The 144,179-nt window shown below is 37.4% G+C and overlaps 5 protein-coding genes, 6 long non-coding RNA genes and 2 pseudogenes across 12 annotated transcripts in view; 7 read left to right on the top strand and 6 right to left on the bottom strand.

Moving 5' to 3' along the window:
• Positions 1-2,046, top strand: part of LOC114826817 (uncharacterized) — a 3,112-nt gene extending 1,066 nt beyond the window's left edge. Inside the window, exons 1-2 of the mRNA XM_070805169.1 lie at positions 1-1,725; positions 2,036-2,046. The exon at positions 1-1,725 is cut by the window's left edge and continues 1,066 nt beyond it. Of these exons, the coding sequence (XP_070661270.1) occupies positions 1-1,725; positions 2,036-2,046 (1,736 nt within the window). The remainder of the gene's footprint in view (positions 1,726-2,035) is intronic.
• Positions 2,047-12,707: 10,661 nt separating this feature from the next.
• On the bottom strand, positions 12,708-13,187 carry LOC139188104 (uncharacterized). The gene has a single exon (XM_070805168.1). The coding sequence runs from the start codon at positions 13,185-13,187 to the stop codon at positions 12,708-12,710; it is 480 nt and encodes a 159-aa protein (XP_070661269.1).
• A 7,719-nt stretch (positions 13,188-20,906) lies between these two features.
• LOC114826912 (uncharacterized) lies at positions 20,907-22,540 on the top strand. Its single transcript, XR_003775938.2, has 2 exons — positions 20,907-21,205; positions 21,682-22,540. It is a non-coding gene; the product is annotated as an uncharacterized lncRNA (long non-coding RNA).
• Positions 22,541-77,538: 54,998 nt separating this feature from the next.
• Positions 77,539-79,142, top strand: LOC114826911 (uncharacterized). 2 transcript variants are annotated; one of them, XR_011570981.1, is made up of 4 exons: positions 77,539-77,843; positions 78,236-78,310; positions 78,405-78,504; positions 78,612-79,142. It is a non-coding gene; the product is annotated as an uncharacterized lncRNA (long non-coding RNA). The 2 variants fall into 2 exon arrangements; XR_011570980.1 differs by lacking the exon at positions 78,236-78,310 and having other exon boundaries at positions 77,542-77,843.
• Positions 79,143-85,893: 6,751 nt separating this feature from the next.
• Positions 85,894-88,471, top strand: LOC103442387 (uncharacterized). The gene is made up of 3 exons (XR_003775936.2): positions 85,894-86,033; positions 86,521-86,632; positions 87,645-88,471. It is a non-coding gene; the product is annotated as an uncharacterized lncRNA (long non-coding RNA).
• A 3,829-nt stretch (positions 88,472-92,300) lies between these two features.
• Positions 92,301-98,581, bottom strand: LOC103442824 (uncharacterized; annotated as a pseudogene).
• A 1,811-nt stretch (positions 98,582-100,392) lies between these two features.
• On the bottom strand, positions 100,393-102,641 carry LOC139198539 (uncharacterized). Its single transcript, XM_070827421.1, has 2 exons — positions 102,255-102,641; positions 100,393-101,124 (listed from the first exon to the last, which is right to left on the bottom strand). Exons 1-2 carry the CDS (start codon positions 102,524-102,526, stop codon positions 100,635-100,637), a joined length of 762 nt encoding a protein of 253 aa, XP_070683522.1. The 5' UTR covers positions 102,527-102,641; the 3' UTR covers positions 100,393-100,634.
• Positions 102,642-110,656: 8,015 nt separating this feature from the next.
• Positions 110,657-111,433, bottom strand: LOC114826727 (uncharacterized). The gene is made up of 2 exons (XR_003775775.2): positions 111,293-111,433; positions 110,657-111,165 (listed from the first exon to the last, which is right to left on the bottom strand). It is a non-coding gene; the product is annotated as an uncharacterized lncRNA (long non-coding RNA).
• A 6,025-nt stretch (positions 111,434-117,458) lies between these two features.
• Positions 117,459-118,190, top strand: LOC108174023 (uncharacterized mitochondrial protein AtMg00810-like). Its single transcript, XM_017334260.2, has one exon. The coding sequence runs from the start codon at positions 117,459-117,461 to the stop codon at positions 118,188-118,190; it is 732 nt and encodes a 243-aa protein (XP_017189749.2).
• Positions 118,191-126,703: 8,513 nt separating this feature from the next.
• Positions 126,704-127,610, bottom strand: LOC114826814 (uncharacterized; annotated as a pseudogene).
• A 1,173-nt stretch (positions 127,611-128,783) lies between these two features.
• Positions 128,784-131,140, bottom strand: LOC139188212 (uncharacterized). The gene is made up of 2 exons (XR_011571503.1): positions 130,049-131,140; positions 128,784-129,322 (listed from the first exon to the last, which is right to left on the bottom strand). It is a non-coding gene; the product is annotated as an uncharacterized lncRNA (long non-coding RNA).
• A 2,301-nt stretch (positions 131,141-133,441) lies between these two features.
• Positions 133,442-134,861, top strand: LOC114819255 (uncharacterized). Its single transcript, XR_011570979.1, has 2 exons — positions 133,442-133,584; positions 134,069-134,861. It is a non-coding gene; the product is annotated as an uncharacterized lncRNA (long non-coding RNA).
• Positions 134,862-140,926: 6,065 nt separating this feature from the next.
• On the top strand, positions 140,927-141,598 carry LOC139188101 (uncharacterized). Its single transcript, XM_070805165.1, has one exon. It carries the CDS (start codon positions 140,927-140,929, stop codon positions 141,596-141,598), a length of 672 nt encoding a protein of 223 aa, XP_070661266.1.
• The last annotated feature ends 2,581 nt before the right edge of the window (positions 141,599-144,179 follow it).

Here is a 144,179-nt window from a genome sequence, read left to right as displayed (position 1 = left end):
GAATATATGCAGTTTCACCTGCTGAAGGTGAAAAATTTTACCTTCGGATCCTTCTTAATCATGTTAGAGGACCAACATCTTTCACAAACTTGAGAACAGTTAATGGGGTTTTGCATCCAACATTTAAGCAGGCAGTAGAACAACGAGGTTTGTTAGAAAGAGATGACAGTATTCGACAATGTTTGCTAGAGGCCTCCACAATTCAAATGTCGTCGGCTTTAAGAAGATTATTCGTCACCATATTGGTATATTGTGCACCAATTGGTGTTCGAGGGTTATGGGATGAGTTCTATCCATTCATGATAGAAGATTATGTTTCCATGACTAACATAACTCCCACACTTGCTACCAACAGACTCTTGCGTGAGTTGAACATACTTTTGGTTCAATTTAATAAGAGTATAAACGAGTTTGATTTGCCCCAAATGACAAGAGGAAATGAATCAAGTTCAGGAATGACAAGATGTATTGAAGATGAGATATCCATAGGTATTCCACAACAAGATCTTGATGCAATTGAACGTTTAAATGATGACCAAAGAAGTGCGTTTAACATAATAATGGGTGCAGTTCAACGATCAGAGAATGCAACTTTTTTTGTGGATGGTCCTGGTGGAACTGGAAAAACTTACTTATATCGCGCATTGTTAGCAAGCTTGAGAAGGTTGGGGCACATAGTATTAGCAACAACATCATCTGGAATAGCAGCTACGATATTGCCTGGTGGGAGGACAGCACATTCTAAATTCAAGATACCACTTAGTCTTGATGCATCATCGATGTGTTCGATTGGTAAGCAATCTGATTTAGCAAAGCTAATACAAAAGGCAAAGGCAATTATTTGGGATGAAGCAACAATGACGCATCGTCATGCATTTGAAGCACTCGATCGAACGTTCAGAGACCTAACAGATATTGACTTACCATTTGGGGGGGAAATAATGATATTTGGGGGAGATTTTCGACAAGTTCTTCCTGTTATCCGGAAAGGAACCAAGTCTGAACTAATCCAAGCAAGTGTTGTTAAGGCATCATTTTGGTCACAGGTAAAGATTTTAAAACTCAAACAAAACATGAGATCCATAAATGATCGTGAATTTTCAGAATTTTTACTTCGTGTTGGTGATGGGAATGAAGATGTTATTATGGATGATATGGTAAAACTACCTGAATGCATGGTGATACCATGGGAGAGTGAGCATTCCATTAATCAATTAATTGCCAAAATCTTCCCTGACTTAGAGGATCATCTGAATGATGCAACCTACATGGTGGAAAGGGCGGTGGTAACTCCTACAAATGAAGACGTTGATATGTTAAATGAAAAGATAATCAATATGTTTCCAGGTTTAGAAGAGACAATGTATTCATTTGATTCAGTTGAGGATGATGAAAGGAATTTGTATCAGCCAGAGTTCTTGAATTCAATCTCACTTGGTGGTTTGCCTCCGCACAAGTTAACTTTGAAAAGAGGTGCTCCAATCATGCTTTTAAGGAATATTGATCCGAAATTGGGATTGTGTAATGGTACAAGATTATTGTGTCGTGGTTCTTACCGAAATCTTATTGATGTTGAAATTCTAACTGGACAATTTGCCGGATCCAGAGTTTTCTTACCAAGAATCCCTCTCAAAAGTACTGATACTGCTGGGCTTCCATTTGAACTTACAAGAAAGCAGTTTCCAGTGAAACTAAGTTTCTCTATCACTATAAACAAATCTCAAGGTCAGACAATACCACATGTAGGCGTTTACCTTCCAGATCATGTCTTCAGTCACGGACAATTATATGTGGCTTTATCGAGGGGGGTCTCAAAGTTAACCACAACTGTGTTAGTAAAAAATGGCTCCATAGTCGGCCAACAAGGTGTATTTACACGGAATGTAGTATACAAAGAAGTCTTGCTTCATTCCAGCTAATTATGGTGATTCCTAATAGGTAACAACTTTATTAACGATAACATTTCAATATGCATTTCTCACTTATCATTTAACTCTTTTTATTTGATTTTTAATTTTCTCACTATTGTTTGTAGATTGGCAATGAAAATTTGAAGCGTTAATCAGGAACAAATGGATGGAAATTGCAGCATTGATGTCAATTTTCATACCAAAAGAAACAGTGACATATAGACTTTATGGGTATTGTGAAAAATGTACATATTGTGATGTAGGTTTTATATTTTGACTTTTAAGTTGTTTTGTATTTTGCTACGAGTACTTAATGTTTTCATCTACTCTTTTTTATTCACATCTACTTACTATTGTTTATGAACTTTAGGTAGGTAGGAACTTGCATCCAAAATCTCATGTTGTTTGACAATTGCATGAATACCATTTAAATCATTACTTTACGCAAAGTAAAAATAAAAAACTTGATAACTTTTTAGGATATGCATGATAAAAAAAGAGTTCCTCTTTGCACAATACATTTAAAATATATCTTGACAATTACAATGGGAAAAACTAACACAATACACCTTTAGGGGCGCGTAGCGCCCGTGATGTAAAAATGCCTCTCGCACGCACGTTAGTGCGTGCGGAGAGGCTAGTTTATTGATAAATTCCGTTAAATATAGCAATTTTTTTTTGTCGAATACATTAATTTAATTTTTGGAGCTTTTAGATCCAGCTCCAAAAACCTAAAGTGTTTTTAGGAGTGAGTCCAATTATCTAATTATATGTTTTTATATTCATTTTATATTTTCTAAAAATATTAAAAATCAATTAAAATCTTCTAATATTATACATTTTCCAACTCTAAAAAATCTAATCAATATCTTATAACAAAAAAACTAATATACAAACATAAATCTATTTGCAAAACATTCTCCCTAATTCAAGTAACAAATATATGAATGTATATTATACCTATAACTAGATATGAAACCTAACTAAAAGGTAGAAAAATAATAATATACCTACAAACAAGACACATTAATCTATGACATGATGTTTATAAAAAAAATCTGTAATATAGGTAGATAAAATACAATGGTATAGGTTGATTATAAAAATTAAAAATAAAATCTATAAATGAGGTTTAAAGTAGGAGGAAGAACAAAGAAATAACAAAAAGTAAATAAAAAGAAATAATCAAAGAGATAATTACAAAGAAATTGATTTTTATAATAATTCTTATCATTGAAGAGATAATTATTGATAATTAAATAATTAAATTTATGAAATTGGACTTATTTTAATAAATTGGACTATTCCTACTATTGACTAAAAAAATTGGACTTATATCAAGTTTCCCCTTAATTTTTTTAGGGTGATAGCAATTTGATTAGAAATATACAGTCTATGTGTATTGGGTATTTCTGTAGCAAGTGGCATTATTGAGAATAAGTTCCTAACTTTACGAATTGTTAAAAAAAAAAAAAATTAATGAAAAAGGCTTGAAAACTTTGAGTTTTAACGATAAGGACAAAATAAAGGGCAAAGTGAATAGTACAAGGATTGATTTTTTAATGTAAAAATGTGGTTTTTCGTTAAAGTAAACAGTACCGGAAGCTTTTCGTTAAAGTTCCCTAAAAAAAAGGTTAACTTCATATGCTGTGACTTATTATATATATTCATTCCAAAATAAAAACTCTACCATTATACATTCTTTGTGTAGTAATATGTTAATGAATATTGTAACTTTTATATATATATATATATTAAGAATTTTAACGAAAAACCTGTGGTACTGTTCATTTTAACGAAAAACTACATTTTTACACTAAAAAATCAAACATGTTACTATTCATTGTACCCTTTATTTTGTCCTGATCATTAAAACTCAAAATTTTCAAGCAATTTTCATTAGTTTCTAAAAAAAAAAAAAAAAAAAAAGAAGATTTGAATGAATTTCCAAAAGCAAAATTTTCTTTTTATTTTTTAATTTGGGTAGTCCATATAGGTGATAAAGTGGGTCTCGTGATGCCACATAGCCATATAACAAAGATATTGACCAAAAAGTTGACAAATCTATGATCTTACACTAAAATCTTAATTTTCTGTACAAAGTTTTACAGTTTTAAGATTTTGTGTGAAGTTACAATTAAACACAAACTTGAGGGGGCAAACTTAAATATACCCATTAATTAAACCATCCCATTTTGGTTTTGAGATTGAGATTCTTCTGTGTCATTCAATCTTATGTTCAGCTCCTTCAGTTTGCGAATGACATAACGGAGTATGTCAGTTGCATTTGTTGTACTTGTACAAAGTCTTTTCAAGGTTGGATAAGACTTAACCATAGTTGTCACAAAACATATGGCCCAACATGCGAGAGCAAACCATCCAAAATCTGGGACTAGGAGGAACGTTAGTAGAATCAAGGCAAAAGTTCCACACAAAAGGCTAATTCTGTTCATCAATTCATACAAATTTGAATTGTGGGAAGCTTGCAGTATCTTAACAATGGCCAATGTCCCGGCATAAGCAAATAAATCGGCAATTAATATAAAAAAAATGACATAGTTTGTGTCAAATGGAGACGCCTGCAAGGCTGCACATTTAACTTGTAGGAGCACGCCTAGCATGGTGAGGAGAAAGAAAATACATTTGTGGGGACCATTATCCTTCCTTGTGCTGCTGGAAAAAAAAATTAGATGAATAAGTGGACGAATTTCCCTAGCTAATCACCTTGTACGTATTTTATTAGGAGTAGTAAAACCAAATAATTAGAAAGTAGAGAAAACGAAAGCAAAAGAAAATGTACTAACCGACCGAGCTGGGATTCGCGGAGAATTAACCGACGTTTCGACGTCCATAATTTCTTTTGGAGCTTTTGGAGATATAGGGTGTTTTTTTTGGGGGGGGGGGGGGGGTGGTGGTGGTGGGGGTGTTGAAGATTACATTTCTGTTAGAGGGTCAATTTTAATGTTTGCATCCATTTATGCAAATTGCAGAAGGCCTTTTTTTTCTTGTACTACAAGTAGTATAAAGAGAGAGAATTGATCAGAATTTTCTGGTGACTTGTTCATCCCCCACTGTGATGGCATAAATGTTTGCTTTTGCCCTTTGGACCCTGACCATCCCCATTTTGTTTCAGGCTGACTTGAGAACCTATTTAACTACCGTTTGGGAGGGGCTCATTGTCTGCAATTAGCCTCCCAACCAAATGGATGTTGTTGTCAAATCTCTCCTCCAAGTCCAAGCTACATTAGAAAGTAATATTAAGGCTATCCATCATCTCTTCCTCGATATCCATGGGAAAATGAGAAGGAAACCACCTAACCAACAAGTACTTGCAGTAAAGATACGGAAGCAAGGAAAGAAACTCACAGTAAGGATGCCGGAGTTAGTAAGAATCCATGGCCTGGAATGCCGGAGTTAATAACGAGTAGAAAGCCTGAAGACCAAAATCGATTGGGAATTTTCAACTTGACATTATGTTGGCGAGCTATAGGCCTCGAAATCTAGATGAATTGAACTTATTGTTACAACCCAATGCACCCATTGACAAATATTATGGAGTGACCAGGGTCCAAAGGGCAAAAGCAAATATTTATGCCATCACAGTGGGGAAGGAACATAAATAAATAAATAAAACAAACAAATATTTTGAACTTACGTTTTTTCATGTAGAGGGTTAACATTAATGTTGGCATCCATTTTCCAAAAGCACTGTAATTTTCTTGTACTACAAGCAAGGAGATAGAATTCACCAGAGGATGTCTTACAGATGAAAGTTTGAGGTTGTCCTAATAAAATATGAATAAATGTTATGCAGGGAGACATTCTCTCTCTCACACAGACCCAAGCGCAAGAACTCTGGTTTTTTGTTTCGTTTTGTTTTTTTGTTTTTTTTTCCAAAGGAGAGCTCTGTTTTTTGTCATAGGCAAAAGAGAACTCCAAAACAGAGTTTGGTGGCGAGGAATATGACCAATTGTGGCCGTGAAGCTTAAATCACTACGGAAGATGGCAAGGCAGTGAATGAGAGCCAAAGAAACGCGGTACTTTTGAGCATCAAACGCACTTGCGCAGCAAGCAATGTCAGAACACTTGGAACAAAGAAAATTTTGCAACTAAGGATCATGATAAGTGGATGGTTGAGGGGTTTATCCTTCAATTGAGCTTTGAAGTGTTTTTTCTTTACATGGTTGCTACGGTGTTTTTCTCCAATTCAATAAAAAAGGAAACGAAACAATTATTTCGAACTTGTGTTCCTGCATGGAAAGGGCTAACATTAAGGTCTGCATCCATTATCAAAAACCACATGCCTTGTACTACAAAGATAGAGAAATCAATGAGATGAAGTCTTACTGTTACATGCATTTGTGTAATACAATTATCATGTAACGATTAGATTTGATCCGGTATGATATTCTCTCCTTTTTCTTTGATTTGGGATGAAAAAAAAAAAACACATATTTTGAAAAGTTGTTGTAAACACTGAAATTCCTGCGATAAACGAGACAAGAACACGTGTACAAAATAATATTTGTATTAATGATTTAGGGGTTACAATCTCTTCTACGAATTTGGCCTCTGATTCTATCTTTGAAACGTGTAGATGTAGTGTTGTTGATCCAGGGGCCGTCGAGGCTTGATCTTGGACGAACAGTTGATGGATGATGAACACCTTCTTCAAGGGCCGTCGGGGCTTGATCTTGAATGGGTGGAAGTTCTTCAAGGGGCGTTGGGGCTTGATCTTGAAGGAGGATTTCACGAAGAACGAAGAGGGCTTTCTTGATCCTTCGGGATTTGCTTGAGAGCTTCAAAGTTTCGAGGCTTCAAGGCTTTGGTGTGGTGTGAATTCTCTTCCAATTTGGGAGTAGAGAAAGTGTGTGTAAAAATCCTCCCTTGATTCTTTGATGGAGGAGCCTATTTATAGGCTTTGGGAATGAATCACCACCATCCATTTGTTTTGGTGGATGTTGTAGGTGAAACTTGGTGGATGTTGTAGGTGAACTTGGGTGGATGTTGTAGGTGAACTTAGTGTATGATGGTTGTAATTTTAACACAATGGTCAACATTTATTTCACTAAAATTTCAATGTTTACAAATGTAATCTTAATGCAATGGCTAACATTTATGCCACCGAAATTTCAATGTCTACAAATGCCCCCACTTCAAGGCGCGTTGTATACATGTGCTTGTTACATGTAGAAGATGCGTTTTGAAGTCCCTTAATGCAGTTGTCGATCCAAGGGCCGTTGAGGCTTGATCTTGAACTGGTCTGGGAGTTTCTTCAAGTGCCGTTAAGGCTTGTTCTTGAAATTTGTTTGAAATTTCTTCAAGGGCCGTTGAGGCTTGATCTTGGATGAAATTGGACCACAAGGAGCTTCGTGTAGTAGACGATCCTTGGCTTTGATAATGGATGAATCGACACGTATTTTGTTGTGCTTGTTGACTTTCCACAGCTTTGATCTTGAACTAGGCTGGAGGAGTTTTCTGGTTTCCTCCAAAGGACTTTCCACAGACTTAATCTTGAACTGGATTTGACTCAAGGGTGATGGACACTTGATCTTGAGTCAGGGTCGTTGAGGTTTGATCTCGAACTTAAACATGACCACGAGCAGTTTCAGGACATGCATGCTTTGAAAGATCAAGGAAGTTCGCAGCATTTTCATATGAACCCTGAGCAGTTTGGTCAATAGTATGATCTTCAAGATTGATGGGCTCTTCTTCCAGTTGGTGACTTGATCTTTAAGGATTATCGAGACTTTGCTCTTCGGTGACGGTGCCAGCGAAAGGTTGTTAAAGCTTCTCGAGCCTTTTGGTTAGAGCAACGGTGTCCAGCTTGGATCTTTACTTGAACTCCTCCGTCTGGATTATGTGGTCATGCAGGGAAGGTCTTCGTGCTTCATGATTTGTTCCAGCTCGTTGTGTTGCATTCTTCTCTACTTGTTTCTTTTGCATAGTTGAAACGGTGTGCAACCTTTTGCCTTTAAATGGTTCCTCGGAGCACCACATCTCAGCGACTCACTCATGCTTGGCAGCTTCAGTGCAAAGAGCCGATGTCAACAGATCCACACTCCTGAAGCATTTGCTGAGGGAATTCAAGACATATCAGCAGTTGAAGATGAGCACTCGAGAGCAACGCTAGGTAAGTAACCAGGCAAAGGTTCCGGGCAATCAATTCATGGTCGGACATTTAATTTCAGGTTCCGACTGATTGCTTCCTTTCTCCTTGTTCTGCAGGCAAGAGCAAGGGCAGAGGAGAAGATGGGGGAAGAGCATGATATGAGATACCTTTGCTTTCGACCCCAGTGATATGAGATACTTTTGCTTTTGAAGAAGTAGCGGACGATCAGCACATGCATTCGTCGCGCCTGTCTCCATATGCTTTGATGCATCATCTTCACCTGCATCATCTGTTTTCCAGGCAGATGTGGTAGACGAAGAGGAAGCAGAAGATGTTGAAGATGGGTATTCGAGAGCACGGCTAGGTGAGCAATCAGGAAAGGTTCCAAGCAGTCGGTTCCTTACCAGGAGCTTGAGTGGAGGTTCCGACATATTGCTTTCTTTATCCTTGTCTTCGCAGTGAAAAGGGAGGACAAAGAAAAGGATAGGGAGAAAGCATGCTATGAGATACTCTTGCTCTCAACCCCAGTGATATGAGATACCTTTGCTCTAGTGTGGCTTGGTTGAAGAGGCGCTTCCAGGGAGGAAGAAAACTGAGTACGTGGAGAGGTTTTAGTTGGAGACGTATTCTTGGCAAGGAAGGAGAGTTAGGCATTTGTATTTTCAGGGAGGAAGAAAACTGAGTTTTGGTTGCAGATGCCTTCGGCAAGGAAGAAGGGTCACGCTGGATGTGTTTTCAGGGAGGAAGAAAACTGAGTTTTGGTTACAGGTGCCTTCGGCAAGGAAGAATGGTCAGGCTGGATGTGTGTCTTGTTATAGGATGGAGGTCGAATTATATGGTGAGCTCTCAACATCAAGTGGCAGGGTGAGTGTGGCCTTGTCACCCACGCTTGTCGGCAGAAGTGCGGTAGTTGGCATAATGGACTTCACACGTTTTCAACTTTGTCAGTGATCTCTGACAAAGTTGCACGTGATAGCCGAAAGCTGAGATTGTGTCTGAAAAGTGTCGACGGACTTTACGCTAGGGGTGGGCACTTAAAACCGAAAACCGAAATCGAAACACGAACCAAATCGAACCGCACCAAACGGTTTGGTTTTGCGGTTTTGAAACCGAACCGCAACATAGAAAATGGTTTGGTTTCAGTTTTGGCTTTTGAAAACCGCACCGAAACCGAACCGCACCGCAAATATTAATAAACATTTAATTAAATGTCCATATTAGATTTCATGTTTTAATTGGTTGTTTGTTAAAATCCATACACTTAGTATGGACTCAACCACACTAGAATATCATCATTCATCACTTTCTTTTGTTCATTAACTTGAAGGACCTTTGTTATTTTATACCATCACACACACATATATGTACAAGGGTGGACTAATCTTGTTATCAAGAGTCGAACAATGATCTACTAAAAGCCACTCATTTGAAGCATGATATCACATATTCTAGTATGAAAATTTCGCTCACGTTTAATGAATTCAAATTTATTCAACTTGTTTTATGAAAAATATTGTAAGGGACACATTTTTGTTGCACAAACATGTTTTAACATCACAACTACATGCAACATGCATTACATAACAAATGTCATTTTCCTATTACTATTGGGAAATGCTTTTTAATATGTTAAATTGCAAATTGTACATTTTTTCTTAAAAAACAAACCGAAACCGTTTGAAACCGCACCGAACCGAACCAAACGGTTTGGTTTCATTTTGGTTTTGGCTTCAAAACCGCACCGAACCAAACCGTAAAAACTTGCGGTTTTGGTTTTGGTTTCACTCAAAACCACCCAAACCGAACCGCGCCCACCCCTACTTTACGCAGGAAAATCCAGGTTTTGAATTTCGGAGAGTGGTGTCTCTTCGATTTATGAACGAATGGTTGTGCTGCGTCTCCTTTTAAAGAGGTGTCAATTGTATTCAGCATGCACAATTTGAAGATCGCCTGCCCGTGAAAAATTATCTCTGCTGCTATGAGATTTTACTTTATCCAACCTTTTTCTTTTAGTATTTTTTGAAAATGGCTTCCCCTTTTAACATTTGCTTAGATTTGAGTCTCAGCAGTGACACAGGTACACCGCGTCAGGGTAATGTATGGCGCCCGTCTTTTTTTTCTTCTAATGGCCCTCTTACAGTTGAAGACTCTGTGATGAGGGATGTGACAACGGCTACGGTTGTAGCTAGAAATCTCATCACTCCTAAAGATAATAGGATACTTTCACGACGGTCCGATGAGTTAGCCGTTCAAGAGTCCCAGGCTCTCAGTGTCCAGTGTGCGAACTCTGTTTCCAACATGGGCCAACGCTTACTTGCTCGGACTCGCCAGGTCGAATCATTGACAGCCAAGGTGGCAGCTCTTAGTCAAGAGATTAGACAGCTCAGGCGTGAGAATAGAGAGTTGCATGTGCTTGCAAATAGTTATTCGACGAGCATGAAGAGGAAGCTTGATCAGCTGATGGATTCCGAAGGTCGAATTCAAAGTGACCATCGGAAGTTTGTGGATGTATTCCAGAGGCACTTTTTGCCTTCGTCATCTGGAGTTCGATCAAGTATTGAGGCTCCGAATAAGCTATCTTCAGTGCCTCCCTCTTTTAAGGTTCCACCGAGTACCAAGGCTCCAAGTACTGAGGCTTCACATAAGTGACATTCGTGAAGGCTCTTTCTTTTTTTTTTTCTTTTTTTTGTGTGTAATTTCTCGGAGATATTAATGGACATGCCTTATTTTATTCAGTATGTTGTGTTGAAATGCAAATAAAACGTATATCTGACTAAGATGTATTACTTCCCTATGCACCCACTTCCTTTTAGATGGAGACTAGTGCACCCATTTCCTTTTAGATGGTGACTGGAAGCATCATTTTGTCATCACCACCCATTTCCTTTTCCATTATTGACTTGCTAATAGTAATATACACTCGTGAGTGGCTTGACGATAGCACGGTTGGGTTTCTTGGTGGCCTTCCTCACTGCACTGCGTTCTTCTCGCATGTGGACCATCTTTTCACTTGCACAGTCACCTTATTACATTCTTCACTGCTTGCGGATAGCTATTTGCACAGTCACCATACTGCAAAGGATGCTGCATGCGGGTCGTTGTTCGCACAGTCACCGCACTTCTTTTTGCTTCTCTGTGTTCTTTTACATATGTATATATATATACACACATCCCGACATACATATATATCGAGCCATCACTGCATAACCATTGCACAGCCACAGTATATGCTTGTTATCTTGCATCCCAACTGGCTTGTCCTGTAATCCTACGCTACTGTTGATTGCACGCACTGCTTCCTCGCCGCACTGCGTTCTCCGTGTTTGTGTTTTTTATGATGATGTGACTGTACTTGAAGTTTTGAAGTTTCAAGTTGCCTACGTACTCTTCCAAAGAAGAGATCAAGTCATAACGTAGTTCAAATGAGCGATGATTTTTTTTATTTATTTATTTATAATTTTTTAATGGTGATTTTGATGATGATTTTGCCGTACACAGTTTATGCTCTTGTGGGCCAGGAGCTTTATGACGTGTGCAGTTTAGGCTCATGCAGGCTAGGAGCCTGGGTCGTCGCCTTTTAGGGGTAGTAACGCTTCAAGAATCTACCATTGATGGGGCCGATCTTCAAGCCGTCTTCTGCCATGATTAAGTAGGCGTCATTCGTGTAGACCTCTTATATTACGTATGGTCCATCCCACTTTGATGTGAACTTGCTTTTTGTCTTGTGAGTTGTGATGATAGGCCTTCGTAATGCAAGGACGAGATCTCCAGTTTGGAAAGACCTTGGGCGGACCTTCTTGTTGAATGCCTTGGATAGTCGTGCTTGGTAGCATTCCAAGTGTTGTTAAGCTTCGAGCCTTCTTTCGTCGAGTGCTTCCAACTCTTGAAGGCGCAACTTTACATTCTCTTCATCAGTCAAGCCTTCTTGTATAGCCATCATCAGTGAGGGGATTTGACTTTCTAGCGGTAGAACAGTTTCCACGCCATATACGAGAGAATAAGGGGTAGCTTGGGTAGGAGTCCTTTGCGTCGTCCTATATGCCCAAAGTGCTTCGCTTATTCTTTCGTGTCAGTCTCTCTTTGTTCGGCCGATCACCTTCTTTAAGAGGTTGCACAATGTTTTGTTGAATGCTTCTGCGAGACCGTTGGCCGGAGCATGATACATAGAAGACTTGTGCTGCTTGAACTTGTATTTCTCACAGAGCTCGTTTACAAGTCGATTGGAGAACTGTTTTCCATTGTCAGTGATAATGTAGCGAGGCATACCATATATGTGGATGATATGTTCTTTGATGAAATGGACAACAGTTTCCTTTTTTACTTCCCTTAGCGGCTTCAGCCCACTTGGAGAAGTAATCTGTTGCAGCTAGGATGTAAGCTTCTCATGCAGATGACTTTGGAGTAATTGGTCCCACGACGTCCAATCCCCATGCATCGAATGGCCATGAAGCAGCTGTAGTGTGTAATGGTTCAGGTGGTTGATGTATGAAGTTGGCGTGGAATTGGCAGGCTTGGCACTTTTTGGCATGTTCCAGGCAATCTTTCACCATACTTGGCCAGTAGTAACCCATTCTTTTGAGCTGGAAATGTAGCTTTGGTCCAGATTGATGCACCCCGCACACGCCTGAGTGTGCTTCTTCCATGGCTTGATTGGCTTCTTCCTCACCTAGGCATCTCAGAAGTACTCATTCGAAAGAGCGCCGGTAGAATGTTTCTTTGTAGTAGAGGAAGCGAGGTGCTCGTCGACGTATTTTAGAGCAGTGTCTAGAATCATTTGGAAGTTTTCCATACTCTAAGTAGTCAATCAATGGTTGTCTCCATTCTTCAACATCGACTGGAAGTACCGAGATGACATTTGTATCATCTAGTAACATTTCGGTGGCGAGGGGGATGACCCATCTTTGGCAAACTGGCACGTCTGCAGCTTCGTCTTCTCCTAGTGTCATACTCGAGGCTAGGTTAGCGAGAGCGTCTGCCATTTGATTTTCTTTTCTCGGCACATGTTCTAGTGTTACGGCCTCGAACTTTTGTAGCAGCTGAGTTGCCAGTCGGAAGTACGGAACGAGATCATCTTTCCTCACCTCATATTCAGTCAAGAGTTGACTAATTATGAGCTTGGAGTCGCTATATACCTTAAGGGTTGTGATTTCCATATTGATCGCCATTTGGAGCCCGATGATTAGTGCTTGGTACTCAGCAACGTTGTTGGAGCATAATTCGCTTAGTTGGAATGAATAAGGTAGTATTTGCCTTTGTGGCGACATGAATACTACTCTTGCCCCCGCTCCGTCTGCTCGTGCGGATCCGTCGAAGAACATCGTCCATCTTGGGAATATGTCAATGTAGAATACCTCCTCGTCAGGCAAGTCGTTTGAGATTTTCCAATCGACTGGGATTGGATGATCGACAAGGAAGTCTGCTAATGCTTGTCCCTTGACGACTTTAGCTGGGACGTAAATGATCTTGTATTGATTGAGAATCAACGCCCATTTAGCTAGTCGCCCTGTCAAAACTGGCTTGGACATGACGTATTTAACTGGGTCGGCTTTAGCAACCAAGTGGATGGTGTAAGCATGCATGTAATGTCTGAGCTTCTAGATGGCAAACACCAAGGCAAGACACATTTTTTCTATTGGGGAGTAGTTCAACTCAGCGCCGGTGAGTGTTCGACTCAGGTAGTAAAGCGCTCATTCTTTCTGGAAATCGTTTTCCTGTGCCAAGAGTGCTCCCACTGAACTTTCCTGAGCGACGATGTACAATATGAATGGTTTCCCGGGCACAGGCGCCCCCAGAACAGGTGGACTTGATAAATATTTTTTTATGCTTTCAAAAGCATTGTGGCACGCTTCGTCCCATACGAACGGAACATCCTTTTTCATGAGTCGACTAAACGGTTGTCAACGCCCTGCAAGGTTGGAGATGAAGCGTCTGATGAAGGCTAGTCGTCATTGTAGACTTTTCAGCTCGTGCAGGTTTCTTGGCTCAGGCATGTTTTGAATGGCCTTGATCTTTGATTGGTCCACTTCAATGCCACGGTGCTTGACAATGAAGCCGAGAAACTTTCCAGAGGTGACGCCAAACGCACACTTTAACGGGTTCATCTTGAGGTTGTATTTTCACAGCCTTTCGAACACTACTCGCAAATCCTTCAAGTGATCTGATCTTTTCTTTGTTTTGACCACCACGTCGTCCACATAACATTCTACGTTTTTTAGTAGCATGTCATTGAAGATTTTCTGCATTGCTCGCTGATATGTGGCTCCAACGTTCTTTAGACCAAAGGGCATCACCTTGTAGCAGTAGATACCTTTTGGAGTGCGGAATGCTGTTAGTTCCTCATCTTCGAGAGCCATACGAATTTGATTGTATCCAGAAGAGCCGTCCATAAATGACAGTGCCTCGTGGCCAGTGGTTGCGTCCACCATGATTTCGATGATCGGCAAGGGAAAGTCATCTTTCGGGCAAACGTCATTGAGGTCCCGGAAGTCTACACAAACGCGTATTTGTCCAGATTTCTTAAGGACGATGACGATGTTGGAGATCCACTTGGGGTATTGCACATCTCGAATGAAGCCTGCTTCGATTAGCTTGTCAATCTCTACCTCGATTTTTGGAATGAGCTCGGATCGATAGCGCCTTTGAGTTTGCTTTATCGGTCACGTTCCAGGCTTAACTACAAGATGATGTACAGCGATGACAGGGTCAAGGCCAGGCATTCCTTGTAAGTCCAAGCAAAGACGTCTTTATACTCTGATAACAGTTGGTAATACTCATCTACCTCGTCTGCACTTAGCAGCGCACTCGCGAAGATAGGTTTCTGCTCCTCTTTTGTGCCTAAGTTGAGCTCCTTGAGATCATCAACCGTGGATTGCCCCCATCCTCAAGTTGCGGTGGCGCAGCAGTGACATCTTCTTCGGGGATCTCATCTTCTTTGCTTTCTTGGATGGTGATGTGGAAGACATCTTGGAATTCCTCTTCGGTGTCGTCCTCTTGGGCTGGTTGGCATGAAGATTGTCCAGTGTGGATGATGGTGCGCCTTCTTACTTTCAGTGGTCCATTTGTGTCCACTTCCAAGATTGCTTGGCGCTTCATCCTTGAAGGAATTGAGCTTCGAATATCACGTTTTTCTGCTATCATGTCGAGCTTTTCTTCCTTTGACGTTGTCTCCCTATTTCTAGAAAACTTCTTGTTGTCTTCAAGTCTTTCCAAAGCTGACTGACGAGGAAGAGAGCTAGTCGTGTTGCTTTGCTTCTTAGGTTTTAACAACCTTTCAAAAACAGAGCTTTGGGATGCTGGCATGTTAAGTCTCTTGAAGACGGAGGTTCGGTTTTGACCACCAATACGATTAAGTGCTGACATTCTGGGTCTTGAACGATTCATCCTATCGAAGACTAACGTCCAAGGGGTGGATTTAGGCTCATCATGATCTTGTTCAATACTCACGTTAATGTGTTGAGTGCTAGCATTTTTCGCTTTGCTTGAAATCTTCACGGGTGCATTTGGTGTGAAGCCAAGTCCAGCTTTGTTGTTATCAACTCCGTAACCGTGCTTCTTCAACTTCTTTTGAATCTCGGTGAGGTCACGTTCTTTATTGTTAACGGTGTTTGAAACCTTCTTTCCATGATTCGAAGAAGAAGCGAAGTCGTAGCCAGCTTTCGACATGAGTTTATAGGCGTTTGGATCAAAACCTTCTTCCGTCCTCTGGGTTGGGAGAAAGCTTGGTTCCACCCCCTTTGGTAGAGCTTTTATGAAGACTTGTGGTAGTCTTGCAACCTTAGTGCCGCCTAGCTGTGTCAGAGGCAAAACTGCGTTCGTCTTGAGCAACTTTACATTATCCATATGCCGCTGTGTATCGGCTTTGTTTGATCTAGTTTCGAACGGAGATTGACCATTCTTTCTCCTCGACATCGGGATGTACGAAAAACAGGTGTGTTTGGTCCATTTGAGGGCGTCCTACTCCCTTTTGTTGTTGCACGTTTAGCCAGCTCATTATCGTTCTTGCTTGAAGACGGCATAACTTCTTCTTCTTGCTTCTTGGGCATGGCTTGTTGCTCCTGCTTTTTAGGTGTTGCTTTGCCCGTGGATTTGATCTCTTTTGGGAGAGCTTCGGGCACCATGTCTTCATCCATGTAGAACTTGGCGTCTGCGAAATGTGATTCGGCTTTAGTGAATGGTTTGGTGTCGCCATAGATCACTTTCACTCATTCTCGGTAAAATTTTAAGCATTGGTGAAGGGTGGACGGTACTACTCCATTCGCATGGATCCAAGGCCTTCCTAAGAGTAAGCCGTAGGAAGTTCTTGCATCAATCACGTGGAATATCGTGCTCGACTTGAGTTCACCAATAGTCATCTCCACTCGGATCATGCCCATCGCTCTTTGTCCTCATTGGATTAGTAGACGACTTAGGGACAGTTCATCCGTCTTGATGCCGATTGTAGTCATTGTTGACTTTGGCATGATGTTTATGGCTGATCCACCATCCACAAGCATGCGGTTGACTTTGTGCCCCTTTACATACCCAGAAACGAAAAGATGATGGTTGTGAGGCTTGGATCCTAGCAGCAAGTCTTCATTGGTGAAATGGATTGCGTCCTCGATGGCACAACATGTGGCACATTCATGTGGCCGAAGCTTCAAGCCTTCGTTCTTGCTTTCTTGCACTTCGTGTTCATTGGGACTTTCCAAGACCGCTGCTAATGCTATTCGCATCTTCTTTGGTAATCGTAGCGCTTCCCCAATGCTAAAGTGTGTTGGCAGACCTTCTTCGAGCGTGAGAGTTTTTTCTCCCTCAGTGGTGATATCTTTGCCTTTTAAAGGTTCTTCCATTTCTACTTCGACCATATGGCATGCAGCAATAGTGCACTGTTGGAAGAAGTCATTCGGGAAGTACTCGTGCAAGGAGACAGGAATGCGTGGCTCTTGCTCCATAGGTTCCCCAGCATACGTTGGCTTATCGACTTTTACGTTTCTTTTAGGCTTCCTACTGTTGCGGCGACGGTGTTTTCTCACTTGTTCCACCTTTGGTCTTGTGGCTTGTGGTTTTGGTTTCCTTGTTTTTTTGTAGGTCACCAATGTCCATCCTTCATCATCATCAGTATATGTATCTTGTTCGTTTGCCCCCGACGATGGTTGTGTAGAAGGCGCCGTGTAGCTTGCATATTGATAGGAATGGTCGGGTGTCGCTTGGAGAGGCACGGGATCGAAGGATCCGAACGCCACTGTAGTAGTATGTGTTGCAGCTGTGTCTTCAAGGTCTAGCTCGATTCTCCCTTGTTGCGCTAGCTTCATAATGAGTTCTTTGAGGACGAAGCACTTGCCCACATGATGGCTTACGATACGATGGTACTTGCAGTACCTAGGATCATTCGTTCGATTCATTTCTTCAGGGCGTTTGCACTCTGGTAACTCAATTACCTTCTTTTCCAGCAAGTCATCTAGCTTTGCATCCACGTCTGAGTCAGGAAAAGGGTACGTCTTTTGCTCCAACTCTCTCAAGGTGTTTTTATACTTGTCTTGGGTGCGAGGAGGCTCACTTCTCTTTGTCTCCTTTACCTTGGTCTTGGAGGAAATCTTGATAGGCGCATATGTGGTCTTGATAGGCGCGGATGAGGTTTTGATGAGGGTAGTGTTGACAGTAAAAGTTTCCTTGGCAGGCTTTTTTCCGGTCTTGTCCACACTCGGGGCGAACACCTTATCCTTCTTGAAGTGGGTGATCGGCTCATTCTTTCCGTGATTGGCGATACTCAGCTCCATGTCGTGGGAACGAGTTGCCAGCTCCTCAAACGTTCTTGGTTTTATGCCTTGGAGAATGTAATGTAACCCCCAGTGCATGCCTTGAACACACATCTCAATGGCAGAGGTTTCAGAAAGCCGATCTTTGCAATCCAGACTTAATGAACGCCATCTATTGATGTAGTCGACGACAGGTTCCTCCTTCCACTGTTTCGTACTGGTCATCTCCAGCATGCTTACGATGCGGCGCGTGCTGTAGAAGCGGTTGAGGAACTCCCTTTCTAGCTGATCCTAACTATTGATAGACTCGGGCTCGAGGTCGGTGTACCAGTCAAAGGCGTTGCTTTTCAGCGAGCGCACAACCTGCTTGACGAGGTAGTCTCCATCTGTTCCACCATTGCTGCAGGTTTCAATGAAGTGGGCGACATGTTGCTTCGGGTTCCCCTTTCCATCGAACTGCATGAACTTTGGTGGCTGATAACCCCTCGGCATCTTCAAAGCGTCAATCTTCTTGGAGTAGGGCTTTGAGTATAGTACGGAATCATGTGAGCTTCCTTCATACTGCGCCTTGATGTTGTTGGCGATCATCTCCTGCAGCTGCTGGATAGAGAGAGATCCCATGAGCGTCGCCGCTTGGTCTAGCTTCAGCTTCTCTTCGACGTTCTCCACTGGAGGCTCCTCATCCTCGTTGTTTTCCTTCTTTACTGGATCATCCCCTTGCCTGACTTTCTCATCGGGCTTTGCATCTAGTTGGTTAAAGAGTGCTGCGATTTGCAGGTCTTTGTCCTCCACAGTCCTTGTGAGTTTTGCGATTGCTTCATTCATCTGAGCCAGCTGCTCCTCAATTGAAGTTGCTCCAGTAACCATGACTTACATAGCTATGCCGCTGCTTGAGTCGGCATCGGAAAGTAAGGATTCAGAGTACTTCCTCTGGCTTTCCTTTCTTGGCGCCCTGAGCGAGGCCAGGGTGATCACCGGTTCGAACCTCGGGTGCTCTTGTGCCTTCGGCGGAGTTGATGCAGGGGGGAAAGAGGCGGCGGAAAGAGTTTTTGCCTTGCTTCGAGTTATGATGCCTGAAGTGATGCCCCCTGTCGTGATGACGCTCTTGTTTCTTGCATCGGCAGCGAGAACAACTTGGGCCTTCTTTGACGCCATTTGTGCTTGTTGCAGATTCAAAGATAGAGATGAGAGGTAGAGACTGTCCCACTGGGCGTGCCAAATTTGTAAACACTAAAATTCCTGCGATAAACGAGACAAGAACACGTGTACAAAATAATATTTGTATTAATGATTTAGGGGTTACAATCTCTTCTACGAATTTGGCCTCTGATTCTATCTTTGAAACGTGTAGATGTAGTGTTGTTGATCCAGGGGCCGTCGAGGCTTGATCTTGGACGAACAGTTGATGGATGATGAACACCTTCTTCAAGGGCCGTCGGGGCTTGATCTTGAATGGGTGGAAGTTCTTCAAGGGGCGTTGGGGCTTGATCTTGAAGGAGGATTTCACGAAGAATGAAGAGGGCTTTCTTGATCCTTCGGGATTTGCTTGAGAGCTTCAAAGTTTCGAGGCTTCAAGGCTTTGGTGTGGTGTGAATTCTCTTCCAATTTGGGAGTAGAGAAAGTGTGTGTAAAAATCCTCCCTTGATTCTTTGATGGATGAGCCTATTTATAGGCTTTGGGAATGAATCACCACCATCCATTTGTTTTGGTGGATGTTGTAGGTGAAACTTGGTGGATGTTGTAGGTGAACTTGGGTGGATGTTGTAGGTGAACTTAGTGTATGATGGTTGTAATTTTAACACAATGGTCAACATTTATTTCACTAAAATTTCAATGTTTACAAATGTAATCTTAATGCAATGACTAACATTTATGCCACCGAAATTTCAATGTCTACAGTTGTACTCTGCATTCCAGCTTAATTATCATACTAAGGCATCCCCGTTCTGGTTCTGGGGTTCTTCGCTGCCGTTAAACCTCATCACCTCCTTCATTTTATCGCGGACATAAGGAACAGCGTCAATACACACTGTTCTTAGCGTTTGGTAGGACTTGGTCCCAATTATCACAAAATATACAGCCCAACATGCAAGAGTAAACCATCCGAAAGCTGGAACGAGGAGGAGCACAAGTAGAACCAACGCAAGAGTTCCACACAAGAGGCTGATGTTGTTCATCAATTCATATATATTTGTATTGTTGGAAGCTTGAAGAATCTCGGCAATCTCTAATGTCCCGGCGTAAGTGAGTAAATTAGCCATCAACATCACAACAGTGTTGTGGTCTGTGACAAATGGAGACGGTAAATTTCCGGTCGCATGCTTCACCTGGAGGAGGACTCCAAGGATGTTGAGGAGACGGAATATACGGTTGTGTGCTGCCAATAGAGATTTGTACCGACCACCCTCCTCGCTAGTGCTGCTGTATTATAAACAACATCAAGGATGTGAAAATTACATGGGAATAAGGGGCATTGTACTATTAACAAATAGAAAAATATTAGGCAGGCCATCTTTTTCATACCACAATACTAAATCATTTTATGTGAAGTAATTAGTAAAGTGGTCTAAAAAGATCGTCTCCCGTGCATACTCTAATGAATAACAGGAGTTCCTAATTTTCAATTTCTTCCATTGTAGTTAATGGCATGTGTCATCAACCGTTTGAATATCTGCCCACAACCCAAACTCATTTACTAGCTAATTAAGAACATGAGCTTATCCAAGACCCCGTTTCATACGCATATTGTATTTTCACTCCTTTTTATTCGTCATTTCTTTTATATATCTACATATTTCTCCTCTATTATATTGTACATAAATATTAAAACGAAATAATAATCAAACGGCCACTTTCACAAAAGCCTAACTAATCAAGCTAAAATGTCAAAACACCCACAATCCAAGATTTTAAGCTTGCATGTAATCCAATATCCTAGTGGTAGGGTATTGAGTTTCATGCGTACCGGGTTCGAAACTCCTCACGTAAATTATTGTAATAATATTGAATCCTCACTCTCTCCTAAATAATAATAAAATTTGAAAGAAAAGTGAGTTTAGGCTTATTTTACCTGAAATTTACTTGAACCAAAATTTATATGTATATATATTAGAATAAATTGTAAGCGTTGGATTCGTTGAGATTAAATTTCAACCGTTGGGTGAAAGACCTCACTCTCTCTTATCTCTCCGTCTGCACTCTCTCTCTCGTGCTCAGACCTCTCGAATCGTTTCTGCACTTTCTCCTCTCCTCCTCCGCTCTGTCAACAGACTCAACACCTCTCTAATCTCTCGAATCGTCCCTGCCTCTGCCGACAGACTCAACACGTTGGCCGTCGAGTCATCGACCATCACGCTTGTATGACTCCTCCATATTCCAGATCCAGACTTTCACGGTTTCACCTCCATCTCCCACCACGACCTCCAAATCGAAGCTTCTCTGATCTGAAGGTACCAAGATTCATGAAATTATTGTACCTTGATTTGGATTCTGAAATTGAGTATTAGGGTTTTAAACTTTCAATCTGGGGATTTAGAATTAAATTAGGATTTCTGTTTTGAAAATCCCCTAATTTCAATTACCGCTCGATTTCTTTGTATTTGGTTTCAATTTTTCTGCTTTTGAATTTTGATCGAGGCCTTTCTTCCTTATTTGTTATTAGTTAATGTTAGACTGCTATTTCTAGTTTACTAAAATTATTTTGGTAAATGGGATTTGCTTTCTTATTTGTTATTAGTTAATGTTAGATTTGCATCCCGTGTGAAGATTGCAGAAGGCCCTTTTTTGTTTGTATAAAAAGAGAGAATTGATCAGAAGGTGTGTGTTACAGAACATCTGGAAACCAAATTTATTTGATCCATAACTTGGGACCTGAAAATTGCCAAAAAAAAACGAAGCTTTACGATCAGCTTGTGACGAAATGCAGGGACGAGTAGATGCAACATTCTCCGTATGACTAGACTTTCACCCAACTGAGAGTCCGACGGCGTGCGCGGATGAAAGAGTTTCAGAGAAGAATGGATGCAAAAAAAAGTAAACAACTAAAAAGATGATAACTAATAAGCAAAAGGAAGGCCAAAGGAAGTGTACTAACCCAGCTGGGACCATAACTTCTGATGTTACTGCAAATTTGAATTTTTCTCTACTTTTGTGGCAAGGGGATTTGAGTTTTTTTTTAGTTTGTTTGTGGGGAGCGGCTCTATTTATATAGCATTCATGCACGGGGTCGGCTCTACATAGTGTCCGTGTATCCCTGAGCCGTGAGCAGATGGGACGGGGGGAAGCCTGAACCGTGGAGCGGACACTGGGGGTGGGGTGGAAGCCTGAGCCCTGGAGCAGACAGGACTGGGGGGAGAGGAGCCTTGTATGCTTAAGCCGTGAGCAGGCAAAAAGGGGGAGGAAGGGTGGGGTGGGGTTGTGTTTATATACTGTGTGAGGTTCGAGCAAGAAGAGGATAAATTTTTCGATGCGCCGGGAACTCCAACTCAAGAAGAGGGTATGAGTATGACGCACGTAGAGATGGCAGTTGGCACTAAGTAGGGCCCACTCGTTGTATTTTAATTTAGTTTACGGTCCTTGCTTGTCAATTGGTTTTTCAATATGAATCTAAATTGCGGAGATTCTAAGATTCCCACAAAGTGGATTTTTGAAGAAGATTCTCATCCTTTGTCGACATCCCTCTACTCTGGTTTAATTTTAGCAAAAATGTTATTCTTATATTATATATTTGTACCATCATTCGCATTATTTCTTTAATAAAAATAAGACTTATATGTGTTGTTCGACGTTACTTCTATTAGAAGGATAGTAAAAATAATGGTACAAATGTTTGATAACTGATAATTATAGTATTACTCCTTATTTTAGTTTACAAACAATAGCCCCTTTGGGAAAATTCCTAGCTGGTGTCCAAACTCACTTTGCAACTTTCTTTGCAGTAAATACGGACGAATGACAAATGATTAATATATTTAGAGTTCATATATTTAATGAGAAAGGTAGTTAATACTTGTACTAATAATGTGAACATAACAAATTTTCAAAACTATGAGTAGAGGACAATTCTATATGTATTGAGACGCTTTATGAAACATATACTATGGATTATGTGTATCTTAATATGACTTTATCTTAATGGCTCTAATATTATATTTAGGATGAATTGTCAATTTAGTTCTTGAATTATCATCTGAGTGAAAATTAGATTCCTAAACTTTTTTTTAAAAAAAAAAAAAACAGTTTTTGAATTATAAAAATCTACCAATTACATCCTTAATATTAGATTCGAAGCTATTATATTCAATTTTCTGTCAATTTAAGTCACGTTATTTGCATGTGATACGCATTAGAGGGTAGATTGTTAAATTTTTCATAAAGAAATTGTGTATGGAGTTAACTTTAGAGGGTAAATTAAACATTAGATTCGCAACCTATATGAAATGTTTATGGCTTATAGGCAAGAAAATGATAGTATTACTATTACACTCTAAAGTGTGTCAAGTGACATAAGTTGACGAAAAATTGATTAAAATAGCTTTAATTATAATAGTAGATATGAAATTGAAACTTTTTAATGAATTCATGGACTTACTTTACCGAAAAAAAATTTATAATTTAATTTTCATCTAGGTGATAGTTCAGAAACTAAATCAATACTTTAAAATATTCTTGTTCAACTGTGTTATAAAGTAGTCCATGCAATATGAGATCTTTGAATTTGTCAAAGGCATGAAAAAGTGCTACAACTGCACAGCACTTTCACAAGATCCTTTCATGAAAAAGAGTTACTTACGTGGTTTATTTTTTTATTTTTTGTAACTTACGTGGCTAAGGGAAACTTACGTGGTTTTTTTTGTCGACCACTTACGTGGATTTTTTTTGTCGACAACTTACGTGGATTTTTTTGTCGACAACTTACGTGGTTTATTTTAGTATATAACAAATAGACCCTTGCGGAAAGTTCCTAACTCGTTCGTCGTATGGCGAGCGTCAAACTGATGCAACGGACAACACTGCCCTTCCAGCCTTCGGCGCACGTTCCAAACAGTTACACATATTTTTAATATTTAAACTTATTTAACAGTTATAAATACAAATACACTATCATCTTGGAGTCGTGAACAAACATATTTCTAATATTTTTTTAGTCACTGTTACTCACTCACTGAGCCATAAAAGCAATTTATAGCTTGGAGAGATTTTACAATTTGACTGAAATACAGGATAGTACACTAATGTCATAATATGTCATTTGTTCAAAAAAAAAAATATATATATATATATATATACACACACATAATGTACCATCCGTGTCTTGACACCATGAAATTTTTTGCCATGGCTTGGGCTTTGCTGAATAAGATTTTGACTTTTCAATTGTTCTGCCATAAATGAACGGTGTTACCGATTTTATTGTTTATTTTTTTAGTACAATAATACATTTTACATTATGGAAATGAAGAGTTCGGTTAAGCCACATAATAGGTAACTTAATTTGGTATCGAATTCATCATCAACAAGATTTAAACTTAAAACTTCTTACTTACAAACATAGCTTCATAATCTAAGAAGTAAAAAACACCTGCCAACCCAATCCCCCGTGCCACCAAACAAACATGAAAAGGGAAGCCAAATGAAGCAAGCACTGACAAATGAATTGACAAAAGATGTTTATTTCATAAAACAAATATATTGGTATATCGTAATATGAGCTCAGTGGATGCGGACGTCCAAGATTAAAAACAAAATAAAAGCTTGATCCTATTTTGAAGGGTCGTATGACTCTTCCGGTCTCGATCATTTTGTTTTGTTTTTCTATTTTCAGTTATTTTTGTTCTTGTATAGAACTTAATCTGCAAGTTACTGGAAAACTTCTTAGAGCACAATCGGAAAAATACTATACAAAAAAAAAAAGGAAGCAATTTTTCAATTAATTCATTAAAAAATGTACAAAAACCAAATAAATGAGGCATATTTTAAAAGGTTTGAGTGCAGAGAGTGTGTACTTTGAATTGTTTGAGTAAACCGAAATTCCTTAATTGGTTACTTCTTAGTCTTTCTTTCTTGCTCCCTGCGCAAACCAAATTGGAAAAGAAAAAAAAAACAAATCTGAAATATAGAAGACTAAATTTTTTTTTACTTATGGGAATTTCCCAAATGGCATTATGTGGTGGGAGGCTTTTAAAATTGAATGTGAAAGCCTTCATCGATTTTGTTAATTTGCATCCTCAATTCAACATACTATAAGGACATTGAGCCTCAACTTCAAAAACATGAAAGTTCATCTTAAACCCCCAAAACACAGACTAATGAGTACCGATTAAATTACTTAAACAATCATTATAAACATAAAATAAGAGAAATATCAAGAAAAATTAAGTGTAACCCAATAGAATTACCGAGAAACTTTGCTGAGGATTAAGTTATTTTCCAAAGCCCAACTTTCAACCTAGCTCTTCTGTCTGCAGAAAAGAAATCCACACAAGCTGTCAATTTCAACCTTCAAAAATTTCAGCAATGATTTCGTTGAATCGGTTTTTGGATGAAGCAATATACCAAGACCTTTGAATACTTAAAATAAAAAATAAAAAAGAAGAAGCCAAAACTAAGGAAGAATAAATCATATGGAACTGTGGAAGACTACTTTCAGTTCCAAATCCCCCCTTGCGTGTGGAACGGATTCATCACGTCAAAGTAGGGTTAACTGCTCTTTGTATTTATTTATTATTATTTTTTTTTTACTTTTTAATTTGATAACTGCTCTTTTTTTTCTTTTTGACAAAATTACCCATGTTGTGTTTGTTGTGTTATTTTGGGTTAGTTTTGGATTTTTTTTGTTTTAGGGGTGTTTTTGTCCAGAAATTTTTGGTGAAACCTTGAGACACCAAAGTTGACTGCTGACTTTCTAATATTAGAGATTAAGTACAACATGAAATTAATAATAAAACTCAAATTTATCAATAAACTCATTAAACTCTATCATCGCTTTTTGTTTATCCTACCATCCCTTTTATTGTTTTTCTTTGCCAGTGTTTGTCTGCACCCCCAAAACACCATTTGGCATCAATGTAACTATTTCCTACAGTGCCACCTATCACTTCATTTACAAGTAATAGGTCTTTTAGTGCAAACTTGTGGAATTGCAAGGACCTTAACACATTAACACACCATATTTTTAATCAATTTAAACCTGACATGTAGTGAGATCAGGCCCCTACTACAAATTATATTCTTCTAGCAAAAGAATGAAAAATTTACAAAAATTCTAGCTGAGAGCTTGTATACTTTCAACGTGTTACTTCTATTGATGAAATTTTATATTTTTCGAGTAAATATATGAAAACTCCATCCTTACTGTGATTAAATAATTCAAGCTTAGAGCTTATGTTTTGATAGATATGTTGAATTCCCTTTCTTTTTTGTTTATTTGCTAACATGTTTTAAGTTTAGAACTCACGGTGGAAAAATTGGTAATGTGAAAAAGAAAACTAGCTACAACAACCTTTATGTAATTCTCAAATCAAGACCAGCAAGTTTAACTACTTACAGTTGGAAAAATTGATAATTGGTTTCTTTAATTGCAGGGTCTTTTTGGTTTTCTAAATCTTAGTGTTTTCCATGTTATCAAATATCTATGCCTCGTATTTGGAAAATTCCAAGGAGAAACTTCTTACTAAAGTTCTTAGATTATAAACTTCCTTGCTTGTTGATAAATTTAAGGGGATGAATTGTTTGAATTGTTGCTTATGGACATCAGTAGAAAGAAAAAAGGCAAATGGTTGGGTTTGGTAGCAGAAAGAAAAAAAAAAAAAAAAGTAGCCATGGAAATGCTAGTGGGAATAGGGCTGGAAAAAAAATCCCAAAAATCCCGAAATTTTCGGTATGTAATCCCGAACCATACCGATATTTTCGGTATGGGATTCGGTTTTGCATCTCAAATTTTTCGGTATTCCCATACCGAAAAAATAAATATTATATATATATTTTTTTAGTTATAAGAAAATTATTTTAACCGTTCATTGTTTTGGGTTTAATTTATGCCGTTGATATGTTTTTTAAGTCAGAATCCCATTTCACAGTTCACTTTCGTTCCATTGTTTCTATCGAACAGCCGAGACCTAATCTAATCTCGTCTGATCTCTGATCTCTCCCTCACCGGTCCGAGACCTCATCAACTCATCTCATCTTTCTCTCTCTCTGTACGCACATCACCGAGCCCTCACCACACCTGACTCTCCAGCCTTCCTCCTTCACCACACAGCCACCTCCACTCCAACCTTCCTCCTTCTTCCTCGGCCTTTCCTTCCACAACCCACGGTCCACCTCAGGCATCCTCTTCCTTCTTCTCCTTCTTCCTCCACCTCAGGTAAAAAAGTTCGTAACTTCGTGTTTCTTACTCGTAAATTTAAAGACTGTTTGGATGTATATATCATTCTGTTTGAATTAATGTTTGGGATTTAAGATTGTTTGGTTGAACTTTGAACTCGTGGGTAATCGGGATTTTGGCTGGATGAAGATCAATGATATTAGTATTGTAATAATTGGTGATTTCTTGTGAATGCGTCTCGTGAATGTGCCTTTGCTGTCTGAAATCATTAATTGTGAAGGGCATGCTAGGATTTTGTCACCTCAACATTTTTATTCTTTTGTTCTTCTCTAATAGGTCGAGGACGAGGTTGTCCACCCCGGAGGATCTAGTTTTAGATGTCGGTAGAAGTTCAAATTATTTCGGGATTCCCGATTTGTCCCGAAATCCTGAAACTATTTCGGGATTCCCAAAAATTGGGATTCCCGAAAATTTGGTTTGGGATCGGTATTGAAATTGGGATTCCCGAAAATTTCGGTTTGGGAATCGGGACAAGGGTTTCGGTATGGGATCCCATACCGAACCACCCCTAAGTGGGAAGAGGGGGGCAAGGCCGCCTTTTAAAAAAAAAATTCAATTACAGGTATTATTTTATAAAGGGAATGGGTATAAAGATAGCTTAACATTTTGAATTGGGTTTGACATAGTAGCTTAGGTAATAAATTTAAATTTAAAGAGAGATTAATTCTTTAATAAAAAACAATATGGATGAAAAAAGTAAATTAAGTGTAAAAAGAAGTGACATTGGTTCAAATAAATTTTTTTAACAAATGTAAGTACGTGGACGTGGCCCAGTTTTTCTTAGGAACCCCGTCTCGAGTTGGCCTCTGGGACCTTAACACGTATCATCGACTTTATTCTTTCTTTAATTAATATTTTTGCAATATTAATATTTTGTTGGTATTAAATTTCAGGTAATGCTAAGGAAATAAAATTTTGCATACTAAATTTGCAAACCAAGTAGGTGATTAGATTATTGATTAAGTATCGATTAATGTGTTTTTTTCTCTTATTGATGACATGTCATTTGGTTTGCAAATTTAGTTTAAGAATTTGGTTTTCCTAATTTTATCCTAAATCTCATGTCAAGAACTCGAAAAAAGATCATGTATGTTGAGTGCCTGCACTTCATATTAATTTTATAATAAAACTTTGACATGCTACGTAGAATAAAATTTTAAATTAAATTACAAACTAAATAATGTGTCACATATATGAATTAATCAATACTTAAGTAATAATCCAATCATCAACAACCACATAATTTAGTTTATAAATTTAATCTTCCTATCATTACCCTTTTCGTAAAATTATTATCAACCTAAACAACAAAATAAGTTTTAAAAGTTTAAACTCTTCAAATCCCATTATCCCGTCTCTTTCAACGCTATCTTCTCCTTGCCTATACAACAAAGTCAGCAGATAAATACTCATTTGGACAAATTTCACAAATTTTTACTTTTCACACAACTCTCTTAGAGTAAATATGTGTGGATAGAACTATCCACACACCTATTTTAACAAAGATGTGTGAGAGAAAAAAAAGGGACGTAAGAATAGCACTTTCAATTTTACTTTCGGAATAGCACTTTCCATTTTACTTTCGGATTTCTATGTGGAATTTGCCAACGAATTAGGTGATGTCCAAACTCTAACCGTGCAACTTTTCTTAGAGTAAACATGGATGAATGATTGAGAAAGGAAATTGAAAAGAATAAAAAGTTGCGCAAAGTATCATCGACAGGTTAACAAGGTTGTGTACCGTTATTCGTATGCTTTATGATCTGTTTGTGACGAAATGCACAGAAGAATGGATGCAAAAATCAACCTCAGGTATTGAAAATATCACAACTCCTCTATAAAACTTGAGCAGTTTATATTACGATTCTTCAGTTTAACAAATTCTTCTGTCAACTTGTTCTGATTAATCATACAAGTTCACTCAGAAAGTCAGAATACACGAAACTGAATCACAGATAACTCAGATTCGGCATAAACCTATAAAATTACAACTCCACTGCTTAGAAAACCCGAGGACAAATCCATGCATGCCAGCTCTAATCCAATGCACTTCTATATCTCTATGGAAATTACTGCTTTCCATACTTAATTTTGAGAAATAGGACAACTGTCAATCGGATATCTTTTGCGTTGTGGACGCCTTGTCCTCTTACCCCAACAGGTTTGATTTCTCTCCTCAGGTCCCTGCAGCTCCTTGTTAGAAAGTCAATGTAACTAGATAGGAATGTTTTATTTAATTGATTTGTAATTGATACTTTCTGTTATCATATTCCTAGTTTCTAGGTCTTCTTGTTGTACAAGGAAAGGTATTGTATATATTGAGCATTCTATCAATGAAAGGAATGATTCTGGCTAAATACAATTTTCACATGGTATACAGAGCAGGTTCCAAACCCTAGCTCTTTTCTCCGCCGAAACCACCAGAACCTTTTTTTTATTCGTTGTCCTCCTTCTCCATGGCTGACAGCGACAACACCATTATCAAGAAGGGCGACGGCGAGAGTTTTGCCGACCCTTATTTTCTTCATCCTTCAGATCATCCTGGTTTGATTTTAGTCTCCAAAAAATTGACTGGGGACAACTACAACACTTGGTGCCGAGCTATGGAGATTTCTTTAGGTGCCAAGAACAAAATTGGTTTTATTAACGACAAGGTGAACATGCCATCTGAAACAAAGCAACCCGATGCTTACGCCGCATGGCAGAGGTGCAATAATGCATGGATCATCAATTCCATTGAATCTGATATTTCAAATTCAATTCTTTACTTGAAGACAGCCTATGAAGTTTGGGAAGATCTTCGGGAAAGATTTTCTCAAAGCAATGCTCCACGAATTTTTCAGCTTCAAAGAGAGATTGCCTCTCTCACCCAAGGCCAACAATCTGTGGCTGTTTATTACACAAAATTGAAGGGTCTTTGGGATGAGTTAGCATCCTATAGTTCTTCAACAATCTTCACTTGTGGCGCACAACATGAAACCAATAGACTTATGCAGTTCCTCATGGGATTGAATGAGTCTTACAGTGCTATTCGTGGACAAATCCTATTGATGAATCCACTTCCTTCCTACCGACAAACGTATTCCTCGATCATCCAAGAAGAAAAACAACGGGAGTTAGGCACTGGATCCCGCAGTCTAACTGAACCAGCAGCCATGGCGGTTCGCCATCAGCAGCAATCTTCCAAGAAGCAGCACCAACAGTCGCAGACCAGCAGCAACAGTCGACCTCCTCTTCACTGCTCTTACTGCGACGCTAAGTATCATACCGTTGAGACTTGTTGGCAGAAGAATGGTTATCCACCGGATCATCCCTGTCACAATCCCAACATGACACGCAACTCCAAACAAAATGGTGGTGGCAGCGGCTTCTCTCGTGGAAGTTCTTCTGCTCATCACGTTGCTTCTACTCCCACCATCAAGGCTCTTCAAACTGTTGTGCCCAACCTGTCCGAGAAACAATAAGCAGACATCTTTTCTGCCTTGACTTCCAAGAATGACAAATCACAAGCTGCGAATGAAGCACCACAAGCCCATGCCGCTCTCACTTCTCCACCACCCTCAGGTTTGTCTCCGCTTGTTCCCGGTCGATGGATCATCGACAGCGGAGCAACGGATCACATCACTTGCTCGTCTAGTTTATTGACAAATTCCATTAACAATACCTCTTTGCCGCTTGTCTCACTGCCTAGCGGAGAGAAGGCTTCTATTACTTCGATTGGCAATATTCAATTAAGTGATTTACTACAATTGAAAGATGTTCTATGCGTGCCTTCTTTCCAAGTTGATTTATTATCTGTTTGAAAAATTACAGATGGGTTACATTGTTCAGTGACTTTTTTTCCCTCTTGGTGCATTTTACAGGACCTGATTTCGAAGGTGACGATTAGTGTTGGTAAGCGACGGGGCAATCTCTATTACCTTGTGGCGTTGGCTTCTACTTCTTCTCTGCAAAACCGACCCTCCTGTCACCTCATTACTGTTTCTGTTGACCTTTGGCACCGCCGTCTGGGGCATCCTTCTCTTGGGCGTCTACAATATTTAGCAAATCAAACCTTAAATTTCCCTTTTGATTCAAGTCATCGTTGTCATGTTTGTCCGTTGGCGAAACAAACTCGCCAACCTTTTAGTCGTAGCTCCATTTCAACTTCTAGTTTTTTTGAACTTTTGCATTGTGACATTTGGGGTCTTCATAAGACTGCCTCCCTTACTGGTGCTCATTATTTCTTAACTATCGTTGATGATTTTTCTCGTTTCACCTGGGTTTTTTTAATGCGACACAAACATGAAACACAACCTACCCTCAAAACCTTTTTTGCTTATATTGAAACTCAATTTCACACCAAAATCAAACAAATTAGAGTCAATAATGGGGGTGAATTTTATTCCATGCGGGATTTCTTCTCTGACAATGGGATCATTTATCAACACTCTTGTGTTTACACACCACAACAAAATGGTGTTGTAGAACGCAAGCATCGCCACATCCTAGAAACTGCTCGAGCTTTGCGTTTTCAGTCTCATTTACCAGTTAAGTTTTGGGGGGAGTGTATTCTCACCGCCACTTATCTCATAAACCGTCTCCCTACACCATTACTTTCCAGAAAATCACCATTTGAGATACTATACAACAAACCACCTTCTTATTCCCATATGCGTGTTTTCGGTTGTCTTGCCTACGCCACGTCTGTCCATCATTCCTCCAAGTTCTCTCCGAGGGCTCATCGATGTGTTTTTCTTGGTTATCCCCCAGGTCAAAAGGCTTATAAGCTTTATGATCTTGAGACACATAAAATTTTCACCAATCGGGATGTTATTTTTCTTGAAGACACATTTCCTTTTGATCCATCCACCACCACTGCACCCTCCCCTCCCTTATCCGATTTACCTCATTCCACACCTTTACCCATCCCACTTGATCCCATCACCCTTGACCATTCCACCACTACTCCACTAGATATTGTCCCCCACACTTCCACACCGCTTGACCCACCGCTTGACCCATCCCCACCGCCCGACTCATCCTCACATCCTCCCACCTTTCACCCCCTCACGGACCCCCCACGGACCCCACCCCTGACCTTCCTCTTTCTACTCAACCCACCCGTTTTTCCACACGCCACAAGGAGCCCAATGTTCGTCTCCGTGACTACGTTTACTCGCAGGTGATGCTGCCCCCACTCCAATCTTCGTCGCCTTCGTCATCCGGTTCCACCAAAGGTACTCGTTATCCCATTTGTAATTCTATTTCCTATCACAGATATTCACCATTGCATCTTTCTTCTGTTGCTCACATTAGTCGAAGTGTAGAACCTTCTTCTTTTGCAGAGGCTCTTCAAGACTCTCTTTGGCGCGCAACTATGGATTCAGAACTTGAGGCACTTTCTTCCAACAATACATGGACTCTTACTCCACTTCCTCCCGGCAAGCGTCCCATTGATTGTCGGTGGGTCTACAAAATCAAGCATAATGCTGATGGTTCTATCGAGCGTTACAAAGCTCGTTTAGTGGCCAAAGGATTCACTCAAGCCGAGGGGATTGATTATCATGACACTTTCTCTCCCACCGCCAAAATGATCACAGTTCGCTGTCTACTTGCTTTTGCCGCTGGCCAAGGGTGGTCTCTTCAACAATTTGATGTTCATAATGCCTTTCTTCATGGCGACCTTCAGGAAGAAATTTACATGTCCCCTCCTCCTGGTCTTCGGCGTCAGGGGGAGAACCTTGTATGCCGCCTCAACAAGTCCTTATATGGTCTCAAGCAAGCCTCTCGACAGTGGTTTGCAAAATTCACAAAAGCTATCTTTGCCGCTGGTTTTACTCAGTCCAAAGCAGATTATTCTCTCTTCACCCAAAAGAACAGTACATCCTTCACAGCTTTGTTGATTTACGTTGATGATATTATTATTACGGGCAACAATTTAGATACCATTAATGCTCTCAAACGGTTTCTTCATACTCGCTTTCGTATTAAGGATCTTGGCAATCTGAAATATTTTCTGGGTATTGAAGTTTCTCGTTCAAAAAGAGGACTATGTATTTCACAAAGAAAGTATGCCCTTGAAATAATCAAGGATTGCGGCCTTTTGGGTGCAAAACCAGTAGGATTTCCAATGGAGGAAAACAAACTTTCAAATAAAGGTGAATTACTCAAAGACCCATCTTTGTATCGAAGATTGGTTGGACGGTTGATTTATCTTACCGTTACTAGACCAGACATCACATACTCCGTGCATGTACTCAGCCGTTTTATGCATCAACCGCGTCAACCACATATGGATGCAGCACTTCGAATTGTGCGGTATTTGAAGTTTGCACCAAGTCAGGGCTTATATTTTCAGTCAGATAATAAGTTAACTTTGAGGGCCTTTTGTGATTCGGATTGGGCTGGTTGTCCGATAACTCGACGTTCTACGACTGGGTATTGTATATTCTTGGGGAATTCGTTGATTTCGTGGAGGACTAAGAGGCAGAAAACGGTCTCACTTTCTAGTGCTGAAGCCGAGTATAGGGCTATGGCTGGAACATGTTGCGAGCTCATTTGGTTACGGTATTTGTTAGCAGATTTGCATGTACCCATTTCAGGACCTGCCATTATGTCTTGTGATAACCAGGCAGCATTGCATATTGCTGCTAATCCTGTCTTTCATGAGAGAACACGCCACATAGAGATGGATTGCCATTTCGTTCGGGACAAGATTTTAGACGGCTCTATAACTACTCGATATGTCAGTTCTTCTCAACAATTGGCAGACATCTTTACAAAGGCCTTAGGCAAAGAAAACTTTTCATCCATGTTGCGCAAGTTGGGAGTTCTTGACATCCACTCTCCAACTTGAGGGGGAGTGTTAGAAAGTCAATGTAACTAGATAGGAATGTTTTATTTAATTGATTTGTAATTGATACTTTCTGTTATCATATTCCTAGTTTCTAGGTCTTCTTGTTGTACAAGGAAAGGTATTGTATATATTGAGCATTCTATCAATGAAAGGAATGATTCTGGCTAAATACAATTTTCACACTCCTCGCATTTCGGTTGCTCAATCTGGGGCTGGCTAACTTCAGCCACAGTAGTTGACGGAGCAGAAGTCCCCATACGCTCCCTCCCCCTTCCTTTATCACCCTTACCGGAATTTCTTTGTGACAAACTTGACTGCCAACTCCCACCAGATTCCCTAATCAACCCTTGAATTATTTGAAGATCATCAGTCACCTCATTTCTTGACAAAGAAACAAGACCGGGAAATACATCTCTCTGAAGTCCTTCCGCTGCCTCCCTCTCCTTGATTGACCTCTTCGTGGCTGTTTTGACAACGTCACTTCTTCTATTAGGTTGTGTGAATTTGGAGGCACATAGCAGGGCCGCTCTTCCTTGGTTTCCACTTTCCACCAAGTTTAATGTCATGTGCTCAAAGTAATCCGTCACATCAGGAAAGGACTCTTCACTGTCAGTTCGCTTAACCTCTGCCGCACTTCCATTGTCAAGATTTCCATCACATGAAGAAATTGTTTTTGCAAACCAAAGAAGGGAGTCGTTCTGCGGAGAATCCATTTTGTGACCAGTGACATTTTCCTGCATATTGGGAGTTTGAGACGATGAGATGGCAACTAGAGCCTCAGCTACTACTCTTATAAGGCCCCCATGAGGGGAGTCATTACGTCTTCTTTCAATGGAATCTTCCCCATAAATATCTGTTTCAACTACTACCGGTGCCTCCAAATCTATCACAGTTTCCGTCCTCATAATTGGAGAAGCGGCAGTCTTTTCAGTTTCTTCTTCAGTTAAACATCTATTTATATCTATTTGGTGTCTTGAACCAGAATTCTCATTTGAAACTCCCTTGTCTAGAACCAGACTGTCTGCTTTCAGTTCCTCTCTACGTGTGCGTGACAGAGGACACTGAACCATATCATTCTTATCAAACGCAGTTCTAGCAGAGTAGCCATTCTCAGCATCACGGCCATGCATTAATGAAAAGGAATCCGGAATAAGACCTTGAGAATGGCCATTTCTCAAATCAGCTCGGTTCACACACTGCACAGAAATGTTCTGTAAGGAATCTATTTTCAGCTGACGAAAACATTCACCTTCTTTGGAAGACTCACCATTGCAAAGTGACACAGCTTCGAGCCAATGCAATCTTCCTTGTCGGCTTTCTTTGTACCTTAGCCCCTGGAGGCTGGAGAGAAATTATATTTTGGTCACAAGTTACTTCATGCAGATATTTATTCAGAGGAACATCGTTCACATCAATTGCAGACACATCCACCCGGTGACCCAAACTTGAATGGTTCCCTTGGCGTGCAAGGCTCATTGTGGGGTGACAAGCTGTAATTCAACTTGAATGGTTCCCTTGAGAGGCTACTCAGTTGGAGTATTACCCGTGCCTCAACTGTATCAGCAATGATTCAGTTTAGTTATGTTGACGGTCTTGTGCTGATGTGGAGGCTCACTGCTTTAGTTTCCAGCTGTACATTCTAGCTAATTACTATATTTATATTGTCCTCAGATTTTTTTTTGGTATACCTGAAAGAATAATACTAGAGAGACCATCTATTTAAATTATATTTTGTAAATCATATGACGTGATTGTTGATGATTAAATTATTACGTATACTTAAATATTGATAAATATGCTTATTTTCTATTGGTGACATATCACATAGTCTGCAAATTTGATCTAAAAATTAATCTCCCAAGCATTATCTTATATGAAATGTTGCATTTATTTGTGTTTTGGGCACTGAACAGCTAAGTGTGTGTGTGTGTGTGGATATGTCGTGTGTTTGTTGTGTTTGGCTCTATTGAAACTTTTGGATGTTTTTTAAATCATTTATCTAGAGTTGGGATCATGTATGATAAATTTGTTGAGGAAGAAATTATAAGAAAATATGTTTGACGTTTATCTCAGAGGGAGAGGGAGGAACTTTTGTCTCGGAGGGAGAGAGACGAACGATTTGTCTCGGAGCGAGAGTGAGGGAAAGAGAATATGTATCCGTCTGGGCTTTTCGTTTGCGGCAAACGGTTTTCCGGTTGGTTTTGGTAGTAATCTAAGGGCTTTAGCATATAGATTAATCCGCAGAAGACGTTAGTTTGCTAAGCTAGTATAGGCATGCTTGGCGGTTAATTTCATGCAAATAACTTACATATAGATATAACGGTTTTCTAAACGGATTTGAAAATTGGATTGCATTTTTCTTTTCTTTTTTTTGGCAAACAAACTTAAAAGGTAAATTACATAAAATTATCTCAACTATTGGTTCAGTCACAGTTTTATATCCCATCTTTAAAAAATTTCAATGTCATACATCATCTACGGATTTTTTACAATTTCATATATTCCGTCAGTTTTCTGTCAATTCTTCTGTTAAATAGTGACGTGGCTTGAGACGGAGCCCACTTCTATTAAAAAAATATTAAAATATTAAAAACTAAAAAAAAAACATTTTTTTTGCATGGGACCCACCCCTCACTCTTTCTTCCCCCTCTCTCTTCCCCAAACCCAAACCCAGATCCCACCCACCGCTTCTTCCCCGCTCCTATCCTTCACCACACTACCGCTGCCCTCTCTTCCTCCATCTCCATGCCTACAACCCATCCAAACAGATCAGACCCGGATCGGACTTAGAGAAAAAAATGGCGGCATCTCGACGGCTCTGGGACCTGCAATCGCCGACCTGCGTGGACTGCTCCCAAAAGAACCCGCAGTGGGCTTCGGTTTCGTACGGCGTCTTCATGTGCTTAGAGTGCTCTGGCAAGCACCGCGGGCTCGGCGTCCACCAGGGCCGACCCAGGCCCAGTGCAACCAGGACCATTGTCCAGGGCCCAAAATTTAAAGGGGCACCAAAATAAAAAAGTCCAAATAATTAGGTATAAAAAAAATAATTGTCTAGAGCCCAAAATAAGGAATGGAGGGCAAGAGGCCCAAATTTGACAATAAAGGAAATGGCCCAAGTTTCAAGATTTAAAAAAATATATATATATATATAAAATTGAACCGGCCATATTTTAGCCTTTAAAAAAAAAACAATAATGTAAAGCCTAAAGGGACCTCCCCGGTCCCCCACCCGCCCATTTGTTTCCCCTGTTTGTTATTTTCCCATCTGCACTGCTATTGCAGCTTCCAGGCTAGCCTTCCAACCCCGACAACACACAGAGTCTTTGTCTTTCTCAGCAGCCACAATCCCTGCTGCCGGTTGCCATTGTGCATTCACCAACCCGAGTATAATAATGGATCTAACATGAGAGGGAAACATCAAGGTGTCCAGAAAAGATTGCTAGACATAAATCCCAGAGCTTTTTACATGTCATGTGGTTCTCATTGTCTTAATTTAATAGTTTGTGATATGGCAAGTTCATGTCTTAAAGCAAATCTTTTTTTGGAGCGTGTCAATGCATATATACATTGTTTTCCAACTCTACAAAACGTTGGAATATTTTGCTTGAACATACTGATGGTTTAACTTTGAAGTCATTGTCAACTACTCGATGGGAAAGTCACATTGAAAGTGTTAAAGCGATTAAGTCCCAAGTAGCCCAGGTTAGAAATGCTTTGTTTCAATTGGTGGAAATTACTGAAAATCCCCAATTGAGTAGGGATGCAGAATGTTTAGCATCAGGAGAACTTTCAAGTTTTGATTTTGTATTAAATTTGGTTATTTGGTATGACATTTTGTTGAAGATTAACATGGTGAGTACAAAATTACAATCTGAAGACATGCGTCTTGATGTTGCTGTAAAGGCATTGGAAACACTTGTTACGTTTTTCGAAAACTATAGAGAAACTGGTTTTGCTTCTGCCATGAGTGATGCTAAAGAAATTGCACTTGATTCAGAAATTGACCCTGTTTTTCAAACTAAACGTCATAGACCTAGAAAAAGACATCATGATGAAGTTGATGGTAATGAGAGGGAACAACAGTCTGCTGAAGAATCATTTAGAACAGATTATTTTCTTGTTATAGTGGATATTGCTCTTTCTCAACTGAAACACAGGTTTGAACAGTTAAAGGCTTTTGAATATATTTTTGGCTTCTTGTTTGATGCATCGAAGTTAATTTATTGGATGATCAAGAGCTAAAACAAAATTGTATGAATCTTGAAGCACATTTGAAACATGGAAATACCATCGATGTAGATGGAGCCGACTTATGTTCCGAATTACAGGTTTTGCAAATGATGTTACCTGAAAAATCATTTCTCTCTAATAACCCTTGGACATCCATGGAAATAGCAAACTTTGTCAAAGAAATTGACATGTGTCCTAATGTCTTGATTGCTTATCGTGTAATGTTGATTGTACATGTGACCGTGGCATCTGCAGAAAGAAGTTTTTCAAAATTGAAATTATTAAAATCTTACTTGCGGACCACTATGACTCAAGATAGGCTAAATGGATTAGCAATCTTATGCATTGAAAAGGATGAGATTGAAGACTTGGAGTATGATGATATAATTGATGATTTTGCTTCAAAAAATACTAGAAGACAATTTCTTAATGGTTGAAATTTGAAGGAGATTTGCTAGGAGTGGTTATATATGATTGTACTTTTGATTGTCGGGGTTTAGGTACTATGTCCCCCCCATTGTATATTTTCTCAGGTAATATAATTTGGGCGTGAGGGCCTAGCCCCCCAGCTTCGACTGGGTTCCAGCCCTCGTTAAATATTTTTTTTAACATATGTTTTTGTATTAAAAAGGGCACATTTTGAACTTTCGCACTGGGCACCCAAAAACTCAGGACCGGCCCTGCGTTCGCATCTCGTTCGTCCGATCCGTGACCATGGACTCGTGGTCCGAGATCCAGATCAAGAAGATGGAGGTCGGCGGCAACGAGCAGCTCAACACCCTTTCTCCCCACCCGAGCCCACCCCAAATCAGAAACACTCCATCTCTCTCTAATCCCTAGCTCCAAAAATCCCCTTATCGTCCTGTCTTTCCGAGTTCCCGTCGTCGTCGGCTTCTCCCTGATGGCCGAGTCCCTCTTGTCCATGAACTTTCCCCAGAGGACTGTAGTAGAGCTTGTTTGTACCATACTTGACCAATCCCGAAACTACCGAGTACCGGCCAACGCTATACTGTCAAGGACCCAGAAGAGTTCCCCTCCGACCAGGAGGCCAATCACTACTCGACACGTGTCAAGATTAGAAGCCAATCAGAGCGCAGCACGTGTCGACATCAAGAACCAATCATAACATGACACATGTCAATGTGACAAAGCTACAAGTTTTTCTATAAATAGGGGTCATTCCCCCACAATATTGCCTAATGCCATTTTGTGTTAAATCATTCACAAGAACTCACTAAATTGAGAGCTTGATCCTTTGTACTTGTGTAAGCCCTTCACTACTAATAAGAACTCCTCTACTCCGTGGACGTAGCTAATTTGGGCGAACCACGTACATCCTGTGTTTGCTTCTCTGTCTCTATTCATTTACGTACTTATCCTTACTAGTGACCGAAGCAACCAAGCGAAGGTCACAAAACCTGACACTTTCTGTTGGTCCAAAGTCTTCGCTGATTTTGTGCATCAACATTTGGCGCCGTCTGTGGGAAGCGACACTTATTCCTACTCTCTTCAGCTGTGTCAAGCTGGTTTCTATCATTCGTACACTTTCTTTTGACCAGGCATCCCTCTCCAACATGGGAAGCGAAGGTCATAAAACCTGACACTTTCTGTTGTACCAAAGTCCTCGCTGATTTTGTGCATCAACAGAGCTTGTCCAGCGCCACCATCAGCAGCAGGAACTACATCATCTGGATAGGAAGGGTGAGGTCGAAGTCGAACATGGCCGCCTTCTCGAACTCCTCCGCCAGGGACTGTTGTGCCAAGGCCAGCGAGGCGACGGCGAAGAGGGATGTGGAGAGGGATACCAATTGGGGCTTTGGGAGGTTTGATGGGATTTTGGGGATGGAGATTTGTAATGGGATTCTGGGTTTTAGGATTGGGGAAGAAGGGAAGACGAACTGGTTTTTATTTATTTATTATATACACTTTTTCTTTAATTAGTTATTTTAATATTTAAAAAATATTAAAATATTTTATTTTTTTAGTTTTTAATATTTTATTAATTTTTTAATAGAGAGTGGATCCCGTGTCAAGCCACGTACAGAAAACTAACGGAATTTATGAAATTGTAAAAAATTCGTAGATGAGGTATGACATTGAAATTTTTTAAATAAGAGGTATGAAACTGTGACTAACCCAATATTTGATGTAATTTTATGTAATTTACCCAATCTTAAAAAGAAGTTTAGGTCCTTTAGGCTTTAGGAGTGCGCTTTGTTTCTCTAAAATCAGTTCATAAATTTACATAGCAATACTTGAACACTATCTATTTAACTAAAAATAATGCAAATCATATACTCCACAGGGAGCTAGCAAGAAAAGCAGCACAAGAAATGAAAGAGAAAAACGGAGCTCGAAATGTGGTGGTGCATGGAAGTGAAACCCGTTTATGAAGTACGTAGTCAATGGATTCAGATCCTCTTTGCAACTCACAATCCAGAGCCCATGGATTAAGCAATCCAAAACTCTGCAATTTAAATTTTGTGGTCCTATTAGCTCATTTTACTGTCTCATCTCACACACAACTTTTCTATCCCACGCTCATGTATCTCTCTCTTCCTTGAATTGATGGTTCGAATTGCTCAGTCTATAGACACTAAAGTGTGACATCCGAAGAAAATCTCATTATGTAGCCAACCCACATACATTTTGAATAGTTTGACTTTGGTCAAAACCTAATGCGGGCAAGACATGCGAGTTGTTAGCTTGGAGTATCTTCACAGTTAGGGCGCGTTTACTAATTCGTAATCAAATTGAGAGGAATTGAATTAAGGAGGAATTGGATTGAGGAGGAATTGGAATGAGGTGGAGTCAGAATCGGATTCCTGTTGAAACTGTTTAATTAAATGTTCTGGAATCGGAATAGAAATGACACTAATTCCGTAAAGTTGTTTACTAATTTAGCATAATCGATATATAAACTAGTATGATTACTAAAATGCCCTTATCCCAAATCAAATATTTTATATTTTTTTTAATAAAATTTGATATAATATATAATAGTAAGAAAAAAAATTATTTAAAATTTTAACAATTCCTGTGTTTGTTATTTTTAATAAAACTTGAATTCTTTTTACTCTTTTTTTTTTCTTTCACTTTTTACTCTTTAATGAGTAAAAAACTCATTCGACCAAAAAAGTTAAAAAACCCAACAACATAAAAAACGGTGATCGGGAGAGGTTCTGGAACCTTCACGGTTCCACTTCCACCACAACCTTGTTTACTCTCCCTTCTCTGCATCCTCAATTGGTTTTTGCGATCATCTCCTGACCTTGTTCTATCGGCCTGAAAATCTCCTTATGTCGGGTCATCGAGTTGTAAACGATGAACTCCTTGTTGGCTGCCATTCTTGGATTTCTCAACATTTTGTCAGCCGCTCAATGCTATCTATAAAAATGTCTACAATCAAATTGGGAAAAAAAAACCAAACTGTAAGTCAAGTTCCCATTTTTCCAATTCCATTCTCAGTGTGCAAATCATAGGTTTGGTTTTATCTATATACTCCTATGCATCTGTCCCTGAAATTGGCGTTGGTTTCTTGTGGTTAATATGTGTAACTACTTAGGATGGACGACTCGTCTTAGGAGTTATATGGTTTTTCAGAAGGTTTTCACAAAACTTAATGAGTCTTGCATGTTCACATTCGATCTGGATGCCACGGACGGGTTGCATGTTAGATATATGTTCTATGTTGGAGGTTTCAAGTAGGGCATACTTTAGGAAAACATAACCTTCAAAATATGCATGTGTAAGTTATAAGTAATTGGAAGAATTACATAGGATTGTTAAGGTGACGGTAGAACCCTAGTGCTTAAATTTATTTTTCAAAACTAGTTTCTTTTGGTTTCTTTACTTTGCCAATTTATTTAGTTATTTTTAATTAAAATCGTTTTTAGTATTTTAGGTCATTAAATAAATATCTTCCAACCTTTGTTTTCAAATAATTAATTAAGATTTGGTTTTTACATAAATTATTCATTCAATCCATGTGGAGAACGACCTTGCCTAGACAACCTTGTACTATTGCAAGTATTTTTAAGTGTTTTTATTCCTACTTTTGCAGGTGGTAAAAATCTCGATCAGTTGTCCTAATAATATATGAGTAAATGTTACTATTACTCGTTGCTCAAGCAATTTATGATGTTTATTTGTGGTATTTATGTGTTGTTAACTTTTTATGGTGTGGCAGAATGTAAAAAAATAAAGAAGATGATTTAACAATCGATTTGGTCAAAGATGAAATAAGAGTTTAATCAGTGTTAGTTTTTATTATTTCAAATTTATATATTGACATGTTATTATCTTACAAGTTATTTTTTAAGTTATAAGTTTGTATTGTACGCCGGTAGATTTTTGAAGAACACGACCAATGGAAGATGGAGTATAATCTGGAACTGAGGATGAGCTTTTCTTATTGCAAAAACACTAATAGTGGGATTAGACAATGAAATGGGCGCTCAGTGGTCCCTTCATGTCATTATTTGAATATTAACTTATTTACAAGTCATTATATATCAATTTAAAAATAAAAAATTATTAATCATTTTCAAATATAATATTTTAATATTTTTTTTCATATATTTCTATTTATAATTTGTATCCTTTTTTTTTTAATTTATACCAATATTCTTTTTAGTTTTAATTTGTAAGTCATTATATGTCAATTTAAAAATGAAAAATTATTAATCATTTTCAAATATAATCTTTTTAATATTTTTTTTCATATATTTCTATTCATAATTTGTATCTTTTTTTTTTAATTTATTCCAATATTCTTTTTAGTTTTAATTTGTCACATCCCGGCCCGGGTCCACCACATCCCGGGCCCGCTCCATCACCGTAGCACGATATTATCCACTTTGGGCTTACCATTCCCTCACGGTTTTGTTTTTGGGAACTCACGAGCAACTTCCCAGTAGGTCACCCATCCTGGGAGTGCTCTGGCCTCCTTCTCGCTTAACTTCGGAGTTCCTACGGAACCCGAAGCCAGTGAGCTCCCAAAAGGCCTCGTGTTAGGTAGGGATGAGAATATACATTTAAGGATCACTCCCCTGGGCGATGTGGGATGTCACAATCCACCCCTTTTAGGGGCCCGACGTCCTCGTCGGCACACTTCCGGCCAGGGATTGGCTCTGATACCATTTGTCAAATCTCAGCCCGGGTCCACCACATTCCGGGCCCGCTCTACTACCGTAGCACGATATTGTCCGTTTTGGGCTTACCATTCCCTCACGGTTTTGTTTTTGGGAACTTACGAGCAACTTCCCAGTGGGTCACCAATCCTGGGAGTGCTTTGGCCTCCTTCTCGTTTAACTTCGGAGTTCCTACGGAACCCGAAGCCAGTGAGCTCTCAAAAGGCCTCGTGCTAGGTAGGGATGGGAATATACATTTAAGGATCACTCCCAAGGGCGATGTGAGATGTCACATAATTTGTACCCATAATTTTTAATTTTAATATGTACCCATATTTTCAATTTAATTTGTACCCATAGTTTTGAATTTTAATATGTACCTATATTTTTAATTTAATTTGTACCAATATTTTTTTATGAACGTACTCATGCTAATTATATGTGTTTCTTTTATGTTTTAAAATATATCAATAGTTATTTCTTGCACTATATTAATAATTACGCAGGTACATTTTTTTTTCTAGAACTATATGAAGAACAAATTACTCTATTCTTGATTTTAAGTAATTGTTATATTTTTAACAATATTATTTGGATTTGTTTAAATTTCATAATTTGTGGGATATTGAATGCATAAATGCATGAGTTTTTTTATTTTCTTTTTTTGTCAAATATAAATGCATGAGTTAAATCCCTTAAATGATGCTAGGGACCTTGATCTAACTATTTAAACAAATAAGATTTCATTCTAACAACTAGGTTGATTAGGGACCGAAACCAAAATGACCCTTTAATAATAAATAAACAAAAAGATTGAATATAAGTGACTTAGTACTATTGCTTTGTCTCTACATCTGTGGTGTTCCTCACAACAGACCTCTACATAGGATTTGGACTTCCATTCAACGGCTGCATGCATGGTGGCAATTGTTGCCACCGAAGTCGATACAAATTCAAATATGCATCAGATTAAGATTAAAGCCGTGAAGCATCGTCTTTTCTTTTTCTTTTTCTTTTTTTTTTTTAGGAAAACCTCGATGGCACAAGGGAAATTTTATTGATAAAAAAAAAAATTACACTTAATCAGGAGGGGACAAAAACCTTACTCCTTGTAAAACAAAGATAACAAAAATAATACACAAAAAAGGAGGGACATAAACTAACTATTCTTATCAATACCTACAACTTGCTCTTTCAAAAAAATTAAGCTATCGTATTTTGGTTTTGGGATTGAGATTCTTCTGTGCCATTCAATTTCATGTTGAGTTTGTGGATAACATAACGAAGCATGTCAGTTGCATTTGTACAAAGTCTTTTTAAGGTTGGATAGGATATAACCATAGTTGTCACAAAGCATATGCCCCAGCCTGCGAGAGCAAACCACCCAAATTTTGGAACAAGGATGAACGTTAATATAATCGAGGCAAAAGCTCCACAGAAAAAGCTGATTGTGTTCATCAATTCATAGAGATCTGAATTGTGGGAAGCTTGCAGTATATTGACAATGGCCAATGTCCCGAAGTAAGTGTATAAATTGACAATTAATGTTGAAACAATGACGTAGTCTGTATCAAATAGAGACTCTTGCAATGTTGAACATTTAACTTGTAGGAGCACGCCTAGCATGGTGAGCAAAAAGAAATTGCACGTGTGAAGACCAATATCCTCCATTGTGATGCTGGAAAGAAAATTAGATTAGTTAGTGGATGAATTTCTCTAGCTAATCACCTTATAAGTACTTTATTAGGAGTAGTAAAACCAAATAATTAGAAAGTAGAGAGAATGAAAGAAAAAGAAAAGGTTCGTCCCGTGCTCACTTTGTATGAGGTTCCATTTTTTTTTATATAGGAGTCGATATCTTTGTCAGATTTGACAAAAAAAAAAAAAAAAAAAACCTTTGTCAAAAATAAAAATAGATGCGAATCGGAATTGGATCCTCTTCTGGGCACAAGCTCAGGAGTCTGCTGACCAGCGCACGTGGACCGTTGAATTTTGACCAACGGTTACAATTATTATAATTTTAAAAATGATCCTTGTTTGTAGCCGTTTAGATCAAAATCTAACTGCCCACGTACACTGATCAGGGGGCTCTGAGCTTGTGCTCAGGAGAGGATCCAATTCCATGCGAGCCCGGGATTTTTCTGACATGCACTTCTCGGTATTCGTGTTATCTTTTGAGCCCCCTTTCTTCCCCACCTTGATTAAGAGTAAGGTATTAAATATCGATGATATCGGAAATATCGGTAGTCCAAAAACACGGAAATTTCGATAGAAATATCGGGATATTATCGATATCGATAAAAATTGAATAAAAACCACGGAAATTGTAAGAAAAACTTGAAAATTTTTATTGAAACTTTGCAGGATGTTTATTTAGTCAATTATCTATTAGTTTATCACAAAAAATTAAAAGGAAATGCATTGCATGATAGATATAACTGATTTAAGTTGATTATATAGCGAGCTGGCAAACATTGTGAGTGTAGAAAATATGTAGTAATTAATGAAAGAAGTTTAAACACACCATAATCATTTATATATAATGAATTAGTACAATATTTTACACTTTATACATTGCATGGTAAGATACATGATTGACTTAGCAATGTCTAAAATATCGATGATATCGGAAATATCGGTAGTCCCAAAAAATATCGGTAGTCCAAAAACACAGAAATTTCGATGAAAATATCGAGATTTATGGATATTTTAGACCATTTAAGAGCCGCGATTTTCTTTGTTCAATTCCAGGGCATTTTGGTCTAATACCTAAAATAATTATTTATTCACACTTTTCAAATATACACAAAAAACAAAGAAATGTGTTTAAATGACACGTTTCCCTCTCTAAATGTGTTTAAATGTGATATTAATATATAAAAATGTTTTTAAACAGCTTAATTTTGATACTTATAACACTAATACTACGCTAGTGTGAATTTAATAAAGGAAACTTTAACGAAAAGCACCCGGTACTGTTCACTTTAACGAAAAACCACATTTTTACACTAAAAAATCAATCCTGGTACTATTCACTTTACCCTTTATTTTGTCCTTATCATTAAAACTCAAAGTTTTCAAGTCTTTTTCATTAGTTTTCCTTTTAATAAATATGTAAGTCTTTTTAACAAAACTAGTTTGATATGGAATTAAACTCGTGAATTTGAAATATTTATAGGTTTTTTTTATGGTCAAAAAAATATTTATATATACATTTATGCTTTCAATTGTTATCAATGAACCTGATTCTGATTCCACCTCGATCTAATTTCTTCTTAATTCATTTCTTCTTAATTTGATTATAGATTAGTAAATGCACTCTAAGTGTCACCGAAAAAGCATTTTCACAGGAGTAACAGAATAACAGGATGTCAGGAACAGAAACTATCTAGGAAGATTCTTTTTTTTCTTTTTTTTTATTAGGTTATACCGCTGGACGATCGACTAAGGAATTTTTCGCAAGGGGCTATTTTCTGAGTGTGATAATCATATATTGACTCATAAAATTCACTCATTTATAATGGACCGAAAATTTTGAATCCGATATTAATATATTAAAACCATGATATTAATAAATATCAAACTGATTTTGTTAAAAAGACTCGTATGTTTATTGAATTGACAGTAGTACAGAATTAGTGTTAAGTGTATTCTTAAGTGAAGCGAGAGTGGCTCACATGGGTTGCTACTTTTCTTGTGGGACTTACTGTTTTTTAGGCTATATGTAGTCCAATTTTATGCTACCCAAGAAACGAAGTTATTAGCCCAAGTGATGGATCTAGCCTTATTTTTCGGCTTATTGGGAATGAAATTTCTCACCAAGGCTTTAAATGCAATAGCCTCACGATGATAAAGACCCCATTGAGAATGCTCTTAGGCAACCTATCTTTTTTAGACCACAATACTTAATCACTGTATGTGACAAGTAATTTAGTGATCTAAAAAAATTTATCTCCCTAGCATTACTCTAATGAATAACAGGGATTCCTAATTTTCAATTTCTTCCATATTAGTTAACGGCTTGTGTCATCAACCGTTAGAATATCTGCCCACAACCCAAACTAATTTATTAGCTAATTAAGAACATGAGCTTATTCAAGACCCCGTTTCATTCGCATATTGTATCTTCACTATTTTTTATTCCTCATTTCTTTCATATATCTACATATTTCTCATTTATTTATTACACAGAAATATTAAAACGAAACAAGAATCACATGGGCACTAATTCAATTCCACAAAAGCCTATCAATTCATATATCTACATATTTCTCCCCTATCCTGAACCCAAAATTAAAAAATCCCAAAACAAAAAATTCCGAAAAATTCAATAATCCATACCCAAAAAATCCTCGAATTTCGGTTGGGAATTGGGATCTGTTTGCCAAATGTTCGGTAAGTCCCGAACCGATATATATATTCTTATAATTATATATATTAGAATAAATTGTAAGCGTTGGATTCTGTTGAGATTAAATCCAACCGTTGGGTCACTATCTCGTATCACCCAGAGTCTGCACTCTCTCTCTCAAACTCAGGCCTCTCGAATCGTTTCTGCGTTCTCTCCTCTCCTCCTCCGCTCTGTCAACAGACTCAACACATCTCTCGAATCGTCCCTGCACTCTCTCCTCTCCTCCTTCTCCCCACTTTACTGACAGACTCAACCCCCCTTTACTGACAGACTCAACACGTCGGCCGTCGAGTCATCGACCACCACACGTCTATGAGTCCTCCATATTCCAGATCCAGACTTCTGTTTCTACACTCAGAGTCCGTCGGCGTGCGTGAATGAAACAGTTTTAGAGAAGAATGGATGCAATAAAATTAAACAACTATAAGCAAAAGAAAATCTACTCACCTGGCTGGGACCAATTCCTCTGTCACCCGAAATTTAGGGGGTTGCACCAATTTTGTGCAACTCCTCCGTCACTCTTTCTGGCTTTGCACCAATTCCTTTCGGAACAACTCCCGTCACCGTATCAGGCTTTGCGTCGACGGAAGAGAGGGGGTGGATCAATACCCCGTCACCGTTTTGGGCTAACAACTCCCGTCACCGTATCAGGCTTTGCGACGAATGAAGAGAGGGGAAGATCTATTATTTATAGGGGACGGAACATTTTCTTGGGACAAATGAAAGCAGCAACAATTTCTAGGAATACGCTTGTTTTTTGGTATTCTAGAGATAATTTTCTAGGGACACGTGAAAGCAACATTTTCTATCCCACATAAATGCCAGTTCCGTGTGACGCCCTCTAATCAGTATTTTTATGTACATATGACCGCTTGATATCATCATGGTCTAAAATATCCATAATATTTCGATATTTTCATCAAAATTTTCATGTTTTTGAACTACCGATATTTTTTTGGACTACCGATATTTCCGATATCATTGATATTTTAGACCTTGCTAAGTCACTCATGTATATTACATGCAATGTATAAAGTGTAAAATATTGTACTAATTCATTATATATAAATGATTATGGTGTGTTTAAACTTCTTTTATTAATTACTACATATATCACAATGTTTGCCAGCTCGCTATATAATCAACTTAAATCAGTTATATCTATCATTCAATGCATTTCCTTCTAATGTTTTGTGATAAACTAATAGATAATTGACTAAATAAACATCCTGCAAAGTTTCAATAAAAATTTCTAAGTTTTTCTTACAATTTCCGTGGTTTTTATTCAATTTTTATCGATATCGATAATATCCCGATATTTCCATTGAAATTTCCGTGTTTTTGAACTACCGATATTTCCGATATCATCGATATTTAATACCTTGGATATGATCACTTGATATGTTCCCCTCCTCCACAGAGGCAGATTGTTTGCCCTCCTAGTTGTGATGTCCATCAATGTCCTCTTATTTTGTGCACTCACGATTAAGTCACGTCAACATTTTATATTAATTTTTTAATAAAGATAATAAGACAAAAAATAATAAAAATATAAAATATTGATGTAGCTTAACCGTGACCGCACATATAAGAGGGCATGGGAGGGCACCACAACTAGGAGCGCAGACAATCTGCCTCCCTCCTCTACTCAGTATTTTTATGCACTTGATATGATCCCCTCCTCTACCAGTATTTTTATTACATATTTGTATTATTTTTTTAATAAAGATAAAATTTATAGATATTGATGAATTCTATTTCTATTAAAAGGTAGTACAAATAATAAGTATCATAGTATTCTTATTTTAGTGGACAAACAATAGCCCCTTACCGAAAATTCCTAACTGGATATCGGAACTCTAACTGTGCAACTTTCCTTAAGAGTAAACACGGATGAATGACAATCGATTAATATAATATATATATATATATATAGTGAGAAAGGTAGTTAATATTTGTAATATGTGTCCTCGCCGTCGTCGTTGTGAGAAGACTTTCAATACGCTTTCATGATTTGTTTTTTGGTTTTTTTGGAACACATACGCTTTCGTTACTTTTTTTTTTTTTTTTTTGGATCACGCACGCTTTCGTTATTTTACTCTGCCGTGCGTTGGCAACTTGGCAATACATTATCAGCTTGCAGGACGTTTCCTAGAACGATACAACAGCGGCTCTGTTGCCACCATTTTCTATTAGAAAAGTTGGAAAAGGTGTATTTGAATTATAGGTCAAATTTATAGGCCTCAACTGGGTGCAGTCCACTGTAAACCTGGTTCCTAGTATTTAGACTTTTAAGGTGCGTTTGTTTGCCCTCCTTAGTTTTTATTAGTTTAGATTGGACTAATATTAGTGTAGTCCAATATAGCAAACACATCCTTATAACCCTGAGCCACGTAAGCTATTTTACATCCTTAGTTTTTTTTATTCAACAGTTCAATTTTGTTTGAATTCAAAGAAACTGAAGAAACAAAATATTTGTTTTGAATAAAGATAAAATTTCATTCTATTAATATGAACTCAACATGGAATATTTGTTATGTATAGTGAGAAAGGTAGTTAATATTTGTAATATGTGATCATAATTTTTTTTTTAAACTATGAGAAGTCATTGAGGACAATTCCATATGTATTGAAATGCTTTATGGATCATATACTATGGATTATGTGTATGTTTAGATGAGTTTATCTTAATTTGCTCAAATATACACACAAAATAAAGAAATGTGTTTAAATGACACGTTTCCCTCTCTAAATGGGTTTAAATGTGATATTAATATATAAAAATGTTTTTAAATAGTCTAATTTTGATACTTATAACACTAATACTACACTGGTGTGAATTTAATAAATATGTAAGTCTTTGAACAAAACTAGTTTGATACGGAATTAAACTCATGAATTTGAAATATTTATAGGTTTTTTTTTTGTTAAAAAATTAATGAAAATATAACTTTAACTCTTGAAACTTAAGTTTCTTTACATAAAACCTGATATAGTCTTTTTACTTGAATAAAACCCGATATAGTCTTTTTACTTGAATAAAACTCAATGATTAGGCTCCACATAAGAAAATTCATTAATTATGTTTAACTTTACACATTTTGCATTTTTCAGATGCCTAAAATACCCCTAATTACAATTTTAATGTACACATTTAATTCTATGCAGATTTTAGGGGAGGGATTAGTGAAAAAATGCATTAATGATTAAATTCATTGCATAGTAATATATCATAACAAATTGTATGTTAATGCTTGTGTCAAATAAATAAATAAATAAACATTAATGTTATATTTTCCTTAAGATTTCGTAATTGTTTTCCAAATTTGCATAAAATTAGACAATTTTAATTTAATCTTGTCATTTTCTTACCAAATGGAAACTGAAAGGGAACTATGGATTAATTCACATAGAAATAAAGATAAATTATTTGGACATATGTGTTAGTAATAAAATATTCCCAGTATATATAATAATACATGCAAAATAATTTACCTACAAAAAAAAAATGTAATTTGATTCAAAGTAATTTGCACATATTTATTAATAAAATGTGCTCAATATATGTAATAATGCATGTAAGATAATTTATCTACAAAATAAGGGAATGTAAGTTGATTAAAAATAATATATCTACTACTTATAATTAACCTACAATATACCTACAATATAATTTACAAACATAATGTACCTACAATGTCACAGCCCGTCCCGAGATTTGATTTATCGAGGACGTGAAATGACGGGATTACCCTTAGCGGGTACTAAGGTATGTGTGTGTGACATATAATTGGTTTAAAACATACATTCCTAAATTCTTGGAAATGAATTCAGTTGATTTAATAAAGTGGTATGTATGTTTTGTGTGGCTAGGGTTGTGAGTTGGACTTGTTTTTGGATGGACCACACCCACACACACGGGACACTTTTCCTTTCCTTTCCCGTGTCTCTCTCTCTCTTCTCCCTCACGGCTTTCTCTCACTCTCTCACTCTCGAACCGTACGGACAAGCTAGGAACCTCCCATTTCTTCACGGATCGAAGGTTCTAAGGTAAGATTTGAACTCCTAGTAAGCTTGTGAGTTCGTATATGTGATTTTTGGAACTTAAAACCCTCAGAATCGTCGTGAAACCCTAACCCCAAAAATGTGCATTGTTCATGCACACGTAAAATCTTGCATTTCAGGGAATTTCAAGCTCACAGTGAGCTTAAGGAGATCCTCACGAGCTTCGGGGTACGTCGTTGGTAGGATTTGGACGTCGGAGGACGGAGAACGGAACTTTTCAATTCTGGTCGGAACTTTCGAAGTTTTTTTCGGTGAATCCCCGGCGAGTTAGGGGTCGAGGCAGGTATGGATGTGTTCATCTCGTCAGGATCTTCATTTTGATATAAAGAACGTTGAAAATGGTGAAGAAATGAGGAAGTTATAGTGGTTTAAAAATTCCCCAGTTTTCCGGCCACCGAAAAACACAGTCCGGCGAACCAGGAAGAAGATGCGCGTGGGGGGCGCGTGTACCTGTGCCTACCTTGGCGCATGGGGGCGCGTGCCACGTCAAAAAAAATTCTAAAAATGTCTCGACGTCCGTGACGTCGAGTAGGTCACTGTGGTATATTCATATACCCAATTTGAGCACCGTATGAGAAGTTATTTCGGATTGTTGGTTATATGCTTTAAAATAACGTTTTTATAATTATTTCGCATATAGGTGATACCTATCCCGAGGACGAGCGCATCCAGGGACGTCACGGGGGCGACGACCCTTTCGACTTATCAGTGAGTGGGCATTATTTATGTTTATACCTATATACTATTGATATTTTTCCCAGAAATTGAGTTTGAATGAAAATACGTTTTCAAATGCCATGCATGCATAGTATGAGTTATATGAGTTAATAATTGATGCATATATATATATGTGAATTGGTGCTGTGGACGCACAGGTGAGTTTATGTTATTCATGTGCATTGTTGATGATGTATATTATGTTGATAGCTCATAACCTGCAATCATGGTGTTAGTGTTTATATTATTCACCCGCACCACACGCTCACCTTGGATCAAAGTAGGTGCATGTCGTACAGACCATAGAGGGTTCCGACATGTCGTACAGACCATGAGAGGGTTCCAACATACTAGTTGTATAGACCACCGAGGTGGTTCCGACTAGTAGGTGATTTTAGATTATGTGCACAGATGATTGATGAGAGAAGCACTAGATTGTATTATTACACCATTCATGTCGTACAGACTACTTCAGGTAGTTCCGACTTATATGCAGCGTAGTGCCGTACAGGTCACCGAGGTGACTCCGGTTGGATTGGATGTTGAGCTATAGAATTAACCGTACAAGACCAACTGCAGGGTCTCCGGTTGATTCATTATGTCACCTGTTACATTGATACATCATTCATTCTGTTTTTCGACATTATAGCATGGCATACTTTCTGGTTTTTGAAAGATTGATTATTTGAGGTTTATGAAGATTTATATGTTATTATGCTATTTTCTGGGAAAGTATACAGGTTTTACAGCGAGGGGTTAGAAATGTTTTAAATGAAAGGTTTTTGAAAAGCTTTGTTTTACTGACCCACTCAATCTTGTTTTTCGCCCCTCCAGGTTCTAGTTAGCAGTTGGTGGCTCACGAGGTTTTTCTTCGGCGTTCTGACAGATTTCCTGCATGTAGGACTCACCTGCAGGTGTTGTACTTTAATTATAGTCCTACTCGACTGCACCTAATTCTTAAGCTCTGCTTATGTGTGTATTCACACTTTAACTCACTCTAGCATGCTATTTGATTATTCTTTCTAGTAGTTGGTTTTTATTCTTTCGTAATTCTCTTATCTTTGCTTCCGCACTGCACTTATGGTTACGTCACGCTCACGTGATGACACACCCCGTCCCGAAGGAGGGCGTCCTGGCCGTCACGTGAGAGTGACGTAACCATTTACACAGTTCGGAATCTCTTAAAATACAATTACTAAATGGAAACCCCCGAGGGTGAGTCCTACTTTTGTGAATTCTGTCAGAACACCGTTGGCTTTCTCGTGGCCACCAAAGCTCTGCTAGCTTGAACCTGGAGGGGAGAAAAACAAAATTGAGTGGGTCAGTAAAACAAAGCTTTTCGAAAATCTTTCATTTAAAACATTTCTAACCCCTCGCTGTAAAACCTGTATACTTTCCCAGAAAATAGTATATATAAAACCATATAAAATCTCAAAACTCAAATCCCAAGTCTTTAACATTTTTCAAGAAAAACATGCCATGCCATGAATCAAAATATAAATCAGGTGAAATAAGGAATCAATCGGAGACCCTGCAGTTGGTCCTATACGATTAATTCAATAGCTCAATATCTCACTCAGCCGGAGTCACCACAGTGACCTATACGGCCCTACTCTGCACATCACTCGGAACTACGTAAGGTAGTATGTACGATGAAAGGTGTATAAATACGCTCTAGTGCTTCTCTCATCAATCATCAGCGCGCATAACTAAGGTCACCCACTAGTCGGAATCACGCCTAGTGATCTATACGACTAGCATGTCGGAACCCTCACATGGTCTGTACGACATCCACCTACTTGGATCCAAGGCGAGCGTGCGGTGTGGTGAATAATATAAGCACTAACACCTAGGGTGCAGGTTATGAGCTCAAAACATCTCAACATCAATCAATTAAATGAATAAATGAACTCACCTGACTTACCTGTGCCTCCACAGCACCGTGCAACATGTATGCATCATATATCAATTCATGTTTTTCATAAACTTCTATGCTTGGCATTTCAATTCATACTTTTCATAAACTTCTATGCATGGCATTTCAATTCATACTTTTCTCATATAAATGCATTTTCTGGGAAAACAATAGCATATAGGTAATACGAAAACAAAACTGCCCACTCACCTGGAGTTCGCCCTACAACTCCTTAGCACAAAACGCCAAGGCGTCTTGACGATCGGCGCCTAAAACAATAATCAAATCCAACCTCAGAATTCATATCGATAGAATATATAACTTATATAAAATACGTCACTACGTCGTTCGATCCGAAAGATCTGCAACTCAGATTTCCAATCTATAACTTCCAGAGGTTCACAATATACCTCTAGGACAACTTCCTAAAATTTCATCACCATCCAACGGTCGGATCTCCGTCAATTTCCAAAACTAAGTGACGGTTAACATTTTATTTTATGAACTTACAATCCCAATTCCGGAAGATCCGTAAATCGGATTCCCAATCCGTAAGTTCCTATAATCCTTGAATATTACGTATTACAACGCATCAAAGTTTGGTGACGATCCAACGGTCGGATCGTCAATTCACATTTTCACCTAAATGCGAAAACTATAAAACGTTATTTAAATCATCTAACCAACAATTCTTAATAACTTTCTCATACGGTGCTCAATTTGGGTATAAGAATATACCACAGTGACCTACTCAACCTCACGAACATCGTGATATTTTTAAAGTAATTTTTGGACTGTTCACGCGCCCCCACGAGCCGACACACGCACGGCCAGACGCGCCCCCACGCGCGGCCACGTGCACTGCACACTGACGGCGTCAGTTAACGCCGTCAGGAATATTCCGTCAACTTCCAACTGATACCGTTAAATATAACTGACGATGTTGGAATATTATGTCAGACTTGACGGAATATTCCGTCGTCTTCAACCTTGGGACTCCGGCGACCGTCGCCGTTGCCGGAAAACTGGGAAAAAGTCTTACTTCGATTTCTCACTCGATTCGACCCCATTTTTCATGCCATTTACACCAAAATGAAGCTCTTAACTTAAAGAACACAATTATACTAATTTAAAGTTCTAAACGTCACGATATCTCACCGGCAAAATCCAAGAAAAACCGGCCAAACTTCGATCTCACTATCCCGACGTCCAAAACCTTCAAACGAAGCACTCCGAGCCTTGTAAGGACCCCACTAAGCTTCCTACAAGCTTAAAATCCCCTAAAAATCAACCATGAAAAATTTCATGAACAGTGCACAATCGGATACTAGGGTTTCACAAAGTTTTCGAAGCTTCCCATACCTGAAAATGGTATCAATCTCTTCGTATGAGTCTCAAGAGTCCAAAAGTGAGTTCCAAATCTTCGATCTGCTGAGTTTAAAAGGGTTTTGGTATTTTGCCGTACGAAATACGAAGAGAGAGAGGGAGAGTCCAAGAGAGGGAGAGATACGGGAGTGAGAGGAGAGAGAGAGATGATGTTGGTTGGTGTGTGTGGTCAAAAGCCACCAATCAAAAACAATATCTTCTTAGTTCCTCATTGGCCCTAAAAGAATAGGAAATTATGTAATTGGACCCAAGCTTAGCTTCACATGCAAATACGTACTCATCGTTCAAGGGTAAATCTGTCAATTCACGTTATCGACATGAAAAGTCTGGGACGGGCTGTCACAATCTACCCTCCTTATGAAAATTTCGTCCCGAAATTTCATATCACAATACAACACTAGTATCCATAAAACAACCTCGGATACATCTCTCTCATCGTGTCCTCAGTCTCCCAAGTAGCTTCTTCTGCTGAGTGATTTCTCCATAAGACATTCACGAAACGCACTGTCTTGTTCCTGAGCACCTTATCTCTCCAATCAAGTATCGTCACCGGCTCCTCTTTGTAACACAACTCTGGGTTAACTCTAAGGGTTGCAGGGGGATCACATGCGACGGATTTGTAACATAATGTCGAAGCACCGAAACGTGAAACACATTATGTACACTGGACAGCTCTGACGGCAATTCAAGTCTGTAAACATCTTCACCGACTCGCTCGGTAATCTGATAAGGTCCGGTGTACCTAGGACTCAACTTACCTTTCTTTCCAAATCGAACAACACCTCGCCACGGTGATAACTTCATAAATACCCAATCACTTACCTTGTACACTCGATCAGTGGCATGTCTGTCTGTTAACCTTTTCTGGCGATCTTGGGCCGTTTTCCAAGTTAAAATTAATCACTCGAACATTCCAAGTAGACTCATCCATAACCTCGGGGCCCGCAAGAACACTTTTGACAACTTATGTCCAACACAAAGGTGTACTACAATCTTTACCAAAATGTGCCTCAAATGGTTTCATACCCATGCTCGAACAAATGCTATAGATGTAGGCAATTCCCCTCAAATCCAACCGCTTAATCTAAACGTCGCCAACTGCAATACTGAAGATCTCAGCATATTCTCCAAAGTCTGGATAGTGCTCTCTGATTAACCATCTATCTGAGGGCGATAAGTTGTACTATAAGGTATCTTGGTAACCAAGCTTCCTGTACGCTATCCAAAACTTAGAAGTAACCAACATACCAAAAAACTTAACAGTGTACATGGTCAAAATTGCTTTCTTTAATTCCACATAATTTGGCACATACGTCCCAATCTCTTGCATAAACATACCGTCCAATTCTGCCTCGGTTAATTCTTGAATTCCTTCGTCAAATTTCTGGGCATCAAGTATACAATCAACTAAAATTGGTCTAACCTAAAAATTTAGCCAATAAAACTTCTTCTTAACTTTTACCTTAAGCTTCACTCCAGTGGTCTCAAATCCGCAAGAAGAGGAAACACAACAAATATACAAAGCATCAATTCTTACTAGAGGCTTCCTACCAAGTGCCTCAGTCGCAACAATTTCACGATCACCCTGATCGTGCAATCATAATTATTTAGTAACTCAATCTACTTTCGTTGCCTAAGATTAGGATACCTCCGAGTAAATAGACATTGGAGACTCCTTTGATTCGTAAAAATCTTACACTTTTCATTATAAAAGTAATGTCTCCAAAACTTCCAAGTAAAGATGATAGCTGCTAACTCCAAATCGTGAGTAGAGTAATTCATTTCATGAAGCTTCAATTGTCGTGAAGCATAGGCAATCTCTCTACCTTACTACATTACACTCATCCAAAACCAATCAAAGAAGCATCACTAAGGACCTCATAATTATCGCTATCTTCTGGGAGCGTTAAATTACGTGGATGAGTGAGGAAATACTTCAACTGTTGAAACCTTTGCGCACAATTATCATCCCACTCAAACATAACCTCTATTCTTGTCAATCTCGTCAATGGAAAAGCAATGACTGGAAAATCTTTCACGAACCGTCCATGATAGTCTGCCAAACTAAGAAAACTTCGAATCTCAATCACAGATCGTGGTTGTTCCACATTCTCAATTTCTGCTACCTTTTAAGAATTCACTTGAATACCTTTAGCAATATACTTATCTCAGAAATGTTACTTAATCCATTCAACCTTGACATTTGCTAAACTTAGCATACCATCGACGTTCTCTCAATCTTTGCAACACCAACTTAAAATATCTAACATGCTCTGCTCTAGGCTTAGAGTATACCAAAATACCATTAATGAAAACAATAACAAACCTGTCAAGGCATTCCTGGAATACTTCATTCATCAAACTCATAAAACAGCAAGAGAATCCATCAATCCGAATAACATCACTAAAACTCATAATGACCGTAACGAGTCATGAACACAATCTTAGGAACGTTATCATTAACTCTTCAATCGGTAACAACCAGACCTTAAGTCAATCTCAGGAAATACGCAGACCTCTAAGTTGATAAATAAATCATCAATACGCAACAATGGATAACGATTCTTGATCATTACCCGATTCAATTACTTATAATTAAAACATAGCCTAAATGTCCAATTTCTTCCTCGCCAATAAATTGGTGCTCCCCCCAACGTGATGTACTTTAAATGATACCTTTGTCAACCAATTCCTGCAACCAAATTTTCAATTCCCTTAACTCATCATGAACCAAACTTTAAAATAAAATTTGTGCATGGAGACAAATTAATAGGGAACTCCATATCTCCGCCTGACGGCAATCCAGGTAATTCCTCAGTGAAAACATCAAGAAAATGTCTAATCACCTTTACATCTCCCAAACTATTAGAAGCAACATCATTTAGCACCACACGAGCTAAGTATCCTTGGCAGCCTTTCGATAACAATCTCTTTGTTCTCACAGCATAAATCACGACCTAACTCAATCCACTTTGCTCAATCACAAAGGTAACCTTTGATAATCCATATTGGCATGATTATAACCTAGCCAATCTGTGCTTAAAATCACATCGAAATCCACAATGCCTAACAGGATAAGATTCACTGGCATAACTACTTCTTCCACCATCACTGGACACCCTGAATAAACCAAATCAACATAGAGTGCCCTACATGTTTACTTGCTTAACGAATCCAACAAAGAAGTTATAAATATTACGGTCTGCAGCCCGCAATACAAATAACTCACTGTTGTCTCGATAAGTAAGTAACAATTCCTGAAGGTGTAATATTATCATCTTGCTCTTCATTAGAAATACATCTATACGCCTCGATCATGCTCAAACATTACTCTCTTTGGCAACATCATCCATAATAAGAAATATATCAGCCGAAGTCAGCTAGAATGACCTGTACAACTCACTCATCAAATTTCCAAATAATATGTCCGCCGAATCCACCTCTTGTGGCCTGTACGGCTGGACTTATAACTCATCAAATATCCCTGCACTCACGACCCATCTGACCAAACTATTAAGTTCATAAACCTGCTGGGTAACAGCTGATTCTAGGGACCATTCATAACTCTATGTCCCATCTGTCCACATGAACACATTCACTGAATCCCACACTCTCCAAAGTGTCTAACATTGTACCTATGGCACAAAGGTACATTTCCCTTACTCGAGTCACCTTGTCTTTAAGATCTGGGATCACCAGTAAATCTATCACTTCGCCTCTGACCAGTGGCATTAAAACCTAAGCTGGAAGAATTAGTTCTAACTTCACTTCTTTTGAAACTCTGAGTCTTTCGATGTCCTTGATATGACGGATCTTTAACTTTATCATCTTTCCTCTAATTATCATTCTTTTCTTATTCTTCTTTACTCTCGCTGATCATACTCTCAGAGTCCTCAATTCTCAACAACATCCGAATGGAAACAAGGCAAGTATGTAAACTTTCTATAATATTCATCTGTCGTCATTTTCCTTGTCTCACATTTGCAAATTCTTGCTTACTACCATCACAATATGCCGGAGGAATGAACTTTTCTTAAACAATTATTTAAACAACTTCTAAACAGTTGTCCTTCCGATATCATCGGATAACATTCCTATCTCCATCAGAATGCAGATTCAACACTCAAAAACTAGGTAGTCATCTTGACCCACCTGTCGGGATGAAGATTCCCTTAACTTTGCATAATCCGAAACGCCTTTCCCAAATGATTAAGCCATCAATCTGCTCCCTTAGGTCCTTCATATCCCTAGAGGGATTCAAATTTAACTTATAACCAGTCTCAAAGGTTCCTTTAGATAATAGACTGAATCATAATGGCAATAATTCCCCCCCAACTACTATATCAGGGAAATTAGGTTCATACGAACTACGTGGCTCACTACGAGGCGGTATCGTTCTGACAGAAGACACTAGGAATTTCTCAAGATGTCCAGAACTGCAACCTAGGCTCTGATACCAACTGACACACCCCGTCCCGAATGAGGGCGTGCTGGTCGTCACGTGAAAGTGACGTAACCATTTACACAGTTCGGAAGCTCTTAAAATACAATTACTAAATGGAAACCCCCGAGGGTGAGTCATACTTTTGTGAATTCTGTCAGAACACCGTTGGCTTCCTCGTGGCCACCAAAGCTCTGCTAGCTTGAACCTGGAGGGGCGAAAAACAAAATTGAGTGGGTCAGTAAAACAAAGCTTTTCGAAAATCTTTCATTTAAAACATTTTTAACCCCTCGCTGTAAAACCTGTATACTTTCCCAGAAAATAGTATATATAAAACCATATAAAATCTCAAAACTCAAATCCCAAGTCTTTAACATTTTTCAAGAAAAACATGCCATGCCATGAATCAAAATATAAATCAGGTGAAATAAGGAATCAATCGGAGATCCTGCAGTTGGTCCTATACGATTAATTCAATAGCTCAATATCTCACTCAGCCGGAGTCACCACAGTGACCTATACGGCCCTACTCTGCACATCACTCGGAACTACGTAAGGTAGTCTGTACGATGAAAGGTGTATAAATACGCTCTAGTGCTTCTCTCATCAATCATCAACGCGCATAACTAAGGTCACCCACTAGTCGGAATCACGCCTAGTGATCTATACGACTAGCATGTCGGAACCCTCACATGGTCTGTACGACATCCACCTACTTGGATCCAAGGCAAGCGTGCGGTGTGGTAAATAATATAAGCACTAACACCTAGGGTGCAAGTTATGAGCTCAAAACATCTCAACATCAATCAATTAAATGAATAAATGAACTCACCTGACTTACCTGTACCTCCACAGCACCATGCAACATGTATGCATCATATATCAATTCATGTTTTTCATAAACTTCTATGCTTGGCATTTCAATTCATACTTTTCATAAACTTCTATGCATGGCATTTCAATTCATACTTTTCTCATATAAATGCATTTTCTGGGAAAACAATAGCATATAGGTAATACGAAAACAAAACTGCCCACTCACCTGGAGTTCGCCCTACAACTCCCTAGCACAAAACGCCAAGGCGTCTTGACGATCAGCGCCTAAAACAATAATCAAATCCAACCTCAGAATTCATATCGATAGAATATATAACTTATATAAAATACGTCACTACGTCGTTCAATCCGAAAGATCTGCAACTCAGATTTCCAATCTATAACTTCCAGAGGTTCACAATATACCTCTAGGACAACTTCCTAAAATTTCATCACCATCCAACGGTCGGATCTCCGTCAATTTCCAAAACTAAGTGACGGTTAACATTTTATTTTATGAACTTACAATCCCAATTCCAGAAGATCCGTAAATCGGATTCCCAATCCGTAAGTTCCAATAATCCTCGAATATTACGTATTTCAACGCATCAAAGTTTGGTGACGATCCAACGGTTGGATCGTCAATTCATATTTTCACCTAAATGCGAAAACTATAAAACGTTATTTAAATCATCTAACCAACAATTCTTAATAACTTTCTCATACGGTGCTCAATTTGGGTATAAGAATATACCACAGTGACCTACTCAACCTCACGAACATCGTGATATTTTTAAAGTAATTTTTGGACTGTTCACGCGCCCCCACGCGCCGACACACGCACGGCCAGACGCGCCCCCACGCGCGGCCACGTGCACTGCACACTGACGGCGTCAGTTAACGCCGTCAGGAATATTCCGTCAACTTCCAACTAATACCGTTAAATATAACTGACGATGTTGGAATATTCTGTCAGACTTGACGGAATATTCCGTCGTCTTCAACCTTGGGACTCCGGCGACCGTCGCCGTCGCCGGAAAACTGGGAAAAAGTCTAACTTCGATTTCTCACTCGATTCGACCCCATTTTTCATGCCATTTACACCAAAATGAAGCTCTTAACTTAAAGAACACAATTATACTAATTTAAAGTTCTAAAAGTCACGATATCTCACCGGCAAAATCCAAGAAAAACCGGCCAAACTTCGATCTCACTATCCCGACGTCCAAAACCTTCAAACGAAGCACTCCGAGCCTTGTAAGGACCCCACTAAGCTTCCTACAAGCTTAAAATCCCCTAAAAATCAACCATGAAAAATTTTCATGAACAGTGCACAATCGGATACTAGGGTTTCACAAAGTTTTCGAAGCTTCCCATACCTGAAAATGGTATCAATCTCTTCGTATGAGTCTCAAGAGTCCAAAAGTGAGTTCCAAATCTTCGATCTGCTGAGTTTAAAAGGGTTTTGGTATTTTGCCGTACGAAATACGAAGAGAGAGAGGGAGAGTCCAAGAGAGGGAGAGATACGGGAGTGAGAGGAGAGAGAGAGAGGATGTTGGTTAGTGTGTGTGGTCAAAAGCCACCAATCAAAAACAATATCTTCTTAGTTCCTCATTGGCCCTAAAAGAATAGGAAATTATGTAATTGGACCCAAGCTTAGCTTCACATGCAAATACGTACTCATCGTTCAAGGGTAAATCTGTCAATTCACGTTATCGACATGAAAAGTCCGGGACGGGCTGTCACACGTGATGGCCAGCATGCCTTCATTCTAGGATCGGGGTGTGTCATACAATATAATTTACCTATTATTTAATTCTTATAAATAAATAATGTACTTATAATTTACCTATTGTTTAATTCATATAAAAAATTTAATTTACTTATATTTTACATATAAATATAGATAAATTATTTTTAACACGCATATATAATAACAAATAAAAAATGGCTAATGTATGTAATAATCTGTGTAAAATAATTTACTTACAAAATAAAAGAATATTAATTGATTCTTGTTTTTTTTATCAAACAATATTATTTGAAGCAAAATAACTGTATAAGATTTTTTTTTTCAATCGAAAAATGTGCCTATAATTGTTTATGAATATGGGTAAACTAATATATATGTTAGTAATATTTAAGAAACAAAAAAGGTAAAATTTCCACATGGGGTTAATTGCTAATCATAATTAGGGTGAGTAATAATATTTATTAGCATAATTAGGGTTTTGTGGCATAAATAGTAAATAAGTTGTAATAATTGGTTATATATTTGACTACATGATAGTCTATTTGAAATTTAGATTTTATTTGAATGTTTAATATTAGGTGGGTTTTTATTTGAAAAATAGAAGTTTCAAGAGTCTTTCTCTAAAGAAACCAAGAAATTATTTATGTTCACATTTACATTTTCAATTGCTATCAATAAATATTGTACTTCAATTTCAACAAAATTTTATGCAACACTATGAAAGCATGATTATTATACAAGTCCATATATTTATCACACTCATAAGACAAATAACTTGGCGGTGGCGTCCTAAAGATCCAATGGACAATGCTGCCCTTTAACCACAAGATATTTAGATTATCCTAGTCATTGTCAGGTCCATATGTAAGCGTTACCGTCTATAATTATAAGTTTCTTTGCTTCGCTTTGTTTGGCGGTGGCGTCGTAAAGATCCAATGGACAATACTGCCCTTTAAACACACACACACACCATGAATCTAGCAATTTGCTCCCGCGCGTTTGATAAGTTTTTTTGTTTTGTTTATTTTCTTTATTTTGTACATATCATTAAATAAAATTATTAGATGATTTTTTGTTAAAATTTAAAATTTTAAAGTTCTTTTTATTAATTTTCTTTATTTTATTTGAGGAAGATGATTCCAACTTACTAATAATTTTAGAAAAATTATGTTACTTTTAGTTTTCTTCCAGGTTCTAAGTTTTGCCGTTTGGTACTTTTCATCAGATTTCAACCTACATAACATATGTAGTTTACGTCCTAAACTTGTTTTTCACATCGCGCGCTACGCGCACGTTAATTATATGTTCTTTTACTTGGGTGGGTCCCGCTCGTCAAGTTCTAATATTACCCATTTATTTAAGAGTAACACTAACGACAATCGATTGCAAAAAGAAAGTAGACGTATACTTGGGTGGGTCGCGCTCGTCAAGTTCTACTTCAGTTTAAGGTTGCACGCAAACCTATGAGTCATGCTTTTAAATGAGAGATTTTTCAATGTGACCGTCACAAGAGATTGTACATCACATGTCTTTACATAAATGATGGGACATGTGTGTTAAAAAGTTACCAACTTAAAAATTAAAATTTTTCATCATTTACATAGAAACACGTGGTGTACCATCCGTGTTTCCGTCACAACTAAAAATTTCTCCTTTGAAAGGGTCCCTATACTCAACTACCTGAGCTTTATTTTAATGTTAAAAGATAGAAAGTTTCGAGCAGGCAATGAGGCCTCCACTCAATTCTTGTTAGCTCTTGTAAATACTAAATGTGATATTCGTTATTTACTTAATACTTTTGTAATATTAAGATTTTTTTAGTATTAAATCTCATGTCGAGAACTCAGAACAAGATCATGCATGTGCTTTATATAGTTGGATCACTTTCTATATATTGTACATCACTAAATTTATGTATTGTCCATAATTTATAGAGAGTTTTAACGAAAAACTCACGGTACTATTCACTTTAACGAAAATCATATTTTTACACTAAAAAGTCAAACATGGTACTATTCACTTTACTCTTTATTTTGTCTTTATCGTTAAAACTCAAAGTTTTTAAGTATTTTTCATTAGTTTTCCATAATTTATATTGTTAATTAATTTTATGTTAAACCGATTTCTTTATAAAAATTATTACCAACCTAATCGTCAAACAGCAAAATCAGTTACAAAGTTTAAACTCTTCCTATTCCATTATCCCCTCTCTTTCACGGCTATCTTGTCGTTGCCTACAACAAAGTCAACACACAACTACCCATTTGGGCAATTCTATTTTTGGATTTCTCTGTGTAATTTTCCAACAAATTAGGTGATGTCTCTAACTTTGCAACATTCCTTAGAGTAAATATGGATGAATGACAATCGATTGGGTGTGGGTTCTGTGTAGCCCGTTAATTTCCATATACATGGAGTTTTTTTTTCGGGAACTTTAACGAAAAGCTCCCGGCACTATTTACTTTAACGAAAAATCACATTTTTACACTAAAAAGTCAATCCTGATACTATTCACTTTACCCTTTATTTTATTCTTATCATTAAAACTCAAAGTTTTCAAGTCATTTTCATTAGTTTACCTTTTTTTTTTGAGGTGGGTGGACCATGTACAGGGGGAGGGGAGTTGAAGTGTTTTTACTTGAAATAGTTTTATAGGACAAATTTTTTATAAAATAAAATCCAAGTGCTTTATAAAAATCACTTCAAAGTTACTTTTTCAAAAAATGTTTATATTACTTATGATTGATACAATTTAACAAAACAAGAGAAACATCGTAGGACTCTACCTTTTTAAGTAGAGAACCACCACGGATGATTCAGTAGTAAAGTGATGAATTCTATGTCCGTATTTTACATAGTACGTTCTGAATTCGATTCTTGACGTTGGTAAATCGAACAATGAGTTTTAGTAACAGAAAAAAACTGAAATACCTTTATGAATCTTTTCAGCCTTCAAAATGGTGCACTACGCCACCAACTAGTCCTTTTTTATTTTTATTATTTTTTTAAAAGTAACTCTTCTAAGCCCAGAGGGTTAACCAAAATGTTTGTATACAGATGTATATGCTTATTTTGTTCGAAGTTTGGAGAACTCTCTCTCTACTGCAGTTATGTATGACCGTTGACGGATGGCATGAGAAAGGGAGAGAAACAGTAACATGGTTTTTTTTATTTTTTTTTATTTAACAAACGATATTATTTATATTAAGGGAGTGAGAGAATGAGTTGAGCCTCATAATATAGCTAGTAATAATGTGATTCAAATTTATCTTTGGCAATGATCAAATCTAAGATCTCTCATTTACAAATGAACAAGAATATCACTAGACCGTAGTATTAATTAATAATAATCACGTAATTTCTATCTATCATTATATATGACTAATGCTTTTAACAGACTTTGTTCATTTATTATGGTCTCATAAATGCCGTAAGAAGCAATATCTTTTTTCTCCAACAAATTACGATTATATATGCACTGATTATTCTCTAATTAATTATTTGGACTATATTATAGACGTAGCCATAGTGATAGAGTGCATTTTTGCTCACCACCATTTAGTGTGGTGTATACTCACCACCTTATTTATCACCATTAGATGAGTTTGAATTTTGAGATTTGTGCCTATCTACTACACGAATCTCGAAATTCAAACTTATCTAACGGTGATAAATAGGGTGGTGAGCATACACCACACTATATGGTGGTGAGCAAAAATGCTCCCATAGTGATAAAGAGTGGCTTTTGAATTGTCTTCTTTTTGACCCCTTTCATTTACATCCCATGCATGCCGTGCATCATCCCCTTGCAATTAGACAAGCAAAGTGTTTTGCCTTCCATATGATCTCTCCTAATCAACCCTAGATTAGTCTCCCATATTTCATAAATACCATCTAACGTAGTTGATTGCCACTTTTCATGATGCATGGAAGTTGGATAGTCAATTTCCTTTTTTCCTTTGTCCAACAAAATTTAAAAAAAAAGAAGATAAAGGACGTAGAATGACAAATACAAAGAAATCAAACGATGGCTTTAAAGCATAAGAACATGTAATTCACTAGGGATTATAAGAAAAACTCAAAGATATATATATATATATATATATATATAGTATGAGATAGTAACCCTAACACCACAAAAGAATGTATTTCTAGAATTCAGTTAGAAATGCTTTTAAAATGACTGAAAGCGTTTTTAGAGAAAATGTTTGGGGTCCAATAGTACTTGAATTGCTTCCTCTTAGAAACACAAGTTATGTGCTTCTCAGAGTAGGTACTTCAAGTGTTTTTTCATGATTCACTTGCATTTTTACCAAAAATTAGTTCCAAAAACGTTTTCACAAAAAATGTTTTTAGCTATTTGAAAAGTATTTGCAAACGAGTCCATCCTCTGCCACAACTCTAAGCTTGCTAGGAATCATAATAGGAATCAAAATACAAATTGAACAAAATATATACCAAAAATATCCTCAAAACTTGTTTATATGGAGTTGGATCATATTGTACGTTACCTATTATGAGTAAAAGCCAAACAACAAAGTCCATAAAAGAGAAAAAAAACTCTTCCTTGCCGACAACTAAGTGCACACTTTATTTTTGGATTTTTCTGTGCGCCAACGAATTAGTGTGAAGGAGGAAAAAAATGCATTTGTGGAAGTTGGAACTGTTACCACCCTCCTTTATGCTGTTATATTATGTACATATTTAGTTTATTAATATTAATAAATAAATTAAACCAACAAATATTTTGAACTTGTGTTCCTACATGTAGAGGGTTAACATTAATGTTGGCATCCATTGTCCAACGACCTTCAATTTCCTTGTACTACTAGCAAAGAGAGAATTCTTCAGAGGATGTCTTACTGATAAAAGTTTGAGGTTGTCCTTTTAGAATCTGAGTAAATGTGATGCAGGGAAACAAAATTTATTTGATCCGTAACTTGGCAAGGAAATTGAAAAGAAAACAAAGTTACGTAGTATCATCGACATGTTAATGAGATTGTGTACTGTTATTTGTGGTGGGACATGAGGTAGTTATCATGTTGGTGAGACTGACGTAAGTGAAGTGATACAACTTAGACTTACACAATTGTAAGACTGCTTAGGTAGTTTAGGCCCGTGTCTAGGAGTGTTTTTGAGTTGTACACCACGTGGGACTGGGCAAGTGAACTTGTACTCGCCAGTGAGACAGTAGTTTTATTGAGATCTTTTCTCTCCCTTACCTACCTTAAAGCTGCCTTAGATGCTCTTGTTGGATCCAATCCAGAAGCAGAGGGTATGGATTTTTACTATGGTTTATGATCTACTTGTGACGAAATGCAGAGGTGAATAGATGAAGTTGTGTACTCTATGAGTTTAGACTTTCACTCAACTGAGGTGCCGGCGATGAGTGTCAAATGAACGAGATTCAGAGAAGACTGGATGCAAAAATCAACCTGAAGTAATGAAAATATCACAATTCCTCTATAAACTTGATTTGGGCAGTACAACGCTCTTGCAGTTTATGTTACAATTCCTCAGTTTAACAGATTGTTCTGTAAACTTATTCTGATTAATCATACAAGTTCACTCAGAATACGCGAAACTGAATCAAGGATAACTCAGATTCGGCATAAACCTATAAAATTACAACTCCACGGCTTAGAAAACTCGAGGACAAATCCATGCATGCCAGCTCTATTTGATGCGATTCTGTATCTCTATGGAAAGGACCGCTCTCCATACTTAGTTGAGAGGAATGGGAGAATTATCAATCGGATATCTTTGCCGTGGTGGACGCCTTGTCCTCTTACCCCAACAGGTTAGATTTCTCTCCTCAGGTCCCTGCAGCTCCACGCATTTCAGTTGCTCTATCTGGGGCTGGTTAACTTCAGCCACAGTATTAGACGGAGCAGAAGTTCCCACATGCTTCCTCCCCCTTCCCCTACCACCCTTACCGGAATTTCTTTGTGACAAACTTGACAGCCAACTCCCATCAGATTCCATAATCAACCCTTCAATTATTTGAAGATCATCAGTCACCTCATTTCTTGACAAAGAAACAAGACCGGGAAGTACATCTCTCTAGAAGTCTTTCTGCTGCCTTCCTCTCCTTGATTGACCTCTTCGTGGCCTTTTTGACTATGTCACTTCTTCTATTAGGTTGTCTGAATTTGGAGGCACATAGCAGGGCCGCTCTTCCCTGGTTTCCACCAAATTTAATGTCATGTGCTCAAAGTAATCCGTCACATCGGGAAATGACTCTTCACTGGCAGTTCGCTTAACCTCTGCCGCACTTCCATTGTCAAGACTTCCGTCACATGAAGAAATTATTTCTGCAAATCAACGAAGGGAGTCGGTTTGCGAAGCATCCATTTTGCAACCAGTGGAATCTTCTTTCAATGGAATCTTCCCCATATATATCTGTTTCAACTACTTCCGGTGCCTCCAAATCTATCACAGTTTCCATCCTCATAATTGGAGAAGCGGCAGTCCTTTCAGTTTCTTCTTCAGTTTGATAATCCCTTGTCTAGAACCAGACCGTGTGCAATCAGTTGCTCTCTACACGTACATGACACAGGGTCCTGAACCATATCACTCTTATCAAAAGCAATTCTAGCAGAGTAGCCATTTTCAGCATCATGGCCATGCATTAATGAAGATGAATCTGGAATAAGACCTTGAGAACGACCATTTCTCAAATCAGCTCAGTTCACAAACTGCTTAGAAAGGTTCTGTAAGGAATCTATATTCAGATGATGAGAACCTTCACTTTCTTTGGAAGATTCACCATTGCAAAGTGATACTGCTTCAAGCCAATGCAATCTTCCTTGTCGGCTTTCTGGTACCTTAGCCCCTAAAGAGAAATATCCACAAGTTCCTCCATGCAGATATTCATTCGGAGGAACATTGTTGACATCAATTGCAGACACATCCACCCGGTGACCCAAACTTGAATGGTTCCCCTGGTGGACAAGGCTCATTGAGGGGTGACAAGCCTGTACTTCATTGACCTCCAACTTCGCACGAAAGAAAAAACCGCTTTGGTGTGACACTTCATCTTTAAGACCGGGAGTTGATGGTATTGAATTACAATCTAGAAGTAATCTGTCCCTGATAACTTCGCTGCTTCCAGGCATCACGATTAAGGCCCTATTAGATAGTGTTGAGGTATTAACGGAAGTGCTTACTTGAATTGGTGTTAAGTTCTGGCTCAAGCTACATGGAGGTTTTGTCCAATTGGAAGATGACTGGGAAATGGCTGCATCAGATTGCAAAGCCATAACAGATGAACTTACATCGCTTTCAGAGATTTTTATACCAAAAAGTGTCCTCTTTATTCGTTTCTCCATTTTATCCTGATCAGATGTGAAAAGCTTAGCAGGCTCACAGGCTATCCTAGCTTCAGGTTCTGATGATTCACATGGCTTATTAAAATCTTGAAGACTAAAACTTGCACCATAAGAAATTGTCGTTTGCTCTGAAATGAAGCACATCAATGCGTTAGTCTAAAATGAAGATAACTGCAATCCTTTGTTAGTTTTTCAAGTCTTGCGCTTTAGTAGCAGCAAGGATTAAACTAGTAATATCGGTAGTAGCCGAAATTTATGGATATATCGATAAATAAATCGTTATCGGTGGAAATATTAACCAGACTAAAAATGACAGATAGGTTCTTTAAAACATGAGAACTTTGAATAAACTTTATGAAATGTAATGACAATCAACAATGCAGACATTAGGCATTTGGATTTCTTTTTTGGTTAACAAGAATTATATTACTTATATATAGCTAGTATATAGCTACTTAATTCTTAAGGGAAACTAGCAGAAACATTCATTAAAACAGTGGTTGGACTGAGAAGCAAATCATCGAAAAAGAGTCGGTCATTCTAAAAATGAATTCTAGAGACAGATTCCTAATGTGCACATGAAAATAATCAAACTTGGAATGAGGTATGATTGAACAATTATGGAATCCGAATTACCTATGGAAATAAACACGAAATAAGATAACTAGACCCTTACCAGCTTTGAGAGCATTTGTTGACCATTCTTTTTGGAATTCATTCTTTGAATGCAGATCATGAACTTTTCCATCCTTCCCGGCTTGTGGGTTTTCAGGGAATTTCTTTGCAAAGGGCCACACCCCTTTGTATGCATTTGCAGATAAAACCTGCCTTTCTATCTCCTCTTTGGAGCTCAGGTGATTGCCAGACATAACGACAGAAGTTGAAGCAGACACTTTGTCCATCTGAATAGGTTCATTCAAATCAGTCAAACCATTGCTTCTTACCAAATGCAAATCAGAGCTCGACGCATTATTGTTACAGCCAGATTTGTCTGTTCCCAACCCCAAACCTCCATCTGGTTCGTCTTCGTCACTGAGGCATTCCTCGGCTGGAAGTTCAAGATTGAACAATTTTCTTCGAGGCTTCTTCCCTCTGGAATCCAAAGATTCATGGTCCTTCATCCCTACTCTACTTTGGCTGAGGACACCGCTGTTTTGCAGGGTTTTTCCAATAGAATCACAAGGAGATTGGCTGATACAAGTACTCAATGTAGATCGTCTACCATAACTGGAATCCACCATGGGCAAATTAGAAAGATGCCAACTCTTTGTATAGCCTCCAGTTGGAAAGCCGGATGATGAGAAAGTTGATTGTGATACCCCTGTTGCTTTTTTATGTTTGAGCAGCTCTTTGCTTCTCATCTCGTTCATCAGGTCCTCTTGCCTTTCGTAAAGATGGTGGAGTTCATTTAGCTGAATAAAAAATCACAGACAAAGGCAAAGGCGTTTTTCTATTAGCTAATGAATTTGAGCACCTCAAAGTCCGATACTTTCTTACCAATATAAAGCCATGGTTGTTCAATCTTCCTTAATACTATAACGCTATTATCATATTTACAATTTAAAACTCAACATATATAGGTTCTAGAATATGCACCTGATGCTTGAATATTGACTCATGCTTCAGTATAGTTTGCCTCAATTGTTCCTTATCGCATCCGTGAAATCCATCAGTAACTGGCCTTGTCAAGAATACTTCATATTGTTGCCCATTCTTCAAGTTTCTGTTCTCGTGGAGTAGGGACCAGCTCCCATGGCTGACAGCGCTGCTTAGATTCTGTATGGAATAATATCCCGGGAAATACATCCTCGACTGCACTTCAGCTCCCATTCCTGCAATTAACCCGAGAAGCATTGGCAAGATTCAACTTAGATACAATGACAATTCAACTTAGCCTCGGTATTGTCAAAACAATCAGCAGAATCACATCATCAGATTCCACACTGAAATTCGACGCAACTAATTGACTAAGAAAGCATAAATCTTTGGTCAACAGATAGAGTAAATCAGCTATAACCTGCAAAACGGTCACGGTTTTAAGACATATTTTTGGGAATATCATTACATTTTTAGTGCTAATCATTGTTCATAGCTCCACATTACTACATCTTCAACCAAATGTTCCTTTCCTCTCCATGATCCATCCAAGATTTCCGTCAAACAAACGCAGCCCAAGTTGCTCGAAAGGAAAGAATTTACCAAGTTAAGCTACAGGCAACTCAAAGTTACCATTCCAAGTTTGAATTATGGTTGTTCATCGTATGGATTAAGAAATAAACACAGTCCAAAATCTAAGCCTAGATTCAAAAACAGCAGAGCCAGAGATACATACATACATACATATATATAGTCAATTATACAAAGATATTCATAAAAGAAACAGATTTACAGATAACTAAATTATAATTTGAAATTTAACCTGCAAACTAAATCGAAAACTAAAGTCATAAAATTGAGAATTGAAGACTGAAAATTGAAGATTACCTCATATGGTTCCCTACAAATTCACCAAGATTTCCACCTACCCACAAACCAATCGAGCTCCACCAAAATTCATAGCCGCAATACAAAACAGCAGCAACAAAGTAGGTAGTTGTAAACTAACATTAAACACTCAGAAAAACTCAGATTACTGTCTCCATAGATAAGACAAGACACAGAGCAAATCAGATCTGCTGGAGCAGAATCTGATGACAAAATTAGAGAAAGATGCTTCCTCTACAATTTCTCACATCCCAAACACAGAAAGAAGTTTCCTTTTTAATTCCCCCACACTCAGAGAACTCAAAAAACAACAAACGACTCGTTCAAGAGCAACAATGACTTCAAATTTGTCAACTTCTGGTCTGCCCCTCTCTTTCTTCACCTATGGCTTTTGCTCCAATGATTTTTACTCACATTTAATTATTACTTTTAATTCTGGATTTTTTAGGATGTGAAAATATAATATATATATGTTTGCTCCCTAAATCCGCCATGGTGCCTTGCGAGCAAGCCGGGGATTTACTGCACATATGAGATTGGTGGGTGCGGGTGTGCCACTACTAGATGCCGCTAGTAGACGGGATTTGAATGATTGAGGTTGCGCATTTTGACTTCAAATCAAAAGATTATGCCATTTGAGTGGGAGTTGCTCAAATTAAGGTTCTTTGTTTGCCTTAAAAATAAGGACTTTTGTTATATGAAGAGATAGAACAATATGTAAATGACAATGTTGCTTGGAAATATAAATGACAGAGGAAAATGACTAATATTGCAGATTGCTTGTAATTTATATGACTGGAAATGAGTACATAAAAGCTACAAATCATATCGATACTACAAGTGAGTAGCAGAGCTAATAAACAAGAAAAGCAAATGATGCTTGGCTAAAAATAAATGTCTACAAGGAAGCTGATGAGCTAATTTGAGTAGAGTTTTGATTGGTTGTTTTGAGTGTCTCTAATCCTTATGCATCTGCTCCTTTTTATAGAGATCTGGAGGAAACCCTCCTGCTGAGGTTTTGTACCTACTCGAAAGAAGCTTGGGCAGCTTGCATTTCCTTTTGCCAACTTGCATGTAGAAACAATATTAAAAGGGGATTTGCATCTCCATCACATGTTTTTAGCACATGTTTTCCCACTTGTAATAAACTAACATTTAAAAGAAGCAAGTTGGCTTCTTTCACATTTTCCTTGCCCGAAAGCTTGCTGATGCCTTTCCATCTACTTGTCATAAATGCATGTATCTTTGATTAAACAAAGGCTAGACAAACCTCCACCACCCAAACAAATAGGAGAAACAATATTATAGTGTAAAACCTATCCCACTTGCACCAAATATCTCTCCAAGTTAGTTTTCTTGCATATTAATCCTCCAAATGCCATATTTTATCCAAATTGCCCAAATAAGTAAAAATGGATATATTTTGAGTGCAAACAATATATATATATATAATTTTTTTTTTTCTCGATCTAGAAGTTTTTCAACACGGTCAGATATACAAAATTTCATATTATTAGTAATTAGATACTTAAAAAGAATTTTAAACTATAATACTTATTGTATCAGACTGTGTTTTCGATATATTAAAAATTATTTTGTTCGATGACTAATGAATGCATGATGATTATTTTGGCATTTGATATAAAAAATTAATTAATTTTTGTAATCTCAATCCTTTTGTAACAAATTCAACGGCGGATGATTATACATGGGACTCGTGAAAGATGTGACCATTTTATAATTTTTTTTTATAATGTATTAACATTTTCTAGATTCTCTCCATCTTCCGTGCTTTTTGGGTACAAAAATATTTATATTCGGAAAGTACTAAAAAGGACGGAGACAACTGGGTTCACTAAAGAAACAAACAACCCAACAGACAGTTTCCCAAAGTGGCTGACTCCACTTTTTTTCGAAAAAAAATAAAAAAAATGGCTGACTCCACTTGCAACATTCGATCTTCCTCGGAGTGTGGATTCCACGCTAGTGACCTTGTTCCGCCACGTAACCCGACCGTGACGTTTGGTGTCTGAGGTGGTCGTGGGTCTTTTCCACGTGCGTGGAAATGAGCGTGGCTTATTATCTTTTGTTTGAGACTTACCAAATATGAGAGAGAAAATTGGAAAAGTACAGCCATTTTGTATTAAATTTTTATTTGCAATTTTGCAAACAAATCAGAAATTTGATTGCTTTTTTTGGATTTTGCTTTTGTTTGTTTTGCACATGGTCAACTCAAAGACTCAAGACTAGAGATTCAATTTTTTTTGGGAAAATTAATTTTTTTGGCATTTTGAAATGTTTCATCTATTTGAGCTTCTCCCTTTATAGATATAGATAAAATATGAAAAATATGAAACAACATTAAACAATATGAAACAAAGTAAAAGGAAAACAAGTTATGTGCAAATTATAATCGTTGATAAGTTAACTACTATTCTTGTATACCATTTTTTCTTTACATTTTTTATGCTCTGTTTTTTCTTTTTCATTGAAAGAACAGAAGTATGAAACTTTGTATTACACGGCTTTGTACATAAGAACCACAAGAGTCATAGTCTAACTACAAGATTATATTAAGTATTCAAATAAAACAAATTCAAATTTGCATCAGATGAAGATAAGAGCAGCGAAATTTATTAAACTAACCACCCTTATCAACACCTACAACTTGCTCTTTCAGAAAATTAATTAAACCATATCTATTCCATTTTGGTTTTGGGATTGGGATTCTTCTGTGTCGTTCAATCTCATGTTCAGCTCCTTCAGTTTGTGAATGACATAACGGGGTATGTCAGTTACAATTGTTGTACCTGTGCAAAGTCTTTTCAAGGTTGAGTAGGACATAATCACACTTGTCACAAAGCACATGGCCCCAGCATGCTAGAGTAAACCACCCAAAAGCTGGAAATAGGATGATCGTTAATAGAATCAAGGCAAAAGTTCCACACAAAAGGCTGATTTTGTTCATCAATTCATAGAGATCTGAATTGTGGGAAGCTTGTTGTATCTTGACAATCGCCAATGTCCCGGCATAAGCGAATTAATCTACAATGAACATCAAAACAATGACGTAGTCTGTGTCAAATGAAGACATCTACAAGGTTGCACATTTAACTTGTAGGAGCACCCCTAGCATTGTGAGGAGAAAGAAAATACATTTGTGGAGACCATTATCCTCCTTAGTGCTGCTGGAAAGAAAATTAGATTAGTAAGTGGATGAATTTCATTGAGTCCCATCCGTTTCTAATCACTTTGCAGGAAAATTAGTAACAAATATATGAATTTATATTATAGGAAAATTAATGAAAATGCTTCAAAACTTTGCATTTTAACCAAAAATCATCTAATAACATAAAATATAAACATGTGATCCCAACGCGCGTAAAGTTTCATAAACAGTGTTGTAAGTTTCATAAATAGTGTAGTACCTTTAAGTTTTCATAAACAGTGTATTACTGTTAAGTTTCATAAACAATGAAGTACCGTTAAGTTTCATAACCAATGTAGTAAGTTTCATAAACAGTGTAATACATTTCATAAACAGTTTAGTACCATTAAGTTTCATATACAGTGTAGTATCGTTAAGTTTATAAACAATGTAGTAAGTTTCATAAACAGTGTAGTAAATTTCATAAACAATGTAGTACCGTTAAGTTTCATAAACAATGTAGTAATATTCATAAACAGTATGTGTGAGGACATGTGGGTCCAGTGCGTCAGTTTTTTTTTTAATTTTTTAAATATTAAAATTATGTCTTTTTCATTAAAATTTAAGTTATTTTGTCATTTTTATTAAAGTTTAATGGTTTTTCATTAAAATTTAAGTCTTTTTCATTAAATAAAATTATGGCATGGTTTTTTTGTTAAAATAAACTTAGCCCAAACCCTTTTTCATGAAAGTTTCCTTATATTATACCTATAAACGAGATACAAAACCTAACTGAAAGGTGCAAAAAATAATATATCTACAAGAAAGACACATTAATATGTGATACAACTTGATCATAAAAAAGAATTTGTCGTATAGATAAATAAATAAAATTAACTTGTGAGATAAGTTGATTATAAAAATTTAAAAAAAAAATTTCTATAAATGGGGTCTAGAGTAGTAAGGACAAGAAATAACCAAAAAAAAGAAAAAGAAAAGAGGAATCATCAAAGAGAAAATTAGGAAGAAATTTAATTTGTATAGTGAATATTATCATTAAAGAGATAATTATTGACAATAACAATCTTAAATTAAAGGACTAAATTTAAAAAACTAGACTATTATTAATATTGGTTGAAAAAATTGGACTTATATCAAATTTTCAATTTCTTCCATATTAGTTAATGGCATGTGTCATCAACTGTTAAAATATCTGCATACAACCCAAACTCATTTATTAGCTAATTAAGAACATAAGCTTATCCAAAACCACGTTTCATATACATATTGTTTCTTCATCATTTTTTATTCCTCATTTCTTTCATATATCTACATATTTCTCCTCTATTTATTGCACAGAAATATTAAAACGAAACAAGAATCACACGGGCACTAATTCAATTCCACAAAAGCCTATCTATTCATATATCTACATATTTCTCCCCTCTCCTGAACCCAAAATTAAAAAATCCGAAAACAAAAAATTTTGAAAAATTCAATTATCCATAGCCAAAAAATCCTCATATTTCGGTTGGGAATTGGGATCTGTTTGCCAAATGTTGGGTAATTCCCGAACCGATATATATAAAATATATATTCTTATAATTATATATATTAGAATAAGATATATATAAAATATATATTCTTATAATTATATATATTAGAATAAATTGTAAGCGTTGGATTCGGTTGAGATTAAATCTCAACCGTTGGGTAAAAGACCTCACTCTCTCTTTATCTCTTAAAGAGTCTGCACTCTCTCTCTCGCGCTCAGACCTCTCGAATGGTTTCTGCACTCTCTCCTCTCCTCCTCCGCTCTGTCAACAGATTCAACACCTCTCTAATCTCTCGAATCGTCCCTGCACTCTCTACTCTCCTCCTCCTCCTCCTCCCTCTGCCGACAGACTCAACACGTTGGCCGTCGAGTCATCGACCACCACACTTCTATGAGTCCTCCATATTCCAGATCCAGACTTCCACGGTTTCCCTCCATCTCCTACCACAACCCCTAAATCGAAGCTTCTCTGATCTGAAGGTACCAAGATTCATGAAATTATTGTACCTTGATTTGGATTCTGAAATTGAGGATTAGGGTTTTAAACTTTCAATTTGGGGATTTAGAATTAAAATTAGGATTTCTGTTTTGAAAATCCCCTAATTCCAAGTACCGCTTGATTTCTTTTTATTTGGTTTCAATTTTTTTGCTTTTGCATTTGGATCGAGGGCTTTCTTCGATCTTTGTATTGTTGACTCTCTGATTTTTTAGGGGCTGTATGCAAATTTGGGATTTGCTTTCTTATTTGTTATTAGTTAATGTTAGACTGCTATTTCTAGTTTACTAAAATTATTTTGGTAAGTATTTTAAAATTATGTTTCTACATGTTAGAGGGTTAATTTTAAGATCTGCATCCACTGTGCAAATTGCAGAAGGCCTTTTTTTTTTGGACTTGATTGTCTGCCCATCCATTTTGGTGCTCATCTCGTTTTTTTTTTTAAGCCACGGTAATATTTTATATTACTATTTATTTTTGTTTTATTATTTTTATAAAAGTAATATAAAATATTAACGTGATTTAACCGTGATCATATAAAACAGGAGGACAGAAAGCAGAAAATCCGAGTCTTTTACACTCAGAGTCAGAGTCGGTCGGCGTGCGTGAATGAAACAGTATTAGAGAAGAATGGATGCAATAAAAGTAAACAACTCTAAATTCCCAACCAAGTGTCTTCGTCCTTCCTTTCAATTCTCATTTAAACTCTAAATTTGTGTGGTTTGTTATCCAATTTAATTATCGTACTCAAGCATCCCCGTTGCGGCCGTTCAACCTCCCCATCAGCTCCTTCAATTTGTCACGGACATAAAGAACAGCGTCAGTAGACAGAGTTTTTAGGGTTTGGTAGGACTTGGTCACAATTATCACAAAATATACGACCCAACATGCAAGAGTAAACCATCCGAATGCTGGAACGAGGAGGAGCACCAGTAGAACCAACGCAAGAGTTCCACACAAGAGGCTGATGTTGTTCATCAATTCATACATGTTTGTACTGTTGGAAGCTGGGAGAATCTTGACAGTCGCTAATGCCGCCGTGTAAGCGAATAAATCAATAATCAACATCACAACGGTGTTGTGGTTTGTGACAAATGGTGACGGCAAATTTCCGGTCGCGTAAATCACCTGGAGCAGGACTCCTAGCATTGTGAGGAGAAAGAATATACATTTGTGTACTGCTGGTAGAGATTTGTACTGACCACCCTCCTCCATAGTGCTGCTGTATTATAAACAACACAAAATTAATGAATGGGAAAATGATCTCTGTAGAGTTACTGTAATGATAACGGGAGTTCCTAATTTTCAATTCTTCCATATTAGTTAATGACACTGACATGCGTCATCAACCGAACTCATTTGCTAGCTAACTAAGAACATGAGCTTATCAAAGACCCCGTTTCATAAACATATTGTTTCTTCACTCTTTTTTATTCTTCATTTCCTCTATTTACTGCACACAAATATTAAAATGAAAAAAAAACAATCAAACGGGCACTAATTTAGTTCCACAAAATACTATCTAATCAAGTTGAAATGTCAAAACATCCCACAATCAAAGATCTTATGCTTGTATGTGGTCCAATATCCTAGTGAATAAGGCGTTGGGTTTTTCACTCATGCATACCGGATTTGAAACTCTCTCCTCCCCTAAATTATTGTAACAATTTCGAATTCTTCCCGTCTTCTTAATAATAATAAAATTTGAAAAAAAAATGATTTTAGGCTTATTTTGCCTTGAATTTACTTGCACTCACTCAAAATTAACAAGTTCAAAACAGAATGAAGAAAGAGCTTTCCACAAAACTAAAATGAAAAGGGGAAAAAGAGCTTTCCACAAAATGAAAAGGGAAAAAAGAGCTTTCCACAAAACTATCAACATATACGAGGACAGAATAACAACATATATATATATATATATATATATATATATGCATACATGGCGAAGTATATGAAAAACTATTTAAACTTGGTAAAAATTATTTTGGTAAATATTTTGAAATTACGTTTCTGTTAGAGGGTCAATGTTAATGTTTGCATCTATTATGCAAATTGCAGAATGCGCTTTTTTCTTGTACTACGAGTAGTATAAAGAGAGAGAATTGATCAGAAGGCATGTTACAGAATATCTGGAAACCAAATTCATAGGTTAACAAGAATGTTTACTGTTTCCCTTGTGCTTTACAATCAGCTTCTGACGAAACAGTAGATGCAACATTCTTCATATGAGTAGACTTTCACCGAACTGGGAGTCCGGCGATGTGCGTGAATGAAAAAGTTTCAGAGAAGAATGGATTCAAAAAATTAAACAACCAAAAGATGATAACTAGAGAAAACATACTAACCCAGCTGGCATTTGCGAAGTTCCGACGTGCATAACGGGGATGTGGGTTCTTTGCATGTGCTGAGTGTCTTGCGGGAAGAGGAACGCGGCGGTGGCCGCGAGAGAATTTCAGGAATGATACTAAAAAGTTGCGTATGGGGTGAGTAGCTGCTTACTATAAAGTTTTTTTGGGTGGACGAACTGGTAATGACTTCGGGGTGGATTGGGGGGTTACTTAAATAGGGGAACACAAAAAAGGAGGGTGAACGCTACAAATGGTGGAAGTTGACATGGACACAAAAAGGAGGGTGGACACAAGACTCAAAAAGGAGGGGGAACACTGAAAAGGTCGGGGGGATGAGGATATGGAATCTGGGACATTGAGACTTATGAGTACGTAGGGCCCATTTCGCCCTTCTTGGCACCTTCCACGTAGAATTTCCAACGATTTCGGAAGTCTGAACACGAAAAAAAATTATTTTTGCTGTGCTGTGAAATTAAGTAACTGTGAAATAAAATAGTAGAGTGTTTAATAATTTTTTTGTAAAAATGCTTTTGGAAAAAAAACAATATTATAATGTTTAGTAAATTTTTATGTAAAATATTTGTGACTATGTGAAATAAACAAAAATTGTATAATACTAGATGTGTCATTAATTTAATTTTCTTAACAAATAAAGGTGAATTACTAAATATACTTTATTTTTAAAAGAAAAATATTTATAAACTTTATCTTAAACATATAATTCAACGTTTAACAATAAATCATAATCCAACATTTATGCTGCTTCATGTTTTCAGTTTTTTTTTTTTCAAAACTCATTTTTGCTGTTTCACGTTTTCAATTTTTTTTCATCAAAAACTGTAAAAATAAACTATTTTTAAGTGTTGACCAAACATCTTTTTTAACTTAGTTTTTTTTTATATTCACTTTTTATAAAAGCACCGCAATACCAAATCAGTACTTAGTATTGGTGCTAGACAGAAGTAGACTTACTAATCCAATACACTGGCCCACCTATGAACAATGAGAGGCACGTGGTGGACGATGCAGCAAACAAACCTCTACATAATGATTTGGACTTCCATTCAACGGCTGCATGCATGGTGGTAATTGTTGCCACCGAAGTCGATACAAATTCTAATATGCATCAGATAAAGATTAAAGCCGTGAGGCATCTTAAACTTAACTATTCTTATCAATACCTACAACTTACTCGCTCTTTCAAAAAAATTAAGCTATCCCATTTTGGTTTTGGGATTGGGAATCTTTGGTGTCCTAATAAATATTTTAATGCAGCACGATCTGTGTAAATTATAATCTTAGCCCCAACCAAGTAGGATCGAAACTTTTTCAATGCAAAAACAATTGCCAATAATTCATTTTTAGTGGTTGCATAATTCAACTGCGCACCATTATGTCCTACTAGCATAGTAGATAACCTGGGGGATTTGATCTTTTCTCTGTCCAAGAACAGTCCCAATTGCATAATTAGAAGTATCACACATCAGTAAGCCCCAATTAAGTGCGGTAATGATAGGTGAAGTTAAAAGTGTCTTTAACCTATTAAATGCCTATAAACAATCTGCATCAAAGCATCTCTAATTAATTTTTTATTCGTTTTTTTTTAATGTTTTTTTTGTTTTTTTTTCCTTTTATGAACTAGGTATACTTATCTATTTTTTATATAAAACATTTATCATACTTATCTGAAAATAATAACTATGCACATTGTTTGACAACTATAATACCTATAATTTGTAAGTGGTGTTTTGTATTAGTTGTTTAATTGATATAGAATTAGCGTAATATGCTTTTTATCTATTTTGTTTCTATTGTACAATTACGTAATGTACGTAACAATACTATAAGAAACAGTGCTTAAATCATTCTTCAAATATTCTGGGTACAACGGATAGTCCTTCTTCGAATATTTCCGGTTAGTCTTTCTTCGAATATTTCGGTTACTCCAAATCCTCCTTCGAGTATTCCAAATAGTTATGAATGATATTAATATTGTCTATTATGTACAAAGATTTGGTTGTCTATATTTTTATGAACCTTTTAAGCTTTTAAATTTCGCCTCTCCTGCCGAAAATTCCTAACTTCGCCACTACTTATCAAGATTCAAGAATGCGTATCATATATGTCTTGATACTTTCATCACAATTTATAATATCATACATTGTTTCTCCATTAATCACGAAAATTTTAGTGTTCTTTTCAATTGATTGAATTGAACTGGTAATTGGGCATTGAGTAGTGTAAATATTATAGTGTTAACCTTCTAAAATTCTTCTAGGCTTCTACCAAGGCCATCTTTTTCTTCTTCTAAAATTCATAGCCACTGACCAAATGTATTTATACTTATAAGGTTAATTCATTCAATTAGTAATTGTTTTCTTATTCTTATCGAAAGCTTACTTATCATAACCTCAATATTATAAAATTATGATTTCACCACTGCGGGTCGATATATAAAATGCATCCTTACATAACTCACAGGTGGGCAGATATTGCTAGTCCTCGACTTGACCTTCTCGGCTTCTCATCATTAATTCTAAACTCAGCTCTCTACAACTCTCCAAAAAGACCACAACCGCATATAAGGCTTAGCCTTTTACTCTCTCATAATTCACACTAACCTTCATGCACGAGCTTACACGCGTGCAAGTGTTTTCTGAATTACAGTTTGCTACGCACGACTTACACGTTTGAAATGTATTTATATGCGTAAATTGACAAAAGAAAAGTTAAATATTTGAAGTAAATGAATAATCTTAGATCATGCTAGAAGAAACCCCTCATAAACCAATTAAAGTAGTTGAATCTACATAATAAAATCGATCTCTATTGAATTTACATTAAGAATAGAGAAAATAATATTTAAGAAACAATTGATTGAATCACATTATTGCTAGCCTATTGTGAGGTTAAGCTCACCCTCATCCCTCTTAGTGTAGATAATATCGTTTGTTAAAAAAAAAAATCATTTGACAACTAATTTAATCACATTATTATCCGTGTGCGAAAGATTTTTTTTTATAACCGGCATTACACGTCTCTTAAGATGTTTTGAACATGTTTAAAAATAGAGAAAATAATATTTAATGAATAACTGATTGAATCACATTATTGCTAGCCTATTGTGATGTACTAATTATTTAATAAAAATGTACTAAAAAATTAATTATTAAAAAACATTGTTAAAATGATGAAAATACCCTTGCCATATTTGATGCATTATTTTGGGTTGCTTTTGAAGTTTTTTATTTGAGAGGCATTTGAATCCAACTATTTTTGGTGAATCTTGTGACACCAAAAAATACTGTTCATTGGGCCATTGGCTAATTAAAGCAGCTAAATCCACATAATAAATTCAGTCTCTATTGAATTTATATTAAGAATAGAGAAAATAATATTTAAGAAATAACTGATTGAATCACATTATTGATAACTCATTGTGAGGCTAAGCCCATCCATTCCCCCTTAGTGTAGATAATATCGTTTGTTAAAAAAAACAATCATTTGACAACTAATTTAATCACATTATTATCCGCATGCGAAATACCATTTTTATAACCGGCATTACACTTCTCTTAAGATATTTTGGACGTGTTTAAAAATAGAGAGAATAATTTTTAATGAACAACTGATTGAATCGCATTATTGTTAGCCTATTGTGAGATATTAATTATTAAAAAAAAAGCTATACAAAAAAATTAATTATTAAAAAGACATTGTTAAAATGGTGAAAATACCCCATTCACATTTGATGCATTATTTTGGGTTGCTTTTGAAGTTTTTTGTTTGAGGGAAATTTCTGTCCAATTTTTTTTGTGACACCAAAAAAATATTGTTCATTGAGCCCTTAGCTTTATATATACTAGTCGTCATGCACACGCTCACGTGTATACATGAGACATTTTTTTAATCACGGCGTGCTACGCTCGACTTACATGTTTTAAATATATTTATATGAGTAAATTGACAAAAGGAAAGTCAAATATTTGAAGTAAATAAATAATCTTAGATAATGCTAGAAGAAACCCCTTGTGACAGCCCGTCCCGAAACATTAATTATTTTGTCCTCGTTAATGTGGAATGACGATTTTACCCTAAGTGTTGGGTCGTAATTGGATATTTGGTCTAAGGAAAATGAAGTGAGTTAAAAGAAATGGACCAATCATTTTAAGTCCTAATTATTTGGATTCAATTAGGACTTAGATTTTCTTTGTTTTTGGTTGGTGACCCAAGCTGGACCACACACATACCCATACTAATCACGTTGACTCCCTCTCTCCTCCCTCTCGAACTTTTCCATTCGTCCGTACACTCATACGGTCATCTCCTCAATTCTCATAATCTCTCATGGATCGAGTTGTTTAAGACCACCATCGTACTCCTCGTGACTTCACAAGCTGAGTGGTACCTTTGGGACGACGAACGCTTCACGGGAACGCGAGATACCCGAGCTCCGGTAAGTTGCACTATTATGCTTTTGTGATCGTGATAATTTCACTGAGATTTAAGGTTTAAGGGAGTCTTAAAACAGCTTTGCAGAAGCCTTAGAACAATTTTGAAAGGTTTTGGACGTTAGAAAGTCCAAGTTCTTGGAGTTTCAGAGGTGGCCGGAGTATCAAAGTTTTCCCGGCGAGATCATGTGTAGAGTTTCGGTGTTTACACCAATATGGGTGTTTCCAACGCCACCACGTTCTCCTTGTTATCTGCCGATTCCGACAGTGTCGCTCGTGGATTTCCACAAGCTTCATACTGGTAGTTGGCTTCTCTCGTGGTGTTGCCAATTATCCCTTGTTAGCAAATCAAGGTTGGGGGTGGCATTTGCAGAGGTGATTCAGCGGTGATCAGGGAATTGGTCCAACTGTTGGTGGAGATTGCAATGGAAGCTTATGGTGGCTGTTATGTTTGTTTTTGTGTCTTACTGTTGTTGGGCTCTCTTGTTTTAGGCCATTTTTTTGTTTGTTTATAATTGTAAGTTGGACTTTAGGTTGGTTTGTTAGTTTGTGTTTGGTGTTTGTTATTGTGTCTTAATGTTTAATAAAAAGGAAAACTAACGAAAAGTAAAAAAAAAAAAAACTTTAGTTTTAATGAAAAATGACAAATAAAGGTGCAGTGAATAATATCAGAAAAAGGTAAAAATGTGGTTTTTCGTTAAAAGTGAATAATACCAGAAGTGTTTCGTTAAAACTCTTAATAAAATTTCCCTTTTACCAAAAAAAATGAAAATGAAGAGTAATATCTGGTCGGAATTCTACAGTCGATACCGCAAACCAGTAAAACTCCCAGGCCCGGCCCAAGCCCACAATGTCATTGCCGCAATTTATAAAACTCCCAGGCCCAAAACGAAATTCAACACACAGTCACCACGATTATCACAAAAAAAATCAGGCCAAAAAATGACCCCGTTTTGGTGCTGGTTTTAAAAAATGGAGTTTTAACGAAAAGTTCTCTGTACTATTTATTTTAACAAAAAATCATATTTTTACACTAAAAAGTCAATCATGGTACTATTTACTTTACCCTTTATTTTGTCATTCTCGTTAAAACTCAAAGTTTTTAAACCATTTTCATTAGTTTTCTTTATGAAAAATTGAAAAATTCGCTTTAGTTGGACGACGTCGTTTCGTTGAGTTAAAATATATATATATATATATATATATATATATATATAAAACCAAAATCCAGCCTCCAGACATACTCGATACAAAAAGGCCAGAAGCTTCTTCTGGCATTGGCCATTGGAAGCAGCGGCCATTAGCTGGCCACCGCCGCCAGCCAAGCGCCGTCGCCCCCCACACGCGAAGACGTATCTGATGAATGAATCCCCAGGTTTTTAATAAACTTCCTCCATCCATTTCGTACTGCTTTTTGGTAATCTTTATACACACACCATATGTTTGATTAAATGTCTTAAAGAAGTATCTGACGAATCAGTCCTCGGGGCAGTGTGAACTATGTTGCTGTTGATATTGAGGTAACAAACGAGGAAGGTGAGGGTAATAGACATGAAGGGAAGAGATTAGTATTGGAGGATAATTCACGGGGAAAGCTATTAGTTTTTGACTTGGTTGTTGGTGGAGCCTTTTATTGTTGGGACATGTACAAATTTGTTTGTGTTTTGATAGTCCATTAGTTTTTTGGTAACAAAGATTATATTTAAGAGGAAGCTGATGTCCACTAGCTAATTATTGTTGCTGATGAATTCTCTATCAAATGGGTTTCCAAATTATAAGTTTATCAATTATATCTATTGGTTTGTAATTGTGGATCAGAGTATATGAAAAGGATTTGATTGTTTAAACCTGTAAATTTATAGGTGAGGGAGCTATGCATCACCAAAATCGAGCCATTGGAGGTGCTGGAGTAGGGATAGGGGAGAGAGAGGGAAGTGCAGGTGCGAAGAGTTGGGCTTGGAAGGTCTTTAGTTGGTTAGTCTTATCTATCGTCGTTTATATATATTTTTTTTTGTTGTTGAGTGGCGACTTTGCTGATCTTAGCAAATTCGATACTAGAAAATCAGTTAAGGCACTATACCTAATGTCTCAAACAATGACCGGTGTGGGGTACGGTGAGGTCGTCCCCAAAACTGGGCGGTCAGGGGTGTTAGTATCCTTTCTGATTTTCTTCGTCCGTTGGATTCGGTGCTACTCAGGAGGTGGTGTTTTTGTTTTTATCGGTGAGGGTTTCCTCAGACGATTTAGGAAGATTGTAAACTTTTTTAGTGTGAGTGAGGACCGTTTTAGGGTAGTGATGGCAGTAGCAGCACCTGCTCTGTGTGTGGGAGTAGGCTGTATTGGGTTTCACTTGTTGGGGAAGAAGAGCTGGGAGAATACTATGTATTAGTCGGTTGTTTCTGTAACCACTGTAGGCTATGGTGAAGATACGGTGGAGACAGCAGGCTCTAGGGTTTTTACAAGCATTTGGATGTGCCTTTCCACAGTTATTTTTCTTAAATGTCAGACATACCTTGTTGTTAGAATTATGAGAGTGTTTAGAAGAAATTGGGTAGTAACTAAAAATGACGGATAGGTTCTTTAAAACATGAGAACTTTGAATAAACTTTATAAAATGTAATGACAATCAACAATGCAGACATTAGGCATTTGGATTTCTTTTTTAGTTAACAAGAATTATATTACTGATATATAGCTAGTATATAGCTACTTAATTCTTAAGGGAAACTAGCAGAAACATTCATTAAAACAGTGGTTGGACTGAGAAGCAAATCATCGAAAAAGAGTCGGTCTTTCTAAAGATGAATTCTAGAGACAGATTCCTGACGTGCACATGAAAATAATCAAACTTGTAAGGAGGTATGATTGAACAATTATGGAATCCGAATTACCTATGGAAATAAACACGAAATAAGATAACTAGACCCTTACCAGCTTTGAGAGCATCTGTTGACCATACTTTTTGGAATTCATTCTTTGAATGCAGATCATGAACTCTTCCATCCTTCCTGGCTTGTGGGTTTTCAGGGAATTTCTTTGCAAAAGGCCACACCCCTTTGTTTGCATTTGCAGATAAAACCTGCCTTTCTATCTCCTCTTTGGAGCTCAGGTGATTGCCAGACATAACGACAGAAGTTGAAGCAGACACTTTGTCCATCTGAATAGGTTCATTCAGATTGGTCAAACCATTGCTTCTTACCAAATGCAAATCAGAGCTCGACACATTATTGTTACAGCCAGATTTGTCTGTTCCCAACCCCAAACCTCCATCTGGTTCGTCTTCGTCACTGAGGCATTCCTCGGCTGGAAGTTCAAGATTGAACAATTTTCTTCGAGGCTTCTTCTCTCTGGAATCCAAAGATTCATGGTCCTTCATCCCTACTCTACTTTGGCTGGGGACACCGCTATTTTGCAGGGTTTTTCCAATAGCATCACAAGGAGATTGGCTGATACAAGTACTCAATGTAGATCGTCTACCATAACTGGAATCCACCAAGGGCAAATTAGAAAGATGCCAACTCTTTGTATAGCCTCCAGTTGGAAAGCCGGATGATGAGAAAGTTGATTGTGATACCCCTGTTGCTTTTTTATGTTTGAGCAGCTCTTTGCTTCTCATCTCGTTCATCAGGTCCTCTTGCCTTTCGTAAAGATGGTGGAGTTCATTGAGCTGAATAAAAAATCACAGACAAAGGCAAAGACGTTTTGCTATTAGCTAATGAATTTGAGCACTCAAAGTCCGACACTTTCTTACCAATATAAAGCCGTGGTTGTTCAATCTTCCTTAATACTATAACGCTATTATCATATTTACAATTTAGAACTCAACATATATAGGTTCTAGAATACGCACCTGATGCTTGAATATTGACTCATGCTTCAGTATAGTTTGCCTCAATTTTTCCTTGTGCCATCCGTGAAATCCATCAGTAACTGGCCTTGTCAAGAATACTTCGTATTGTTGCCCATTCTTCAAGTTTCTGTTATCGTGGAGTAGGGACCAGCTCCCATGGCTGACAGCGCTGCTTATATTCGGTATGGAATAATATCCCGGGAAATGCATCTTCGACTGCACTTCAGCTCCCGTTCCTGCAATTAACCAGAGAAGCATAGGCAAGATTCAACTTAGATACGGTGACAATTCAACTTAGCCTCAGTACTGTCAAAACAATGAGCAGAATCACATCATCAGGTTCCACACTGAAACTCGACGCAACTAATTGACTAAGAAAGCATAAATCTTTGCTCAGCAGATAGAGAAATCAGCAATAACCCACAAAATGGTCACGGTTTTAAGACATAGTTTTGGGAATATCATTACATTTTTAGTGCTAATCATTGTTCATAGCTCCACATTACCACATCTTGAACCCAACGTTGCTTTCCTGTCCATGATCCATCCAAGATTCCCGTTAAAGAAACGCTGCTTAAGTTTCTCATGAAAGAATTTACTATCTTAAGCGACCATTCTAAATTTTAATTATCTGTTCATCTTATGGATTAAGAAATAAACACAGTCCAAAATCTAAGCCTAGATTCAAAAACAGCAGAACCAGAAACACACACACACGCATATAATTATATATAGTCAATTATACATCAAAATTCACAGCCGCAATACAAAACAGCAGCAACAAGTAGGTACAAAAATATTTATATTCGGAAAGTACGAAAAAGTACGAAAAAGGATGGAGACAACATGGGACTCGTGAAAGATGTGACCATTTTATAATTATATTAATTTTCGTATTTTCAACATTTTCTAGATTCTCTCATCTTCCGTGCTTTTTGGGTACAAAAATATTTATATTCGGAAAGTACTAAAAAGGATAGAGACAACTGGGTTCACTGAAGCAACAAACAACCTAGCAGACAGTTTCCAAAGTGGCTGACTCCACTTACAATCATTCCAAAGTGGAGTCCACGCGAGTGATGTCGTTCCGCCACGTATCCAACCGTGACGTTTGGTGTCTGAGGTGGTCGTGGGTCTTTTCCACGTGCGTTGAAAGGAGTTTAAGGCTTACCAAATATGAGAGAGAAAATTGAAAAGTATAGCCATTTTGTATTAAATTTTTATTTGAAATTTTGCAAACAAATTAGAAATTTTATTGCTTTTTTGGATTTTGCTTTTGTTTGTTTTGCTCAAATCTGATTGGTCAACTCAAAGACTCAAAACTCGAGTCTCTCGCGGAAAAGGATCCTCTGTGGATCCATCATGTGAGGATTCTACAGATCCTCACATCTCAACCGTTCATCGTATATCGTTACATCATAAATCAATTGACTTTTATTATTTTAAATTAAACACAAATACTATTTGATAAAAAATGGTCGCATAATATACAATGGACGACTGAGATGGAAGGATTCCTAGAATCCTCGCATAATGGAACTGAAGGGGATCCTTTTCCCAATCTTTTTTGGGAAAATTAATTTGTTTTAATTCTTGATATTCAAATATATTTTTATTTTACCACTTAGTACTACAGTGTACTGATATTTTTCCTCACTTGTAAGTGAGAGATGTCATAGGTTTGATTTTCGTCAAAGACAAATTTGAATAATATGATTTTAGCCAATTGTGAGACTAATCTCACCTCCCCTCCTTTTATTGCGTGTTTACGTACCCGTAATCGGAATCAAAACAAGGAATTGAATTCCGATTACGGAGTATTCAAGCGTTTACTAATTTTGGAGGAATCAAAATAGTGGCGGGTCCCACACGAAATAAGGAATCCAACTCCCCAAAATGGAGGAATTGGACTCCTTAGATGAAGGTGGTATTTGAGTTCCGGGAGACTAAGGGAATGTGGAATGCATTTTTTCTACCTATTATGCCCTCTTAACATTTTCAAAATTTCAAGTCAGCCACTCAACACAACAAGTCCACCGCTCCCCACCGCTTCGTGCGCACTCTGCCTTCATGCGTCTTCGCTTCACCTTCCACCTCCCTGTGCGACCGTGCTTCACTTCCCAACCCACCAGCTCAAGAACCCCATCTATCCCCAAACCGGATTCAAAAATCAATCACCCAAATCTTGAAAATAAGCAATTCAAGCCAAGACCGAAACCCACAAATCCGTGGAAGCAACCACTCAAAAAACCCAAAAAATTATGAAATACTTTGCAGGTAGAAGAGGCGGTGGCTATGGGGTAGGGTGGGTGGGGAACATGGAGGTGTGGGCAGGGGAGAAAAGATACGAAGAATTGCAGGGAAAGGAGGAATGTTTTATTCAACTGGGTTTGAATAAGGGCATTATTGATGTCACAGGTATCCTTCAGGGAAGGATGAGGAAGATGAAATGGGTGTTATGTTTAAGCAATTAGCCGCCATAACCCAAGAGCAAGATAGGAATCATGGTTCTAATAATTCTAGATAAGATTTGCATAGGGGTGCTTAATATTTTAATATTGTTAAAACAATAATTATATATATTAATACTAGTAATACAATAAATTTGTATACAAATTTAATATTTTGGAATAAGGGAATAAAAAAGCAATTTTATTTTTTCTTACTATTATATAATATATCAAATTTTATTAAAAAAAGTATATAAAATATTTGATTTGAGATAAGGGCATTTTAGTAATCATACTGGTTTATATTCTGATTCTACTGAATTAGTAAACAGCTTTATGAAATTGTATTCCGATTCCGGACAGTTTTAGTAAACAATTTCAACAGGAATCTGATTCTGATTCCACCTCATTTCAATTCCTCCTCAATCCAATTCCTCCTCAATTCAATTCCTCTCAATTTGATTACGGATTAGTAAACGCGCTATTAGTGTAGACAATATCGTATGTTAAAAAAACAAAAAAGAGTTTGAATTACTATTTTAATTTAAATAAGAAAAAATGAAAAAATTTGAATGCGGGGGCGCATTAGGTTGACAAAAAAAGTTTTGAGAAATCAAAAAAGAAAAACTAAAGCCAAGCCAATTAAAACAAAAAATATATATATACTACCAGTACAAACATTTGTCAAGCAATATTTATCAAAATGAAATAATAGTACTTATTTTTGGCCAAATTTTTTGGTGGTTTATGTGGTTATACGACACTTTCAATGTGACTCTCGTAATGAGCCATGTAAGCAATTAAGGTCCAAGCTTAAGCTTCCGTTAGTCTTATGTTAAATAAACAACATGTGAGGCGTGAATATATATATATATATATATATTTCGTCGCAAGAGAAGAAGCAAGCATATACCAGGGAACTTATCTCACCCAAGAAAAAATGACAAGCAACACGAAAACGCCATAAAAAGCGACCAAAAGCAAGGGATGCAATTTGTTGCCACATGATCCATGTAGGGTGGAGGAGAGAAGAAAAAGGTACTCCATATCTCCGCACAATCATCACAAATCAAAAGACAGATGTCTTAGGTTTCTTAATTTGGTTTGATTGGACAACTCTAACCTCTTCACATGAGACTCACATGTGCTTATTTAATGGAAACTAACGGGCATTAACATTTAGATACTAATTGATAACAGAGCTCACCACGAAAGTTTAGTTAACAACTTTTTCATCACAAAAGTCACATTGAAAGTGCGCCATTCAAAAAGTTAAATCATTATTTCTAGATTGTCAATAAATATTTGATTATATAAGACCTGGTATGACAATTTACAATTTTCAATAGATAATTGTGTGAGATCTATAATAAGACTCACATTTCTTTTTACTCAACAAATTGTCAAATACGTACACGATTATTACATACGTGAGTGAGTGATAATAGCATTCTAAAAACGAATGACAAATCGTACATCCGAACACAAATTCTAGTATCCGACGACTGCAAACGGATTTCACCGGGCTCCTCAGATCAATCACACTTGGGCTACAAGCTGCCACAGTCCAATAACCAACTTTAATTTCATTCTTCAATTGCCCTTTCTCCCACCCACAATATCCCTCTTCACTATTTCAGTTGCACACCCCACACCTTCCTTTGTCCCATAATACAACCCCTTCATCACCTCATCAAAAACTCCACTCCTCCCAACCGCATCATCACCCCTTTTGGGCCTTAACAAGAACAGCCCCTCCTCCAACAGCCCGCCCAAGAACAACAGCCGGTCCGAGAACGTGCCTGCCATGTCAAGCGGTCGATCGAGTTTCCTTGATCGACATGAGGGAGGGCCGGTTGAGAATGATGCCGGATGGGCCCAAAGGTCCGGTGGACAACACCCAAATGATCGTCCGCTTGAAAATGTGGACCCCGCCGAGCTTTTCGGTTGCAAGGAGTAGGCAGCCCTTTACGGACTTGTGGATTGTGTGAGCCCATTTGTCACCAACAGTGATGAGATTAGGTTGATCCACCACAGTGAAGATCAACAAGTGAGGAAGCTGAAGTGGGCTCTTTCGGCCTTGATTTCTCTGCAGCTACCAGTTTTACTCGAATGATCGCCAATCGACATCAATGGAAGGTTTGTGATCATCGTTGGACGGCATAGATGACTCCCCGCGGCTACTTATCATTCGACAGAAGAAGAGCAAGGAATCTTTCCCCGTTTGAAACAGAAAAGCAATAGAACAACTTACATGTTATTGAAGATGGAAATGCCAACTTTTTGGATTGAAATTGAGTGTAATTTCTGTTGGGAGAAGTAACAGTTTTGGTGAAGAGCAAAAACAAGCTTCCATTGATGAACTTTTGATGGCAGATCGAGAGCTTCAGAGATGACAAGAAATAAAGAGCAGATCATACACTGACATATATATAAGCTTAATAATATATGCCTTTATGGAGAGGACTTGATGCAAGTGTAGTATTCCTGTGTCAAATGCTTTGCTTGATATGTATGCCAAGTGTGATGTGTTGGATGAAGCATCTAGAGTCTTTCACGGGATAGCGAAAAAAAATTCGGTGTCTTGGAATGCCACGCTTCAAGGGTTAGCCATGCACAGGCATGGTGAGAAGGCGCTTGAGCTATTAATCTCTCAATGGTAAAAGCCGGGGTTTTGCCTGATAAATTGACCTTCATTGGGGTCTTATGTGCTTGTGCACATGTTGCCAATGCGAGGCTCCAAATGAGGCGCACCGGAGTCCAGAAGCCTCCAGGGGCTAGTTCCATCAAGGTGGACGACAAGGTCCGTGAGTTTACAGTTTTTGATAAATTACACCCTAAATCCGACGAAGTATATTGGTTGATTGACAGACTTCGTCTGGACTTAAAGCAATTGAATGTATCGGCGGGAAGTATTAGCGATGGGATAGGTGTATGCTGACAACTTGAGATTGATTGATCGATTTGTTGATCTTCATCCTAGTTATTATTTATTTACTTTTTAGTTGTAGTTTCAGTTAAATTGAATGTTGTAATTTTGTGATGATGATTAGGATAATGTTGTGGCCAGTTGTATTTGTTTGTTTTGTTTGTTTTTAACCTTTCGCATACTATCGCTATCGATAATCTTGTTATAAACGAAACAAAAATTCGTGGTCGTTGTTAGGCTGGTTGTTGTAGTTTGGAGGTAGGTAGGAAAATATATATAGGTTAGCATCACAGTTTACCAACCTCCTCAAAAAACCATCCAGCTTACATTAGTCGAATGCAACATGATCCACCAACAATGTCGACTATACATGTCGGAAACTATTTGGCTTGATCACGGGTGAGAAGAGAATTTTGTTTTTGCACTTTTGCTTTGAACACTTCTGTTTTCGGAGTTGCCCTAGACTGCTAACACTATGTTGTTTATCCACCTACCCTGCTGCTAACACTATGTTGTTTATCCCCTCTATTTTCTAGATCCTAATTTGCAATTTACGCAAGAACAAAAAATGAATTTTTCCGTTTCAACAACCAAATAGCACAAGAAAATTGAAAAATCAACAGAAAACATATAAAAAGGGAAGAAGGGGGTTTTTATTTTAATTATACATTGACGAGATTGACATCCTCATGGCGTTGGCGAGACTCTCCATTACTTCGCTTATTCTTCTTCCTTTGATTTTTCTTAATTAGACTTTAGTTCATATTAGAATTATTTTGTAGAACTTGTAAGTTTTGTGACTAAATATGAGTTTTTCATTTAGAATTAATAATTCATGTACTTTCAATGCAAATCATGTTGGTTGATGTATGATGTAGGACGTGTGATAATGAGATTGCACCATGTAGCAGTATTGTACATGGATAATCCTACTTGGTTAATCTGCATTGGGGGACCATACACATTCTAGGGGTGACTATATGCTTGGTTAATTTGCATTGGGTGGTCATTACTTACTTGGATACATTGTTCTCAAAGGTGGTCTTGCTTAGTTAATCTGCATTGTGAACCACACTATAACAATTAATTTACAAGTGTGAAAGTGTGAAAAAAATTTGCCGACGGTCGTCATGGATGCCTTTACGCTTTGAATGATGGTTACATCGTCTTCTGAATGTTTAAAACCATATAAACTCTCGTGAACAATAATTTTAAAAGAGTTGAAAATTATTAATATTCATAATAAATAATATACAAATGTGAAAAATATTTTTGTTGATTGGTATATGACCGGGAACACGATATCTTCTATGCGGTATGTTCGATATACCAAACCGGTGTCATGAACATTGTATTTGGCCAAGGAAGTGCATTTAAGCAACAAATAATGGAACTTGTAGAAGTATATCATGTAACAAGACAAACACCAAGTAACTAACATAACATTCGTAAACTTCTCCTAATTAATATCAACTCACAATCAAGGTTTTATGCTCATTTCTCGCCGAGCATGGTTCAAGGAATTCGTCACAACTTTCGGGATATATATTTTTTTGGGAGACTTTGGATGCGGTCCCTAGTTATGAATAATCTTTGACTAATACTTTGTTGGTTTTCAATTTTTGATTGAAGTCCCTAAAATTAATTGATAATTTATTTCTATGTACGTTACTATATTTTTTAAATTAAAAATTAAAATTTATAGTTGTTTATAGTAATGAGATTTTAAATAAAAAACATAATTTGTGGGATTAAAAATATTAAAATATAAATATACTATTGTGTGTGTGTGTGTGTAAACATGGGTACATTCATAAAAAATAACCAAAAAATTATTGTATCAAAACATGGGTACATTCTTCAAAATGGGTACATTTAGCAAAAATAAAAATGGGTACAAATAAATAAAAAAATATGGGTACAATACAAATAAAACTTTAAAAAATATGGGCACAAAAAGAAATTAATATATGGGTACAAATTAAAATTGAAAGGAAAATTGGTACAAATTAAAAAAGGGTTGCAAATTAAAAATGGGTACAAACTAAAAATAAAAATATATGATAAAAATTTAGCCATAAATATAAATATACTAATTGTAACATTTTTAATATTAAATGAATATATTTAGAAATAAAAAATATTTTATTATTGAAATAATTAATGATATTATTAATACAAATGACCTTGATCAAAAATTGAAAAGTAATAAGGTTTTAATCAATAGAGTAGTAAAAATAAGGATGAAAACCTAATTACTCCTATTTTTTTTATATGATTTTATATGAACTTTGGACCTTATATATTATTTTATTTAATATGTGCCACATGACCCCTTGTGAGTCATTTAATACAACTTTTCTCAAGTTTTTTACCATCAAAACGATGAGCACCCCGCAACGGGTCTACAACAACTTCAGGAATATTTATTCAATTTTTTTTTCTATTTTATTTGAATTTTCTCAAATTATATATATTTTTATTCTTCACTGCCACGTGGTAGTTTCTGGGCCATAACTAGGGTTTATGGTTTAGAGTTTTATTATCATAAACTATCACTAGACTTACATCTTTGTCCAACCATACATAGACTAACATATGCAGTTCGTAAATCTCTCCAGCGACATCCAAAAAATCCTAAACATTGTGGAAGTCATGTAAAATGTCTACAACCATCCTAGATTCTAAACGAGGATGGGGTGACGTTGAAGATGGGAGAGACAGAGAAGTGGATGGGTGAATGTAGAGAGAGGAGGACCCGGTTCTGCACTATACTTGTGTGAACTCTTTTATTGTGAGCCATTTAGATAAAAATTCAATGGCTTAAAACAATCCAAAACCAAGGTTCGCACCTAAGGTCTCACCTTAAAAAAAGCAATAACAACATTCAGTTCTATTGGCAGTAGATTTGCCAATTTTTTATACGATCCATTAACAAGATCCCAAAATAATGAGTTTCGGGTTAACACGATAACTAGTTGAGTCGTTTTCGGATCATCCGTTAAGGACCCATTAATAACGAGCCATCAACAGGTTTACATGCAGATAACCCATGGATAATCCGTTTCAACCCATTAAAAAAATAAAAAATCTTTTACCCCTTAATATCAACTAAAACTTTTTAAGTGTTTGAGTAAATTTAAGGGAACAAGAACTATCCACTTCACCAAATTGTTGGATGAAGCTACCAGATTGAAAAATAAATAATAAAAACAGTTATATTACTGGATAGAAAATCAAAATTGGAGCTCTATATTATGGATTTTGGATTTCATTTGGACTCTCACATCTTATCCGTTCATCGTACATCGTGCAGTTAGAAATCATTTTAATTTTTTTTATCCAATTTAACACAAACAGTACCTAACGATCGTTGACCGCACAATATATGTTGAACGGATAAAATGTGAGGATCCGGAGAGGATCCTCATCCTTATATTATATGGGCTCTATTTGCTTAACAGAAATATAATTAAAAAATGGGAGGGGAAAAGGTCCTCTCTGCATGAGAGACCTTCTCTTTGTGTGAGAGACTTTCTCACCGGTGTGTGAGTGCTCCCAATTCCCTCATGTAGCTCTACCGTTGGCCCTAGCAGTGGCCAGGGTCGGTGGCCTTCCTTTTTCTTCTTCATCTTTTGTCTCTCTTCCCTTCTCTATGCAATTGGCTTTCTCTATGTTTTCCGACCCGTTTTTCTTGGTAATCCATCCCCTAAGGCCTCTGATCTAACCTTTCTTCGGTCTCGATTTGACAGTCCCACTTCCAACCTTCATTTTTCTTCTTTTCCTTCAAGTTTTCCACCTCCATGACTCTAACCTAGTCATTTTCTAACTTTTCCATTTTCTTCGGTCATCCATCGTTCTCACACATGTTCGATTTTGCAACCATCTCTTCCGCCCGCGTTTTGTGGCTTTCTCAGAAGATGTGCAGAGCTTCGACTCATATGGTGTACACATCACCACCTTCCACTTGTATGTCGTTTTCGGCTTTGTTGCTAGGGGAAAATTCTTTCCTGCTGGCTTCTTTCCTTGGTGGCTGCGGTTTTGATGTGTGTGATGCTTGGTGGAGGAAGATGGAGCTTTCTTCTTTGGGGCTGTGTTTGGTGAGATCTCTGGCATGGGATGCTGGACGGTGGATATCGGCAGCGGAAGCTAGTCTTTTAGGGTTTTTGTTTTTTTGTTTTTGGGCTCTTCTCTTAGGTTGGGCTTTTGTTTAGTGTTTGGGGTTCCCTTTTTGTTTTGTGTTTACTGTGTAATTGGGCCCCTTTGGTTGTCTTTGTGCTCTCTTGGTAATGAAAATTACCTTTGTCCAAAACAAAAATTTTTGCTTAACAGAGAGTCGAACAACGCAAGACCAATTAACACAACAAAGTAAAATAAAGGTTCATTTGGGAGAATTGGATACACATTGGGAGATTGAAACTAAATGACAAAAATACATATATAGAATTAATTGCCGAAAAAAATACCGGGAGATTGAAAAGTCTGTAATTGCGTGGAGGGTGAGTGGTGGTGTTACCCGGCCAGTAGGAATGGTAACGGTTCGGTTTGAGAACTGAAGTGCTATATCCATTCTCATAACTAAGAAAATTAACCATATCCATAACCGCAAATTGACTTCTCTCGTGGGATGGTAACGTTCTCCTTGTTGTCTGCCGATTCCGGCAGTGTCGCTCGTGGATTTCCACAAGCTTCATACTGGCAGTTGGCTTATCTCGTGGTGTTGCCAACTATCCCTTGTTTTTTCATGTGCTCAGGTAGCAAATCGAGGTTAGAGGTGGCATCTGCAGAGGTGATTCGACGATGATCAAGGAATCGGTCCAACTATTGGTAGAGATTGCAATGGAAGCTTATGGTGGCTGCTGTGTTTGTTTTTGGGTCTTACTGTTGTTGGGCTCTCTTTTTTGCTTTACTTTTGTTTTAGGCCCATTTTTTGTTTGTTTATAAGTGTAAGTTGGACTTTAGGTTGGTTTGTTAGTTTGTGTTTGGTGTTTGTTATTGTGTCTTGATGTTTAATAAAAAGGAAAACTGATGAAAAGTCAAAAAAAAAAAAAAAACTTTAGTTTTAATGAAAAATGACAAATAAATGTGTAGTGAATAGTATCAGGAAAAGGTAAAAATGTGGTTTTTCGTTAAAAGTGAACAGTACCGGAAGTGTTTCGTTAAAACTCCCTTAATAAAATTTCTCTTTTACCAAAAAAATGAAAATGAAGATGAAGATGAAGATCTGGTCTGAATTCTACCGTCGATACTGCAAACCAGTAAAACTCCCAGGCCCGGCCGAAGCCCACAATGTCATTGCCACAATTTATAAAACTCCCAGGCCCAAAACGAAAGTCAACACACAGTCACCACAAGTCCACTTCACTTCGATTATTACAAAAAAAACCAGGCCAAAAAATGACGCCGTTTTTGGTGCTGGTTATAAAAATTTGAAAAATTCGCTTAAGTTGGACGACGTCGTTTCGTTGAGTTAAAAAATATATATATATATTAATTAAACCAAAATCCAACCTCCAGACATACTCGATACAAAAAGGCCAGAAGCTCCTTCTGGCATTGGCCATTGGAAGCAGCGGCCACTAGCAGGCCACCGCCGCCAGCCAAGCGCCGTCGGCCCCCCACACGCGAAGACGTATCTGATGAATGAATCCCCAGATTTTTAATAAACTTCCTCCATCCCTTTTTGGTAGTCTTTATACACACACCATATGTTTGATTAAATGTCTTAAAGAAGTATCTGACGAATCAGTCCTCGGGGCAGTGTGAACTATGTTACTGTTGCTATTGAGGTAACAAACGAGGAAGGTGAGGGTAATAGACATGAAGGGAAGAGATTAGTATTGGAGGATAATTCACCGGGCAAGCCATTAGTTTTTGACTTGGTTGTTGGTGGAGCCTTTTGTTGTTGGGACATGTACACATTTGTTTGTGTTTTGATAGTCCATTAGTTTTTCGGTAACAAAGATTATATTTAAGAGGAAGCTGATGTCCACTAGCTAATTATTGTTGCTGATGAATTCTCTATCAAATGGGTTTCCAAATTGTAAGTTTATCAACTATAGCTACTTAATTCTTAAGGGAAACTAGCAGAAACATTCATTAAAACAGTGGTTGGACTGAGAAGCAAATCATCGAAAAAGACCTGCCTTTCTATCTCCTCTTTGGAGCTCAGGTGATTGCCAGACATAACGACAGAAGTTGAAGCAGACACTTTGTCCATCTGAATAGGTTCATTCAGATCAGTCAAACCATTGCTTCTTACCAAATGCAAATCAGAGCTCGACGCATTATTGTTACAGCCAGATTTGTCTGTTCCCAACCCCAAACCTCCATCTGGTTCGTCTTCGTCACTGAGGCATTCCTCGGCTGGAAGTTCAAGATTGAACAATTTTCTTCGAGGCTTCTTCCCTCTGGAATCCAAAGATTCATGGTCCTTCATCCCTACTCTACTTTGGCTGGGGACACCGCTGTTTTGCAGGGTTTTTCCAATAGAATCACAAGGAGATTGACTGATAAAAGTACTCAATGTAGATTGTCTAGCATAACTGGAATCCACCCAGGAACAGATAAACATAAAACAAATAGAAGACTCGTTACACATTCTCGCTCTCACAGACACATGCAGGAACTCTGTTTCTAATTCAAAACAGATCACTGCCTTTAATAGAAACGGTAATAGCTGACCAAGTAATACAAAAGCAATAACAAGTAGTTAATTAATCAAAGTTTAAGTGGTAGACATGAGTATTAAGGCATCCCGTCCTGGTTCTCGGGTTCTTCGGTGCCCTTCATTCTCATCATCAGCTCCTTCGTTTTGTCACGGACATAACCAACAGCTGCAGTACAGAGTCTTCTTAGGTTTTGGTAGGACTTGGTCACAATTATGGCAATAGATACTACCCAACATGCAAGAGTAAACCACCCGAAACCTTGATCGAGGAGGAGCGCCAGCAGAATCACCGCAAGAGTTCCAAACAAGAGGCTGATGTTGTTCATCAATTCATACATATTTCTATTGTTGGAAGCTTGGAGAATCTTGGCAGTCGCCAATGCCCCCACATAAGCAAATAAATCAACAATCAACACCACAACAGTATTGTGGTCTGTGACAAATGGAGACGGCAAATCTCCGGTCGCATGCTTCACCCCCAACAGGACTCCCAGCATGCCCAGGAGAAAGAATATATATTTGTGTACTGCCAGTGGAGGACTGTAATGACCACACCCCTCCCTAGTGCTGTTATATTATAAACAACATAGAAATTAATGATTAGAAAAATGATCTTTCTAGCATAATTCTAATGATAACAGCGGTTCAAGTAATTTTTCATTGTGATCGGAATATGGATGGTATACTACGTGTTTTTATATATATATAGTGGGAAATTTAATTTTTTAAGTTATCAACTTTTCATCTCACATATCCAATCATTTATATAGAACACTTGATATACCATCTCATGTATCGATCATACTAAAAAATCTCTCTCGGAATTCCTAATTTTGCAATTTCTTCCATATTAATTAATGACATCAACCGTTATAATATCTTTTTTTTTTTTGGTCAATAACCGTTATAATATCTGGCCACAACACAAACTCATTTGCTAGCTAATTAATTCAGAACATGAGCTTATACAAAACCCCTGTTTCTTCACTCTTTTTTATTCGTCATTTCTTTTATATATCTAAATATTTCTCCTCTATTTACTGCACATAAATATTAAATCAAAATAATATTCAAACAGGAACTAATTCAATTCCACAAAAGTTGGAAGAAAAAAAAAATATTTTAGGCTTATTTTGCCTTGAATTTACTTTCACTCACTCAAAATTTACCACGGATTCGAAACAGAACGGAAAAACTTTTTTCTCAGCTGATTTTGAAAGAACAAAAATGAAAAGGGAGAGAAGAGCTTTCCACAAAACTATCAAGAAATACGGGGACAAAATTAAGCACAAATAGTGTATCATATCTCAGCCGTTCATCATGTATCATACGGTCATAAATCATTTGATTTTTATTATTTTAAATTAAGCACAAATAGTACCTGACGAAAATGACCGTACGATACACAATGAACGGCTAAGATGTGGAGATCCCTAGGATCCCCACATAATGGATCCGGAGGGGATCCTTTTCCATACATACATACCTAGGCCTACCTACATACAGACATGGTGAAGTATATGAAAAACTATGTAACCTTGGTAAATATTTTGAAATTACGTTTCTGTGACTTGGACCTGAAAATTGAAAACGAAAACTTTCACCGGACTGAGAGGTCGGCGGCGTGCAAATGGATGCAAAAAACTAAAAGGATGATAACTAATAAGTAAAAGGAAGGCAAAAGAAAATGTACTAACCCAGCTGGGATTCGTAGAGGATCACCCATAACTTCTGGTGTGAATGCAAAGTTGAGAGCAGGTGTTGTTGTTCCCGCCGGGGGGGTAGGGAAGTAAAAGAAAAGCATAAGAACATGTGATAACCCAGCTGGGATTCGTAGAGGATCACCCATAACTTCTGGTGTGAATGCAAAGTTGAGAGCAGGTGTTGTTGTTCCCGGCCGGGTGGGGGGCGGGGGGGGTGAGGGGGGTGGCGCCGCGAGGATGTTTGCTGTTCGTAGAGTATCACCCATAACTTCTGGTGTGAATCCCGGGTGGGGGGGGGGGAGTGAGAATGGTTGGTGTTGTTGTTCGGGGCGGGGAGCGGCGAAGCGAGGATGATTAGGAAACGCGGGGGTTGCGACGGGAAGCGACGATGATGTTTTGGGACCCGGGGGGTGGTTTTAAGCTGTCCCGCAGGGCCCACTTGTCATTGGTATCTGAAGGCAGGACAATACTTAGGTCCTGACTGCTCAGGATCAAGTATACTGACCTCACAACGTGGTACACTATAAAGATGACACCTGTCTTTTTACCTATCCAAACACCAAACATGGCGTTCTTTGTTCTATACCCAAACATAAACTGTTCTATTAACCAAACACCATCCTTTTCTCTCGTTGAAGAATCCCCAACCTTCAAGAGACAAACCAGCAAGCACCTCCCTCGACCCACCTCGTTCCTCCGCCGCAGACCTACCCCGTGTCCTCCTCCACCGTCGATTCACCCCGTGTCCTCATCCAACTTCTCTCCTCCGTCAACCCACCGCCGTTCCTCTGTCAACTTCACCGGTATTCCTCCGTCGGCCCCGCTTCCGCTTCCTCCTTCAACCTCTCTCCTCCATCGAAGTAGGTCCATAAGAATTCATGAAAGGGAGGGGATCTTTGTTCTTCGTGTATAGTGTGACGACGCTGCACTGATACAAATCTGTGATGGCATAGGAAAAGACAAGGACGATGAGGGATAAGCCTGGGAACAAAGAGGAAGTGAAAAGGGATTATGGGGTGTTTGGATGCCTAGGTAATTGGATAAACAGGGTGTTTGGCTGCATAGCTTAAACATATAAAGTAGTACACGTGTTCTCTTTTAATTGACCCATATCAATGGTCAGTGAAAATTGGGAACCCACTTGTGAGTACCCAAGTAATATCCCTGAAGGCATACATCGATGATAGGATTTTACGGGCCAAGCCTTTATATCAAGGGAAGGAAATAGATTCATGGAAGTCCGGATTTTAAGGCCATCTTCAACTGAGGGCTGGTTAGAGGGTTCGTTTTACCCCTCTGATTCTTCAAGATATTAATATTTTAATTAACAGTATAAAGTCATATTTGTCTTCATCTCCAACCAAGGGCCAAATGGCTCGTTTTAGCTATGTCACAAAAAATCGTCTCCAACCAAAGGCTAAAAGACCATAGGGCCAAACATAATTTATTATTTAATTTTAAAAACTACAACAACTTAAATTTAAAAAACAACTTAAATTTAAAAACTACAACTTATATTTAAAAATTACAACTTAAATTTAAAAACGACAAATTACAAAATATTGAAGAAAATTATTGAAAAATTGAAAGAAATATTGCAGATGAAGGAAATATTGTAGATGAAATGAAGAATTGAAAAAGTTTCACCATATTTATAGAAAACAAAAAGGTTTAAATTAAAAAAAAATGGAATAAAACAGCTAGCTGCAGTCAGCTAGCCGTTGTATTAAAAAAAATTCATATTATTCGTGTCAGTTATAACCGGCACTATTTCAATTCAAATTACTATTTGTGTCGATTATAACCGACACAAATAGTAATTAATCAAAATATTCCTGTCTAGCCGTAATATTTAAATCATTATTTGTGTCGGTTATAACCGACACTATTGAAATAATATAAATTATTCCTATTGGTTATAACCAACAGGAAATTCGACACATTTAAAAAAATTTCTGGCCAGCCCTCTAGCCCTTTGGCCATTTTAGATTCTGTGGGGCCCACGAGCCCTCTGGCCAGTGCCGGCCCTGAGAATTTGGGGGCCCTAGGCGAGTCTTCAAAGTGGAGCCCTAATGTTCTCGGACCTCCGACTCTTTGTATATTGGTATGTAGTAGGAAAAATTCGCTAATTACATAAAAGTATATTTCTTCATCAAATATCATTAAAAATTAATATCAAAAGAAAAAAAATATACTAACATTACTTAATATTCCATGTCACATGTCTTTAGACGCAAATGCACTAATATTGAGAGTGAAGAGCAATAAAACTTGATTGACGAATATAATAATTCAACAACGCCAAGTGGTTCTCTTGTGTTCTTTCTAAAATCAACACACACTAGCAAATCAAATATTAGAATAACCTAGTTTAACAATAAATTATTGAAAAAGAAAATTTAAATTCAACGTTATGGTTACCTCAAATTACAATATTCAGGACTACGTGATGGTTGCTTAAACATTCAATATAAATAGAAAGACTGGGAAGTTGAAAGAAAAATGTCACATCCCGGCCCGTGGTGGATCATTTCCCGGGCCCGCACCACCACCGTAGCACAATATTGTCCGCTTTGGGCCCCGACCACGCCCTCACGGTTTTGTTTCTGGAAACTCATGAGCAACTTCCCAGTGGGTCACCCATCCTGGGAGTGCTCTAGCCCCCTTCTCGCTTAACTTCGGAGTTCCTACGGAACCCAAAGCCAGTGAGCTCCCAAAAGGCCTCGTGCTAGGTAGGGATGAGAATATACATTTAAGGATCACTCCCCTGGGCGATGTGGGATGTTACAAAAAAGGATCACAAAGTTATGATTATTCTGGTTTTTGTTATTTTTTTAGGTTATTTTCAAAAGCAAAATAAAAACAAAATGCATTTGGACAAATTGAGGCCATTAATTTCTCTAGCTTTTTACAGTTGGCATTCATATGTTTTTTATTTAAGAAACTCAAGTTTTTTCTATTTATACAATTTTTATTTAAAATATTTTTGAAAATAAATAAGAATTTAAACATAAACCACCCACTAACATGAGGTTTTGTTTTTGTTTTTTCTAAAGTTGAAAATTTTAAATTCATTCAAAATTAATATTTGTTGAATTATTTTAACTCATTTTGGTTCTTGTAATCTTAAAATTTTTAAAGAGCAATTTATCTTTAATTTTAATCTTTAATTTCATAGATTTGAAAAAAAACAAAAACTAATGCCTACAAGGTGTTTCGAACTGCCCACCTCAATGAAAATGGAGTGGAACCGTTTCCACTGCACCAACAAAATAATTATGATATTTCTTACGTTTTTTTATTTATATTTTATATAAAAAAATTTGGGAGCCCCCCGAACTTGGGGGCCCTAGGCAACCGCCTACCTCGACTATCCTCAGGGCCGGCCCTGCCTCTGGCCTAGCCCTCGTTTGGAAACGATTTTCGGGCTATTTTCGGCCATCTGGCCTTCTAGACCCTTCGCTTGGAGATGGCATCAGCCTTCCCTCGGGTCCACCCTTCAGATCAAGGGAAAGATAATTAGATTTTGGGAGATTATATTCATACACCCCAAATTACTTCTCTCACACTTTTTTAATTTTTTAATATTTTTCTATCAAGTGTCAGTGGTGTGTATAAAATATTAAAAAAAATTAAAAATGTGTGAGAAGTAATTTGGGGTGTGTGAATATAATCTCTCATAGATTTTAAGGGTTGTCTTGGAAATCGGATGACACATGAAGTCAACTGCCCAAAAGAATTTGCTTGGTAGTATCTCCACATCTCAGTTGTTCATCGTATATCGTACGGCCAGTTTTCGTTAGTTACTATTTATGTTTAATTTTAAATAATAAAAGCTAAATGATTTATGACCGCATGATATACGATGAAATTAGAACCTTGCAGACAAGCAAGAAGAAATTAAGTGAGGGATTTGAATCCGTTGGATCGTAAAATGAGCAAGAAGAAATTAAAAGAGGGATTTGGATCTGTTCGATCGTAATGAGATGTTGGGTGGGCCCTTGACCAAACCATTAAATCCCATACTATAAAATGAACATGGATTCTCTCTGGATCCAATGGTCGTAATTCACCAAGTCTAATCATTCAGGTCGTTGAAATTTAATCAAACGGTTAAAGTTATTATAACTTTTAAAATGGATCTCTATTTGTAACCGTTATATCAAATTTCAACGGTCCGAATGATTGGATTTGATGGATTAGAACCATTGGATCCGGAGAGGATCCATGTCCATTTTATAGTATGGGATTTAGGGGTGGTTTGAGAGTGAGGTGCTTAAAAAAAAAGCATCCATGAAAAAAAGCTGTGAGGGTTTTAGGTGTTTGGTAAACTAAAAAAAAATGGCTTATTTTGAAAGCTGTTGTGAGAATAAACTGAAATCAAAGAAAAAAACTGAAGCTGTTATTTGCAGCTTTGGAAAACTGGCTTTTTTTCAAAGCACATGGAGCTACAGTACTATTTTAATGAAAAGACTCACTATCAGATTGCTTTTTTTTTTCAAAAGCACTTTTACAAAAAAGTTTACCAAACACTTTGCTGCTTTATTTCACAGCCGCTTATTCTCACAGCACAGCCGCTTATTCTCACAGCAGCTTTTTTTCAAAGCACAACAATACCAAACCAGCCCTTAATGGTTTGGTCAAGGGCCCACCCTGCATCTCATTACGATCGAACGGATCCAAATCCCTCTTTTAATTTATTCTTGCTCGTTTTACGATCGTACGGATTCAAATCCCTCACTTAATTTTGTTCTTGCTTGTCCGCAAGGTTCCAATCTTATAGTATGGGATTTAATGGTTTGGTCAAGGGCCCACCCTGCATCTCATTACGATCGAACGGATCCAAATCCCTCTTTTAATTTCTTCTTGCTCGTTTTACGATCCAACGGATCCAAATCCCTCATTTTATAGTATGGGATTTAATGGTTTCGTCAAGGGCCCACAAATTCATAATACTTCCAAGAAAAAAATTGATAAGGGCAAGGGTTCACTTTTTTGAGAAGTGGTTGTGGAGAGTGGGCTTTTAAAGGTGTGGTCTACAGTCGAATTTAACCTTGGTAAAAGTTTAATCTTTTGAAATTACGTTTCCACATGTTGAGAGGGTCAGTTAATGTTTACACAAAGAGAGAAGGTTTTGTTATTTTCCAAAAAAAAAAAAAAAAGAGGGAGAGAAGGTTTTGTTACAAAATATCTGAAAATCAAATTTATTTGATCCATAACTTGGATCTGAAAATTGAAAACGAAAAAAAAATGTTACACATAATATCGTCGATAGGTTAACAAGATTATGTACTGTTTCCCTTATGTTTTACAATTTGCTTGTAACTAAATGCAAAGGCAAGTAGATACAACATTTTCTGTATAAATAGACTTCCACCGCTATCTTCTCGTTGCCTACGACATGTTCGACATTGAAAGTTTTGAGTAGTTTTAGTGTGTTTCTTTTTCCATGATATCTTCTCGTTGCCTACGACAAAGTCCACAAAGAATACTCATTTGGACGAATTCTATTTTTTATACTTATAATAATGTGATTGATTATACAAAAACTAGCAACTTTGTAAATATTTGTAATAATGTGATTATAAAAAATATATATAGAATTCGTAATATAGACTAAAACCTCAATACGTTACATATTGCTTAAATTTTATACCAAATATTTTAGAGCATCTTTAAAGGAAATGTCAAATTTAAAACATCAAAATGGTATTAGATGACTTATGTGGTAATTGACATTTTTTACAATTTTTTGCTCCACCCAATATGTTAAATAATAATGTCATACTGTAGTTTTTTTCATCTCTTTGTGGGGTTCAATTGATTATACAACCAATCAAATACTTGAAACACAAACATTTATTATATATTGCATCACATCTATTAAAAAATTATTAAATAAATTTGATAGCAAAAGACTTTGCGTTCAATTGCCTCAATGCCACATGGAAACTGAAGGCTCAATTGAAGAGAGTTTGCTACCAATTTTTTACTATTGTCTATGTGACAATTTTGACATCTCATTTGAAGATGCTCTTCTCTGTATTGTGGTTTCATATGCCATCCTTTAAAGTTTCATTTCAAATTTCACCATTGTTAGCAAATTTTCATCACTTTCGTCGAAAGCAACTGATGTCGATATATTCATCGATATTGTCACGAATTTACATATCGGTATTTCCACCAATATTGATATTTTAAACATTATCCCAAATTAAAGTTCTTGATTTCTAATAGTAAAGATTTATTTAAGATTTTGGCAAATGTGACCCTGTTTTTATTTATTTTTTGGAACCGAGACCTAAACATATATCATTGACTTTATTCGTTATTTATTTAATATTTTGTTAGTATTAAATCCCATGTCGAGAACTCATAAATAGATCTTGTATGTGCTTATATCGAATTGGATCACTTCTTATATATTGTAAGTCACCCAATTTGTGTGTTGTATGTATTTTATATTGTCAATTAATTTTATGGTAAAACTTAGCCTTCTTCATTAAAGTATTACCAACCTAAAAGCTAAACAACAAAATAAGTTTTACGCTTATTAATTGAATTGCCCTTTGAAACTGTCATTTAGTCTCATTTTACCCCATGAAATTGGTTTTGTTTCACTTTGACCCTTAAAACTGCTATTTTCAACTCATTTGGTCTTACTTCACCTCATTCCGTTAAAGAAACATAAATTCCAGGTATTTGGACATTTCACCTTTTATACACCTATTTACCTCCAGCTTGACCACGAAAACAATCTCAATTTCATTTTTGACAACTCTAATTCAAATACATGGGATTTGGGCAGAGTATTGTATAACTGCACATTCTTGGTGATTAAAAGAGCATTTTTTGTAGAAGTGAAATCACTCCATATAAGTTATATTGAATCTTGTCCATTTTTAAAGGAGAGAGTATTCAATACTGTATTCTTCAAGCGAAAATAATGTGAGAGAATTGAATGTTTTCTGCCATTGTATTAGTTTCAACAGAGTTTTTTTTTTTTTTTAATTTTCTATTTCATATACTCAAAATCAAAAGCTAGAATTTAGAAAGACGTGCCCAGAGCATGAACTGGTAGAGTTTAGCAACTACAATTTTTCGTTTGTTTATACAATGATATTTATACTAGAGAATGAAGGGATAAATTGGTGATGAACTACTAAGTGGTCATTCATGTATTCTTCAATCCACCGGTTTGGATAAGAAGGTAAAACCAAATGTTTGATTTTTGGGTGATTTTGGGGTTTGATTGAATTGATTTGTAAGGTTTGTTAAATTGGGATTTTACTAATTAAGATGAATGTATGCGTTTGGTGACTTTTTGTATTATTGGATTAGCATTGGATTGATTAATTGGTTACTGTGCTGATCAATTACATTCAGTTAGTTCCGTCGTTTTATGTTTGATTCTTTGGAGAGTTGATCAACGCGGAAATAGTTTTAAGAGAGTTTTAACTAAATATTTCCTGTACTGTTCATTTTTAACGAAAAAATCATAATTTTACCTTTAACTGACATTATTCATTATACCTTTAAAAATGACTTTTCGTTAAAAAAGAAGTTTTTTTGGACTTTTCGTTAGTTTTTCTTAATTTTAATCCTTTAACCGGTTGTGAGATGCATGCTGAATACCCTTAGTTATTTTATTCATTTGTGGATGTGAGTGTTTTCGTATGCTAAAGTTACCTTTTTCTGATGCAACCCTACACAACAAATCACAAACCATCCATATCTCCCAACCGAACACTCATTCTGGTCATTTCAACCGCAAAGAAACAGAATATAAGAACCGCATGGCCCGGCCTTCTCCTTTCAACTGTCAACCCAACCATACTTAGATCCTTCACCGTCGTTAACCCCTCTCTCTCTCTCTCTCTCTCTCACGCGCACACACACAGACACACAAGCTGTCACTCTCACTCACTCCAAACATGTCTTTCCACATAATAATATCTAATCAAGTTGAAATGTCAAAAACATCCCACAATCAAAGATTCTAAGCTTGCACATGATCCAATATCTATTGATAGGGTGTTGAGTTTTCTATTCATGTGTACTGGGTTTGAAACTTTCTATTTTCCTAAATTATTGTAACAGTTTCAAACTTTTCCCATCTTCTTAACAATAATAAAATTTGGAAAAAAAAACTGATTTTAGGCTTATTTTGCCTTGAATTTACTTGCATTCACTTAAAATTAACAAGTTTGATACAGAACAAAGAATTTTTTTCCCAGTTGATTTTGAAAAAACAAAAATGAAAAAGGAGGAAAGAGCTTTCCACAAAACTATCAAGAAATACGAGGACATAATAACAACATACATACTTACAAATATACATACATGGCGAAGTATATGAAAAAATATACATACATGGCGAAGTATATGAAAAACTATTTAACCTTGGTAAAAATTATTTTGGTAAATATTTTGAAATTACATTTCTGTTAGAGGATCAATGTTAATGTTTGCATCTCATGTTTAGCTCATTGAGTTTGCGAATGACATAACAGAGCATGTCAGTTGCATTTGTTGTACATGTACAAAGTCTTTTCAAGGTTGGATAGGACTTAACCATAGTTGTCACAAAGCATATGCCCATCATGCGAGAGCAAACTATCCAAAATCTGGAACAAGGATGAATGTTAATAGAATTGAGGAAAAAGTTCCACACAAAAGGCTGATTATGTTCATCAATCCATAGAGGTCTGAATTGTGGGATGCTTGCAGTATCTTGACAATGGCCGGATAATCGAATAAATTGGCAATTAACATTAAAACAACGACGTAGTCTATATCAAATAGAGATGCCTGCGAGGTTGAACATTTAACTTGTAGGAGCAATTCTACCATGGCAAGGAGAAAGAAAATGCATTTGTGGATACCAGTATCCTCCCTTGTGATGCTGGAAAGAAAATTAAATTAATAAGTGGATGAATTTCCTTAGCTAATCACCTTATAAGTACTTTATTAGTAGCAAAACCAAATAATTTGAAAGTAGAGGGAATGAATGAAAAAGAAAATGTACTAACCCAGCTGGAATTCGTGGAGAATTAGCGTCGGAACTCATAACTTCTTATGTTAATGCAAATAACGATTGTCTAATTTGAGTTCTTCAAAACTATTGGGGAGATCGAGGAAGTGTTGGAGGAAGGGGTAAGATCCACGAACTGTTGGAGGAAGTATGAAGAAAGGCCCGTCCTGGGATCACTTATATAGGAGTATCTTTGTCAGAAATGATAATATCGGCATATGTAGGTCCGTCCTCTTACTTCCCCACGTTTGACTTTAAAAATATACACAAAAGAAAAAAAGTGTTTAAATGACACGTTTCCCTCTCTAAATGTGATGTGATATTAATATATAAAAATGTTTTTAAATAGCCTATTTTTTATATTTATAACACTAATATTACATTAGTGTGAATTTATTAAATATGTAAGTCTTTGAACAAAACTAGTTTGATATGGAATTAAACACATGAATTTGAAATATTTATAGATTTTTATTTTGTCATAAAAATATTTATATTCATATTTACATTTTCAATTGCTATAAATGAATATCGCACCTCAATTTTAAGAAAATTTTATGCAACGCTATGATTTATCACACTCATAAGACAAATAACTTGGTGGTGGGGTCGTAATTCGTAAAGATGCAATGGACAATACACCCACATGACGTGGAAGATTATCTTATTCATTTTCAGTGGACCATATGTTACCGAAAAAGCATTTTAACAGGAGTCAGATGTCAGGAGAACTTCCAGGAAGGTTCCTTTTGTATATGGGAGACAGATTATCTGTCCTGTTTTGTATAGTCACGATTAAATTACGTTAATATTTTATATTATTTTTTTATAAAGATAATAAGACAATAGTAATATAAAATATTGACGTGGCTTAACCGTGATCACATAAATAGGAGGGCTCAGAAAGTGGGAGGACAGAGAATCTGCCTGCTTGTTTATGGGTTTTACCGCTAGAAGCCTGGACGATCAAATTTAAGGTCATCTCCAACCGAAGGATCCAGAGGGCTAAAATGCCGAAAATATCCAGAAAATCGTCTCCAACCGAGGGCTAGGCCAGAGGGCTGTGAAATCTAAGACGGCCCCACGGAATCGGAAAGGGCCAAAGGGCTAAAGAGCTGGCCACTTCCAGTCAGCTAGCCAACCCCGGGTTGGCCATAATTTTTTTAAATGTATTGGATTTTCTGTTGGTTATAACCGACATGAATTCTTAAGAAAAAATTCAAATGCAATGGCTAGCTGACTAGCCGTTGCATTTGATTATTATTATTTTTTTACAAAATTTTTCATATAACTTCTATTTCAAAAAATTTGTTTCATTTTATTTTAAATTCTTTTTTTATTCCTATAACTTCTATTTCACAAAATTTGTTTCATTTTATTTTAAATTCTATTTTTTTTCCTATAACTTCTATTTCACAAAATTAGTTTCGTATTTTTTTAATTCTATTTTTTTTCCTATAACTTCCTAAGCCATTATACAACATTAAATTAAATTAAGTAACATGAAACAACATTAAACAATATGAAACAACATTAAATAACATTAACCAACATAAAAATTATACAACATGAAAAAAAACATTTAACAATATGAAACTTAAACAACATTTAAGTTGTAGTTTTTAAATAATAAATTATGTTTGGTCATCGGTTAGAGACGGTTTTTTATGACATAGCTAAAACGAGCTTTTTGGCCCTTTGGCCTTCGGTTGGAGACGGAGGCAAATATGGTCCTGTACTGTTGTTTGGGCCCAAAATAATAGTTTGGGCCGAGGGTAGGATCACTCTCGGCCCGTGCGGCGAAAGGGCCATGGACCGTTCAGCTCATGGGCTTCCAAGCCTAGGTCGGTTAAAACAGAACGCAAGCCGAGTCCTAGTACAATAGGGACTCTCGACAGGGTCAGTAATCCAGAGAGCGAATCCGGCTCAGTTAAGGACTAGATACGTAGTCCTAGTGGAGATAGGATTGGTCGAGGTGATGTTGATCCAGGGAGGGAGACCTAGTCCGAATAGGATTGAAACTCGGGCTCGAGGACCAGCGCTATAAATAGGGGAAGCTGTGCATTAAGGAAGGCCCTTGCAAATCAATACAAAATTGCCCTGTGCAAATTCTCACAACTTGTGATTTTTCTTTTTCTTTTTTTCGCTGACACATCTTCCGTTGGCATCAACAGCACTGTGGAAGCAACCGGTGATATCTTAAGTCGGCATAGATAGATCTGTCACTGTAGAGTCAGTCGGTCTCGCAGTATCTTCCGTTGGCATCAACAGCACTGCGGCGAGAACGATTGATTACCTATCCAAGTCTCGGTCGAGAAGGGTTTCTGAATCCTTATTGGTCGAGGTCATCTCATCAACATTCTCGGCGAAGTGAGGTGTTACAGTTATTACATTCGGCACATTGAAAGCCGAATTTGATATTGAACTTCGTAAGAATAGTAACTTTGTCTTCAGGTTCGAGAGCCCAAGAGGCCGAGACGTGTTCCTTTCTCGGCCGCAATCGCAAGACGCAGAAGTCAGTAGCGCGACCCAACGCAACATCAACAAATTTACTCCTCGGCCGACGAGTTGGCACGCCCCGCATTCACCGAAGGACGTAGTTAGCTCATTAATTACTCGGCCTGCGCGCCACATAGGCTTTGTAGTTTTTAGGGTCAACAACTGTTCATTAAAATATTAATATCTTGGAGGATCTTGGAGGGCCAGAGGGCTAAAACGAGCCCTCTGGCCAACCATCGGTTGGAGATGGCCTAAATCCAATATCAATATAGTGAAATCATGATATTAATTAATATATCAAACTAATTTTGTTAAAATTACTCCTGTACTTATTGAATTGACAGTACACGACACGTGTCGACATCAGAAGCCAATCATAGCACGACACGTGTCGACATCAGAAGCCAATCACAACACGACAGATGTCGTGTCAATGTCACAACAAAGCTAGAAACTCTCTTCTATAAAATGAGATCATTCTCCCACAATATTTCCTAATATCATTTGTACTAAATCATTCATTAGTACTCACAAAATGAGAGCTTGAACCTATGTACTTGTGTAAACCCTTCACAATTAATAAGAACTCCTATACTCCGTGGACGTAGCCAATCTGGGTGAACCACATACGTCTTGTATTTTCTTCCCTGTCTCTATTCATTTACATACTTATCCACAAAAATGACCGGAGCAATCTAGCGAAGGTCACAAACTTAACACTTTATGTGGTACCAAAGTCCTCACTGATTTTGTACATCAACATATAATAAGCTTTATTTTGTTTTATTTTATTTTCTTGTTCAATAAGCATTCCTCTTTTCTACTCATATCCACACCACCATTTACCCTCATCTTTCTACATGCTATTGACGGTTGGCTCCTCAGGCCGATCTTAAAGCCGTAGCAAAACTTAACAGCTATATATCTCGTAAGTCGAAGAGAATTTGGAATTGCGTCATCGTTTTTATTCATTGGTTCAACAAATGTGTACATGGCTAGTCAGTAAGCACATATGAAAAATTCACATATCATGCAATTGATGAATAAAAACTGCAACAATTTTCCATGATTTGTAATATTTCTATAGCGGTGTCTTCTGCTGTGGAACTCAATACACGTGGCCGCCTTAGGTGCTGATGGTGATCAGCCTATGGAAAATAGAGATTTGGATTGTGGCGTGTGTGTGTGTGTGTTTATATATATATATATATATATATATATATATATATATATATATATATATATATATATATATTAAATCGTGTCCGTTTATCATACATCGTGCGGTCAGTTTTTGTCAAGTACTGTTTGTGTTCAATTTTAAATAAAAATAATAATATGATTTTTGACCGCATGATGCACGATTTATAAATTTTCGAGATCCTCACAAAGAGGATCCAGATATTCGCATTCATACAATTGATTCGTGGCATATATATATTGGAATAAGTCAATATTCAGGAGAAAATGAATGTAAATATTATGTAATTATTAGAGTCTTGTTTAGGACGGACAATATGTCCTTTATTTGTTTCCTTTTACAACAAGGATTGTATGTACCTATTTACTCATAATTATGAAATATACGAGAATAAGCCGTAAAATTCAATTTGGCATCAGAGCCAAGATGTAACCCTAATCCCACTGTGATGTCATGCTGCATATGTCGTGAAGGAAGAGAGGAAGACAAAAACTGGTTTTTTCACTGGATACCTGCAGCAAGAACAGTTTGTCGTGCAGTGTGCGTGTTTGCTGTGCAGTGTGCTTGTGTGTGCCGTGACCTATGGCGAGTGACAAAGGAGACTTGGGGCTGAAGTTGGAGGGTGGATCACAGGGTTCTACTCACAGTTCAGTCGTAAACCTAGTTGTTATTCAGAGTGCTGCTTTGGCGGTACCTAGTACTGTAAAACTTAATGGATCAAATTATCCTATTTGGTCCAATGTGTTGGAGATGCATATCGCTAGGCGTGGTAAGAAAGGGTTTGTGATAGGAAGCATCAAAGAACCCAAGGAAGACAGTGCCGAGTATGAAGCTTGGGAGACGGGGAATGCTATTATGAAAGGGTGGTTGATTAATTCCATGGATCCTACCATCATGGGTTTTTTCATCCATCTTTGTACTGCTGGAGAAGTTTGGGAAGAAGTTGCTCGAACGTATTATGATGGGTTTGATATTTCTCAGATTTATGAGTTGAAAGTGAAGTCATTCAGATTTCGACAAGAATGGAGGCCTATCGGTGTATACTATGCCGATCTCAAAACTTTTTGGCAAGAATTGGATCAGAGAAGACCAATCAAGATGGAATGTGCTGGTGACTTAAAGACACTTTGAGAGGAAATCCAACTAGATCGTGTGTATGCCTTCTTAGCAGGGCTTGATGATATATTTGATAAGGTGCGTAGTGATATCTTGAGATCACAACCTTTACCATATGTGGAGGAAGTGTTCTCTATTGTGAGGCGGGAAGCGCAACGCCATGCAACAATGATGGGTAGTCATGGCATTGGGAATCAGGAGGAAATCTCTCCCATGGCTATGGTGTCTCGGCCACCTTCGGGTACCCAAACCTTTAATCTTTCATCATCAACAACTATCTCTCCCGTGGCTATGGTGTCCCGGCCACCTTCGAGTAGCTGAACCTTTAATCCTTCATCATCAACAACTTCTCGGCCTGTCACTCGGGAAAATAAGGATGACTTGAAATGTACCTTTTGTGGGAAAATCCGCCATACAGAATATACATGTTTTCAATAACATGGAGTACCAGAATGGTTTCCGGAATTGAAAAAAAAGTTGCGTGCAAAGGAACGAGGTGCTGGTGGAGCAGGTGGCGATCGTGCATCCATGACCAGTGCTCCTAAGGATGCCGCCCCCCACAGGTGATCCAAGTCAAAGTTTGCTGACTATGACCACTCCTAGTGAAACCCCGGCCATTCCATGTAGTATAAGGCATGTGTTTTTAGCCTCTGATACGGAACATCGTACATGTTGGATTCTAGACTCGGGTGCAACCGATCATATGACTTTTGATAAGAATTTATTTACTAGTATGACAACGAGTTCACGGAAATGTATTGCAACTGCCAATGGACAAACAACACCGGTTTTTGGGGCAGACATTGTGCATCTCATGCCGACCCTTCCTCTTCATCATTACCTTTTTGTTCTCTCGTTGTCTCATAATTTGTTGTATATTCCTCAAGTTACTGAGCAATTAGATTGTGTTGTACTTATGTATCCATTGTTTTGTTTACTTCAGGATATTCAGACCAGAGGAGATACATTGGGTGGCACTATTAAAGTCGAGAGATAGGGGGTTGCAGATTTGGTAAGTAGTGGAGTGACTGGGTCGACAGCTTCATGCCGACTTTCTTCACCACCCACGGCAAGCTGTTGCCGAGAGGGCTTATGTGGTTGAATAACACTTCAGTGCTCAGCATGCTCATGTGGAGAGCCTTCACGGCACCTTTCTGCAGTATGCCGAGAGCTTTCACAGCTCCCTTCTTTAGTATACTCTGTCCATGAGCTACATATTTCCAACCACCCAAGATCACCGATAATATTCTCCCCCTGGTGATCAGAAGGTGATGGACTCGAACCATAGAAATACTCAGACTCCAAAAAAGTAACATCCATGGTCACATACATATGGCCAGTAACATCCATGGTCACGTACATTGGGTATTATCAGAGTCACTCGGATCATACGTTATTTGTGAAACGGAGAAGTGGAAAAGTGACGACCTTAATTATCTATGTGGATGATATTATAATAACGAGTGATGATACAAAAGAGATGATGAGGCTGGAACGAAACCTGGCTGCCAAATTCGAGATGAAGAATTTGGGAGATTTGAAATATTTTCTTGGTGTGGAGGTCGCTCGGTCATCTAGAGGTATTTTCTTGTCTCAACGCAAATATGTTCTGGATTTATTAAAGGAAACAGGAATGCTGGGATGTAAACCGGTGGACACTCCCATCGTGGAAAAACATTATTTAGGGATTTATCCAGATCAAGAACCAGTTGACAAGGGTAGGTATCAAAGGCTGGTGGGGAGAATGATTTATTTGTCTCACACTCGTCTGGATATTGCCTATGCTGTAAGTGTAATGAGTCAATTCATGCACTCACCAAGTGTGGATTATATGGCGGCAATAATGAGGATCTTGGCTTATTTGAAGTTTGCACTTGGTAAAGGGATCTTGTATGCGTGTCATGGACATATGAGAATTGAAGGTTTTACCGATGCTGATTGGGCAGGTGACGTGACTAATAGAAGATCGACATCTGGGTATTTTACATTTGTTGAAGGTAATTTGGTCACTTGGCGAAGCAAGAAACAGAATGTAGTATCACGATGCTCTGCTGAAGCCGAGTATATGGGAATGGCATAGGGTGTGTGTGAGATTCTTTGGTTACAGAAGTTACTTTGGAGTCTCGGTTTTAAACAGACATAAGCAATGGAGTTGTATTGTGATAATAAGTCCACCAGAGAAATAGCTAAGAATGCGGTACAGCATGATATGACTAAACATGTGGAGGTTGACAGGCATTTTATCAAAGAAAAGCTGGAGAAGAAGATTGTGTCAATACCGTTTGTGAACTTAGAAGAACAACTTGCAGACATTCTTACCCATGCCGTGTGTCGTAGGTGTTTTGATGATTCACTAGTCAAGTTGGGCATGAGTAATATCTATGCTCCAACTTGATAGGGAGTATTGGAATAAGTCAATATTTAGGAGAAAATGAATGTAAATATTCTATAATTATTAGTCTTGTTTGGGAAGGACAATATGTCCTTTATTTGTTTCCTTTTACAATAAGGATTGTATGTACCTATTTACTCAGAATTATGAAATATACGAGATTAAGCCGTAAAATTCAATTATATATTCACATATATATGTATATATATATATATATATATATATATATGAAGCCTTTAAGGGAAGGAATCCCTATTTTTTTTAATAAAAATGGGAATTAGTTGGGGGTCCACACTACATAGAACTTTAACGATCTAAATCGTCTATTGATAAGTTTTTTTTCTGTTTTTTTGTTTTTTAGATATATATATACACACACACCATAAATCTAGCAATTTGCTCCTGCGCATTTGATAAGTTTTTTGTTTGTTTTGTTTATTCTCTTTATCTTGTACATGTCATTATATAAAATTATTAGATAGTTTTTTTTGTTAAAATTCAAAATTTTGAAGTTCTTTTTATTAGTTTTCTTTATTTTATTTGAGGAAGACGATTCCAACTTACTAATCATTTTAGAAAAATTATACTACTTCTAGTTTTGTTCCAGGTTCTAAGCTTTGCCGTTTGGTACTTTTTCATCAGATTTCAACCTACATATGTAGTTTACATCCTAAACTTGTTTTTCACATAGCGCACTGCGCACGAGTTGATTGTATGTTCTTTTAATTGAAGTCACATACATAACAGGTAATTACATGTGAACAATTATATAAAAGAATGCATAAAAAGCCTATGATTGCTTAACAAATAATTCTTAAATTGTAATTATTATTTTATATTTTCATTTTGTGTTTTGTTTTTTGCTCAAATGTGGTTACAATTGTGTCATCTGCAGTTTAAAAAAAAATGACAAAATCAAGTGCGATAAGATATACCAAAGCAATATAGAAGGAGATCCCAAATTAATTCCACATGTTACAATTATTTTATATTGTACATTACTCAATTTCACTGTTCTAAAAATCCCCGCCTAGACCACCTAGGCACCCGCCTAGCCCGCCTAGGCACCTGCCTACGTTGCAACTCACTTAGACCGAAAATACGTAACTTTCAATTTGCATTTTGTTTTTTTCCAATAAATTATAAGATACTTGTTGCATACTTGAATGAACAAACATTATATCCTTATTTCACGTGTTTTCATTAAGTTCCAATACTTCATGATATATATGCATTCTATTTTGTAGTTTATGATGAAATTATATATATTTCAAGTAGAAGCAGACACTTATTTACATGAAATATGATAGATTTACTTAAATCCGCCTAGTCCGTCTAGGCCCCGCCTAGCCGCTAGGCCCCAGCCCGCTGCCCGACTAGCGCCTAGCAACTTTTAGAACCTTACTCAATTTATGTATTGTTCGTAATTTATATTGTTAATTAATTTTATGTTAAACTGATTTCTTCATAAAAATTATTACCAACCTAATAGTTAAACAGCAAAATGAGTTATAAAGTTTGAACTCTTCCTATTCCATTATCCCCTCTCTTTCACGGCTATCTTGTCGTTGCCTAAAACAAAGTCAACAAACAACTACCCATTTGGGCAATTTTATTTTTGGATATCTCTGTGTAATTTTCCAACAAATTAAGTGATGTCTCGGATGAATGACAATCGATTATATTTAGTGAGAAAGGTAGTTAATGTTTGTATTAATGTAGTTATAAAAAAAATATATATTCAAAACTATGAGAACTCATTGAGGACAATTCTATATGTATTGAAATGCTTTATGGATCATATCCTATGTATTTTGTGTATCTTTAAATTATGCTCCAAAATAAGACATAGAAATTGATGAGATGTAGTCCTGCTGGTACATGCATCTGCGTTATACTTTACATTGTATTTAACTAAAAAAAATTCAAAGTTGTTGTAAAATCGATGGTGGGTGCAGTGGAATAAATAAACAAGACACAAAATTTATCAAGGTTTCTTTACAGTCAGTGTGACTGAAGTACGTCCTCGGGGCAGCAGTAGTGATTTCATTATAATTTAGAATAATAAGAGTACAGAAATAACTTTCTCTATTATCTCATCTTCCTCTCTTTTCTTTCTTCCTCTTCCGTGAGTCTCACTCCCTTCTTCCTCTTCCGCGAGTCTCACTCCCTTCTTCCTCTCTTCTGCACAAACTTTTGGAAAAAGTTACTGTATCAATCCTATTCATTTTACAAAATTTCCACAAATGAATAGTGAAAATACTGTGTATAAATAGTAACAAACTATTCATGTGGGCCATCCACATATTATTCACAACAAAAGCAATATGTAATGATACTCTGTTTCTTTCCATGTCAAACTGATCGCTGTGTGTTTGATAGAAAAGGTCGTATAAGCTGACCAAGCAATACAAAGCCGTTGTACAATTCCCTGGAGTGGGGAGTCCACGCGAGTGATCTTGTTCCGCCACTTAAACCGTCCGTCACGTTTGAATTCACACTGCCCCTGCGTCTTGAGCTTCCAAAGTGAAAGCCGACGGAAAAGTGCCTTCACTCCACATCTTACACATACAGGTACTTTCAGAGAACTAATTTATGTTGGTATATGCTTCGTTGTTGTACATTGTCCTCAACAGTTTCATATGATATTACCCTCCGTGTTGTTGCAATTGCCTACTTATCCCACTGCAATGTTCCCCGCAGATATAATTGTAACCAAATTAGAGCAAAAAAATGACACAAAATGGAAACATAAAATAATAATCACAATTCAAGAATTATTAATCAAGCAACTACAGGCCTTTTATGCATTATTTTATATAATTGTTCGCGATAAACACAAGAAATCAACCCCAATGATATTACTGATATCTTAAATATTTGAGTGGGCTATTCCAATACGGTTATCCACGTGCAAGTGAAAAGTGTAGAACACTAAAAAAATTTCTTCTTCAATTTAATTGAAAGGTTCAAAACAAATAAAAAGAACCCACGTCAAAAGTAGTTGATGAGTTGATGCGGCGAGAAATTTTTCATTGTAACGGGAATACAAGTAGTATACTATGTATTTTAATAGAAGTGATGGAAATTTTTATTTTTAAAATTATTAACTTTTTAGCACATCTATCCCACTATTTACATAATGATACGTTGTATATCACCTTATGTACCAATCATACTAAAAAACCCCAATGATATTACTGATACTTCAAAGGGTAAACTGTCATTTTCCCCTTAAACTATCACCCTATTGTCAATGCCCCCTAAATTATTTTTTCAGCCAATTTACCCCCTGAACTATAAAAATTGGCCAATGTACTCTTTACTATTAAATTTGTTAAATTCCATCGATTGAGATGTTAAAAATAAGGGTGATTTTGTCATTTCCAACGCAAAATAGTGATTAATAAAAAATAATAAAGAAATTAATAACAAACCATAAAAAAAAAACCCTTGCAAATAGCAAACGGAGGATTGGTTCACAGAGAGAGAGAGAGAGAGAGAGAGAGAGAACAGCCTCCCAGACTCCTAGTGATTGGAGTGGAATCAGTGATGTGGATTCTAAGGTGCAAAGGATCAGCAATGGTGGCATGGCAGAATTGGAACCGGCTCGGTGGAGTTAAATCGGAACCGGCGCGGTGGCGGTGGAGTTGAATCGTTAGCCGCCCCTCCACCTTGGGCTGCTTGAATATGGACTTCAAATCTACCGCTAACCCCACAATTTTTTTAGAGAGGGAGATAAAGAGAGAGAGAATCGTGAAGAAGGTGGCGGGTTGGGTGGGGGTGGAGTTCGGACAGGGAAGGATATGGAATTTCTGGGTTAAAGGAATGTAGGCTGGAGAATAGGGTCTCCTTTTATTTTCTTTTCAAGTTTTAGTATTTTTTTTACTTTAATAGTTAAAAGTGATCTTCTTTTTTAAATTAAAGAATTGATTTTTTTTTAACAGAATTTGGAATGAAGTTTAAAAATTTGACGGTAAGGTGTAAATTGACACATTATATATAGTTCAGGGGGTTAATTGGCTGAAAAAATAGTTTAGGGCGTAAATTGATAATAGAGTGATAGTTTAAGGAGGAAAATGACAATTTATCCTATTTTCAAATAATATCTACAAAATCTACTACCTTGAACGCGTATTGACTCTTTGATGGGGTGATGGGGTGACATTTCATGTAAATATTTGAAAGGAAAGTAATTCCAAAGCGTGTGGCCACAAAATCCCGTGTTAACAAACGATGTGCATAACATTCTCATTATCTTTTTGACCTTATGATTTATTTATTTCAGGTTTTGAACTTTTCGGCTGACATACGATGATAAGTTTTATAGAATATTATCTATTTTCCGACATGAAAGTATTGTTTTCAGGATAAATAATATGAGAGAATTTGAAGGTTTCTGCTGTCATGTTATTTTCAACAAACTTCTCTTTAAATTTTTTTTTATTTCACAAATTCAAAAACAATGAATATGAATTCATATAGACGTGCTCTAAGCCTGAATTAGTAAAGTTTTTTTTTTTTGGTAAAAGGAATTAGTAAAGTTTAGCCACTACAATTTTTGTTTGTTTGTTAATACAATGATAGAGGAATAAATTAGTTACGAGCTATTGGCATTCATGTATTGTTCAACTGTGATATAACTTATAAGTAAAGATAGCCCTTGCAATATGAGCCCCTTCAATTTTTCACAGGCATAAAAAGGTGTTGCAACAGCACCTGCACAAAAGCCTTTCGATATGGACTGGACAAACATTTTGAGACCTCTGACCCACAGAAATGCAACATGACAAGGAGCTTACCTCACGCGTCGGAGATCGACCCGTAGGGTCCATTTGAAATGATATGTACTTCTACTCGTAGGTGTTTTTACTTGAAGTAGTTTTTTAGGACAAATTTTTTATAAAATAAAATCCAAGTGTTTTATAAGAAACACTACAAAGTTACTTTTCCAGAAAATGTTTATATTACTTATGATTGATACAATTTAACAAAACAAGAGAAACATTGTAGGAAACTAACTTTTCTAAGTAGAGAACCACCCCGGTTGATTCAGTGGTCGTACCCAGTGCACAAGGCTCCCGCTTTACACAGGGTCTGGGAGAGGTGAATGTCGGCTAGCCTTACCCCCATTTATGGAGAGGCTGCTCCCAAGTCTTGAACCCGAGACCTACCGGTTGATTCAGTGGTAAATGGATAAATTTCAGGTTCGTTTTCTACACAGTATGTCATAAGTTCGATTCTTGACACTAATGAATCAAATAATAAGTTTTAGGGATAGAAAGAGGCTGAAATGATGCACTACATCATCAACTAGTCCTTTTTTTTTAAGTAACTTTTCTAAGCACCAGAGGGTTAACCGAAATGTTTGTATACATATATATGCTGATTTTGTTCGAAGTTTGGGGAACTCTCTCTCTATTGCGGTTATGTATGACTGTTGGGGGAAGGCATGAGAAAGGAAAGAGAAAGAGTCACGTGATATTATTTATTTATTTTTTTAATTTTAAACAAACAATATTTTCTATATTAAGGGAGTTGGAGGGTAGCTAGCAATAATATGATTCAAATATGTTTTTGGCAATGATCGAACTTTAAGATTTTTTTACTTACAAGTGAAGAAGAATATCACTAGACCGTAATATTAATTAATAATAGTCACGCAATTTCTATCCATCATTAGATATGACTAATGCTAATGATTAAATTATTAGTTTACTTATTATTACTCTTTTAATAGACTTTGTTCATATATTATGGTCTCATGAATGCCGTGAGAAGCAATATCTTTTTTATCTAACAAATTACGATTAGAACTGCACTGATTATTCTCTAAATAATTATTTGGACTATATTATAGACGTAGCCATAGTGATAACCAGTGGACGCCGTAGATTCCTTTTGAATTGTCTTATTTTTGACGTCGTGGCCTTTTTTAATTTTCTTTCTGCAATCTCCACCTGCACTGCCCTCATCGCAATCTCCACCTTCATCACTCTCCGTCGAGCCTCCGACGCCTCCCGATCCCTGGAACCCCATCTGATACACCCGTATGCCTTCTTCATCTACACCCCATCTCAAATCCCTCCTTCCTCTTCCCGATTTCCACTCCGCCAATGCTGGGACTCCGGTTGCTCTGCACAGGGACCACACAGACATAACTCTCTCTTATTTGAGGAATAAGAAGAAAGACATGCTGGTCTTCCGATCTACATGAAATCAGGTGCATAATTAGCTTCCTCATTTGAAGAATAAAACCTGGAGAAAAAGGGAAAAAAAGAGAGAGGAGATAGACGGTTGGTCGGAGAAATAAGGGGAGAAAGGACCGGAGAGGGAATGGCAGCAGTGGGAAGGAAACAAAAATGCTAGACCTTTCGAGAGAAAGGAATAAAAAAGAAAAAAATAAATTAAAGTATAAAATATTAATTGATATGAATAAATTAATATAATATTAGATAAGTTGGGTGTCAGTTTATTTTTAAGGATGAAAATGCATTTAGCCTATTATTATTCACTAAATGAATAAATGCGCTGATACTAGACAAAACCTTTAGGGATGGAGTTGCTTGCAGATGTTGGGCCCACCCCTTGTGGGTTTTCAGGGAATTTCATTGCAAAAGGCCCCACCCCTTTGTATGCATTTGCAGAAAAAGACCTGACAGACACTTTCCCAAAGTGGGTTTTCAGGGAAAGAACTAAAAAGGATGGAGACAACTGAATTCACTGAAGCAACGAACAACCTACCAGACACTTTCCCAAAGTGGCTGACTCCACTTACAATCATTCGATCTTCCTCGGAGTGTGGATTCCACGCGAGTGACCTTGTTCCGCCACGTAACCCGACCGTGACGTTTGGTGTCTGAGGTGGTCGTGGGTCTTTTCCACGTGCTTTGAAAGGAGCGTGGTTTACGTTATCTTTTGTTTAAGACTTAACGAATATGAGAGAGAAAATCGAAAAGTACAGCCAGTTTGTATTAAATTTTTATTTGCAATTTTGCAAACAAATTAGAAATTTGATTGCTTTTTTGGATTTTGCTTTTGTTTCTTTTGCTCAAATCTGATTGGTCAACCCAAAGACTCAAGACTCCAGTCTCAAATCTTTTTTGGGAAAATTAATTTTATAATTCTTAATATTCAAATATATTTTTATTTTGCCACTTAGTATTAGTAATGCACCAAAAGAAAAAAAAGTATTAATAATGCAATCTACTGATATTCCTTCTTATTTGTATGTGAGATGTGTTATAAGTTTGATTCTCGCTAAAGGCGAATTTGAATGATATGATTGTTAACTCATTGTCAAGCTAATCACATCTTATCCCTTTAGTGTAGACAATATCATTTGTTAAATAAATAAATAAAAGAAAGAGTTTGAATTACTATTTTAATTTAAATTAGGAAGAATGAAAGAGTTTAAATGCAGGACACATTAGGTTGACAAAAAAAGAATTAAGAAATCAAAAAACAAAAACTAAATTGAAGCCGCACAATTAAAACGAAAAAAATATATATATACTACAAGTATAAACATTTTTCAAGCAATATTTATCAAAATGAAATAATAGTACTTATTTTTTGCAAATTTTTTTGGTGGTTTATGTGGTTATAACTTATACCACACTTTCAGTGTGACTCTAGTGATGGGCCTTGTAAGCAATTAAGGTCCAAACTTAAGTTTCCGTTAGTCTTTTGTTAAATAAACACATGTGAGGTGTGATTTTTTTTTTGTCGCAAGAGAAGAAGCAAGCCTATACCATGGAACTTATCTCACCTAGAAAAAATGACAAGCAACACGAAAACCCCATAAACAGTGACCAAAAGCAAGGGATGCAAATTGTTGCCGCATGATCCATGTAAGGTGGAGGAAAGAAGAAAAAGGTACTTCGTATTTCCGCACAATCATTGCAAATCAAACGACGGATGCCTTAGGTTTCTTAATTTGGTTTGATTGGACAACTCTAACCTCTCAACGTGAGACTCATATATGCTTATTTAATGGAAACTAATAGACATTTATGTTTAGATACTAATTGATAACAGAGCTCACCACAAAAGTTTAGTTAACAATTCACATTGAAAGTGTGCCATTCAAATAGTTTAGCCATTATTTTTAGATGTCAATAAAGATTTGATTATATAGGACATTGGCATGACAATTTACATTTTTCAATATATAATTAGTGTGAGATTTATAATAAGATTCACACTTCCATAAGCCCAAGGACCTTCTCCCAAAGCCCAACACTCCCCGCACTCCTAAGATCAATCACACTTGGGCTACAAGCTTGCCACAGTCCAATAACCAACTTTAATTTCATTCTTTAATTGCCCTTGCTCCCACCCACAATATCCATAAAAAAACCGAAACTCACCAAGCCCAACCGTATCCCTTTTCACTATTTCAGCAGCACACCCCACACGTTCCTTTGTCCCATAATACCAGAGATTTTTCAATGTGATTGTACACGAGTGGTATACCACGTGTTATTATACAAATAGTGGAGCATGTGTGTTAAAAAAGTTAATAGCTTAAATATTAAAAATTTTCACCACTTATATAAAATCATGCGATCTACCACTCGTGTTTCGATTATAATAAAAAATTTCTCTCATAATACAACCCCCTCACGTCATCAAAAACTCCACCCTCCCAACCGCATGATCACCCCCTTTGGGCCTCACCAAGAACAACCCCTCCTCCAACGGCGCGCCGAAGAACAACGGCCGGTCCGAGAACGTGCCCGCCACGTCTCGAGCGGTCCATCGAGTTTCCTTGTTCGACATGAGGGAAGGCCGGTTGAGAATGATGCCGGATGGGCCCAAAGGTCCAGTGGACAACACCCAAATGATCGTCCGCTCGAAAATGTGGACCCCGCCGTGGTTTTTGGTTGCAAGGAGTAGGCAGCCCTTTTCGGACTTGTGGATTGTGTGAGCACATTTGTCACCAACAGTGATGGGATTAGGTTGGTCCACCAGAGTGTGAAGATCAACAAGTGAGGAAGCTGAAGTGGGCTCTTTAGGCCTTGATTTCTCTGCAGCTACCAGTTTTGCTCTGAATGATCGCCAATCGGCACCAATGGAAGGTTTGCGATCATCGTTGGACGGCATAGATGACTCCCCACGGCTACTTATCATTCGACAGAAGAAGAGAAAGGAATATTTCCCTGTTTGAAACAGAAAAGCAAAAGAACAACTTACGTGTTATTGAAGATGGAATGCCATCTCTTTTGGATTGAAATTGAGTGTAATTTCTGTTGGGAGAAGTAACAGTTTTGGTGAAGAGCAAAAACAAGCTTCCATTGATGAACTTTTGATGGCAGATCGAGAGCTTCAAAGCTGATAAGAAATAAAGAGCAGATCATTCACTGATATATAAGCTTAATAATATATGCCTCTATGGAGAGGACTTGATTCAAATGTAGTAGTCCCGTGTCAAATGCTTTGCTTGATATGTATGCCAAGTGTGATGTGTTGGATGAAGCATCTAGAGTCTTTCATGGGATAGCGAAAGAAAATTCGGTGTCTTGGAATGCCACGCTTCAAGGGTTAGCCATGCACAGGCATGGTGAAAAGGCGCTTGAGCTATTCTCTCAAATGGTAAAAGCCGGGGTTTTGCCTGATAAATTGACCTTCATTGGGGTCTTATGTGCTTGTGCACATGTTGCCAATGCGAGGCTCCAAATGAGGAGCACGGGTGTCCAGAAGCCCCCAGGGGCTAGTTCCATCGAGGTGGACGACAAGGTTCGTGAGTTTACAGTTTTTGATAAATTACACCCTAAATCCGACTAAAGTATATTGGTTGATTGACAGACTTCGTCTGGACTTAAACCAATTGAATGTGTCGCCGGGAAGTATTAGCAATGGGATAGGTGGATGAACTGTGAAAGACAATATTTACTTGGTGAGCATCAGCTGACTCAAACTTGGCCAGAAACACTTGTGCAAACCCCGTAATCGGAAAAAGTCCAAGGAGAAACTTTTCACCAATGTTGCTAGAATATAAACTTGCATATTTTATATTTTATCAATGCCATTCATATTTTATATATGAGATGATAAGTTTGTTACTGCCCGTGTCGCACTAGTACAATGCTTCCAAAGAGCTGGAGAAGTATCTATGGGTATAGCAGACTCCAACTACAAAGTTACAGGTCGGTCCTGTGGTTGTGGATGCTTTATCGATCAGTTTGACAGGATTAGCAATGATAAATAACGATTTTTAAGAACAATTAAGTGGCATAATCATGGCAAATACTGAAATATAAGCCAGAAGCAAAAACATAATCAGAATCATCAATCTGAATCAGACCAGAAAATACACCTATAAGTTGGATTACAATGTTAGCATGCCCTTGACTGCCCCGTCGTTCCATTCGGTGGGAAAAGATCGCAAGACAAGCGCGACAGTTGGACACTAGCCACTGCAAACAACCTAGGATTATACCTAAAATAACCAAACAGCTTCAGCCACAGCCTCCCCGACCCATAACAACTTGAGGAGGAGGGGGAGATCATTAGTTAGTTGGCCACGTCGGTTCCGACGTACGACCTCGCCATTACCACTGAGAAATCAAGAGTGGTCTGGTTCATCTTACTTACATAGATGGGAGGCAACGACTCCGTTCCCTGCTTGAGATTGCTGTCGCTTTCCTTGTCGTCGCCGTAGAAGATATCGGCCCGAAGGTTCTCGTAGCACAAGTCCAGCTTCCGGTTGCGGTTTATAGCGACCACGTCAAGTCCCACGTGGCGGTTACGTACTCGCTGCTGGAGGCGGCGATGAGAAACCCAACATCAGCCGTTTGGGAGCTAGGATAAGAGACCTGACAGCATTAATAAACGGATTCGGTTGTGTAAATAAGCCACTGGATTAAATAATCTAGCCATACCAATTTTAATACGCTTTATACCCGTTTATTTATTCTTTCTAAAACGTTAATATAATTAGTCAGGTTGCTCTCTCTGTCATTCTCTTGCGAATCTAGCTAGGTATTTTCGTTGATATCGCACCATCGTCTCAACATGTGTATTTATCGAATGTAGCCAAATGTTAACCTTTAATTTTAAAAATATCAATTTTTATAAAAAGTTTCAAATATATTCAAAATCTCATTGAAATAGACTCAAATACCTAAAACTTTAAAACCGAATAAACTAAAAAAATCAGAACCCTATTAAATGAAGGCAAGGAGAGAAATAGGAGAGAAATATTTTTTTTTTTAGTACATCGATATTTTTACACTAAGGGAATGTGGAGTTCGGCTAAGCCGCACAATGGGCAACCTAATTTGATATCAAATTTGCCATCCACTAGATTCGAACATAAGACCTTTCACTTCTAAGTAAAAAGGAATATCACCAGACCCTAATACTAAGTGGCAGGAGAGAAGAGAAATAGCTATTAAAAAGTCCATTAGGTTAATTAGATAAAATTAGAAAAAAAGAAAAAAAAACTAAAAAAGGAAGTGTAAAAAAAGAAAACAAAAAAAAAAAAGACAGAAAAAGAAACACGTGAAAATCAATCCTAGTAGAAGTAGGACTTGACTCACATTGTACAGTAGTTGTCGATAAATGGGATTCCTTCTCTCTCCTCGTCTGATATGAAGTCAAAACCTAAAAGACAAGCATCAAATTTCTTGTATAAAAAGCTCCAAGTGCAGCAATCAAATCATCACATCAGAATCAGATGGGAGAAAAACCTGAGAATCCCTCCTCCGACCATTGGTACCATTGGCCTGCAGTAATTAAGCCCCTCTGTTTAATCCTCTTCGTAGGCTGCATGAGCATAATCTTTTACTTCCAGGTGGCGCACGAAAACTGGCTCAACCCCTTGGCCCCCGAGTTCCGCATCTACTCCGCCGCCGTGTCCCCGTGCCCACTCGCCCCGACCCCTCCTTCCGCCGCCAACCGCTACCATTCCTTAACCGCCACGTGGAACTTTAATCTGGTCTTCGCAAACCCCAACACCAAACTCGACTTGTACTACGAGAGCCTCCAGGCGGATCTCTTCTACGGGGACGAGAAGACGAAGGACAAACTGATGCTCGCGACGACGCCGTTGCCTCTTTTGGCTTTAACCACGATGACCCAGACCACTTTCAATGTCACCTTCGCGACGGCGAGGGCCTACGTCAGCGATGAAGCCGCCAAGGAATTAATAATCTCCTCCAACTCCTCGTCAGCAGGTGATGGTTGTTATGGGTCGGCCAAATTGGGGGTGAAGCTGACCGGATTTTTCAGAATTGATAAAAGTCTCTGGTTTTCTAGTTACTTCTGCGACCTTTCTCCCCCGAATTACAACGTCACCGATCAGTCAAGCGAATGTGAAATTTATAATCCTGCTGAACGGTGTGTATGCTGACAACTTGAGATTGTTCGTGTGTATGCTGACAACTTGAGATTGATTGATCGATTTGTTGATCTTCATCCTAGTTATTATTTATTTAACTTTTTAGTTGCAGTTTCAGTTAAATTGAATGTTGTAATTTTGTGATGATGGTTAGGATAATGTTGTGGCTAGTTGTATTTGTTTGTTTTGTTTGTTTTTAACCTTTCGCATACTATCGCTATCGATAATCATAATGGAAAGGAGTCTTTGCGTGTTATTTTGTTAATCTTGTTATAAACGAAACAAAAATTCGTGGTCATTGTTAGGCTGGCTGTTGTAGTTTGGGGGTAGGTAGGAAAATATATATATGGTTAGCATCACAGTTTACCAACCTCCTCAAAAAACCATCCAGCTTACATTAGTCGAATGCAACATGATCCACCAACAATGTCGACTATACATGTCGGAAACTATTTGGCTTGATCACGGGTGAGAAGAGAATTTTGTTTTTGCACTTTTGCTTTGAACACTTCTGTTTTTGGAGTTGCCCTAGACTGCTCACGAGCAACCGTGGTACAACTGAACTGATGATGACCGTGACTATTGGGATTTACTCTTGGAGATTACATGGTTAGAACTTAGAAGAGGTTCTAAAGCTGTCAAACACCGCATTGATCTTGAGATCTATTAGCGTATTAATATCAAGTTCTCATCATAGTCTGTGTGCATTCATCAGTAAGAATGAATTGGTATAATGTAACAAAATCAAATTGAGTATGAAGTTAGTCTCTATGGGCACGAACAACAAATAAATACCATCTTTAGCAGTTTATCCACTTATCCCACTGCTAACACTATGTTGTTTATCCACCTATCCCATTGCTAACACTATGTTTGGATGAGAAAAATAAAGTTGGAATTTTGATAAAAGTCATAATTTATGAAAATGAATTTTCTAGATCCTAATTTACGCAATTTACTCAATTTATCCACCACATTTGATGTCGCTCCCCTCTATTTTCTAGATCCTAATCTGCAATTTACGCAAGAACAAAAAATGAATTTTTCCGTTTCAACAACCAAATAGCAAAAGAAAACCGAAAAATCAACAGAAAACATATAAAAAGGGAAGAAGGGGGTTTTGATTTTTATTATACCTTGACGAGATTGACATCCTCATGGCGTTGGCGAGACTCTCCATTACTTTGCTTCTTCTTCTTCTTCCTTTGATTCTTCTTAATTAGACTTAGTTCATATTAGAATTATTCTGTAGAACTTGTAAGTTTTGTGACTGAATATGAGTTTTTCATGTGGAATTCATAATTCATGTACTTTCAATGCAAATCATGTTGGTCGATGTATGATGTAGGATGTGTGATAATGAGATTGCACCATGTAGCAGTGTTGTACGTGGAATGGATGATCCTACTTGGTTAATCTGCATTGGGGGACCATACACATTCTAGGGGTGACTATGCTTCGTTAATTTGCATTGGGTGGTCACTACTTACTTGGATACATTGTTCTCAGAGGTGGTCTTGCTTAGTTAATATGCATTGGGAACCACACTATGATATGCTTCAATGCCTATGGTCCTGCTTGGCTAATCCACATTAAGAGACCATACGCATTCTAAGGGTGACTCTGATTGGTTAATTCACATTGGGGGTCACTACTTACTTGGTTATATTGTTCTAGTTAAAAACATGCAACAATTCATAACAATGAATTTACAAGCGTGAAAATGTGAAAAAAAAATTGCCGACGGTCGTCATGGATGCCTTTACGCTTTGAATGATGGTTACATCGTCTTTTGAATGTTTAAAACCATATAAACTCTTGTGAATTATATTTTTAAAAGAGTTGAAAATTATTAATATTCATAATAAATACTATACAAATGTGAAAAATATTTTTGTCGATTGATATATGACCGGGAACATGATATCTTCTATGCGGGATGTTTGATATACCAAACCGGCGTCATGAACATTGTATTTGGCCAAGGAGGTGCATTTAAGCAACAAATCATGGAACTTGTAGAACTATATCATGTAAGAAGACAAACACCAAGTAACCAACGTAACATTCGTAAACTCCTCCTAATTGATATCAACTCACAATCAAGGTTTTATGCTCATTTCTCGTCGAGCATGGTTCAAGGAATTCGTGACAACTTTAGGGATATTTTTTTTCTATGATTTTATACAAACTTTGGACCTTATATATTATTTTATTTAATATGTGCCACATGGCACCTTGTGAGTCATTTAATACAACTTTTCTCAAGTTTTTTACCATCAAAACGATGAGCACCCCGCAAAGGGTCTACAACAACTTCAGGAATATTTATTCAATTTTTTTTTCTATTTTATTTGAATTTTCTCAAATTATATATATTTTTAGGGATGTGCTATCTATACACCCCATTTTACTTCTCACACACGTCTTAATAATTTATATCCGTTGATCTTCTTCAACTCATCTGATCCGACGGTCGAAAATTAAAAATGTGTGTGAGAAGTAAAATGGGATATGGATATCACACCCTTATTTTTATTCTTCACTGCCACGTGATATATATATATATATATATTAATTAAACCAAAATCCAGCCTCCACATACTCGATACAAAAAGGCCAGAAGCTCCTTCTGGCATTGGCCATTGGAAGCAGCGGCCATTAGCAGGCCACCGCCGCCAGCCAAGCGCTGTCACCCCCCACACGCGAAGACGTATCTGATGAATCAATTCCCAGGTTTTTAATAAACTTCCTCCATCTCTCGTACTGCTTTTTTCTAGTCTTTATACACACACCATATGTTTGATTAAATGTCTTAAAGAAGTATCTGACGAATCAATCATCGGGGCAGTGTGAACTATGTTGCTGTTGATATTGAGGTAACAAACGAGGAAGGTGAGGGTAATAGACATGAAGGAAAGAGATTACTATTGGAGGATAAGTGACGGGGCAAGCCATTAGTTTTTGACTTGGTTATTAGTGGAGCCTTTTGTTGTTGGGACATGTACAAATTTGTTTGTGTTTTGATAGTCCATTAGTTTTTTGGTAACAAAGATTATACTTAAGAGGAAGCTGATGTCCATGGCTAATTATAGTTGCTAATGAATTCTGTATCAAATGGGTTTCCAAATTATAAGTTTATCAATTATATCTATTGGTTTGTAATTGTGGATCAGAGTATATGAAAAGGATTTGATTGTTTAAACCTGTAAATTTATAGGTGAGGGAGCTATGCATCGCCAAAATCGAGCCATTGGAGGTGCTGGAGTAGGGATAGGGGAGAGAGAGGGAAGTGCAGGTGGAAAGAGTTGGGCTTGGAAGATGTTTAGTTGGTTAGTCTTATCTATCTTCGTTTATATATTTTTTTTGTTGTTGAGTGGCGACTTTGCTGATCATAGCAAATTCCATACTAGAAAGTCTGTTAGGGCACTATACCTAATGTCTCAAACAATGACCGGTGTGGGGTACGGTGACATCGTCCCCAAAACTGAGCGGTCAAAGGTGTTAGTATCCTTTCTGATTTTCTTCGTCCGTTGGATTTGGTGCTACTCAGGAGGTGTTTTTTTTGCTTTTATCGGTGAGGGTTTCCTCAGACGATATAGGAAGGTAGTAAACTTTTTTAGTGTGAGTGAGGACCGTTTTAGGGTAGTGATGGCAGTAGCGGCACCTGCTCTGTGTGTGGGAGTAGGCTGTATTGGGTTTCACTTCTTGGGGAAGAAGAGCTGGGAGAATGCTATGTATTTGTCGGTTGTTTCTGTAACCACTGTAGGCTATGGTGAAGTTACGGTGGAGACGGCAGGCGCTAGGGTTTTTGCAAGCATTTGGATGTGCCTTTCCACAGTTATTTTTCTTAAATGTCAGACGTACCTAGTTGTTAGAATTATGAGCGGGTTTAGAAGAAATTGAGTAGTGATTTGTTAGGGAAGCATGGGGTGTCATGTTATATCGAGTCTTTCTTATGTACAGAAAATTCGAAACGCATTCAGTTTTCATTATTGATCACAATTTTAGTATTGTTTACTTCTTTAAGAACAACTTGCTTTCATTACGAAATGTTGGAACTTGGAACCAAATTTGCTAAAATCAAAAGGGAAATGTAATTTTCAATTCGATCTTTTATATTTTCTTTTTAAAATACTTTAAAATCAAATATTAATTGAATAACGGGGTCATAGGAAAACTTAAAAATCTTGAATTAATACATTTGGATTTTTAGATCATCTCCTTTGGAGATGTTAAATTGTAAAAGGAATGTCTTGCAATTAATTTTGAAGGTAGGAAAAAACTTCAACTAATATATCAATCCTGCGTGAATTGACATATGAACATTTTATTGTCAAATTTAACATATGAAAAAAGGTGTTGTCAATTAGTTTTCTAATTATTGTATTGTTTGGGTCTCATTAATACACCAATTATAAATTTTGAAATTTATTTTAATCAATTTTTTTTAAAGTGAATCTTACAATATCATTTATAAAAAAAAATGGAGAAAGAGAAATGCACAGCCTAATAGAGTCATAGACCACTTACTTTTCATGTTTTTAGAAATTGGTATGAATATTCATACAAATTTCCATCTAAATCCTATTCGAACACTGAAAAGTATTTTTAGTCCTCTACTTTACCAAAACAACTATCTAAACCTTTTCAAAAATATTATAAATAGAAGGAAATGAGATCATAAAGATACGCGGATGACTTGACTATAGTATAGGCCGGTCAAACAAAAACAACGTGCAATGAGCTCTCTGCTCCCATATATTTTAATTCAAGTGAAAGAGGAAGACAAAAAGTCATATTGTCCTAAAAAAATACGATTGATTACTCAGATTGGTTTTTGCGCCCCTTTATTATAATTAAACTTAGTATTTCATAAATGTTTTTTTTATTATTTGAATGATATTTTAGAAGAAAAATTCAAGCTGAAGCACAAAAAATCGCGCATATTACTCCAATCAATCGACCTAACTCATGTGAGCTAAAAACCAATTTATGTGGATTGAAAGCAAATTTGAGTGGGTCTAGAGATTGGGCTGCAAAGCCCACCCTTCTTTAGCTCTTACAAATTGGGTCAGTCCACTCAGCAACCCTTCTCTCTCTCTCTCCCTCCCCCCCCCCCCCTCTCAGATGAAAATTCAAATTCTAGCCTCTGCCTTCTCCACACCGAAGTCCAAAACCCAAAACCTAAAACCCTGAAGCTCTCCGACCATGCAAATGTGCGTTCCAGTTCGAGCCCCGTCATGGGTTTCCCGGGACGGCTCTTAGACCAGAAGCTCTCGGACCTCCATAGGTGCACAAACCTCACCCACATCAGCAAGTCCACGTCCAAATCCTCAAAACCAACCTTCACCAGGACATCCACGCGGCGCCCAAGCTCGTCGCCGCTTTCTCCCTCTGCCGTCAAATGACGGTGGTGGTAAACGTTTTCAATCAGATTGATTAGCCAAATGCCCATTTGTACAACACTCTCATCAGAGCTCGCAGACTTCGCAGGCCTTCGCGGCTTTCTTCGATATGCAGATTAATGGGGTTTATCCTGATAATTTTACGTACCCATTTCTTCTGAAAGCTTGTTTTCGCCTGCCATGGCTGCCGGTGGTTCAAATGATTCATGCCCACATTGAGAAATCTGGATTTTAGTTGGATATCTTCCTGCCCAATTCGCTCATTGATACTTATTCCAAGAGTGGATTGATTGGCGTTAGTGAGGCGAAGAATCTGTTTGTGGTGATGGAAGAGAGAGACACTGTGTCTTGGAATTCAATGCTTGGTGGGTGGTGGGTTGGCAAAAGCTGGGGAGCTAAGTGATGCACGCCGCTTGTGTAGAGTCTGGTTTGATTGGATTGGGTATGAAAGTTCACGCCTCTATAGAGAGGACTCGATTCAAGTGTAGTACTCCCGTGTCAAATGCTTTGCTTGATTGTATGCCAAGTTTTGTGTGTTGGATGAAGCATCTAGAGTCTTTCATGTGATAGCGAAAAAGGATTTGGTGTCTTGGAATGCCATGCTCCTAGGGTTAGCCATGAACAGGCATGGTGAGAAGGCGCTTGAGCTATTCTCTCGAATTGTAAAAGCCGGGGGGTTTTTTTTTTTTTTCCGGATAAATTGACCTTCGTTGGGGTCTTATGTGCTGTACACATGCAGTATTTGTGGAGGAATGTCTTCAAGCCTTCAACACTATGGAGTGGGAGTACGGGATTGTACCGGGAGTTGAGCATTACGGTTGCATGATTGACCTTTTGGGTCTTGGTGGGCGTCTTAGGGAGGCTTTTAGGCTTGTGCATAGCATGCCAATGGAACCAAATGCTGCTGTATGGCGTACACTTTTGGGGGCTTGTCGGATGCATAATGATCTGGAACTAGCAGAGGAGGGTGCTTAATCACCTAGGTAAGTTAGACCCGTCTGATTCAGGAAAATTTTTCATGTTGTCAAATATTTATTCTGCAGCTGGTGATTGGGTCAATTTTGCCAGTATGAGGCTGCAAATGAGGAGCACCGGAGTCCAGAAATTTCCCAGGGCTAGTTCTGTTGAGGTGGACGACGAGGTCCATGAATTTACAGTTTTTGATAAATTACATCCTAAATCCGACAAAGTATATGGGATGATTGACAGACTTCATCAAGACTTCAAGCAATTGAATGTGTCGTCGCGGAGTATTAGCAATGGGATAGGTGGATAAACTGCGACAGAAAGTATTTATTTGGTGAGCATCAGCTGACTCAAACTTGTCCAGAAACACTTCAGCGAGCATTGGAAAATATTCAAGGAGAAACTTCTGACCAATGTCCCTAGGACTTAGATTATAAACTTGTATACATGTTGATAAATAGAAGGGGATCAATCATTGTTCCAGTAGATTGGAATTAACAGTTACCAATGATTCATCTTTTATCTGTGAGATGATGTGTCACACTAGTACAATTCTTGCAAAGAGCTGGAGAAGTGTCTGCGGGTATAGCACCGTATCCATATCACTGCTTGCCATCTATGCTCTGCCATCAATTCCAAGTTTAGGAACCCAAAAAATGAGATGAGGAAGGATAGCTCTTGCTGATATGCTGTAAGTTGAAACTCAACCTTAAATTTCTTAATGAAATTATGTTTTCTTATAAACAATTGCACATCAAACTACTGTCTTGTAAGCTATATCGTTTAGCGAAGAAAAACTTACATGCAACGGGAATGATGCAACTGTGGTAATATTTCAAGTCAATCACACATTGTCATGCATTTTATCTTTCTAACATAATAATGTGTGGTTGACTCAGAATACTGTCACAATGACATCCGTGAAATAACTCCCCCAATATTCACAGCTGACAAGTTAATGTACTTCAAAGTTTGGCGAGCAAGTGCTCAACAAACAACCGACACGTGACTCAAATTGGTTTGATTGATGAGAAAAACCCCTTACCCACAAAGAAGGAGGAGTTCCGGTCCTTTGGTGCCATGCATAAAGTCATATCCACTGGCCTTCCCGATGTGTTGTCCCAAATAAACCTTTCTTTTGCTTTGTTGTGTTAATTGGTCATGTATTGTTATGCAACTCTTTGTGAAGCAAATAGAACTCATATAATCCTTTTTGGATTCTTTTTGTAAGGATTCTAGGGATCCTCACTTCTTATCCGGTCATCTTACTTCATACATTTGGTGTTGTTTGTGTTTAATTTTAAATAATAAAAAAATTCAAAATGATTTATAACTGCACAATATACGATGATGATAGGATATGAGGATCCTAGGTTCTCACAACGAGAATCCGGATGGGATCCAAATCCATAATATAAAGCTCTAAATTTGATTTTCTATCCAGTAATATAACTGTTTTTCTTTCTTTCAATCTGGTAGCTTCATACCACAATTTGGTGAAGTGGGTAGTTCCTGTTCCCCTTAAATTTACTCAAAGGATTAAAAGTTTTAGTTGATATCAAGGGTAGTTTAAATAGCGTTTAGTAGATATCGCCCGTGCTTGGTTTTGAATTTTTACAAGATGACTTGTCGTGTTGCTATTTTTGAGATAATATTTTGTGATAAAATTTGTAAATTTTAGCCAATAGAAAAGAATGCTGTTATTGCTTTTTTTATTTATTTTTTTAATTTTTTAAGATGAGACCTTAGGTGCTGACCTTAGTTTCGGATTATTTTAAGCCGTTGAATTTTTATCTAAACGGCTCACAATAAAAGAGTTCAAACATGCTTCTCTCTATGGGATTTGGATCCCATATGGATCCAAATTGTGAGGATCTTAGGGATCCCCACATCTTAACCATTCATTGTGTATCGTACGATAAGAAATTATTTGATTTTTTTATTTAAAATTTAACACAAATAGTAGATGATGAAAATTGACTGCACAATATATGATGAACGGTTAGGATGTGGAGATCCCTACGATCCCCACAAAGTTAATCTGGAGAGGATCCTTTTCCCTCTCTAGGTTCACCCATCCACTTTTCTCTCTCTCTCTTCATCTTCAACCTCACCCCATCCTCGGTTTCAAAATCCTCCCCAATATCCAAAATTAATTAAAACACTAGCACCTCCTGAATTTCATGATGATGCCAAATTCCGACGTTCTACTGGCCTTCAATCACCACCTAATTAAGTTCGATGATGAAGTGATGAAAACTCGTGTGATTTAGAATACGTAGGATCTAGGATGGTTGTAGAACGTAGAAAAAAAACACCTTGAAAATAAATTGAATTGGCAAAAGCTCCTAACTTAATGCGTCTCTCCAAATTGATCCCCTTCCTAATGGCTAAATAGCCTTATTTATAAAGGAAAACTAATGAAAAGTGTTTGAAAACTTTGAGTTTTAATGATAAGGACAAAATAAAGGGTAAAATGAATAGTACCAGGATTGACTTTTTAGTGTAAAAATGTGGTTTTTCGTTAAAGTGAACAGTACCAGGTGTTTTTCGTTAAAGTTCCCTATTTATAATATTACAAAATAAAATCCTACTTAGGAAAGGTCTTCTAAAAACTAGGAAACATAATAGAATAAAATAACTAGGAAACATAATAGAATAAAATAACTAGGAAATAAAAGGTTTCTTATTTAAACTGAAATTCGGACTTCTCAGAAAATCAGACTTTTAACCGACCAAATCAACTCTGATTTGGTCCCAAAATATCTCTTTTTAAAGCTTGAGACGTCCCTAACAAATCCTCAAAAGGAATATTCCTCAAAATATGCCATCTTGACCTCCCTAACAAATCCTCAAATGGAATCTTCCTCAAAATATGCCATCTTGACCTTCAAAATACCCAAAACGTACAGAAACATTGCGCATTGGGTCTTTATTTCATCGTCACGGTCAAATGGTTAGATAGAAAAATATGAAACTTTGATACAATCATCTTGAAAGGCTCACGAACATCCTTTAGTTGGAATCACTCCAAAATTCATCCATTTGATCACTTTTTGCTTCAGAAGAAGTCGAATGTTCTATATTGAAAATACATAATAAAGTATCAAAATTCATCTAAATAAACTAATAAATTATAACTACGATTATGGTAAAATATATGGTATAATATGGATTCATCAGTGTCTATTTAAGTGAGATTTTGAATATATTTAAAAGTTTTTATAAAAACAAATATTTCTAAAATTAAGGGCTAATATTTGGCTACATTCAATAAATACACAGGTTGAGACGATGGTGCGATATCAATGAAAAGTAGATTTGCGAACGATACCTAGCTAGAATCGCAAGAGGACAGAGAGAGCAACCTGACTAATTATATTAACGTTTTAGAAAGAATAAATAAACGGGTATCAAGCGTATTAAAATTGGTAGGACTAGATTATTTAAAATTGGTCCAAAACAGGTTTATAAAAATAGAGTGGTCATGTTGGGTAAACAGTAAACTCCGAGTTCAACTGGAACTGGAAATCCTTGCGACTTTAGGCTTTGGAAACACCTACCTATTTACATGCTCAACACCCTCTGCTTTAATCCCATCCCCATCTCTCTCTCTCTCTCTCTCTCTCTCTCTCTCTCTCTCCTTCGGTTGGTCTGATCGATTCTGCAGAATAAGGCTATAGGATAGTGAATTAACTGATCGAATGGGAATGGCAAAGTCTTCCTCCGCCGGACGGCTTTGTAAAATTGTTTTCTTCTGCTTCGCCGCGCTATTGGCAATCTTTCTCTTCACAGCCTTGGCGTGGACTTTATTGCGTGACGCGAAGCTCAGCCCTGAATTCCCTGAGTTCCGGGTCGACTTGGTAGCCGTGTCGCCGTGCCCACTCACCGCCACATCCAGCAGCGACTACTTAACCGCCACGTGGGACTTGACGCTGGTTGCTATAAATCCCAACCGGAAGCTGGACTTGTATTACGAGAACCTTCAAGCCGATATCTTCTACGGCGACGTCGACGACAAGGAAAGCGACAGCAATCTCAAGCTGGGAACGGCGCCGTTGCCTCCCATCTATGTAAGTAAGATGAACCAGATCACTCTTGATTTCTCGGTGGTAATGGCGAGGTCGTACATCGGAACAGACGCGGCCAACGATATAATCATCTCCTCCTCCTCTTCCTCCACCTCCCCAAGTTGTTATGGGTCGGGGAGCCTGTGGCTGAAGCTGTTGGGTTCTTTTAGGTATAATACTACGTTGTTTGGTCTGGATACTTCCGAACTGACGCGCTTCTCTTGCGACCTTTTCCCACCGAATGGGACGGCGGGGCAGTCAAGGGCATGCCAAGATTTTGATCGAAGTCATAGGTGTTATTGCTGACCTGATTGAGATTGATGATTCTAATTTCTACTAGCTGCTGTATTTACCTGCGTATTGTATTGTAATATATATATATATAACTATTGGCAGGTGCATTTTAGACATTGTTTTTATTTAGTTGTTTATGTTTTTGCAGCTAAATTGCTAATCCTATCAAACTGATAGATAAAGCATCCATACGAGTGACCTCTAACATTGCAGTTGAAGTAGTGAAGTACCCACTTCTTTACGTGCATAAGTTTCTGCAAGTTTCTCTACTAGAAAAGTAGTAACTGAAAGCATTCTATAATTGGGTATAGCTTGCCACATTGCTTCAGTCAACACTTATCTTCCGCCCTGAGAAATCAATTTGCCTTCCCCCTTGTATACTTTGTTCCAAACATGGTCCTTGATTGAACAAAAAAGTTTCCGCTTATCCTTCTCTAAGCAAATAGGAAGTCCCAAAAATCTCTCGTGGCAAGGGCTAGAATTTGAATTTTCGTCTGAGAGAGGAGGAGGAGGGGGGGGAGGGGGGAGGGAGGGAGAGGGAGAGAGAGAGAGAGAGAGAGAGAGAGAGAGAGAGAAGCGGGGGGGGGGGGGGGGGGCGGGGGGGGGGGTGTTGCCGAGTGGACTTACCCAATTTGTACGAGCTAGAGAAGTGTGGACTTTGCACCCCAATCTCTACACCCACTCAAATTTGCTCTCATCCAAACAAATTGATTTTGGACTGATGTGAATTAGGTCAGTTGATCAGAGTAGTATGTTTGATTTTTTGTGCTTGAGCTTGAATTATTTTTCTACACAATGTCATTTTTTTCTTTCTCTATTTTTTTTGTTATAATTGATATTTGTAGGATTCATTTAAAAAAAATCAATTAAAATAAATTTTAAAATTTATAATTGGTGTATTAATAGAACACACGCAATAAAATAATAAAAAAACTAATTGACAGTAACCTTTTTTGCACATGTCAAATTTGACAGCAAAAGGTTCATATTGACATATCAGTTAAAGTTTCTTCCTACTTTCAAATTTGATTATGCGACATTCCGCTTAGCCTTTGGAGATGGTCTAAAAATCTGATTGTATTCATTCAAGATTTTTAAGTTTTCCATAAGACCCGCTATTCAATTAATATTTGATTTTACAGTATTTAAAAAAGTAAATATAAAATATGGAATTAAAAATTACATTTCCATTTGGTGTGTTGCAACGCGTTCATGGCATGGAGGGGGATTTGTTTGTTTACTGGGATGTTTTTACTGGGCGTGTGGAAGCGTCATTTTCCTTGCTCGTTTTTTTTCCAATGTAGTTTTACTTTCCCTCAAGTAAAGGCTTTTACCGAGTTCTTTCATGTGGGAGTCCCAAAGAGGGACTATGATTTTCACAAATTTGGTTCCAACATTTTGTAATAAAAACAAGTTATTCTAAAAGAAGTAAACAATACTAAAACCGTAATTGATAATGAAAACTAAATGTGATTTGGAATTTCTTTACATGAGAATGACTCGATATAACGTAACACATAAGACTCGAAAGAGTCTGGTTCCATCTACACAAACTGCTTCCCTAACAAAACACTAGCACCCAGAAGAAGAGTCAGAGTCTACGAATGTCAAAGCCTTAATTTCTTCCAAATGCTCTCATAATTCTAACAACTAGGTATGTCTGACATTTGATAAAGATAATTGTGGAAAAACACATCCAAATGCTTGCAAAAACCCTAGTGCTTGCTGTCTTTACTGGAATTTCACCGTAGCCAACAGTGGTCACAGAAACAACTGACAAATACAAAGCATCCTCCCAACTCAGCTTCTCCAACAAGTGAAACCCAACACAGCCTACTCACACAGCAGGTGCCGCTATCATTACATAAGAGAGTGTATTGCAAGTCTGCAATAGCTCTAGCAAAGAATTCAGTATTCCATGACATGAGCAAACACATAGATACCCGCTATCATTACATAAGAGAGTGTATTGCAAGAAAGGATGTGCAAGTGGAATACGTGAAGTCTCAAGACCAAATTGCGGACATATTCACTAAGCCACTCAAACAAGAAGACTTTATCGGACTGAGGAACTCAATCGGTGTCACAGGACAAGATTAAGGGGGATTTTGAATTGTAATCTTGTCTTGGCCCAAAGATAATGGATCCAGCCCATGCACAAAGAAAGATCCATGCACATGCTAGAGAATTCTAGCAAAGTTCAAGTTGGTGGAAGAGTCTAGAAGAATGGTGAGGATTCAACCAACATACAAGATTAGTGTAGATAATTCTAACTTAGGAAGGAAGTGGAATTATCTAGATATCTCTAGCATGATACTTCCATGCTTCTCCAAGGTTCCATCCATGCCTATAAAAGGAGAAGGCATCCACACCATTTGTAACAACCAAGAGAGCAAGTAGTGAGAAGTGAGAAGAAGCAACAAAGCTTCTAAGAGTGTTTGAGTGTTTCCTCTTGTATTAAGTTTGTGAGTGAATAAAAATCTTGTGTAATACTTTGAGTATTATTTCTTTCTCTTGTCTATCAATTCCGCTGCGTTACATACTCCTTTGTGAGAAAAACAACTCCAAAGTAGTGAAGTCTTTTTAAGCCCCA

This window comes from Malus domestica, chromosome 09 (genome assembly GCF_042453785.1).
Source record: "Malus domestica chromosome 09, GDT2T_hap1".
NCBI classification, from domain to species: domain Eukaryota; kingdom Viridiplantae; phylum Streptophyta; class Magnoliopsida; order Rosales; family Rosaceae; genus Malus; species Malus domestica.
This window is presented reverse-complemented; position numbering and strand designations above follow the sequence as displayed.

Excerpts from the sequence above, each read along its gene's own strand:
- LOC139188101 (XM_070805165.1), top strand. The coding sequence starts at position 140,927 with ATGGGAATGGCAAAGTCTTCCTCCGCCGGACGGCTTTGTAAAATTGTT.
- LOC139188104 (XM_070805168.1), bottom strand. The coding sequence starts at position 13,187 with ATGGCGATCAATATGGAAATCACAACCCTTAAGGTATATAGCGACTCC.
- LOC108174023 (XM_017334260.2), top strand. The coding sequence starts at position 117,459 with ATGGTCACGTACATTGGGTATTATCAGAGTCACTCGGATCATACGTTA.
- LOC139198539 (XM_070827421.1), bottom strand. The coding sequence starts at position 102,526 with ATGGGTGATACTCTACGAACAGCAAACATCCTCGCGGCGCCACCCCCC. Across the intron at positions 101,125-102,254 it reads CCTCTACGAATCCCAGCTGG|CACTAGGGAGGGGTGTGGTC; the intron begins GTTAGTACATTT and ends ATAATATAACAG.